The 111,997-nt window shown below is 39.8% G+C and overlaps 1 protein-coding gene across 1 annotated transcript; it reads left to right on the top strand.

Moving 5' to 3' along the window:
* Positions 1 to 15,648: 15,648 nt before the first annotated feature.
* EXPH5 (exophilin 5) lies at positions 15,649 to 107,551 on the top strand. The gene is made up of 7 exons (XM_068989016.1): positions 15,649 to 15,767; positions 74,265 to 74,425; positions 77,845 to 78,007; positions 86,923 to 86,968; positions 98,528 to 98,663; positions 101,580 to 103,479; positions 103,546 to 107,551. Exons 1-7 carry the CDS (start codon positions 15,649 to 15,651, stop codon positions 106,907 to 106,909), a joined length of 5,889 nt encoding a protein of 1,962 aa, XP_068845117.1. The 3' UTR covers positions 106,910 to 107,551.
* The last annotated feature ends 4,446 nt before the right edge of the window (positions 107,552 to 111,997 follow it).

Here is a 111,997-nt window from a genome sequence, read left to right as displayed (position 1 = left end):
AGGTTCATCTACCTCATTAGAACTGACTCAAATGCATTCTTTTTTATGGCTGAGTGATAGTCCATTGTGTATACATACCACAACGTCTTTATCCACTCATCTGTTGATGGACATCTAGGTTGCTTCCATGTTCTAGCTATTGTAAATAGTGCTGCAGTGAACAATGGGATACATGTGTCTCTTTCAATTTTGGTTTCCTCAGGGTATATGCCTAAGAGTGGGGTTACTGGGTCATATGGTGGTTTTATTCCTAGTAAAACCTAGGATTTTTGAATCAAAAGAGAAAAAAAAAATCCAAATATGCTAATAAACTTTCTTTAAAATGTACAAAAGAAAACAACCTTCAGTTTAGTCTCAGCCACCATTTGATTTAAGAATGTATTAATTAACTATAATGGTTCGGTTAATTAGAGGTTGCAAGAGGCTGTCAGCTGATGGGGAAAGGAATATGTAGTTCTCAGTCTTGCTCATTTCACTCTGAGTGGACATTTCTTCCCAGCTTGGAAGGAACTGAACTCTGTCTTTTCTATATTAGAATTTTCCTTTATTCTTTCTGTTTCACTTTCCCACCTGTCCATGAAATCAAGCTGGGGTTAAATAGAAAAGCGTTCTGTTATCTTCTCACCTTCCTGTATGTTCCAAATTACCTAGTGAACAATCTCCTGAACTCAAAGAGCAATATAATTTTTGATGGATTAGCACCATGGAAGCCAACAAGTATAAGTCTTTGATTTTGAAGAAGTTTATTATTGAGAGCTTTTTAAAAAATCTGCTAAGAGTTGGGATAGCATTATTTCCCCCTGGATTGGCAGTGCTTACCAAAGTCTCCATCCCATGATCATTGTGGGTGCTCTCACTTACCCTGATTTATTTACGGATGAGAAGATGTTCTGAGAACAAACAAAAATGATTTATTTTTGAGTTGTTCCTTGATACATGCACAAGGATTGTTACAGAAAGGGCACTGTCTTTTAAAAAGAAAAGCAACCATAATGGAAGTAGGCAGAATCACTCTTCAGAAGAATTTCCAAAGAATGAATATTGAAAAGTGTCAAAACTGGTTACTGGTATAAGAAACATCAGTGGCCTTATTTTTATGAAACACTTTTAAAGTTCTGGAAGAACCTTCAAAATTGGTTCTTTGATTCCTCTAGATTGTGAAACCATCTTTCATAGAAATCTTTCAGTAACAATATTTAAAGATTTTATCCAAATATGCATATTGTGATTACCACTGAGTTGAGTGTGAATATATATGTACACACAGTTGTGATTATAACTATATCTAACTATATATATATGCATATGAGAAAGAACTTTAGAAAAATAATCAAATGTGGGAAAATAGTCTTTGAATTGTGATAATAAGATTGTAAGTCTTTCTTTCTTTTTACTACTTCAATGTCTTCTTGCTTTATTTTCAATTAGAAACAACTTTAATTCTTATATCATAAATATTTTGAGGTAAATTCTGCCCACAAGTAAGATTTCCTTCATCTTGTAGATAGGAAGAGATGGCATCTGAAAATCCTTTCTTATCCCAGACGCCAGCCAGGTGCAAAGAGAAATCAGAGTGGAATGCAACAGGCCACCTGTCTGAGGAGCATACTCAAACTCACATCCATTGAGTCAGTGATGCCATCCAACCATCTCATCCTCTGTTGTCCCCTTCTCTTCCTGCCTTCAATCTTTCCCAGCATCAGGATCTTTTCCAATGAGTCAGTTCTTCACATCAAGTGGCCAAAGTATTGGAGCTTTGGCTTCAGCATCAGTCTTCCCAATAACATACACTATTGTATGGTAACTTGAACATTCTTTGCATGGCCCTTCCTTGGGATTGGGATGAAAACTGACTTTTCCAGTCCTGTGGTCACTGATGGGTTTTCTAAATTTGCTGCTGTATTGAGTGCAACACTTTAACAGAATAATCTTTTAGGGTATGAAATAGCTCACTCGGAATTTCTTCACCTCCACTAGCTTTGTTCATAGAAATGCTCCCCAAGGCCCACTTGACTTCACACTCCAGAATGTCTGGCTCTAGGTGAATGACCACACCATCATGGTTATCTAGGTCATTAAGATCTTTTTCATACAGTTCTTCTGTGTATTCTCTTCTTAATCTCTTCTTCTTCTCTTAGGTCCTTGCTGTTCCTGTCCTTTATTGTACACATCTTTGCATGAAATATTTCTTTGGTATATCTAATTTTCTTGAAATGTCTAGTGTTTCCCATTCTACTGATTTCCTCTATTTATTTGCATTGGTCACCTTAAGTGACCAATGCTATTCTCTGGAACTCTGCATTCAGTGGAGTATCTCTTTCCTTTTCTCCTTTGCCTTTTGATTCTCTTCTTTTCTCAACTATTTGTAAGGCCTCCTCAGAAAACCATTTTGCCTTCTTGCATTTTTTTTCCTTGAAGATGGTTTTGGTCACCACCTCCTGTACAATGTTATAAACCTCTCTGCACAGTTCTTCAGGCACTCTGTCTTCCAGATCTAATCCGTTGAATCTATTTGTTATCTCTACTTTATAATCATAAGGGATGTGATTAAGATCATATCTGAATGGCCTAGTTGTTTTCCCTACTTTCTTCAATTTGAGCCTGAATTTTGCAATAGAAAGCTGATGATCTGAGCCACTGTCAACTCCAGGTCTTGTTCTTTGTTGATTGTATAGAGCTTCTCCATCTTTGGCTGCAAAGAATATAATCAATCTGATTTCAGTATTGAGTATCTGTATAGAGTCATATATAGAGTCATCTCTTGTGTTGTTGGAAAAAGGTGTTTGCTATGACCAATGCATTCTCTTGCAAAACTCTGTTAGCTTTTGCCCTGCTTCATTTTGTAGTCCAAGGTTAAAGTTGCCTGTTACTGGCGTGTACCTCTTGACTTTGATTATGCTCAAAATCCTTCAAGCTAGGGTTCTGCAGTATGTGAACCAAGAACTTTCAGATATACAAGCTGTGTTTAGAAAAGGCAGAGGAACCAGAGATCAAATTGCCAACATCCACTGGCTCATAGAAAAAGCAAGGGAATTCCCCAAAAAACATCTGCTTCTGCTTCATCAACTACACAAAAGCATTTGATTGTGTGGATCACAACAAACTATTGGAAAATTCTTCAAGAGATGGGAATACCAGACCACCTTACCTGTCCTCTGAGAAACTTGTATGCAAGACAAGAAGCAACAGTTTATACCAGACATGGAGCAATGGACTGGTTCAAAAGGCTGTACATTGTCACCATGCTTATTTAACTTATATGCAGAGTACCTCATGGGAAATGCTGAGCTGGATGACCCATGAGCTGGAATCAAAGTAGGAAAAATGCTGCTAAGTCGCTTCAGTCGTGTCCAACTCTGTGTGACCCCATCGACGGCAGCCCACCAGGCTCCCCCATCCCTGGGATTCTCTAGGCAAGAACACTGGAGTGGGTTGCCATTTCCTTCTCCAATGCATGAAAGTGAAAAGTGGAAGTGAAGTCGCTCAGTCGTGTCCAACTCCTAGCGACCCCATGGACTGCAGCCCACCAGGCTCTTCCATCCATGGGATTTTCCAGGCAAGAGTACTGGAGTGGGGTGCCATTGCCTTCTCCCAGGAAAAATATCAAGTAGGAAAAATATCAAAAAATATCAACAACCTCAGATATGCAGACGATACCACTCTAATGGCAGGAAGTGAAGAGGCACTAAAGAGCCTCTTAATGAAGGTGAAAGAGGAGAGTGAAAAAGCTGGCTTAAAACTCAACATTCAAAAAACTAAGATCATGGTATCTGGTCCCATCACTTTATGGTAAAGAGATGGGGGAAAAGTGGAAGCAGTGACAGATTTTAGTTTCTAGGGGTCCAAAAATCACTGCAGACAGTAACTTCAGCCATGAAATTCAAAGACACTTGCTTCTTGGAAGAAAAGCTATGAGAAACCTAGACAGCATATTAAAAAGTAGAGACATCGCTTTGCTGACAAAGGTCCGTATAGTCAAAGCTATAGTTTTTCCAATAGTTGTATATGGATGTGAGAGTTGTACCATAAAGAAGGCTGAGAGCCAAAGAATTGATGCTTTCAAGTTGTGGTGTTGGAGAAGACTCTTGACAATCCCTTGGACAACAAGGAGATTAAACCAGTCAGTCCTAGAGGAAATCAACCCTGAATACTCATTGGAAGGACTGACACTGAAACTGAAGCACCAATACTGTCACCACCTGAGGCGAAGGGCCAGCTCATTGGAAAAGACATTGCTGCTGGGAAAGATTGAGGGCAAGAGGAGAAGGTGGCAACAGAGGATGAGATGGCATCACTGACTTGGTGGACATGAGTTTGCGCAGGCTCGGGGAGGTGATGAGGGACAGGGAGGCCTGGCGTGCTGCAGTTCACAGGGTCGCAAAGAGTCAGACATGACTTGGCAACTGAACAACAACAAAAATCACACTCTAAATTTATGTTGATTTGTTTCTTATTTTTCCCCTCTGCTCATTAGAATGTAATGTTCTTGAAGGCAGGAACATCTTTATCTTAACAATGTACACGTAGTTTCCAGAACATTTCTTAGCACATACTAGACTTTCCATAAATGTTTGTTGAATGAATCAGTACACTGACATGTATTCTGATTTTAATTCTTAAAGTTTTTAAATGGATTTCCTGTGGATTCTTTCTAAATAGACAATCATCACTTATAGTCAGTTTTTGCTTCTGAACGTTTTACTTTTTCTTCCTTTATTGTATTTGGCTAGAACTACCAGAATAATGTTATCTGATATAGGTAATTGTAGATACCTTTGATTTGTTTTTGCTTTGGTTACTCACCACTGATTATGATACTGGTATTATTTGGGACAGACATTCCTTACCACAGAAAGGAAACAGGCTCCTAATCCTAAGAATTAGGATTTAAAATTTAGTTTAAATAATTAGTTCTAACAAAAAGCAGTCTTGAATTTTATCAGAGAACTTTTGATTAAATGTTATATTGATACTTACTTTGAACTCCTAATAAACTATGATAATATTAAATTATTCTTGCATCTGGAATCGGAAAAGGCAATGGCACCCCACTGCAGTACTCTAGCCTGGAAAATCCCATGGATGGAGGAGCCTGGTGGGCTGCCATCTATGGGGTCGCACAGAATCAGACACGACTGAAGCGACTTAGCAGCAGCAGCAGAAGCATCTGGAATAAATTCTACTTAATCTTTTAATATATTGCTATGTTTGATTTACTGGCATTTTTCTTTGAAATTTTTTCTACTTCTATAGTCACGAGGGAAATTGTCCAGTCTTGTTTTTCTGTTTGTTGACCTGGATGTCTCAGATATTACTATCAGGATCACAGTAGCTCTATATAATGTCCTGGTATGTGTTTTACCTCTTTTGAGTTTTGGGCAGAGTTGCAGCTGTTTGTACAAATCTCAGAGCCCATCGCTCCCCTCCATTGTCCTTCAGGTGGGATGGGAACAATGAAAGCCCCTTCCATAAAGATGTGGGATGAGGCAGAATGTTTAGGACTAGGATGAATAATAAGTGTGTGTGTTGCTCCATGTCTCAATTTGGCAAGTCTTTTGAGTTTTATCACCTAGAGTTTGAGATCTAGGTCTCACATATATTGAATTCTGACATGAAAGAACAGGAGGTTCTTGTCCCTTTGCCTTATATGATGCTTTGGAATCAAGACCATACTTCTGCTATCAGTCCCAGCAGGTCTCAGTGGCTTGTATAAATACTCCAGGAGTCTTTATAAATTTTGGATTGTGTTTCTGTTACCCCAACAACCATAATACCACAGTATCCTAGGTAGCTGTATGCAGCCATGTGACGGGACATTATAGAAGACTATTCAATACAGTGTCATACATTAGATATAAATGGAAAGGGGGAATATCAGTTATTTTCAGTTGCTCAGTCATGTCCAACTCTTTGCGATCCCATAGACTGCAGGCTTCCCTGTCCATCACCAACTATGTGAACATATAAATATATGAAGAGGGAATATATAAACATATAAATAAAAATATTAAATATATAGTTGTGACTGATTCACACTGATGTACAGCAGAGACCACTAAAACAGTGTGAAGCATTTATCCTCCAATAAAAATAAATAAATAATATTTTTAAAATAATAGTAGTTGGAGTATAGATAATTATACTCTTTTTTCACTTTCCCATACTCTTATATTCTTACACAATGAAGAATATTTGAGGGAACAGTCATTCCTTCTCTTTTCCATGAGGGAACTTCCATGACTGAAATAACTTCCCAGCCTCTCTACTTGATATTTGTTTACTCCTTCTTAGGGTAGATGGAGAAGAAAATCATCTGGTGAGAAGATGGTTGTTGTTACTGAGCTTCCCGGGTGGTCCAGGGGTTAAAAGAACTTGCCTGCAATGCAGAGGATGTGGGTTCCATCCCTGGAAAGGAAAAACCCCTGGAGGAGAGCATGGCAACCCACTCCAGTATTCTTGCCTGGAGAATCCCAAGGACAGAGCAGTCTGGCAGGCTACAGACCACAGGGTCACAGAGAGTTGGGCATGACTGAGCAACTGAGCATGCACAGACACTGTTGTTACCGTTCAGTCACTAAGTCACATCCCACAATTTGCCACCCCATGGACTGCAATGTGCCAGGCTTCCCTGTCCTTCACTGTCTCCTGGAGTTTGCTTAAATTCATGTTCATTCAGTCAGCTATGCTGTCTAACCTTCTCCTCCTGCCCTTAATCTTTCCCAGCATCAGGGTCTTTTCCAATAGGTCAGCTCTTCGCATCAGGTGGCCAAAGTGTTGGAGCTTCAGCTTCAGCATGAGTCTTTCCAATGAATATTCAGGGTTGATTTTCTTTAGGATTGACTGGTTTGATCTCCCTGAAGTCCAAGGGACTCTCAGAGTCTTCTCCAGCACCACAATTCAAAAGCATCAGCTCTTTGGCACTCAGCCTTCTTTGTGGTCCAACTCTCACATCCATAAATGACTACTGGTAGCTTTGACTAGATGGAACTTTGTTGGCAAAGAGATGTTTCTGCTTTTTAATATGCTGTCTAGGTTTGTCATAGCTTTTCTTCCAAGAAGCAAGTGTCTTTGAATTTCATGGCTACAGTCACTGTCTGTAGTGATTTTGGAGCACAAGAAAATAAAATCTGTCACTGCTTCCACTTTTTACCTATCTGTTTTCCATCAAGTGATGGGACCCAGTGCCATGACCTTTTTTTTTTAATGTTGAGTTTCAAACCAGCTTTTTCACTCTCCCTTTTCACCCTCATCAATAGGCCCTTTATTTTCTCTTCACTTTCTGCCATTAGAGTGGTTATCATGTACATATCTGAGGTGTTGGTATATCTCCCAGTAATCTTGATTCCAGCTTGTGATTCTTCCAGCCAGGCATTTCACATGATGTACTCTGCTATGACTAATCTAGACAGTGTTTTAAAAAGCAGAGACGTCACTTTGCCAAATAAGGTCCATATAGTCAAAGCTCCAGGTTTTCCCGTAGTCAGGTATGGATGTGAGAGTTGGACCATAAAGAAGACTGAGTACGATTGATCACAAGAGGAGAAGGGGACAGCAGAGGATGAGATGGTTGCATGGCATCACTGACTCGGTGGACATGGGTTTTGAACAAACTCAGGGAGAGAGTGAAGGACTGGAAAGCCTGGTGTGCTGCAGTTCATGGGGTTGCAAAGAGTCAGATGTGACTTAGATACTGGACAACAACAACTCTGCATATAAGTTAAACAAGTGACAATATGCAGCCTTTACATACTTCTTTCCCACTTTTGAACCAGTTATTTTGCTCCATGTCCTGTTCTAACTTCTTTTTGACCTGCATACAAGTTTCTCAAAGGACAGTTCATCAATGATGAACTATCAACAGTTAAGAATTTTCAACAGTTATTGTGATCCACACAGTCAGGGGTTTACCATAGTCAATGAAGCAGAAGTAGTTTTTCTGGAATTCGCTTATTTTCCCTGTGATCCAACAAATGTTGGCAATTTGATTTCTCCTCTGCCTAGTCTTCCCTGGCTTCCTGTGGCTCAGATGGTAAAGAATCACCTGCAATACAGGAGACCTGAGTTTGATCCCTGGGTTGGGAAGATTCTCTGGAGGAGGGCATGGCAACCCACTCCAGTATTCTTGCTTGGAGAATCTCCATGGACAAAGGGGCCTGGCAGGCTGCAGTTCACAGGGTTGCAAAGAGTCTGACATGACTGAAGAACTAACTAAGCACACGATTGCCTGTTCTAAACCCATTTTGTACATCTGGAAGTTCTTGGTTCATATACTGTTGAAACCTAGCTTGAAGGATTTTGAGCATTACCTCACTAGCATGTGAGGGCTTCCCTTGTGGCTCAGACGGTAAAGCGTCTGCCTACACTGCAGGAGACCCGGGTTCGAGCCCTTGGCCAGGAAGATCCTCTGGAGAAGGAAATGGCACCCCACTCCAGTACTCTTGCCTGGAAAATCCCAGGGACGGAGGAGCCTGGTAGGCTACAGTCCATGGGGTCGCAAAGAGTCGGACATGACTGAGCGACTTCATTTCACTTCACTTCACTTCACTAGCATGTGAAATGAGTGCAATTGTGTGGTAGTTTGAACATTCTTTGGCATTGCCTTTCTTTGGGATTGGATTGAAAACTGACATTTTCCAGTCCTGTGACCACTGCTGAGTTTTCCAAATTTGTTGGCATAATGAGTGCAGCACTTTAACAGCCTCAACTTTTAGGATTTGCAATAACTCAGCTGGAATTCCATCACCTCCACTAGCTTTGTTTGTAGCAATGCTTCCTAAGGGCCACTTGACTTCACACTCCAGAATGTCTAGCTCTAAATCAATGATCACACCATCATGGTTATCCAGGTCATTAAGACCTTTTTGGTGTAGTTCTGTGTATTCTTGCCACCTCTCCTTAATCTCTTTTGCTTTTCTTTGGCCCTTACTGTTTCTGTCCTTATTAGGCACATCTTTGCAGAACAAGTTCCCTAGATATTTCCAGTTTTCTTCACGAGATCTCTAGTCTTGTCCATTCTATTGCTTTCCTCTATTTCTTTGCATTGTTCATTTAAGAAAGCCTTCTTATCTCTCCTTGCTCTTTTCTAGAACTCTGCATTCAGTTTGGTATATCTTTCCCTTTCCCCCCTGCCTTTCACCTTTCTTCTTTTTTACAGCTATTTGTAAAGCCTCCTCAGATAACTACTTTGCCTTCTTGCATTTCTTTTTTGTGGGGATGGTTTTGGTCACTGACTCTTATACATTGTTAGGAACCTCTGTCCATAGTTCTTCGGGCACTCTGTCTATCAGATCTAATCCTTGAATCTATTCGTCACCTGCAGTGTATAATTATAAAGGATTTGATTTATTTTTATCTGAATGGCCTAGTGGTTTTCCCTACTTTCTTCAATTAAAGCCTGAATTTCACAATAAGGAGCTGATGATCCAAACCACAGTCAGCTTCAGGTCTTGTTTCTGCTGACTGTATAGAGCTTCTCCATCTTCAGCTGCAAAGAATATAATCAATTCGATTTTGGTATTGACCATTTGGTGATATCCATGTGTAGAGTCATCTCTTGTGTTGTTGGGGTGTTTGCTATGACCAGTGTTCCTCTAGCAAAACTCTGCTCGCTTTTGCCCTGCTTCACTTTGTACTCCAAGACTGAACTTGCCTGTTATTCTGGGTATCTCTTGATTTCCTACTTTTGCATTCCAATCCATGATGATGAAAAGGACATCTTGTTGACTGTTAGTTCTAGAAAGCCTTGCAGGTCTTCAGAGAACCGTTCAACTTCAGGATCAGTGGCTGAGGCATAGACTTGGACTGCTGTGATTTTGAATGGTTTGCCTGAGAAACAAACTGCTATCATTCTGTCATTTTTGAGGTTGCACCCAAGTACTGCATTTTGTACTCTGCTGTCCACTATGAGGACTATTCCGTTTCTTCTAAGGGATTCTTGTCCACAGTAGTATATATAATGGTCATCTGTATTAAATTTGCCCATTCCCGTCTGTTTTAGTTTACTGATTCCTAAGATGCTGATACTCACTCTTGTCATCTCCTGCTTGACCATGTCCAATTTACCTTGATTTACCTACCTAACATTCCAGGTTCCTATGCAATATTGTTCTTTACAGGATTGGACTTTACTTTTACCATGGACACATTCATAGCTGACTGTCATTCCTGCTTTGACCTAGTCACTTCAGTCTTTCTGGAGTTACTAGTACTTGCCTTCTGCTCTTCCCCAGTAGCATATTGAACATCTTCCAACCTGGATGGCATATCTTCAGTGTCCTATCTCTTATCTTCAGTGTCCTATCTTTTTGCCTTTTCATACTGTTCATGGGCTTCTCATGGCAAGAATACTTGAATGGTTTGTCATTCACTCCTCCCCAGTGGACCACATTTTGTCAGAACTCTTCACTATAACCCATCTGTCTTGGTGGCCCTGCAAGGCATGGCTCATAGCTATATTAACTTATGCAAGCCCCTTTGCCTTGACAAGGCTGTGATCCATGAAGGTATGGTAATGTCTAGAATTCCTTGATCCATGCTTTTTGACTCAATGAAACTATTTCATTAGAAACCCTTAAGCATTTGGTGGGCATTCTCCCTACAACCTTTCTAGCACCAATTATATATTTTCCCCAGCTCCAAATCTCCTTCTGTCACTCTGCCTTAAGGACGAGACTTGGAAATATTGGTACTATTGAGCCCATGTGGCTGCAGAACTAAGCGGCATTCTTCCATCAACTTAGCAGGAAAAAAGCTCAAATTTTGTTGCATTCTTATTTTTATTTTTCAGTTTTCCCCAAACGCCAATAAATAGATAGTACTTTTGTTGTCAGAGAAAATGTTACTTTTAAAGTTGTAGGCAGCTCTGTGCATGAACATTGTTAACAGATACCATTTATTGAGCATCAACCTTGTTACCTGCTTTATGTGTATTTTCGCAGCAATTTTTTAGATAATCATATAAGGCTGGATCTATTACTATCCTTGTTTTTATAAAAACAACAACAACAACAAAAACTAGCATTCAGAGAATTTAAGCGACTGTCCTAATTTATATTCTGTAATTGTGTATTCAGGGTGAACCAAAAGGGAATTTCCTACCTAGATTTGCAACACTATTCACTGGACAATTAGTATAGTGAAAACTGAAATGAACAATTGTGTGAGCTTCTGGTAACTCCCTTCTCAGAGTTTTCCATCTCTTGTTTACTAATAAAGGCCTGTCTGTTGAAAGAGAAGATACCTCTGAGAAAAACCTATCTAAAATCTACAGAGATGATTTTAAATGGCTTACTGCAGGCATAAGTGATTTTAGGTATCAAAAATTCAGAAATTCAAGCAAATAGGTGATCAGTACTTCTCTTGGCTGGATGAAGTAAGTGTCAGTGAAGAGAAAAAAACAAAACCAAGCCTTCTGCTGGAGATTTGGCCAAGAGATTGGAGAAAACAGGAGACAATGAGAGATTTCAAGATCATGGCTATCTATCTAGCTGCTACTATTAAAAAACCAAACTGATCGGCCTCTCTAGCTGAGAGGCTGGGCAGGAGATTGTCAAGTTTACCAGATACTAAGGATGAAAACAGCTGTTTGGAGCTGGCTGAGCCCATAAAACAACCCGCTGAGAATTACTTTTGCTTTACTATACAATATTTACTAAGCGCTAAATTTATAGTTCCACAGAAACTGCCTGTATGGTTTCCAAGGCAACATCAATGCCTTATAAATTTTTCAGTATAAAACCTCAATATAAAAATTTCTCCATCATATGCCTCCTTATGCCATAACACAGGGCTGAAACATGCCTGGGTGTTGATGTCCACAATGGCCATTCGAGGTTCTGAACACAACTCCTACTCTCTGTTTATGCTTTGCTCTGGCTATCTTATCTAGTCTCAGGATTTTGGCAATCATCTTTAGGCAGCTGACTGCCAAATCTACTTCTCCACCCCTGTGTCAAGAATTTCCAGTCCCACATTTTTCACTTTTGCTCAGTATCTCCACATGGATAAATTGCAAGTAGCTCAAACTCTATGTCTAAAACTGAACTCCTGATCTTTTTTAAAAGCCTTATGATTCCCCTATAATCAAAAGGACTACTCTCCTTTAAGATACTTCTCGTGACACCTTGCATCATCTTTAGCCTCTTTCTTTCTTAACTCCAATATCTGATGAGTTACCAAGTCCAACCATTATCTTTGGATCCCATCCTTCTTCCTATCCCCACTTCCACCGCTTAGTTCTGATCCTCCTTCCCCTTTCGTCTACATCCGCGTTCGGATCCAACAGGACCTCTTGCCACCACCCTCCCTCTAGTTTTTCTTACCAACTGCTGCCAGAATCATCATCCCAAGGTTCACTTTCAACTTTACCATTGTCATTCTTAAAACCTGCATTGTCTACTCATTGCTTGCACAGTAGAGTCCAGATTTTTCAGCATGGCAGTCATCATCAGGGTTCAGCCTTGTTTACTCTATGTCCCATGTCCTACCTCAGGGGTTTTTCAACCTTTTCAATTATTGTCCCCCAAGGGGTCTTTTAAAGTTTTTTTTTTCCTTAATCTTCCCTCTCATGACATTTTAATGCTATAGCTGTACTGTCTGTTTATGAACTGGGTGTGTCTCTGTACTTTACATTTTAAAAGTAAGATGTTTCTGCCCTCTAAGAACCAATTATTGCTCCACTAGAGAAGGAAATGGCAACCCACTCCAGTGTTCTTGCCTGGAGAATCCCAGGGACTGGGGAGCCGGGTGGGCTGCCGTCTATGTGGTCGCACAGAGTTGGACATGACTGAAGCGACTTAGCAGCAGCAGCAGCAGGGACAATATTGTTCCTATTTAGAATGCATACTCTAACCAAAATACATCATTTACCAATCTCTGGATATGCCCCTATTTTCTCTAGCTTCCAAATTTTTACTCACTTTAGCCGTTAGCCAAAGGAGTTGAGGGACTATGAGCAGATTCCTAGAATCTACTTCTGGTGTTCAGTGCCCTGCTCCCCTAGCCTGGAATAGAGTCACACATCTCCCCTGCTACCCTCCATTTCTTCTTACTGAAATATGACCCTTCATGTTGTAACTCAAATACCATTTCCTCCCCCTGAAGCACTCAGTTGGAACTAACTTCTTCCTTCTGTGCTGTAATAGGACTTACTTTATACATCTATTATGTTCTTCTTTGTTATGGAGTCATTTTTCCATTTGTGTTATTGCCTTCACTGTATTATAAACTTCCTAAAGACAAGGATTATCTTCTTCACAGTGTATGTTGTTGTTCAATCGCTCAGTCATGTACAACTCATTGCAACCGCATGGACTGCAGCAGCACGCCAGGCTTCCCTACCCTTCACTATCTCCCAGAGTCTTCTCAAACTCATATCCATTGTTGACAATGCCATCCAACCATCTCATCCTCTGTAGCCTCCTTCTTCTCCTGCCCAGCTGGAACTCTATCACCTTCACTAGCTTTGTTCATTAGTAATGCTTCCTAAGGCTCACTTGACTTCATACTCCAGGATGTCTGGCTCTAGGTCAGTGACGACACCATCATTGTTGTCCAAGTCATTAAGACCTTTTTTGTATAGCTATTCTGTATATTCTTGCCACCTCTTCTTAATTTCTTCTGCTTCTGTTAAGTCCTTGCCTTTTCTGTTTTTTATTCTGCCCATCTTTGCATGAAATGATCCCTTGGTATCTCTAATTTTCTTGAAGAGATCGCTATTTTTCCCATTCTATTGTTTTCTTCCATTTCATTCCTCTTAAATATTGTTTACCTAAGAAGGCCTTTTTCTCTCATCTTGCTATTCTTTGGAACTCTACATTCAGATGGGTATATCTTTCCTTTTCTCCTTTGCCTTTTGCTTCTCTTCTCAGCTATTTGTAAGGCCTCCAAAGACAAACATTTTGCCTTGTTGCATTTTTTTTTTCCCTTGGGGATGGTTTTGATCACAGCCTCTGTCCATAGTTCTTCAAGCGCTCTATCAGATCTAATCCCTTGAATCTATTTGTCAATTCCACTGTATAATCATAAGGGATTTAAGTCATATGTGAATGATAGTTTTCCCTACTTTCAATTTAGTAAAAATGAAATTCAAATTGACTGCAAATTCAAAATAAGGATCTCCTTATTGCAAAATTCAAAGTGTATGGTGCTTCCTTATAGTAGGTGGAAATCAATTAATTGCTATACTCGGAAAAAAGAGCCTGTGTCCACATTTTAAAAGTTCCATAATTATGCTGAATAAATGAAGACACTAAAGAGGAAAAAATATAGACATCATGAAGGAGACACATTCCTAAACCATCATTAACGCAGAGATTATTTATAAAGGAGTTCTGTGAGTTGTACAACATTAGTGAACTGAATTAGTTCCTGCTTCACAGAAGTAACAAATAGACACCCACGGAAATTTATTTAAATGGTTACTTGCCTAGACATATCTTAAATAAGGTGAATAGAGGATCTTGAGGCCAAAACATAAATAACCATTTTTGACATGTTTTTGTTACAGATACAAAATCTTTATTATGGTTTTTGCTGTGAAAAGGGATGATGTACATGGAAGCAAATTTTAAATGTTAGTAACCATCACCACTACATAAGAAGTGACCAAATTAAGGCTTTGGGGCAATAAAGTTGATCTGATGAAGTTATTGTGTGCAAAATGAAGCCAAAGAAACAAAATGTTTTCTGAAACAGACTTGATACTTTTAAAAATGTATATTTTTGAATATATTTAGAAATTTCCATCAGATCTTGGAATAATGCTTTCTAGGGAAAGCTATTTCTGTGGTTTCATAGGATTACATTTTACTTTAGTCAGAGGATTAAGATGTTTTAAAGTGGCAGTTTGATTACTTCCCTGAAACTGTTTATTAAGATTATCAAATCTTACAGAAAACTACAAACAGGTGCTTTTTAACCATCCTTTGGGTATGTCCTCTCCTGAAATACCATAAACGGTTTTGATTTTTCTAAAGTCTGAGAATGACTTTGTGAAACAATGAGCTGCAGGTATCCGAGAGGTGGGAGACTCGGCAAAGAATTAATTTCCAAGGATAAACTAAATTCAGCCTTGCGGCTGTATAAGTTCAATTCTTCTGGGTCTTTCTAAAAGGAATAACCCTCCTGCCAGTTCTAAAGCTCCTAAGCGCAATTCTATTTCCTATGGGCTCTTTATTAGAAACGAGAATTTGTTGTGAAACTCTCTTTTTCACGCCTACTAGTCAAGTTCAAGTTTTGTGGGCAAACAACAGCCAAAATAAATACGCTGGAGCCAACACTCAAGCCTCCGCCCCACTTCGGGGCTAAATTATGTGTAGGCTTGTTAGTTAAACAAGTTTGATACCGGGTGGAGGAGGGACAGGCAGGAGCGCGGAACGGCCCGCCCCTTCGGGATGGGATTGGTTCCCTCTCTCCCTCAGCGGTTCATTTTGCATCTCGGTTGGATACGCTGAGAGAAATATGTCATTAAGGTGTCATCAAAATTAGTCCTGTAGGTGTGGGCTGCTCCCTAGGTTTTAGATTTTCAAAGGGACGGGCTTCATTGGCTCTGAAATCAAGTACCTGAAACTGGTCTTCTGTAGCTTGAGAAATGTCACTGTAACAGGAGGCGCCAAGGAGCTTAAGGGTAATGCACACACAGTAGAGAAAATGACGAAAGTTCCTCAGGGGTTTGATTGCAGTTTCCTAAACGATGAAGAAGCCAGGAAGATCCTTCAGGTGCTGGAAAGAAATGAAGAGCTCCAGAGAGCAGAGAAGGAGAGGATCAGGTACCGAGCTAACTCTTTGTTCCCCCGGGTCTGGTGCACAGTTGAGGGGGGCGCCCGCGGCGTCCACCGAGCCCGGCGCGCGCGGAGCTGTCGCCGGGCACCTGTCTGAGGCTCGGGGACGTGCAGCCTCCGCCCGCGGCGCGCGGCGCGGCAGGGGGAAATCTGAAGAACCTGGGAGGCCTGGCGGGTGCTCTTTCCAGACACCGCCTCCCAGGCAGGCTGGTCGGCGAGCTCCGCTCCCGCCGCGCGGGGCGCGCCCTTGCCCTCGGGTGCGGGCGGGCGGCTCGGCGCGTTTCTCTCCGCGTGGGTCCCGCGCGGCTGCCCCGCCCCTCGGCCGCGACGCTTGGGCGGCCGTCGCTGCTTGCGGTCCGTCCGAGCCGGGTGGCAGGTCGCTCAGGTGTCCTCCGAGCCGCCGCGTGGCGTGGGCCGGGCGGACCCGTGAGACGGGGCGGGGAGCGCGGTCTTGGCCGGCGCGGACCCACGTGTTTGCAGAGTCCTCCGGGTCGTCCACTCTCGCCGCACACACTCTTGGAGAAACCTCCCCCTCTCCACCCACGGGGCCAGTCAGCAAGGCCCAGGAGAGCTGGCACCTCAATGAAGGTCAAGTGTTTCCCGCCTCAAGAGCTGGAGTTCGAGGAACTAGCCAAACGGTGTGGAGTGAATTTAGCTGAAACTGGAGACCCTTGGGGTCGCTGCAATGGTTTGATCCCCTCGTGTATGGTGCTTGGGGAAGATGAGTTGCTGCAGACCTTCACCCTTGACCTTATTGTGCGGTGTTACAGATGAGGGATTAAGTTACCAGGGAATGAAATCCGGAGATAATTGCCTGAGAGGTAAACCATTTTTTTCTGCTGGGGAAGTGTGGGATAAATCCTGGAATGAATTAAAGACTTTCTTATCTGTCCTGGATTAAACCCACCCAAGACCTTCTCCTTTCTTTCTTGTGGAAAAAAATTCAAAGTATCAGTCTCGGACCAGAAAGTGTGGCATTGATTGGAATTTAGAAAGCCGTTTTGTTTGTGAACAACTTGTTGGTGATCTAAGTTCTGTGTTGTGACTTTCTTCCAGGCATCACACTTACCCACCTGGCAATACCCCAACCAAAAAACCTCCAAAGATACTCTTCACATAGGGAAACCCTTGCTGGTTTTTTAGAAGCAATTAGAATACACTGGGCCCAAAGCCCTGTCTTCACCAGATATGGCTAAGCCCACGCCCAGCCCCCAGAAATGACTCCTGTGGGCAGAAATGAATATTTGAAGTTTGAGGATGTGTATTTCATACCATCATAATCTGCCATTAGAAAAACAGGCTCTATCATTTCCTCAAACTGCAGAAGTGTGCCCTACTGAGCCCAGTATATCCATACACACACACACACGCTTGTACCCACATGTGGGCACATGCAATGTACACAGGCACACCCAGCCTTGGAAAGGAGAGCTTTGCAGTTTGTTTTCAACACATACTCCAAAAGGACTAAGAAACTGGTTGCTCTCAGTGTGTGTTCTTGGAAGTGTTTGTTGTTTCTGGAGAGGATTGGACTTCTTAAGTGAACCCAGTATATTTGGGGGGAAAGTGAGGGTAGAATTAGGAAATAATGTGGAGGGTAGCTTCCACTGAAGATGTTATCAACATCCTGCTAACTGTTCATGAAGTATAGTTTTTAGAAATACTAATGTCATTTATTTTAAAATTCAAGGAAATTTTGACTTTTTGTATTTGACTTGATGCTTGCCTTGTTGTATTTTCTATATTGCAGCCTATGGTGCCCATGGCAGCTGACCTTAGAGGGAAGTGGAATTACACTTGGGTGGCAAAGACCCTTAGGCTAGGCTTTAGAAGGAAGCTTAAAACACACTCATATCCTAACTGGAGCATCAGCAGAAAAAGCCATAATGCAAAGACAAAATCAATACTGTTAACTACTAAACAAACTTTGAAAAATAATAATAATAAATAATTAAATGACACCATTAAAACAGAAAACTAATGTAAGGAAAGCAGACACTTGAGCCCGATGCTCGAGGCAATTATTTCTACTATTTTATTTTCCCCTGGTTGATTCCTGAGTCCCATTGTCAAATACCTATCACTGGATAGCAGTCTCCATGGGATTGCTCTGCTAATGAGCTCACAGGCATCAGTTTTAGTAGCAGATACTGGCATGCAGAAAAGGCCTGTAATGACATATCAACTTGGTTCTTCTGCTCAATTTTTTATCATCATATTTTCCTAATCAAAAGTCAAGACACATGACATATAAATCAAGGGTATTATGTGGGAGAAAGTACAACAGTCCCAAGAGATGCTCAGAGGCCTTTTTAACTATACTGGGAAACAGTCTCCAGATCTCTTGACCAGGACAAAAAGAGAAGGGGTTAAATGTGGAAGCTTGGGATGTTTGCTGGTTGAGGCCTGTCTATGATAGCGTTGCACTGTCTACAAGACAACTAAGAAGTATCCTACTGTTAGAAATATAGGACTACAGTATCATGCAAGGCCAGAGGTATCCAGAGGTGGATCTTAATGGCATAGAACTAGCTGAGTTCACTGTACAGGAGATTGTAGCCCCACCTATAGAAGTGAGCTTCCCCTGATCTTCCTTCATTGGTACCAGAACTCTCTGACTCCACCTTACTGGGGAAGTATTTGCATTAAATATTATAATGTTTCAAATATATGAAGAGTTTATTCAAATTTTTAAGAAAACATGAAGATTCAGGTTGTTAAATAGGCAAAACATAGAAATAAATCATTTATACTACTGTTTGGAATATATCCAAACAGTAAATAAAACATATGGGAAAATGTTCACCTTAACAGTAATTTTAAAAAAAGAAAATTGAAGTAATCTCATGATACCATGTTACACCTTTAAAATAACAGAAAAGACTTCATGAAGTGAAATGGATGCATTCTGCATGTTGTTAGTGGCATTTTAAATTGAATACTATCTTTTTGGTGAACAATATGCCAATACCTATGAAGACATGACTTGCTGTTGACCTAGTCATCCAATTCTTGGATGTTTCTCATTAGTAGGAGATTGAGGTGGAGAAGATGACCACACGAACATTTATTAAGTGCTGCCTTTTAGATAATAATAGTTATTATTGTGATAATAATAATAATAGCTAACATTTATTGGTCTCTTACTATATACTAGGTACTGTATTAAACATGTTATATATATTTAATTAATCCTCTCAATAACCTCAGATACACACTTTAATTCCATTTCACAAAGCTGAAAACAACTTAGAAACAAAACATAGCATATGTTATGTTATGTTAGAGGAAAAACAAAACATATACTCTCAGATATTGCAGTTTTACCTGTAAGCAAAAGAGTGGGAATTTTCAAATCTAAGTAAGAGTGCAGTCATTACAAAGGACAGTTATGAAGATATCATTATGTTCCATCCAGTGTGATATTTTAGTTCCATATATCTGACTACCTTGGTTGTTTTGTACGCACCTCAAGCTTTTCATGGATGGAGTGGTGGAAAAATATGTATGAGGCATTGTTCTGTGAAAAAGCAGGACACAAAATACTGCTTATGTTATTATTTCAGTTTCTTCTGGGCATCTGGGCACATGCTTAGCAACTAGAAGAAAATAAGAAAAAATTTGTTCATCTCCTTTCTGTGACTCTCTAGGGCCTGCCATAGCTCCTGGCCTATGGGGAACATTCAGTAAATGTTTTCTGAAAGGCATGGGCTTGCCCTGACAGCTGGGGGCTGGGCTCTGCTGCCCTCAAGCCCAACACTGCCAAGATGGGAAGGCAGACCTGGGGGTAAGGATGCAGGAATCCTGGGCACATGCCACCTGGCTCTGGGAAGGCAGATGAGGAGAAAGGTGTAGGATTTCATGGCTTAAAGGAGAGGGAGGCCCTAGTCACAAGGTTCCTGTCTGTATCGGTTCAGTTCAGTCGCTCAGTTGTGTCCGACTCTTTGCGACCCCATGAATCACAGCACACCAGGCCTCCCTGTCCATCACCATCTCCCGGAGTTCACTCAGAGTCACATCCATCGAGTCCGTGATTCCATCCAGCCATCTCATCCTCTGTTGTCCCCTTTTCCTCCTGCCCCCAGTCCCTCCCAACATCAAAGTCTTTTCCAAGGAGTCAACTCTTCACATGATGTGGCCAAAGTACTGGAGTTTCAGCTTTAGCATCATTCCTTCCAAAGAAATCCCAGGGCTGATCTCCTTCAGAATGGATTGTATAGCCCCTTGTAAATACTTGATGAAGGAATTAATGGTCTGCACTGGCTGGAGTCAGAGGTTTCTGCAGTCCCTTGCTTTTCTTCCCATTTCTCAGTCTCTGTTTCACCTTCTTTTCATTGCCCAGTACCCTCTGCAGGATGGGATTTCTCCCTCCTGAACCCTGTCATGGACTATAATCACCCTGTTACATGTGTCCTCTTCAATCCTGTGAGTTTGGGATCTAAGCTACAGAAATTCTCTGAGATCCCGTAACAGAAGTGAAAATTACAACTTAAATTCCAGTCCGTCAGTTATACTTCATTTTGGATTGTGGAAAGGTTTTTTTCCTGGAAGTGTTAACTTGGGTATGACTTTTGGGGCCTGGTACAGTCTGTGGTTCTAGCTGCAGTGAAGAGAAATGGCTGAGAGTTTAAATCATGATTGGCAAGTGAAAATTTTCCCCTTACTGCTCTCATACCTTGGAGAAAATATACATCTGTGTGTATACATATATACATATATATATATACATAAATATGATAAATATAATAAAATGTGAAAAGCATCTTCCATTTTACAACAGTCTTTGGAAAACCCAACTACCTATCACCCTCACCATGCCCATCTCATAAGTGTGACTGAAAGTACTAAGAGATTATATCAAGTAGTCAGCTCACTGAAGAGACAACAGTAAATCAAAATGTGTGTTTTTTTCTATTGCAGAAAACTTATAAAGTATAAGATGTTATAGCACCTGATGTAATTAAGTTAAAAAAATGGCATGTCTAGATTTAGACTATCTTTGCTCAGTGGCAAGATTGCAGCCCAGGATGGTTTTCCCATGCTTAGCTGTTTCAGTTGATTTACACTAGTGTAGCTGAGCTGTGGCTCAGTCTTGAGGAGGTCTGTATATATCAAAGTGGTGAAGTAATTGATAGCTGGTGGCAACTGCAGCATTCTGCAGAGATTAAAAGCCAGATACACAGGTGTCCTTTCTCTCTTAGGCTTTCTGCCTGCTTTCTCCTCTCCCAGCAGGTGAAATCTGCCTCTGGCAAGGACAGACTCAAGAAACATTGGATACCTATTTATGGGGCATCTGTAATGTGCCAGACACTGTGCTGACCTTGAGGACACAGCAAAGAAATTCTGCTGCAAATGGCTTCAATCTATGAAAGTTTTTGGTTGGTGGTAAACCCTGTAAGATGAAGAGTTCATATATATGTAGCTTGCTCTCATGGAGCCCTGCATGGCTGAGGAAGGGACTGTGAGAACTGCCTGGAGGTCATCGGGATGCCCTATAGGCTGGAGTGTTCTGATAATGTAACAAAGAATGGGGTCAACATCACGGATCTCTGAGGTGTCTGCACTTTTCAATAACATCCAGTTTAGTTAATTTCTTTAAATTGAGGGGAAAGCTTTCTCTCAGACAAATTCTCCTGTTTAATTGCTCCTTAGATTGGTCTCTGTGGGCAATACATGTCGAACTACTATACTATTAGAGTTCCACATCTAATCTGTAGAAATAATTAAAAGAGTTAAGGCTCAGAATAACCAAATAAGGTGAGTTTACAGCTTATTGTACAAGTGAGTTTGTTTTAGTGACCTTAGGAATTATTGACCTTTCATAATTTTTACTTTTTGAGTTTTTTTTTTAAATATAGGCAAACTGAAAATATATTAAGTAGATCAAAAGTTAGATGTGGGTCTTTTCAAGTGAGAGTGGAAAAAAAGTTGAGACACTTAAAAGAGATGAAAAAATATGCTTGGCTGCATTTTGTTCTTACAATGAAGAGGGCTGAAATGCAGCCATGTGGGAAGTCTGCTTGAGAGAGTGGTGTTGGCAGATAATGACAGGAGCCTGGTAAATACGGGCTTTCCTGGTGGCTCAGAAGTAAAGAATCTGCCTGCCAATGTAGGAGACATGGTTTCAATCCCTGGGTCAGGAAGATCCCCTAGAGAAGGAAATGGTAACCCACTCTAGTATTCTTGCCTGGAAAATCCCATGGGCAGAGGAGCCTGGTGGGCTACAGTCCATGGGGTCGCAAAAGAATCAGACATGGGGTCGCAAAAGAATCAGGCATGACTTCGCAAGTAAACAACAACAACAAATCCCAAGGTTGATGATTAATGCCCTAGTTAGGTTTTGTGACATTTTAACTCTTAAAGTTAGTTTTTATCCTCATCCTAATCTCATAAAGCAGGTGTGTTTTTTTTTCAAAAGCTAACAACAGCGGCAACAGTAATAATAGCTCTTATTTATTGATTACTTGCTCTTTGCTAAACTCTTCATATCCATTATCTCCTTTATTTTTACAACAATCTGATGAATTGAGGGATATTTTTAGTCTCCATTCAGAAGAAGTTTAGGGAGGATAAGTAACTTGATTGAGATAATATTGCTAAGAAGCACTGGATTTGTGGACTCCATCAGCACTTAAATCACTGTGCGGTACTGCTTTCTACAATGAAGTTGAAGTGATTATCCTCACTTTGTCATGTAGCTTGTAACAGAACCAGCACTGAGATCTTTGCACTTATAGATCTTGCTATTCACTGACCATAAAAATATTGAACATACAATTCTAGGTAATCATGTGTCCTTACTAAAAATTGGGAATATTATTACTAAGGAAAAGAACATAATGGATATTGGAGGGCCACTAATGGTATTTGCCATATATACAGGAAAATTGCCAGCAACTGTTGTCAAGGGAAATAATCAATAAACAATATAATAGGAATAGAAAGAAGTTTTACTTGAGCCAATAAGGACTTATAGCCCCCCAAACAGCCTCTCAGATAACTCTGAAGAACTTCTCTGGAGAAACATGGTTTTCAACACAGTTTTGTATATTTTCAGAGCAAAGAACATCAAACAAGTGAAGGATACATTCCTTCAAATTAAAAAAAAAAAAAACAGTTCAGCGTGTACATAGCAAGTCAGTACAGCCTTAGCACCTGGGAAAGGAGTCTTATCATTTAAATAGTACTAGTATTGGTATCCCAGGAAGGGAAGCATTTAATCTTTATTTTTAACATGCACATTCTTTACTTTTGCATATTCTGCCCTTTTCTTTAAGAATTAAAGCAGATATACAATGTCTGTACACACAGACTGTTTTAGTTAGCACAAAGTTCAGGTTTACTTGTGTATAAGCCAGAATGACTTCCTCGTACCTCAATATGTGAAATTTTCTCTTATCACTGTTTGTTTTCTAAAAAAGTATATATGCATTTTGTAAGGATATACTGTAAACTACTAAGATGGTTATCTCTTGGGTGTGATATTTATAGGAACTCTAACCATTTTATTATTATTTTATTCTTTAAAATTATTATAGATTTTTTAATTATTTCTTTTGATAATGAAGAAATGCAAGAGATATAACTATATTTTCCTTCATAAATATGACTTTAAATATCTGAATATTTTTCTGCCCTTTTCTTGATAATGTTTTATACATTTTGTAATGTTAATATATTCATGGGTAAGTTCATTTCTGTACATCAGTCTCGAGTTCCTGTGGTCAAGGATTGTCTCAGGGATGGAGAGCCTCATACACCTAGTAGGTACTCAATTCCTAATTAAGTGAACCTTAACTACTTCTGTGAGGGAACACAAGTAAGGGAAGGATAGATCTGGGGATATGACATAAAGGGCAAAGAAGGTCAAGTTAAGGTTAGTCAGAAAATATTTTTCTTCCTATTAACACGTTTGAGTTTTAAAACTGAGAACCAGTTGGCTAAGAGCCTTGCTGAAGCAACTCGGGTCTGTTTTTCTGCAGTTAGTTACTGCACAGGCCATAATATTGAGAACCTTAGGCTCACTTCACTCTCCTCAGGAATGTTTCCTTATTGGCATTGCCAATGGCCCTATCTAAAGGCTGTACTCAAAACACCAGCTTGGCATACCACAGGAGCCAGCTTCCTCATTCCTCTGTGTTAGACTTTCTAGTGATGAAAGAGGAAATTGGGGGCTACAGCGACACCGAACTCACCACTTTCCAAAGAAAGGTTGTGGTGTTTTATATTTATATCAAGTTTGCCTTGGTTTCGACTTTAAAACAACACATGTAATGGTAGTTAAGGAGGGAGCAGTCTGATCTGAGCTGGGAGAGGGTAACCTGGCAACCACTGGTCTGTTCTGCAGATCTGTGGTAAAGAGCTGGCCTCCAGGTGTCAGGACGGGCGCACCCTCTGAAGGCACTTGAGTAGACTCTGTTCCAGGGCTCTCCCAGGAACTCTGCTGGTTCCTGGGCTGGTGGCAGTGTAACTCCAGTCTTCACATGGCATTCTCCCTGTGTGTGTATCTGCCTCTGCCGTCTAAATTTTGCCCTCTCCATAAGGACATCAGTCATACTGATTTAGAGCCCACACTAAACACCTCACTTTAGCTTGATTACCTTTGTAAAGACCCTGTCTCCAAATGAGGTACTAAGGGTTAGGACTCCAACACATCTTTTTTGGAGGACACAATTTAATACATAACAGTAAGGCTCGTTCTCTATTTTAAAATAAATTACTGTAAACCACTATATCAACAATCTAAAAAAGAAATACATGTGATCATATCAATTGATGCAGAAAAGGCCTTGATAAAAACTCACGGCAAGGAAGAAATAGACCCTGATAAAAGGCATCTACAAAAATCTTTTAGCTAACATAATACCTAATGGTGTAAGACTGCTTTCCCCCTTAAGATTGAAAACAAGACAAGATCTACAATCAATCTTACCATTCCTATTTAACATCATACCTGAGGTCCTAGACATGCAGGGAAGTAAAAGATACACATATCAGAAAGGAAGAAATAAAACTATCCATATTTTCTAATGACATGATTGTTTACATAGAAAAAAATCTAGCAAAAGAAAAAAATCCTAGAACTAATAAGTGACTTTAACAAGGTGGTAGGATACAAGATTAATATATAAAAACCTATTGTATTACCATATACTAATAATGAACAATTAGAAATCTAATTTTTATAGAAGAACAAAGGAATTGAATAGACAAAGCAATTTTGAAAAAAAGAAAATTGAAAGAATCACACTAATTGATTTTAAGACTTACTATAAAGTCATAGTAATCAAGATATCATAGTATTTGTGAAGGGGAAAATTTATATGATTTAATGGAACAGAATATAGTCCAGAAACAGAGCCCCAAAATATAGCCAATTGATTTTTTCACAAAGGTATGAAAGCGATTCAATGAAGAATAGTCTTTTTCAACAAATGGTGTTGGAATACTTGGACACAAGGCCAAAAAAAATCTCATCACCTCAAAATTAAACTCATTAAATAGTTACTCTTTGAAAGGTAAATACCATATGCTATCATGTATATGTAGAATCTAAAATATGACACAAGTGAACTTATCTATGAAACAGACTCACAGACATAAAGAACAGACTTGTGATTGTGTTGCCATGGGGAAGAGGAAGGGGGAGGGATGGATTGGGAGTTTCAGATTAGCATATGCAAATTTTTATATATGGAATGGATAAACAGCAAGGTCCTACTGTATAGCACAGGCAACTGTATTCAATAAACTGTGATAAACCATAATGGAAAAGAATATGAAAAATAATGAATCACTTGGTATATTAACAGCAGAATTAACACAACATTGTAAATGAACTATATACTTCAGTGAAATTAATTTTTTTTAAAGTTATTCCTTATTCCTCCTCCCTCCAATTGCTGGCAGCCACCAATCAGCTTTCTGTCTATATGTATCTACCTCTATTGGACATTTCATATAATTGAACCTTCCATGTGATATGTAACCTTTTATACCCACTTTACTCAGCATGTTTTGATGTCTGTCTACCTTGTAGCATCTATCTGTACTTCATTCTTTTTAAAAAATTGTTCTGAATGATATTTCATTATATGTTTATACCACAATTTGTTTATTCATTCTTGATAAACATTTGGGTTGTTTCCACCTTTTGTCTATTGTGAACAGTGCTGCTATGAACATTTATCTACAAGGATTTTGAGTACCTGTTCTCCTTTCTTTTGGGTGTATACCCAGGAGTGGAATTACTGTGACATTTGCTAATTCTGGGTTTAACTTTTTAGGAACCATCAAAACTATTTTCATCCACAATCACTTTCATATAATTGTAATAGTATTATGTATATTTTTATGTGTAATATCTGACATAAAAATAACCCCTTCATATTAAAGACTTGTAGTCAACATTTTTTGTGGCTGTATACTATTCTTCTATGTGTATTTTATAATTTAATTAATCATTCCAATATTTTAGGTGCTTCAGTTTTCTCTTATTCTTTTTTGTTTCTCATTGCTATTGTTAACAAGTTCAAGCTCATACGGCATACTATACTACAGGCCTATAAACTGAGAGATGAGTTGTTGGGGCTACTTTACTTAGAAAGCCAGCAGATCAAGAAGCTGATGAACTAGTATGCCAAAGAATCATCTTACCTGAGTTAGAATTTGGGCTTCTTTTATACCTGGAGGGGAGGGGATGTGGCTAGTTGTTGCAAACTTATTGATGCCAGAATTCTTTGTTTTTGCATCTGTACATTTAGGTGTGGTCACAATGTTCTTACAAACCTCCAACAAGACAAATATTATTCTCTGTTCTGCAACTTTTTATCTCTATATGAGTAGGAAAAATTTTATGCCTTTAAAGATAAGAGCCTTGAGAATGGGCTATCCTGTGTATTTCAAGTTACAGGCAACATTATTTTACAAATGGTTTAGAACCAGCATGACTAAGCACAAGCAACAGAGCACAAAGATTAGAGATAAGAGAATAGATTCAATATGGAATCAGGTTTGTTATGCTGTGTTACACTATGTTAAATAATGTCATTACAAACTTTTGTGCTTACATCCTTAATTTAATTAAAAGTGTCTCTCAGATAAATTCTAGGCTTCCCTGGTAGCTCAGCTGGTGAAAAATCCGCCTGCAATACAGGAGACCATGGTTCAATTCCTGGGTTGGAAAGTTCCCCTGCAGAAGGGATAGGCTACCCACTCCAGTATTCTTGGGCTTCCCTGGTAGCTCAAATGGTAAAGAATCTGCCTGCAATGCGGGAGACCTGGGTCTTGTATTCTTACTTGGAGAATTGCCAGAGGAGACTGGCGGGCTACTGTCTGTGGGGTCACAAAGAGTCAGACACAACTGAGTGACTAAGCACAGCTAGGTAAATTCCACAGTGTAGAATCATTATTCTATAATATAAATATTTTCTAAATTCTTGTTTTATGTTGGGAAATGATTTCCAAAAAGTTCTACCAAGTTGTACTTTGACTTGCAGCAGAAACTGTCCTTCCCGGGACTGAATTGTACTATTATTTTTAATCTTTGCTAATTTTGTAGGCTAAAAATTCTTATACTAGATTTAATTTCTGAAACTGTGGTTATAATGAATTTGAACTTTTTTCATATGTTTACTATTAATTTACATTTCATAACTTATGAATTATCTATTTATACCTTTGCCTATTTGTATTTCAGAATTTATATTCAGAAAGCTTCTTGTCACAAATAACAAATCTAATCATGGCTTTAATCCATTGGGAATAAATTTTTTGGAAATAACAAGGTATCTGGAAATAGGTCTGCTAGCTGGTTTAATGGTTTAGGATGTCAGGTTGGTCCCTTTGCAATGAAAGATGGCTACAGCTGCTCCAAACACCACATCCATATTCAAGGCGGGAGAGAGGGGATAAGGGTGCAGCCAACTACATCTGTCCATTTGATTATGAAAGTGAAAGCTTTGCTGAATGCTATCCCAGCACACCTCCCCTTAACTCTCATTAACCAAATCCAGGTCATAAAGCCACCCGTTGCTGCAAGGGAATTGAAAATCAAGGAGTCGGATTTAAATGTTAGACAAATCATTTGTGATCCATCCTCTGGGACTGCATATTTTGATGCCCACAACAAAATCAAAAAGGGGGGAAACTAGGGGAATGGATTCTAGAAAGCAAACACCACTATGACACAGAGTCTTAACGGGGTTTTTTCTTACTGCTTTATATGTTTCTCTATACGTGAAGGAAATTGACTTTTGTCCTATTTATGACAAATATGGAGAAAGAAATGGCAACCCACTCCAGTTTTCTTGCCTGGAGAATCCCAGGGACAGAGGAGCCTGGTGGGCTGCCATCTATGGGGTCGCACAGAGTCGAACACGACTGAAGTGACTTAGCAGCAGCAGCAGCAGCATAACAAATATATTTCACAGATTTCATTGCACTTAATTTCTACTTATCTAAGAAAAGGATTTTTTAAATTGTTTATATAATAAAATGTAACCAGTCAGTCCTAGAGGAAATCAGCCTTGAATATTCATTTGAAGGACTGGTGCTGAAACTGAAGCTCCAATACTTTGGCCACCTGATGCGAAGAGCCAGCTCATTGGAAAAGAGCCTGATGCTGGGAAAGATTGAAGGCAGGAGAAGTGGGCAACAGAGGATGAAATGGCTGGATGGCATCATCGACTCAATGGACATGAGTTTGAGCAAACTTTGGCAGATAGTGAAAGACAGGGAAGCCTGGCATGCTGAAGTTCATGGGGTTGGACAGGACTGAGTGACTGAAGAACAATTAAGTTTAAATTTTTTTATTTTTGTTTTTTTAGAAGCAGGCAGGGTTAACCAAGCCCTACAGATTAGGATCCTTCAAGAGAAACTGGGACCTTGGCAGACCTGTCCGGGGATTTGGAAAACTGGGAGAGACAGTCGCTACCGGAAGTTCCTCATAAGGCAGAGGGAGGAAGAGAAATACCCTGACTTTTCTCTTCTAGACCTCCAGTTCCTGCCAGTGCCTGGCTGAAGCCAGCTGGAAGCCTCAAACTTCTAGTTGAGCCTGAGAAATGTACTTATAGGAGTCATCTTCCAACAGCGCAGAGAAGGGAAAGAAGTTTCTCATCCTCTTCTTCCCTCTTCCATCCCAGTTGCCCTCTTCTATCATCCTGTATATTCTGCTTTTTCTCACTTCCCAGCCTTATATTGCTAAGGCTCTGTTTCCCTGCCAGAAAATTCCCTTCAGTTTTCTTTCTGATTATCCTGCACTCACTGTTCATGCCCCGTCTGCCCTTTCACAGTTTCTGTCTCTTGCTTCAGCATCTTTTGAGAGTTGCCCTGTTCTTCTCTTGCTTCTCTGTCCTGCTGCTTCTCCCCATCCTTCTGGGTGCCATGGTCAGTCTCCAACACGCTCAGGTTAGTCAGGGTCTTTGGATGGAAAGGAGGAGTCAGTCAGGGCCCCTTAGATAGAGAGGGCTTTGCCCAAAGGTTACATGTGGGCTGAATTTGGAACTTGAAGGATTTGGGAAACCAAGGCAACTCTAGGGAGCAGCTACACTGCTTGCCTGTCAGAGCCTAGCCTGTCCTTCTTCTAGGATGTCTTTGATTCCCTCACTTCATGCTGTGCACTTTCAACTGGCTGACTGTACACATTCTCTGGTCCAGATTCTGATGTTCATGGCCATTATGGCAGGTCACCTGATGCACCTCTAGCCTGCCTGTGAATGGGCTGCCCTAGGATCAGAATCCAACCTGTGGCACCTCCTAGGAAAAACTTATTGCTGGATTTCCTAAGTGGGAGCTGTAGACCATTCCAGTTCAGCTCAAGGTGATAAAATGTTGACTTGGTAGGTACTAAGATTCACCTGTCTGGAGGGGGTTGCTCCTGGGTTCTCTGTACTCACTCTGTGTCTCCTCTCTGTGTGCCTACCTGGGCACTAAGATACATTTGATGTGTCTGCTTGGCTTCTGTGATGACAAGTCTTGAACTGCAGGCTCTGCCAAGGCAGAGTTTCTCAACCCTGGCTGAAATGACAGCCACCTGGGGAACTCTCAAAACGTCTGATGCCATGTCCCACCCTGACATTCCAGCCAAATTGCTCTGTGATGGGGGAAGCATAGATGTTTTTCAGAGCTTCCAAATGACTCTAATATGCATAAGAGATCCTATCTTTGTTGCCAGGACATTAGGTTGTGACTTCACCTACAGGCCACTCCTTTACATAAATTGAGGGACTGTTGATTTCTCAGAAAATCCTGCGGTTTGGGAAGGGAAAGCCTGGAGTCTTGGAGGGCTATGCCTGACACAAATGTAAAAAGCCTCATTTCTAGTATTTAAAAATTACTTGGCAGGATCAAAGGGACCTTCTGCCCCTGAAGCTGTTCAGTCTGACAGTTGGAAGAATTTCTTTTTCACTTTCTGCTGTTTTTGTTTTCTTTTACTGCCACTGTGTGGTTACACAAATACAAATGCTGTAATATTCAGGAGCTGATTAGCTCCTGGCTATGAACTCCCTTCCCTGAACCGAGCCCTGGTCATACTTCACATTGACTGTTGAGTGGTTATGTTCAATATGAGAAAATAGGACATAGTTAAAGAAGGACAACACGGAAGTCCAAAGAGTTTCTGCAAAGGTAAAGCATCCTGCTTTCGCTACAAGTTGGTCAAAAGAAAGAGGAAGGAATTAGATCTCTTTCTTTGCTGATTCTGTGATTATTCAGGAATATGTGATCAGTAATATTTTAAATGTATGCAGTACTTTAAAGCTTCCCATATTCACCAGATTCTCTCAAATATCCTTTAAAGTAAAAAAATGGAGAAGGAAATGGCATCCCACTCCAGTATGCTTGTCTGGAAAATCCCATGGACAGAGGAGCCTGGTGGGCTACAGTTCATGGGGTCACAAAGAGTTGGACACGACTGAGCGACTGAGCACAGAGTAGAAAGAGCAGATATTATTTCCTTATTTTCCCAGGTGAGATATTATTGTCCTTATTTTTCTCTTTTCTCAAAATATCTCAAGACCATAGTACCACCAGGGGTGGATGTGAGACTGGAACGCAAGACTCTGTGCCCCGTGGCAGCTGTGCATCATATCCTGAGGCTTTCCGGGTGAACTGACCCAGACACTGAACAGTGGAGATGTGTGGATTCAAAGGGAAGTTAATGCCTTAGCTTTGAGGGAGTTAAATAGCCATTGAAAGAATGTGTGGGTTGTGATCCTAGACTGTGATGATATGTGGGGGTCGTATGGGACCCCTGTGATCCCCCTCACCCCCACCTACAGCCACACCAAATAAACCCACAGTCTAGGTGAGACCCAAGTGCAGTCCACGTGACACAGCTTCTTGACAAGACCCCCCACCCCCTTTTCTGCTGCAGATGGCTTGCTGCTCTTCAGCCCCTCAGTGAGCTTCCCAGAGGTGGGGCTCTGAGACAGGCAGGAGTGACCATGGGGCCAAGGAGTACAGCAGTCAGAACCCCCAAAGGGTCTGGAGTGGCCTGAGGAACATCCGAGGGGTCCCCATTAAATCCTCTAAACAGCCAGCATTTTGATTTAAACAGTATCAGAGCCCAGATAGCAGCAAAGGTTTTTCTTTTCATTTGTCAGTTTTTAAATTGCAGAACTTTTTGCAGTCTGTTTTAAAATTTCTGTCATGTATTTTACATGTGGTCCTCTTCCTTTCTTCCTGGTGCCATAAGGTAGATTCTCATGACTTTTGGATCATCCACACTTGAGTAGCTGGATCGCCTCATTTGCAGTTGAGCCTACACTTTGCAGCCCCCTTCAGGATCACTGAAGGCCAGGTGAGAACTCTTGTCTGCTGAAAGTTGTCACCTCAGTAGCTGGTGTTGGGTCCTTCACTCCTCAGAGCAGAAGAATCGCTGGGGCTTGGCAAGGGGACTGCTGACAATGGCCTTCTCAGTGAGGGAGTAGGTCAGGAGGGTCTGGCCATCCCTGCACTGGGCCTGCTTGCTTGTGCTGTTAATGCAGGTTTGTATGCCCAATGCACAGTGAGGCCAAGCAGACTTTGGAGTTTGGAGCAGAGAAAGGTTTATTGCAAAACCAGGTAAGGAGATGGGTGGCTTATACCCTAAAAGCCCCGAACTCCATGAAGGGCTTAGGCAAAGCACTTTTAAAAGCCAGGTGAGGGAGCAGGGTCTGTGATCAGCTTATGCACAGTTCTCTGGCTGATGGACAGGTAGCAGGGTGGTGTCACAAAGGTTAACATTGTCAGTCCTTATGCTCCAGGAGACCTGGGGCTATGTGCTGATGGTTGTCAGGTAGTTAACATCTTCTGTTTGTTGGAGAGGGGGAAGGTTTTTTTTAATATATATCTGCAAAACAAATTAGGAAATGTGTGTCAAATACTATCTAGGTACTCGAGAGAGGAGCTAAAGAAGGCCCCCATGTCCTGGGAAGGCCCCATAGGGTCCTGCTTGGATACAGTGCCTCTTCTTCCTCAAGGACATCAGTTTCTCCCCTATTCTCAGCAACCCCCAACCTTGCACCCCACCAAACACTCTTAGTCTCAGGTTAGGCTATAGCACCGACTGCACCAAAGACAACAGGAAAGGCCAATAAATTAGGTCATGTCTGTCTGCCCACAGCTGTTTAATTGCTTTGCCGCTGCCATCCAGGCAAAACTCTTTAAAAGGTTTATGAGTAACACATTCCCTCCAGGGTAGCTGTCTCCACCTTCAAAGCCACACAGTCCCCACCCATACCTAGCTCTACTTTGCACTTTGTACAGCCAGTTCCCCTGAGCTCTGGCTCCAGCTGCTACCCCAGCTTTTTTCACTTCTTCTATCAACTTGTAACATCTTGTTCTGGGCCTCCCAGGTCCCTAACGAGAGTCAGGGGGAACAAAATGATACATTAATGTACATTTAAAAAAAATTATAAGCAATTTTAAGTTGTCTAAAAGCCAACAAAGTGTTGTATCACAATTTCCAAACAGTGATGCAAAACAATTACAGTTTTATCATCAAAGTGATTAAAGTGCTTTTCTCTCCTTACCTCATCCGAGCTTATCTCTGATATGCTATAGATGCTTACAGGTAGCAGTCCCTAAAGACAGAAGATTCTACACCTCCAGGAGCCTAAGTCTCTTGGGGAGGTAAGCCAGATCCTCGCTATTCATTTGGATCTGCCTTTCTTAGGAGATTGTTTGCCATCAGGGTTTTCTTTTTATTATTGTAGAGCAGTCAACTGTCAAAGTTAAGTGTTGAGGGTAGCATTGCAATTTCACCTCTTTCTCTTGGACCTGCCAGATATGACAAGCTTCTCTGTTTGCAACATTACGTCAACAGTCTTGGGAATATGTCGCTGCCTCAAGACTCTTCTCATAGCACCTCACAGCATCGGAACTCAGAGTCAGGTCCTCTGTGATCCTTTCAAGAGTGAAAGCCCCATAGAATAGAATTTTTTTCCCAGTGTGTTGACTCAACAACATGTCTGTTAGGTAGCACAGTCATTTATAGATTCAAGGGATTAGATCTGGTAGAAAGAGTGCCTGAAGAACTATGGATGGAGGTTTGTAACATTGTACAGTAGGCAGTGACCAAAACCATGCCAAAAAAAAGAAATGCAAGAAGGTAAAGTGGTTGTCTGAGGAGGCCTTACAAATACCTGAGAAAAGAAGAGAATCAGAAGGCAAAGAAGAAAGGGAAAGATATACCCAACTGAATGCAGAGCTCCGAAGAATAGCAAGGAGAAATAAGAAAGCCTTCTTAAGTGAACAATGCAGAGAAATAAAGGAAAGCAATAGAATGGGAAAGAATAGAGATCGCTGCAAGAAAATTAGAGATACCAAGGGAACATTTCATGCAAAAATGGGTGCAATAAAGGACAGAACAGCAAGGACTTAACAGAAGGAGGAAAAAATAAAAAGAGGTGGCAAGAATACACAAAAGGACTATACAAGAAAAGGCCTTAATGACCTGGATAACCACATGGTCACTAACCTAGGCTAGATATCCTGGAGTGTGAAGTCAAATGGGCCTTTAGGAAGCATTCATATGAACAAAGGCAATGGAGGTGATGGACTTCGAGCTGAGCTATTTCAAATCCTAAAAGAGGATGCTGCTGAAGTTCTGCACTCAATATACCAGTAGATTTGGAAAACTCATCAGTGGCCACCAGACTGGAAAAGGCATTTTTGTTCCAGTCCCAAAGAAAGGCAATGCCAAAGAATGTTCAAACTACCATACAAATATGCTCATTTCAAATGCTAGCAAGGTAACGCTCAAAATCCTTCAAGCTAGGCTTCAACAGTATGTGAACCGAGAACTTCTAGATGTACAAGTTAGATTAGAAAAGATAGAGAAACCAGAGATCAGATTGTCAACAGCCACTGGATCGTACAAAAAGCAAGAGAATTCCAGAAAAACATCTACTTCTGCCTCATTGACTACCCTAAAGCCTTTGACTGTGTGGATCACAACAAACTGTAGAAAATTCTTGAAGAGGTGGGAATACTGAACTACCTAACCTGCCTCCTGAGAAACCTGTATGCAGGTCAAGAAGCAACAGTTAGAACCAGACATGGAACAGACTCGTTCAAAATTGGAAAAGGAGTATGTCAAGGCTGTGTATTGTCACCCTGGTTATTTAAATCATATACAGAGTACCTCATGTGAAATGCCAGGCTGGATGAATCACAAGCTGGAATCAAGATGGCCAGGAAAAATATCAACAACCTCAGATATGCAGATGACACCACTGTAATGGCAGAAAGTGAAGAGGAACTAAAGCTCTTCTTGATGAGGGTGAAAGAGGTGAGTGAAAAAGCTGGCTTAAAACTCAACATTCAAAAAACTCAGATCATATCATCAGGTCCCAGCACTTCATGGCAAATAGCTGGGGAAACAGTGGAAACAGTGACAGACTTTATTTTCTTGGGCTCCAAAAGTCACTGCAGACAGTGACCTCCGTCATGAAATTAAAAGAAGCTCCTTGGAAGTAAAGCTGTGACAAACCACTGCATATTAAAAAGCAGAGACATCACTTTGCCAACAAAGATCCATATAGTCAAAGCTATGATTTTTCCAGTAGTCCTGAATGGATGTGAGAGTTGGACCATAAAGAAGGCTGAGCCCAAAAGAACTGATGCTTTTGAACTATGGTGCTGGAGAAGATTCTTGAGAGTCCCTTGGACTGCAAGGAGATCAAACCAGTCAATCGTAAAGGAAATCAACCCTGAATATTTACTGGAAGGACTTCTGCTGAAGCTGAAGCTCTAATACTTTGGCCACCTGATGTGAACAGCTGACTCCTTGGAAAAGATCCTGATGCTGGAAAAGATTGAGAGCAGGAGGAGAAGGGGACAACAGAAGATGAGATGATTAGATGGCATCACTGACATAATGGACATGAGTTTGAGCAAGTTTTAGGAGATAGTGAAGGACAGGGAAGCCTAGTGTCCTGCAGTCCACTGGGTTGCAAAGACTCAGACATGATTTAGTGATTGAATAACAGTACTTAAGATCCTACCATGGGGCTTAGTACCAAACGTACTAAAGTTCTCTCTACAGTCTCTTAATGTAGTGAAGGAGATGGATTTGAAAACAGTATATTCACTATAATGTGGTAAATAATAAGACACTTTCACACAGGGACAAAGAGGTCATTTAACCCTATGTGTGGTCTCAGGAAAGACTTATTTTTTAAACAGTTGGACATGGGTACCAAATCACTATGCTATTTAGATTCTTGTGGATTTTAAAAATTAATTTATCTTAATTGGAGGACAATTATTTTACAATATTGTGGTGGTTTTTGCCATATAATGACATGAATCAGCCACAGGTGCACATGTGTCTGCCTATCCTGAAGCCCGCTCCTACCTCCCTCCCCATTGCACCCTCTGGGTTGTCCCAGAGCACTGGCTTTGAGTGCCCTGCTTCATGCATAGAACTTGCACTGGTCCTCGATTTCACATATGGCAATATACATGTTTCAGTGCTATTCTCTCTTATCATCCCACCCTCGCCTTCTCCCACAGAGTCCAAAAGTCTGTTCTTTACATCTGTCTCTTTTGCTGTCTTGAATTTAGGATCTTCATTACCATCTTTCTAAATTCCATATATATGCATTAATATGCTGTATTGGTGTTTCTCTTTCTGACTTACTTCACTCTGTATAATAGGCTCCAGTTTCATCCACCTCATTAAAACTGACTGAAATGCATTCTTTTTTATAGCTGAGTAATATTCCGTGTGTATATCTACCACAACTCCCTTATCCATTCATCTGCTGATGGATCTAGGTTACTTCCATGTCCTAGCTATTGTAAACAGTGCTGCAGTGAACATTGGGATACGTGTGTCTCTTTCAGTTCTGGTTTCCTTGGTGTGTATGCCCAGACATGGGATTGCTGCATCATATGGCAGTATTAATTTCAGTTTTTAAATGAATCTCCACACTGTTCTCCATAGTGGCTTTCCTTCATTTCAGTTTGCATTCCCACCAACAGTGTAAGAGGCTTCCCTTTTCTCCACATTCTCTCCAGCATTTATTGTTTGTAGACATTTTGATGGCAGCCATTCTGACTGGCGTGAGATGGTACCTCATTGTGGTTTTGATTTGCATTTCTCTGATAATGAGTGATTTTGAGCATCTTTTCATGTGTTTATTATCTATCTGTATATCTTCTTTGGAGAAATGTCTGTTTAGTTCTTTGGCCCACCTTTTGATTGGGTTGTTTATTTTCCTGGTACTGAGTTACATGAGCTGCTCGTGTATTTTGGAGATTAATTCTTTGTCAGTTGCTTTGTTAGTGGGCTTCATTCCAGGGGTGCAAGGGTTCTTCAATATTCACAAATCAATGTGATACACCATATTAACAAATTGAAAAATAAAAACCATATGATTATCTCAATAGACGCAGAGAAAGTCTTTGACAAAGTTCAACACCCATTTATGATTTTTTTTAAAAATCTCCAGAAAATAGGCATAAAAGGAACATACCTCAACATAATAAAAGCCATCTATGACAAATCCACAGCAAGCATTATGCTCAATGGTGAAAAATTGAAAGCATTTCCTCTAAAATAAGGAACAAGACAAGGATGCCCACTCTCACCACTACTATTCAAAATAGTTTTGGAAGTCCTTGCCACAGCAGAGAAGAAAAAAATAAAAGGAATCCAGATTGAAAATGAAGAAGTAAAACTCTCACTGTTTGCAGATGACATGATCCTTTACATAGAAAAACCTAAAGACACCACCAGAAAACTACTAGAGCTAATCAGTGAGTATAGTAAAGTTGCAGGCTATAAAATTAATACACAGAAATCCCTTGCATTCCTATATACTAACAATGCCAAAACAGAAAGAGAAATTAAGGAAATTAAGAATGGTCCCATTCACCATTGCGTTGCAATGAAGAGAATAAAATACTTAGGAGTAAATTTACCTAAAGAAACAAAAGATACATTATCTCTCGATGAGTATTATCTCCTAACAGTTAAATTCATTTTGGGCCTGTGACCAGGATTGGGGATGAAAGGAGGAGTAAGCAGATTTCAAAACAGAATTCTATTTTGAACAAGGGAGATTGAAACTTATTCCCCTGCTCCAGATGGCCTGTATAGGAATCTGGGGAGAAGGAGAAAGCAGGAGAGGAGGGGACTGACTGGCCTACAGAAGCCACCCCATGGCCAAGCCAGGGTGAACAGCCTGCCCAACAGCAGGTGCTCAGCCAGCAGAGGAAGCTGCAAGGGGTTTCATTTCCTCCCCTTCAGCTCTGGACTTCTGTCAGGAGGTTTATTTCTCGCCAATTGCAAGTAAAAATAATTAAGACTGACTGATCATTAAAATACCTTCTCCTCCCCTTCCAAAAAGAAGCAAGACATTTTATTTCGAGTGTGTTTCCCTCTGAGAAGTTCAGCAGCACCATTCTCTTCATTCTGGACTCAGCAGAATTGTATTTCACCTTCAGCAAGTGGGAGATGATCCCCTGTCTTCCATGTGCCCTGCCCACCAGCCTCAGGCATTGGAAATCTTGTCCGGAAGCTGTGTAGAGTCACTGAAGAGAGAGGCAAAGCATCATTCTGCCTTGTGCTACTCAGCACCCATCAGGTAAGCTGCTGTACGCCAGGCTAAAGGCCCTGGCAGACCATTTGGTCCTGGGTCTTTCAGACTTTGCTTGAATATGTTGAACGCACACCTCTCGGTTCAAAGCAGCAAGACTGAGAATGGTGTCTTTAGCAGAAACGATGATAAAAAGTATACCCCTTTCCAAGTTTATCATAACAGTAGTTAATTTGAATAAATCTCAACATGTTTTAGGATCAAGATTAGTGATATTTTTATTAAAATAAGAAATCGTTGACAAATATTTTGAAGACCTACTATTTGTATGGGCTATGCAAACGTCTTTGGTAAATGCAAAGTGCAGAACCCGAGAAATTTATAACCTATCATTTGGGCAGACAAGTTGTGAAAATTTAAATAATATTATAAGGTTACACATGACTAAGTACCTGATGGGTGGTACAGACAGTAGGATTTTAGCATGAGAGAAAGATGGATAGTAGCTGAAGACTTAATAAAGAAACTGGCCTTGAAGGGTGGTTGGATGTGGATAAATGGAAGGTGTATAAAGGGAGAATAATTTTCAATTATGACTGTTAATGCTTCCATTGAATCAAATCTACATAACAAACTACTTGAACTTTAATTTCTAGCTGGAATATGTAAATCTTCAATTCAGGAAAGCTATTCATGTCAATATTAGAAACAAAAGTCCTAAGGAAAAAGGCTGATGTTTATGTATTGTGGGAAACCACTGGCTTGCTAGGGCATTCTGTCAATTGAATTCCTTTCCTCCTCCTCCCCAGAGATCTATTCATCATTGGTAACTTCTGCTGAATGTTTGCTAATTTTTAGCAATCTTTTGCATGGAAAATGAGATTTAGGTTAACTGTCTATATTTTTTCTGTGTATGATAAATACCAGAGCAGCACAAAATCACTTCTGATAAAACTTCTGTCTTATCAGAAGATATGGAGAAAGCATTACACTTTCTCCATATCTCAGGCTTTCAGCTGATTCTGCTTCATCAAGGAACAGTCACTAGCTGTGTAAGTGATAGGCTGGAGGCCACAAAAAGAAATCTTTAGCTTCTCCTCCAAGGTCTGTTCTTTACATGAGAGCATAGGAGTCTCCACAAGACTTGCATGATCTTAGTATTGACATTTATGTGTATATGTACAAAAGAATTGAGAGAATTTCAGGTAATTCTTCTTTATAATCCAATGACCAGGACAGTATTTAAAATATTAATAGATAATGGTTGATCTCCATGAGTAAATTTGGATAATCTTTCTTGACATAAGGCCAGCAAATGTAAACTCCCTATGACCATTTAAAATAAACAAACAAAAAAAAAAAACAAAGTTCTTTACTTTCCTACTTCGTGTCCTTTGCTCAGATTACTTTCTGCCAATGATGGTCTGCATGCATCCTCCTTCCTCGGCTCTACACACACACACACCCACACACACCCACACAGACGCACACACACATACCCTGTACCTCCTGTCCAAACCATTCCATCATTCACTGGGGAATGAGCTTCACTAGTAAGGAACAACCATGGATTCAGACTCTGCCCTAACAGGGCTTATTCTCCAATCTGTATTCTACCTGTCTTTTAAGACCCACTTTCAGGAATGTTTTTCCAGCCTGTAGTCAGAATTAATCTTATCTTTCTTTATGATCCCAAACCAAGAGTTTTGGTTTTCTACTATGTGATTTTGCTATAGTAAGAAATATATATGTATTTGGTCTTCATCCAAAGTTCCTGGCACTGAAAGTCTAAAACCCTTGACATTTCCTGGGTGGGAGGGGTAAGAGGAGTATTTCTTGTTATTCGTTATGAGCCCCTTTCAACCCCCTGAGTTTACACAGTGCGGTAACTCTTGGAGGATGGGAGTTAGTTGCGAGAGGCACCAATCATGTGATAACAGGGCTGGAAATTTTAGCCATCCCCCTAGTGGCCCCCCCCTTAATCACCATGACTGGTGATTTAATTAGTCATGCCAACATAATTAAGCCTCCATAAAAACAATAAACAGCAAAGTTCAGAGAGCCTCTGTGTTGGTGAACAAGAATGCCTTTGCATGCTAGGAGGGTGGCATATTCTAAACTCCATGGGGACAGAAGCTTCTGTGCTCAGGACCCTTCTGGATCTTGTCATATGTGTCTCTTCATCTGGCTATTTATTTGTATCCTTTAAAATATCCTTTGTAATAAATTAATGATAGTAAGTAAACTATTTACCTGGTTTCTGTAAGCTGTTCTAATAAATTGTCAACCTTTAAGAGGGGATTTGGGGAACCCCCAATTTACAGCCAATCAGTCAGAAGTACTGGAAGTCTGGACATGAGATTGGTGTCTGAAGTGGAGTTAGTTTTGTGGGACTGAGCCCTTGACTTGTGGGGTCTGCACTAACTCAAGGTGGTTATTATCAGAAGTACTGTGAATAGAGAATCTATTGGGTCTATATAACAGCTATTTTGTGTGTATCTTTTCCCACTGTTAGACCTTAAATTTCCTAGTGTCTTCACATCATTCTTACAAATTTAGATTCTCCTTATAGTTTAATTGAATTCTTTTTTTCTCCACTCAAAGAATATTTTTCAAACATTTAGCTAACAGCCAGCCCTGGTTCTTTCAAACATTTAGCTAAGAGCCAACCCAGTTTTTTGGTCATGCGACCAAAGAAAAAATGTATAAGCAAGGGCATTGCAAACAGAAGAGAAACTTGGAAAACGGCCCACAGAGCATGACAAAAAGTTTTGGATGGCTGGCACATAGGATTTAAATGAGAGTGTAATGAAAAACTAGTCCAGATAGGTAATCGTGCAATCTGATCATAAAGTTTTGCAGATGAGGAGAATGAGACACAGAGATGTTATTTGATCAGCTCCAGCAACAAAGGGATCAGAACCCATCATCTGATTGTCCCCACCATCCAAACCCAGCACTTTTATGGAAGCACAGACAGTGATGTTATGCAACCATGCCAGTCTGAGGCGAGTGACTGGGAAAAGATGAAGAGAGCACTGGAGAGTACCTATGGCAATAATGTCCGGGCATCGGGCCACATGATGCTTCTCTTTGTACTTCCACTGAAGCAAGACAACAATAGCAAGCAACAACCAAGAAAATTAGGTGCACTGAAGACAACAGCTTGCATTGCTCTGTGGCATATCACAGTAGCCAACTTGAGCTCCAGTTATGATACATAGACTGGTCTGTGAGCTACACTTTGAAGCAAACACCAAGAATTACCAGCTCTGCCATTATTTTGGTCTTTGCCTTGAGTTTAAAAGAACTAATATTTTCAATGACACCTATTAATTACAAATAATAAGCAAAGGTGTTAAGCAGGTAAGTCATTAAAAAATGACACAGAGCCTATAAACATATGAAGTTAAGTTCAACCCTCTCCAATAATCAAAGAAAAAATTTTGTGAAAAAATTATTTTCCCTTATTAGATATCAGATTATCAAGACTAATAACAATAATAACTACTCTTGGCAAGAACATGGGATAATTGATACAGATATAGAATCTGCTGATTGGAGAAAAAATTGGTATAAGCTTTCCACAGAACAATTTGTCAATATGTTTCATTAGTCATTAAAGGGTGTTTATCCTTTCTGGCAATTCTACTTCAAGGAAATTTATCCTAAGACAGTCATCAGAGAGGTGCACAATGCTAGGTTGGAATTCTGTTCACTCCAACATTATGGCTATGAAAACTTAGAAATAACTCACATGTACAATATTAGGGAAGCTGGTACATACCCTATGGCACAAAGTCACAATGGTAAAAGGATACTGACGTAGTGCAGCATTCTTAATATAATGCTAAGTGGGATGTGCTGGCTGCAAAAGAAAAGGTTTTTGTAGCTTAAAAACATTTTTAAAAAATACGTACATGTATAACAGGCATGTTGAGCAATCAAGACTCACAGAATATAATCAGAAAACACCTTTAGTTTTGCCTTGAAATGCCACTGAATAACAACTTGGGCTGTCCCATGACTTTTCTGCCCACTCTCAGCTGATAAGCATCCTTTGGTCACTTGAGGACACAAAACACAGCCTCAATTCAATACGATGGTTAGATTGTCCAGCCCCTGATGAATTCCAGTGTCATTCAGAGAGCAGCCATTTTCCCGGCACAGCCACAGCTTGCGGCAGTGACAGTGAGGGAGAGTTTGATCCTACCTCACCCTGTCAGCCTCTCCCCTCCATCCCCTCAGAGATGGCTCTTGACTATTCCAGAGCTGAAATGGAGGGTAGATGGGAGGAGAGGTACATGTTTGGGTGGGGACAGGGTGTATGTTAGAAAGCTCTTGCTTGCCTGGGATAGAGGTAGTGTGGTTGGCTTCACGCTCTCTGAAGCTGGGCCGATGTTTAAATTTGCTTCTTGTGGGCTCAGGTGGGGTTTTCATGCTCTATTCTGCAGCTCTCTTGATGCAGCCATGTGCCCTCCCCTGCTCTCTGTCAACTCCTCCATGTCCCTAGGAATCCTGTGACTCATTCACAGCCTTTCTACTAAGATTTCTTCACCTCCTGAGCCAACTCTCATGAACGTAAAGGAAGACAACCTCGTTCCCCGCCCCAGCCTCTCCTGTGGTCCAGGTGTTATCCGTGGGAAACGCAAAGAAGTGTTTGTGCATGAGAAACTCTGGAAGTAAGGACTGAGCAGTCTCTCTTTCGTCTCCCTTTACTTCCCTCATTCTGGGCTGGGTGGCCGGCCTGTTTCTCAAACTCCTGCTTCTCAGGCAGGAGTTGACACCAGTTGTCCTTTTCCCAAAATTCTAAGGAACATATATTAAGCTCTTTCAGTGGTACTGTTTTTTTTAAATATATATAAGCTTTATTTATTTACAAAGATTTTTAAAAATTAAACATATAATTTTATAAATTAGTATTTTTAAATTCTCATACATTTTATCAATTTTTAATAATACAACAAAAGATTTAATCTTATAAGAAGATTTTAAAAAGCAAACATCATGAAAATGCAGACAGTGGTACTGTTGAAGTCTAGCTTTAAAAAAAAGACTCCGTGTCTCTGCTCTTCTGAACCAGTGTGGGTGGGTAAAGGGACTTGTTATGCTACCATGAGATCCACTCTCTTTAACAGATTTTTCAGTACACATTACAGTATTGTTATCTACAGGCACAGTGTTATACAGTGGACCTCTAGAATTAATTAATTCATAAATAAATGAAGTTTTATACCTTTAATTAGCAACTCCTTATCTCCCCTTCCCCCAGGCCCTAGCAATTATTATTCTATTATTTGCTTTTATGAGTTCGACTATTTTAGAAACCTCATGTAAGTGGAATCATGCATTATCTATCTTTCTGTGACTGGTTTATTTCATTTATAATTGCATAATGTCCTCAAGGTTCATCCATGTTGCATATTACAGGATTTCCTTCTTTTTTATGGCTGAATAATATTCTATTATATGTATATACTGCATTTTCTTTTACCAATTCATTTATGATGAATTGGTAAATGATGGGCGTTTAGATTGTTTCTGCATTTTGGTCATTATGAATAATGCTGCAGTGAACATGGGAGTGCTAATATCTTTTTTTCTAGATTCTGATTTCGATTACTTTGGGTAAATACCCAGAAGTGGGATTGCTAGATCATATGATAATTCTGTTTTTTAAATTTTTTGGAGGAACCTCCATTGCTGTTTTCCATAGTAACTGCACCATTTTGGAGTCCCATCAATAGTGCACAAGGGTTGTAATTTCTCTACATCCTTGCCAACACTTGTCTATTGCTACTACTGCCACTATCTCTACTACTATTACCACCACCACCACCACTACTACTACAATGGCCATCCTAACAGGTGTGAGGCGATATCTCAATGTGGTTTCAATTTGCATTTGCCTAATGAGTCCCTTGGACTGCAAGGAGAGCCAACCAGTCCTTCCTAAAGGAGATCAGTCCTGGGTGTTCATTGGAAGGACTGATGTTGAAGCTGAAACTCCAATACTTTGGCCACCTGATGCGAAGAGTTGACTCATTGGAAAAGGCTGATGCTGGGAGGGATCGGGGGCAGGAGGAGAAGGGGACAACAGAGGATGAGATGGCTGGATGGCATCACCGACTTGTTGAACCTGAGTTTCAGTGAACTCCGGGAGTTGGTGATGGACAGGGAGGCCTGGCATGCTGTGATTCATGGGGTGGCAAAGAGTCAGACACGACTGAGCGACTGAACTGAACTGAATGATTGTTGACATTGAGATTCTTTTTATATACCTATAATTTACTTGTATGCCTTATTTGGAGAAATGTCTATTCAAGACATTAGCCCATCTAAGAATTAGATTATTAGGGGTTTTGCTATTGAGTTTTAGGAGTTCCTTATATATCTTTTCATTCTGTTCATGAGGTTCTCAAGGCAAGAATACTGAAGTAGTTTGCTATACCTTTTTCCAGTGGACCACGTTTTGTCAGGCCCTAACTACCAGGGACATGACCTTCAGCCAGCAACAATATATCTTAGGAATTTTATTCCTTTATCAGAAATATAATTTGAACATATTTTCTCCTATTCCATAGGTTACTTTATCAACCTACTGAGTGTTTTCTTTGCTGTGCAGAAGATTTTTATTTTGATAAAGTCTTTCTTGTCTACTTTTGCTTTTGTTGGCTATATTTATATTTTGTTGGCTTTTGGTGCCATATCCATGAAATCATATCACACATCCTGTTGTCAAATATATTACAAAGCTACAGTAATTAGAATAGTATGATACTGGTGTAAAGGTATACATATAGACCAATGGAACAGAACAAAGAGCCCAGAAATAAATCTATGCATATATGTCAACAAGGTGTCAAGAATACACAAGGTATAAAGCATAGATAGTCTGTTCAATAAATGATATTGGGAAAACTGGATATCCATATGCAAAAGAATGAAATTGAACCCTTGCCTTACTGCATACACAAAAATCAACTCAAATGGCTTACACATAAAACTGGAAACTATAAAAGTAGAAGAAAATATAAGATAAAGTCTTTGGCTTTTTTTTTTTTTTTTGCTTTGTTATTATAAATCCTACCAAGCAAATTCTCCTTACTAGTCTTCTCACAGTTCACTGGGGTATGTGGAATCTGTTGCTTTCATGGCTCAGCTAAAACTAAGACAGGCCAAGGCCCAGTGTAACATCCTATTACCCCTGCTTTACAATGCTCAATGGACGTATGAACACACAGCAGTATCTCTGGTCGTGGAAATTGAGTGACTTTTCCGCCCCCCCCCCCCCCCCAAGCTTTTCTGCAATTTTCAAGTCTTCTGAACTGAGTGTAATTTCACTTTAGTAATTAGAAAAAAACTGAACTTACAAATTATGTAATAGCAAATCAAAGTCAGTTTTGTTGACATTTGAAATTTCCTGCCCCCACCCTTGTAAACAGTTTCCTACATGTTGCTATGGCTGGCTGTTTTCACTATACTCTTTCAGATGACAAGGAGCTTGCTGTAATTTATCTTAAGTGATGAGTGACACTCTATTGTAAGTCTGCAGTGGGGAAGTATGGAAAAAACTGGCTCACCCTGTACAACCAGTCCTTGGGAATGGACACAGTGATTACAGCATAGCAACATTCTGGTGCCAATCCACCAAGCTGAAAAGCTACCAGACTTGTGGCTCAGCTCCTTTGCTCTGCTTTTCCCTGATCACATCCTTGGCCACAGCTGCTTTTCTTCTTGCCACTTTCCTTTCTGCTGCATGGCTTCTGCCTATTCCATATTCTGTTGCCTCATGTCTTCTACTCATGGTATTGCTTAACACCTTCTCACTGTGTATCTCAGTCTTTGTGTCACTTTAGTTTGTTTTACTTGTAATAATGATTTCAAGACATATCAAGAAGAAGGATGTGATTAATCACTTTCCAAAATAGAACACATCAGTTAGACAGCATTCTTGCTAATGTTTAGCTTTGGTGTTAAGCATAAATCCCTGGTTTAGTTGATTAGGGCCAGGAATGTGAAGAATTTTGAATTGCATGACCCAAAGCACAGCAACTACCCATGACTATTTTGCTATAAGTGAAACAGGCTCCCAACACATCATGGACTGCCTCTATGCTAGAAGAGCAGTCTATGTCTCTCAGACATATCTACCACCATGTTTAATTCATTGCCTCTATGGCTTGAGTCCTATTTTTGGATATCAGTAAAACATCCATTCCACAATTTACAAAGCAAAACAAGAGGGAGGAAACCAGATATCTAGATTTCTTTTTCTATGCTATACATTATTTCATCATATCCTACCTAAAAGAAAACAAGCATTTTTGCAAAGTCAAAGTGATTCAAAACCAAACAGAGAATAACTTTTAAAATCTAAGGTAATTGTTAATAAAGAATAGGCCATATCCATCTACAATACCAAGTAAAAGTTCTTTCATTTCTACTTGTCTTCTGCAAAATACATCTGGCATTACTGCTTCATTATGACTTAGATTTTTTTTCATTTTTGACCACTGATTGTTTATAGATTGAGAATAATTCTGTACCTCTTCTTGATACACTGGGACATATTCATGTAAAGTACATAATAGCTTCTGATGGCAGGTTTTCCTGGTGGCTCAGATGGTAAAGAATCCACCTGCAATGTGGGAGAACTGGGTTCGATCCCTGGGTTGGGAAGATCCACTGGAGAAGAGGATGGCTACCCAATCCAGTAGTCTGGCCTGGAGAATTCCATGGACGGAGGAGCCTGGCAGGCTACAGTTCACAGAGTCGCAAAGATTTGGACACAACTGAGCAACTTTCACTTCACTTCACTTCAGCCTCTGATGTACAATATCATTTTCATTGTGGAACAAAGCTTCATTTAGGCCTTTTCTCCAAAGACCATTAAGATTTTATGATAAATAATTTAATACATTATAAAGAATGATCACAATTTTTTTTGTTATGAGAAAGAAAAATTTTAGACATTAGAATCTGAGTTAAAATGATAGTAAATAATCCCTAATAACAGTATTGCCAATAAAATTCCTTTTACCTAAGTGTTAAGTTTCCATAAATAAGTTACATAATTTGGAGTAGAGACAAGTATTTGTACTGCTGGCATTGCTTCATTTCACCCCAGGTACTGATTTTATTATGGAATAATTCTGGGAGTGCTTCTCAGGAGTATGTTTGGGTAAATAAGTGAAACTAAATCTAAAGACAAAAATTAATAAGATCTTCTGAATAATACCATATGAAAGCAGACATAACTGATCATAATAATAATAATTATTATCATTAATAATATTCAGCACAATGATTCAAGGGGAAATGTTCAAAGAAAAGCCCTTTGGGATGTGATTCTGCAGTAATTTCTGATGAAATGGAATGTTGGTTAGTCAGGTGAGTAGATGGAGGAAAGCCCTTTAAACCCAAGCTGATCATTGTGAGGCAAGTTTGCTAGGGAGGACTTGGAAAGGCAGCAGCCCTTTGAATAAGGGTTACTTCAGACTGTATTACAAATTGTAATCCAAACCAATGAAGTTTAACTGATGTCTGTGTCAAACTTTCTTTGAATCCTTCAGTGGGTAATGGTTTGCAAGTCATGGACTTTCTGAACCTCCATTATACCTGGTGACAACCCAGGGGCCATTCATGGTGGTGGCATTTAGGATACCTCAAGCATTTTCTTTAGGTTCTGTATCCCAAAGCAAAAACTGAATAACCATTTGAGAACTATCTTTCTTTCCCCCTTCGCTTACTTATTTGGTCAGTATGTAGGAAGGGATCTAGGGGAGAGAGTCTCATATAGTAACATTAAGTTCCTTAAAGTTAAAGCTACTTCCAAAATACTGGATTTGAGTTGATTTTCTAACATCTTTAAGCTTTTATGATACAGAGAATGAATTAGTCAAGTATGATAATTGTGGGTATTAATTACAGTGAAGGCAATATAGTCTTGGGACCATTCTATCTGGACCCAGAATGAAACTATGAGGGCATCATTTTCTTTCATGGAAAGAAAGAACTGCCTAGACTCCTGCCTAGGCTCCTCTAAGACCTACCTAGGCTCCTCTGAGACTGTTTCTCTTTCTGTATTTTTTTCCTGTCAGGACACATTATAAGAATTGGCATTAAATTGTCTGAATATGAGAAAAAACATGCTCTGAGTTCTCACTCATGAAAATGGAGGAAGAATGCACCAGATTTGCATGAGTACAGTTGTCTTGCTACATAACTAGCAGTGTAGAGAGTGTGGTCAGAATTTAGGATTAGTTGTTTTAGGGAAGAAGCCATGAATAAGAAACAAATCTAGATGTTGAGATCATATACTTTATCTATTGATCAGAATTTATTGGCTCTAACCTGCCTTGCAGTTGTCCTAGTAACATAACAGCCTTACAAGAGGCATTCATATCTGATTCTGTGGCTCTGAGCAACTTTCCTATACTTGTAAAACCGTAACAGTCAACTTGAATTAATTAACAATTGCCTTACAAGTTCCAGTGGAAGATGTCTGAGCCTTTATGTAAAGAGAAAAGGGAGAAGCAAAGGCTATAAACTCTAGTTTTTTATTCTCTTGTGTTCCTTTGTTGGGTTATTCAACAACTTCATCATTGTTCGTTGTATGTTCAGAATATCTGGCACTGTGCTTAGGGAAATGGCAATTCAGTGAGAAGACACCCATTGTGGAAAAAAAGTTCAGAGACAAGTGAGCATTGATAAGTCAGACTCTGGAAAACAATCTGGAAATAACTGTATTCACTCAACACATGTATGCTAGGTAGTAGGATCTGAGCCTAGGTGGAAGCCTAGCTCTTTCACTTACCACTGTATAACCACAGGCAAGATTTTTCATGCAGCCTTAGCATGATAAAATACTAGAAAGCATCCTTGAGAACATCTAGTTCAAACCCCTAATATAACAGAAGAAGAAATTCTGGTCCATAGAGAAGAAACATTCATGTTTGTTTGTTCACCAAGGGCTTACTGAGCCCCTGCTCTATATAAGACATCATTCCAGAAGACAGGACAGGCAAGATCTTTCCTTTTATGGATTATATTCTCATCAATAAAAAAAATAAATAAATGAAGAAGATGATTTCATATGATGATAAATGAGATTAAGAAAGGTAAGCCAATTAACTTGATAGAAAATAATTATAGTTTTGGAGGGTCATGGAAGGCCTCTCTAAGGTTGTGACATTTTAGCTAAGGCCTAAATGACACAAAGGAACCACCAGGAGACAAGATAGGGAAGAGTCTACCATGTGGAGGAAATGGCAAGTGGCTTGCCGGAGGAACAGAAAGAAGGCCAAGTCCTGAGTGGTGAGGAGAGGAGTATGAGAAAACTGAAGAAAAGGCGAAGGGCCAGATACTGTACAGACTTGAAGACCATGGAGTTTGAAATTCTAAGTATGATTGAAAGGTCCTGGAGAGACTGAAGCAGGGAAGCGGAATGCATGATTTAACTAGCATTTTTAAAACGTCACTCTGGCTGCTGTGTGGAAGCTGGATGGAGGGTCAGAATGGAAGCACACAGAGAAATAGGGAGTTCCTATGTTTGTCCTGGTGAGCGATGGTGGTGGCTTGGGCCAAGGAGGTGGCCATGGAAATACTGCTAGAAAGACTACAAATTTCAGGAAGGCTTGGCGCTGTCTCTTTTGTGCACTTATGTATCCCAGGCTTCCTGAACAGTGCCTGGAGCATAATATGTGCTTTAAAAATATTAGTTGAATCATTGAATGAATAATCACTCTCTGAAGTTAGACTGGAATCAGGTTTAAGAGAACTAAAAATATAGGTTCTTCTCAGTTCATGTATGTTTGCCTTAATAGAGTTGAAAACAATAAATATTCTTTAGACCTTCTACTAAAATTGATGCAGCGTGCTTAGCAAATTGTGTGCCCAAATCCTAGCATCAGCCAGTGCATTCAGGGCAGTGTGAGGGCTAGTCCAGTGACATCAGTGAGTCTTACCCAGTGCCCCTCACACCCTATACCCCCACTGCTATCTTGAGCATGGTATTTAGGCTTTTTGTGAAATCTGCAATGCAAGGTTTGGTTTTCTTACAATCCTACTATAAATTTAAGTGCAACTTGGAGATTCAAGAGGGGTGGGTGGCCCACAATAAACTTGGTGCTTTTGAGTTTCTGTATAGGAAAAGGAAAAGCCTAAGGGAAATTCTCTTTACTGCCAGCCATCCACCTCTATTGAGGGAGGAGATAACCCAAGTTCCACTCCCCAGTCTCCATCCATCCACCCCTTCACTGCCTGTTTTGTCATTTTGCAGATCACCCTCACTCAGCATTTCATTTGTGCCAGAACAGGTATATGGGCCTTACATGCATTAAGTCTCTTAATCCTCAGGAAAACCCTATGAGGTATTGTTATTGCTTTTATCCTTTCTTTACAGATAGGAAAACAGAGGCAGAAAAAGGTTTAAATCACACATTAATAAAGATCAGGGACTGCATTCCAACCAGTCAGTCTGACTTTAATTTAGCCTCTTCGTATTTTAATTTCCTCATTTCCAGAATGAAATAAAAGTATCTTTCTCATAGAGTTCTTGTAAAGATTAAGTTAAGTAATCATGCCTGGCCTAGAATCATATAGTAATATATATTATATAGTATAAGTAATATAAGTTAATATAAGTAATCATGCCTAGCCTACAATCAGTATTGCACAAATCTTACCTGTGACTAAATTTCTAGTGTTATCCCTATGGAAAAATTACTTTTTGCTATATGACTTTTTGGTTTTTATGGGTTTTTTTTAATTTCTTTTTTTAACACCAAAAACATTTTGTATTTGGTATAGCTAATTAAGAATGTTCTGATAGTTTCAGGTGAACAGCAAAGGGTTCAGCCATATGTGTATCCATTCTCCCCCAAACCCTGCTTCCAAGCAGGCTATCTCATACCATTGAGCAGAGTCCCATGTGTGATACAATAGGTTCTCATTGGTTATTCGTTTTAAATATAGAAGTGTGTACATAACTTTCTGAAAGTCCCTAACTATCCTTCTCCCCCAGCAACCATAAGTTCATTTTCTAAGTCTGTGATTCTCTTTCCGTTTTATAAATAAGTTCATTTGTATCATTTCTGCTTAGATTCCACTTACAAGAAATATCATGATAATTTCTCCTTTTCTGTCTGACTTACTTCACTCAGTATGACACTGTCTAGGTCCATCCATGTTGCTGCACATGGCATTATTTCAATCTTTTTAATGGCTGAGTAATATTCCATTGTGTATATGTACCAAATCTTTATCCATTCCTCTGTTGATGGACATTTTGGCTGTTTCCATGTCTTGGCTATTGAAAACAGTGCTGCAAAGGACATTTGGGTGCATGTATCTTTTGCGGTCATGCTTTTCTCTGGATATATGCCCAGGAGTGTGATCGCAGGGTCATATGGTAGTTCTGTTTTTAGTTTTTTAAGGAATCTCCATACTATTCTCCATAGTGGTTGTACCAATTTACATTCTGACCAACAGTACAGGAGGGTTTCCTTCTCTCCACACCCTCTCCAGCATTTGTTGTTTGTGGATTTTTTTGTTATAGCCACTCTGACTGGTGTGAGGTGATATCTTGTTTTAGTTTTGATTTGCATTTCTCTGATAACTAGCGATGTTGAGCATCTTTTCATGTGCCTGTTGTCTATCTGTATGTCCTCTTTGGAGAAATGTCTATTCAGGTCTTCTACCCATTTTTTGAGTGTTTTTTTTAATGCTATTTAACATCATAAGCTATTTGTTAATTTTGGAGACTAATCCCTTATCAGTCACATTATTTGAAAATTTTTTCTACAAATCTGTGGGTTGTCTTTCCTTTTTGTTTATTGTTTCCTTTGCTGTGCAAAAGCTTTTGAGTTTAAGTAGGTTCCATTTGTTTATTTTTGCTTTTATTTCCATTATTCTGAGAGAGGATTGAAAAAGATGTTGCTGTGATTTATGTCAGAGAGTGTTCTCCCTATATTTTCCTCTAGGAGTTTTATAGTGTTTGGTCTCACATTTAGGTCTTTAATCCATTTTGAGATTATTTTTGTGTGTGGAGTAAGAAATGATCTAATTTCTTTTTTTTACACATGACTGTCCAGTTTTCCCAGCATTTCCCACCATTTCTTAAAGAGACTGTCTTTCCAGTATTGTGTAGTCTTGCCTCCTCTATCATAGATGAATTGATCATAAGTGCATAGGTTTATTTCTGGGTTCTCTATCCTGTTCTATTGATCTATATTTCTATTTTTGTGCCAGAAACATACTGATTTCATGACTGTAGCTTTGTAATATAGTGTGAAGTCAGGAAGCCTGATTGCTCCAGCTCTGTTTTTTCTTTGCTTTGGCTATTCAGGGTCTTTTGTGTTTCCATACAAATTTTGAGACTTTTTGTTCTATTTCTGTGAAAAATGCCACTGGTAATTTGATAGGGATTGCATTGAATCTGTAGATTGCCTAGTATAGTCATTTTGACAATATTGATTCTTCCAATCCACAAACATGGTATATCTTTCCATTTTTCTATGTCTTCTTTGATTTCTTTCATCAGCATCATATAGTTTTCAGAGTACAGGTATTTTGTCTCCTTACGGTAGGTTTATTCCAGGGTATTTTATTCTTTTTGAAGCAATGGTAAATGGAATTGCTTCTTGAATTTCTCTTCCTGATCTTTTGTTGTTAGTGTATAGAAATACAACAGATTTCTGTGTATTAAGTTTGTAACCTGCAGCTTTACCAAAGTCATTGATGAGTTCTAGTAGTTTCCTGGTAGTGTCTTTAGGATCTTCTATGTATAGTATCATGTTATCTGAAAACAGTGACAATTTAACTTCTTCTTTTTCAATTTGGATTACCTTTATTTCTTTTTCTCCTCTTATTACTGTAGCTAGGACTTCCAAAACTATGTTGAGTAAAAGTGGTGAGAGTGGACATCCTTGTCTTGTTCCAGATCTTAGAGGGAATGCTTCCAGCTTTTCACCATAGAGTATGATGCTAGATGTAGGTTTGTCATGTATGGTCTTTATTATGTTGAGGTATGTAGACTCTATGCTCACTTTCTGGAGAGTTTTTTTTTTATTATTATTATAAATGGGTGCTGGATTTTGTCAAAAGCTTTTTCTGCATCTATTGAGATGATCATATGGTTTTTATTCTTCAGTGTTTTGATGTCCTGTATCACATTGATTGATTTGCAGATGTTGAAAAATCCTTGCATCCCTGGGATGAATCCCACTTGATCATGGTATATGATCTTTTTAATGTATTGTTGGATATGGATTGCTAGTATTTTGTTGAGGATTTTTGCATCTATTCATCAGTGATATTGGCCTGTAATTTTCTTTTTTGTGGTATCTTTGGCTTTGATATCTGGTCGATGGTGGCCTCATAAAATGAACTGGGAAGTTTCTTCCCTCTGTGACTTTTTGGAAAAAGTTTCAGAAGTGGTGCACTTGAGAAGAATATGTAGTCTGCTGCTTTTGTATGGAAGTGAAGTGAAGTGAAAGTTACTCAGTTGTGTCCAACTCTTTGTAATCGCATAGACTATAGCCTGCCTGGCTCCTCTGTCAATGGGTGTTCTCCAGGCAAGGATGCTGGAGTGGGTTGCCATGACCTCCTCCAGGGAATCTTCCCAATCCAGGGATCAAACTCAGGTCTCCACATTTCAGGCAGATTCTTTGGCAACTGAGGGAAGACTAAGAATACTGGAGTGGGTAGACTGTCCTTTCTCCAGGGGATCTTCCTGACCCATGAATTGAACCAGGATCTTCTGCTTTGCTGCTGCTGCTAAGTCGCTTCAGTCATGTCCAACCCTGTGTGACCCCATAGATGGCAGCCCACCAGGCTCCCGTGTCCCTGGGTTTCTCAAGGCAAGAACACTGGAGTGGGTTGCCATTTCCTTCTCCAATGCATGAAAGTGAAAAGTGAAAGTGAAGTCACTCAATCGTGTCTGACTCTTAGTTACCCCATGGACTGCAGCTTACCAGGCTCCTCCATCCATGGGATTTTCCAGGCAGATGGATTCTTAACCAACTGAGCTTCTGGGGAAGCCCAACTTTTGCATGGAATGCTCTATAAATATCAGTTAAGTCCATCTCATCTGTCATTTAAAGTCTACATTTCCCTGTTGATTTTATGTATGGATGATCTGTTCATTGATGAAAGTGGGGTATCAAAGTACCCTACTATTATTGTGTTACTGTCAATTTCTACCTTTATGTATGTTAATATTTGCCTTACATATTGAGGTGCTCCTATGTTGGGTGCATATATATTTATAATTGTTATATCTTCTTGAATTGAACCCTTGATCATTATGTAGTGTCCTTCTGTCTCTTATAAAAGTATATGTTTTAAAGTCTTTTTTGTCTGATAGGAGTGTTGCTACTCCAGCTTTCTTATGATTTCCATTTGTATGAAATACCTTCTCCCATTCCCTTACTTTCAGTCTGAAAGTGTCCATAGGTCTGAAGTGGGTCTTTTGTAGACAACATATATATATAGGTCTTGTTTTTGTATCTACCTAGCCAGTCTATGTCTTTTGGTTGATGCATTTAATCCATTTACATTTAAGGTAATTATTGATGTGTATGATCCTCTTGTGCAGATCATAATGACTTATTATGACTGTGTGGATCATAATAAACTGTGGAAAGCTCTTAAAGAGATAGGAATAGCAGACGATTCTATCTGTCTCCTGAGAAACCTGTACGTGGGTCAAGAAGTAACAGTTAAAACCCTGTATGGAACAACTGATTGGTTCGAGATTGAGAAGGAGTATGACAGGGCTGTCTGCTGTCACCCTGTTTGTTCAAGCTGTACACTGAGCACATCATGAGAAATGCCAGGCTTGATGAGTTACAGGCTGGAATCAAGATAGGTGGGAGAAACACCAACAACCTCAGATATGCATATAATACCACTCTAATGGCAGGAAATGAAGAAGAACTGAAGACCCTCTTGATGAGGGTGAAGGAGGAAAGTGAAAGAGCTGGCTTAAAACTAAATATAAAAAAACTAAGATCATGGCATCTTGCCCCATTACTTCTTGTCAAATAGAGGGGTAAAAGGTAGAAGTAGTGACAGATTTCATTTTCTTGGGCTCTAAAATCACTGCAGATGGTGACTGCAGCCATGAAATCAGAAAATGCTTGCTTCTTGGCAGGAAAGCTATGACAAACCTAGACAGTGTGTTGAAAAGCAGAGACATTACTCTGCCAACAAAGGTCCATATAGTCAAGGCTATGGTCTTCTCAGTGGTCATGTATGGTTGTGAGAGCTGGACTGTAAAGAAGGCAGATCACTGAAGAATTCATGCCGTTGAATTACAGAGGTTCTGGAAAAGACTCCTGAGAGTCCCTTTGAACAGCAGAGAGATGAAAGCATTCAATCTTAAGGGAAATCAACCCTGAATACTCACTGAAAGAACTGATGCTGAAGCTGAAACTCCAGTATTTTGGTCATTTGATGTGAACAGCTGACTCATTGGAAAAGCCCCTGATGCTGGGAAAGATTGATGGCAGAAGAAGAGGGTGTCAGAGGATGAGATGGCCGGATGGTATCACCAATGCAATGGACATGAACTTAGGCAAATTTCGGGAGATGGTGAGGGCCAGAGAGTCAGAGCATGCTGCAGTCCATGGGGTCACAAAGAGATGAACATGACTGGGCGACTGAACTTCATGATCCTCTCACCATTTTGTTAATTGTTTTGGGTTTATTTTTGTAGATCTTTTCCTTCTCTTATGTTTCTTGCCCAGAAAAGTTCATTTAGCATATGTTGTAAGACTGGTTTAGTGGTGCTGAATTCTCTTAACTTTTGCTTATCTTGAAAGCTTTTGATTTCACCATCAAACCTGAAGGACAGTTGTTGGGTAGAGTATTCTTGGTTATAGGTTCTTCCTTTTCATCACTTAGAATATATTATGCCATTCCCTTCTGTCCTGTAGAGTTTCTGTTGAGAAATTGGCTAATAACCTTATGAGACTTTCCTTGTATGTTATTTGTCTTTTTTCCCTTGTTGCTTTTACTATTTTATCTCTGTGTTTAATTTTTGTCAGTTTGATTACTATTTGTCTCAGTGTTCCTCCTTGGGTTTATTCTGCCTGGGACTCTCTGTGCTTCCTGGACTTGGTTGACTATTTCCGTTCCCATGTTCAGGAAGTTTTCAGCTATTATCTCTTCAAATATTTTCTCATGTCCTTTCTCTTCTTCTTCTTCTTCTGGAATCCCCTGTAATGCAAATATTGGTGTCTTGAATGTTTCCCCAGAGGTCTCTTAGGCTGTCCTCATTTCTTTTCGTTCTTTTTTCTGTATTCTGTTTTGCAGCATTGATTTCCACCATTTTGTCTTCCAGGTCACTTATCCATTCTTCTGCCTCAGTTATTCTGCTATTGATTCCTTCTAATGTATCATTCATCTCTATTTGTTTGTTCTTTAGTTGTTCTAGGTCTTTGGAAAATATATTTTGCATCTTCTCCATTCGTTTTCTAAGATTCTGGATCATCTTCACTATGATTATTCTGAATTCTTTTTCTGGGAAATTGCCTATCTCCATTTCATTTAGTTGTTTTTCTGGGGATTTGTCTTGTTCCTTCATCTGGGACATACTCCTTTGTTTTCATCTTGGTTAGCTTTCTGTAAGTGTGGTATTAGTTCTAGAGGCTGCTGGAATTGTAGTTATTTCTTCTGTCTGCCCTTTGGTGGATGAGAATAAGAGGCTTGTGCAAGCTTCCTGCTGCAAGGGACTGGCTGTGCGGAAAACTGGGTCTTGCTCTGGTGGGCAGGGCCTTGCTCAGTAAACCTTTAACACAATTGTCAGCTGATGGGTGGGGCTGTCTCCCTCCCTGTTAGTTGTTTGGAGCCTACAGGCTCTATGGTAGGGCTATTGGTGACCTAAAAGAGGACTTATGCCAAGACACATCTCCCAGAACTGCTGTACCAGTACCCCTGTCCCTGTGTTGGGCCACTGTCAACCCATGCCTTTGTTGGAGACCCTCAGACACTCACAGGTAGGTCTGGCTCAGTCTCTTGTGGAGTCAGTATTCTTTTCTCCTGGATCCTAGTGCACACAATGTTTTATTTATGTTACGTTAAGAGTGGAGGCTTTGTTCTCCCCAGTCCTGTGGAGGTCCTGTAATCAAATCCTGCTAGTCTTCAAAGTCAGATTCCCTGGGGATTCCCAGGTCCTTGGACAGATCCCTAGGCTTGGGAGCCTGATGTGAGGCCTAGAACCTTCATAACCGTGCAAGAACTTCCTTGGTATTATTGTTCTCAAGTTTGTGGGTCACTCACTTGGTGGGTACAGGATTTGATTTTATGGTGACTGTTACCCCTCCTACCATTTTGTTGCAGCTTCTCCTTTGTCCTTGGATGTGGGGTAGCTTTTTTTGGTTGGTTCCAGTGGTTGATGAGAGCTTCCCTGGTGGCTCAAATGGTAAAGTGTCTTCCTACAATGTGGGAGACCCGGATTCAATCCCTGGGTCGGGAAGATTTCCTGGAGAAGGAAATGGCAACCCCCTCCAGAATTCTTGCCTGGAAAATCTCATGGATGGAGGAACCTGGTAGGTTACAGTCCATGGGGTCTCAAAGAGTCACACACGACTGAGCGACTTCACTTCTTCAGTGGTTGATGGTTGTTCAACAGTTAATTGTGATTTGGGGGCTCTGGTAGAAGATGAGCGCACATCCTTCTACTCTGCCTTCTTGAACCAGTCTCCTGCATACATGACGTTTTGTGTGTGCAGGATCACATCTCTCACTTATGTCAAATACTGACTGAGTTGCTTCACAATGATGAGTGTAGAACTCATTCCTTACTCCAAATGTTGAACAAATATGTATGGATTGATCCCAGCTAAGAGCCTGTTAATGGAAGCTTGTGTGTCCAATGCACTGTGAGGCCAAACAAGCTGAAATGTCAGAGTTTGGAGCAAGGCCAGGCAAGGAGACAGGTGGCTCATGCCCTAAAACTGCCAAAGTCCCCAAAGGGTTTCCACAACACAATTTAAAAAGCCAGGTGAGGAAAAAGATGTCTCAGGGTCTGTGATCAGCTTGTGCACAATTCTCTTGATTGGCTGATGGTGAGGTAGCAGGTTGGTGTCACAGGGGTTAACATGATCAGTTCTTAGGCTCCAGGAGGTCTGGGGCTATGTGCTGATGGTTTTCAAGTAGTAACATCTTCCATTTGTTAGAGTTGTTTTTGTTGTTCAGTCGCTAAATCATGTCCTACTTTAACTCAAGTCTCCTGGAGTTTGCTCAGATTTATGTTCATTGAGTCAGTGATGTTATCTAAGGATCTCATCCTCTGCCACTCCCTTTTCCTTTTGCTTCCAATCTTTCCCAGAAAGAGGGTCTTTTCCAATAAGTCAGCTCTTCCCATCAGGTAGCCAAAGTATTAGAACTTCAGCTTCAGCATCAATCCTTCCAATGAATATTCAGCATTGATTTCCTTTAGGATTGACTGGTTTATTGGAAAGGGGGAGTTTTTTTTTTTTTTTTTTAATATCTGCAAAACAGCTTAGGAACTGTGCATCAAATACTATTATCTAGGTACTTCAGAGAGGAGCTAAAGCAGAGGATATGAGAGAAGGCTTGTCCTTGGAATGTCCCATGGTGTCCTGCCTGGTTATAATTATCCTCTTTTTCTTTGCTACTCCTCAATCTTGAGGAGAACACGTGTTGAGTAAGAAAATGAATAAAGGTTCAGGTGAGAAGGTTAATCATTGACAGAGGTACCCACAGGGTCCTGCTTGGTTACAAGACCATGCTAGGCCCTGCATCCATTAAGAGAAATGAGACACAATACTTGTCCTCAAGGAGCTAATAGCTAGTGAAGCAAACATGAGCTTGACAAGCTATTCAATACGATTTGGCAATTATAGAGGTGACACTGGATGCTTTCCCAGGTGATTCAGGTAAAAGGTATAAATGGATTGTGTGTGTGTGCTCAGCCACTCAGTCGTGTCTGACTCTGTGTGACCCCCATGAGCTGTAACCCACCAGGGCTCTTCTGTCCATGAAATTTTTCAGGCAAGAATGCTGGAGTGGATTGCCATTTCCTACTCCATAAATAGGTTAAGAAAGAGATAAGACAAAACTAGAAAGACAGAAAGCCATGAGGCCAAATGAGGGGATGGCACTTAAACTCTTAGGCCTTGGTGTGGACAGCTGGTTTTTTCTAGGCACCTTCCTTAGGGTGACTAATCAATAAGAAATGACTTACTGTGATCTGAACCAGTCAAGGAATTACACATCCTTCGTATTACTTAGATCATTTTTATCTTTTGTTGTGACTTTGTATCACATGAGAATAAGCATTCAAGAAGATTTACACAGGCTAATTTTTAAAATATAGAGAAGGTTGTCTTATTCTAGGTTGGATCAATCACAGGCATTCAGGGATATTAAATGGGCTTTATTATCTAGCTTGGCTTGAATGCTGGTGCCATTATTTCCTACCACTCTTAGAGTTCTAAATGTTTATTGTTTTTGTCATCTCTTGCTTGCCTTTGTTTATCACTTTTCCTTATGTGAGCTTCCTTCCTCAGACTCCCTTCTATGGTTTAACTTTACTGTGATCAAAAGGACACATTTTTCCAATACACCTGCCCATTTTTACCTAATCCCTGTCCCTTTCTGAGTCTTGGCCTTGGGCTGAGCCAAAAAATAGACTCTGATATCAGGGGCAGTGGCTGTTAAAAAAAAAAGTCTTTTCAAAAGAGCAAACAAAGAGAAGAGTGGCCAGGCCCTGAAATGTAAAGCTGCAGTTATAGCCACTGAACAAGGGCTTTTGCATCCTTTATTCTGCCTCTTCTTGGCTGAGAACTCACAGTAGTTGTCCTAAAGCTTTCCCTAGAGCATAAGTGATGAGAAATCTAGACTTGGAAATATCAGCTTTGGCGCAGGAAAACAAAAGGCAACATTCTCCCCAAATCGTGAGTTTCCTTGGGGTTTCAGGGTTGGAAAAGCCCTTGCTTGGACAGACTGATCCTATGTCTGCTATTATACTAATTCAATGTTTAGGCTTTGACTTGGACACAGTTCCCACCCCCTGCACCCGTATGTTGTGGTTTTTCTTTTCTCTGTGTTGTGGTTGCTAGGCAATATAAAACAAAAATGTATTTGAATTCCTCTGTGAGAGGAAAACTTTAATGCTGCTTTGATCTCCTCTAATTCAAGTGACAAATACACTTTTACCGGATTCAGTGTAATTGAGCAATTTATTCTAGGGTTTACTGATAACTGAGCCAGTGGGACTATGATAAGGTGGGGGGTTTGGGGAGGATGTTGTAACAGGTCCCTGTGAATAAGTTGAGGCTTGATAGAGATCAGGATCCTTAGCTGCCCAGAAGGCAAAAAAGATGTAAGAAGATAGATAGGTCAGCTGTGAAAGGAAACCGATATAAACCAAGGAAATAAGACAAGTAGAGGTAAAAGATGTGTGCTGAGGAGATGAAAAGGGAGGTGAAAACAGCCAAAAGAGGAATTGATGCCCTTGGCAAGAGGTAATGATAAGGGAACTATTTTGAGAAATTGGAGATTTTTCTGACTAGGAAATGGCCGTTGTAATTCCTGTTTTCTGGCTTTGGGGACCTGTTTGCTTTCAACATTTATCTAACTGCTCTCTGCTCAATCACATTTGAATACACATTGTCACCTTTTTAATTGGCAAAAGACCCTTTGAGCTTGTATTGGTTGCCTCGTTCATTAATGGGGTTCATAGTACCCAGAGACAGAGAGCTAGGTCAGGCTGCCACCAGCTTTCCAGTGAGGCGTGAGCTCCCATCCCAGTTCTTCCGCCCCAGCCTGCTGGTCTCTGTAAATGAGGGCAGTGATACCTGTGCAGCTTTCTGAGGATGACTGCTGAATCCTGGGAAATGGTGGGCGTTCAGTACACAGCATCTTCCCTTATTGCTTCTTATTGCTGTTTCACCTAAAGACAGGGAGCTTGACCTGATTATGCTTTAAGCCCCTTTTCAGTTCTTATATGATTTCTCAATGATTTAATTAGATGTGAGAATGCTGAGTTGTTTGACTATACATTTCAGGCCAGAAGATATCTTCCAAATAATCTTATCTGTGTCCTTTAAAAAAAATATTGTGTACAAACTATCCCAAAGCTTAAAGACTTAAAATAACTTCTATTCATTTATTATTCTAAGGGACAGCCCTTTGTTCTGGGCTCAGCTAGGTGCTTCTCCTGGTCTGGCCTGGGATCACTCATTTGGCTCCATTCATCTGGCAGCTCGATGGTGTTGCCGACTAAAAAATTAGTCACAACCTGAAAGTAGAGAGTTATTTTATTTGGGGGGGAATGTTAAGGACTCTGAGCCCTGGAGGAAGCCTCTCAGTTATCTTGAGGATACTGTTCCTAGTAGTCAGGTGAGGGAGCAGGCTTAGTTTGTAACAAAGGAGGCAGGCAGTCTGAACATCAAAGACTATTGTTAAGTAAGGAAAACCAGGAATTTAGCATCCTATCTTCTTTGTATGAGAAGATGCAAGCCTCTGAGCTCACTGAATTCATTCCTTTTGTATGTACCTCAGCTATCTGGGGCCAAATCCTGTTTCTTGATTGTTTGCATCCTAATTCCTTGTTCACCACAAGGAGTGGCAAGTGTGGTGAAAGACTGCTCTGGCATTCCCCCAGTTCCTCAGCAATCACCATGGGGGGTGATGGCATCTGCTGGATCTCAGGCATTGTGTTCCCTTTTGGGAGCCCTCACTCACATTTGGAAGGCCAGAATTCATGATGGCTGTGACATTTCTCGCCCACCAATATAGCAGGAAATATTTCATTTCACAGTGTCCAGATGGTCTAAGGAAGTTTTGCTCACATCTCTGGCTGGGCCCTTCTCTACACATGAATGCATCCTCCAGGAGAGGTTAGCCTGGGCCTTCTTCAGACCAGAGAATCAAGATTCCTAGAGGGAGAAGGCAGAAGCTGTAAGGCTTCTTGAGGCCTAGACTCAAAAGTCTCAAATTTCGTTTTACTACATTCAGTTGGTCTAAGCAAGCATAAGGCCAGCCCAGATTCAAAAAGGCAGATGAGGGGCAAAATCACTCCACAAAGGAGTATGCCTTCAGCCATGTAAGGAACTGTGCAGGCCTGCTTTGTAAACAACCTACAGTGTCACTGAATCTTTCACAGGTGAGAAAAACAAAGCCAAGAAAGTTGAATATTTGGCCAAGATCACCCGTTAGACTAGAACCTAACCCTCATTCCATGCTCTTTTTACTATCTGAGGGCAGCTCAAGAACAGGCCAGGGTTTGGTTCTCAGAGAGCAGACAAGTGGGGCCAAAGACCGCAAGATGAAGAACATATTCTCGGTGGTTAGTACATAGTTAGTCATGAAAATAGAGATGAGGACAGATATCTGCTCAGAAAAACATGGGCAAAGAACAGTAAGTGGCGAATGTCAGCAGGGGCACAGTGGGGGAGTATAAGGAAGAGGACAGGGGAGATGGGTTTATTACTCAAAGATGAAAAAGGGAAAGAAATTTAACATAGAAGGAGGAACCTCGGAGGACAGACTCATTGCAGGCTCTAGAATGGAATTGAAGGCAGCACATGACAGACTGATTCCTATGAATGAAGGAAGAGCATTTGGACTTGGAACAGAAGGCTGGGACTGCAAGAAAAGACCTGATTTCCTTTAGTCAACTTAATCAGCCTGGGGGTAGATAAATTTCATGTGTAGACAGCAGTCCCTTGTAATATGCTGAGTCAAGCTGGGCTAATGAAGCAAAAAAGCTGTATACTGGTGATTTGTCTATATGCATGTCTTTTGTAACCTTGAGGTTATTTTCTTGGCCATAAGGTGGACTGTGTGCTTGAAATGACTGGCTGAATATATAACAAACCAAAATAGATGAGAAAGAGCCCTGTGCAGGCTGGCCATGAAATTGGTTGAATTCTACTTGCAAGCAAATATTATCTCTTAGACTGAGGCCAGAGAAAACTTAAAACAGTGTCTTTTGAAGTTTCACACATCAAGGTACCCCTGCTTCATGTTCAGATTTTTTTTTTTTTTTGCTAGTGTTGAGCTAATTTGATATTTTATTTTTTAAGTAAATAAATGGGTTTATAATTGGTGTGCTCTTTTTAATGTAAGAAGCTCAGTCAACCTCTATAAGTATACAGATTGTATTTATTTTATAGAGCATAGGGCTTGTGGGTATATAACATTAAGGAGTTAAATTACTGATACCTTGGAGAAGGAAATAGCAACCCATTCCAGTGTCCTTGCCTGGAGAAACCCAGGGATAGGGGAGCCTGGTGGGCTGCTGTCTGTGGGGTCGCACAGAGCTGGACATGACTGAAGCAACTTAGCAGCAGCAAAGTATTTAGACTTTTATGTCATTCATAGTTTCATTACTGGTTTATCTTTACTTCAAGGGCCAGAGCTATTTATGTTTACTTTTTTAGTAATATGTAAACAAAATGCCATTGTTGTTGTTCAATCGCCCAGTCATGTCCGACATTTTGCAACCCCATGGACTACAGCACACCAGGCCTACCTGTCCCTCATCATTTCCTGGAGTTTGCCCAAGTTCATGTCCATTACATCAGTGATGCCATCCAGCCATCTCATCTTCTGATGCCCTCTTCTGCTTTCAGTCTTTCCCAGCATCAGGGACTTTTCCAACGAGTCGGCTGTTCTCATCATCAGGTGACAAAATACTGGCACTTCATCTTGAGCATGAATTCTTCCAATGAGTGTTCAGGGTTGATTTCCTTTAGGATTGACTGGTTTGATCTCCTCAGTGTCCAAGGGACTCTGAGGAGTCTTCTCCAGCACCACAGTTCAAAGGCATCGATTCTTTGGCACTCTGCCTTCTTTATGGTCCAGATCTCACAACTGTATGTGACCAGTGGGAAGACCATAGCCTTGACTATATGGACCTTTGTCAGCAGAGTGCTTTTCAACAGACTGTCTAGGTCATAGCTTTGTCTTGTCATAACTTTCCTGCCAAGAAGCAGTCATCTTCTGATTTCATGGCTGTAGTCACCATCTGCAGTGATTTAAAGCCCAAGAAAATGAAATCTGTCACTGCTTCCACCTTTTGAAGTAATGGCCAGATGTCATGATCTTAGTTTTTTTAATATTTAGTTTAAGCTGGCTTTTTCACTCTCCTCCTTCACCCTCTTCAAGAGGTTCTTTAGTTCCTCTTCACTTTCTGTCATTAGAGTGGTATCATCTGCATGTCTGAGGTTGTTGATGTTTGTCCCAACTATCTTGATTCCAGCTTGTAACTCATCCAGTCCAGCATTTCTCATAATGTGCTCAGCATATAAGTTAAAGAAACAGGGTGACAACAGACAGCCCTGTCATACTCCTTTCTCAATCCTGACCCAATCAGTTGTTCCATACAGGGTTCTGTTACTTCTTGACTCCCATACAGGTTTCTTAGGAGACAGGTAAGATGATTTGGAAGTTCTTGATTCGAGTAATGCTGATGTCTAGCATGCAAGATTTTAAGCATGACCTTACTAGCATGGGAGATGAGTGCAATTGTTCAATATTTTGAATATTCTTTAATATTGCCCTTCTTGGGAACTGGAATAAGGATTGACCTGTGGCCAGTGCTGGGTCTTCCAGATTTGCTGACATATTGACTGCAACACTTTGATAGCATCATTTTTTAAGGTTTTGAATAGCTTTAATGAAATCCCATTATACCCACTAGCTTTATTGACAGCAGTGCTTCCTAAGGCCCACCTGAATTCATACTCCAGAATGTCTGGCTCTGGGCGATGACCACAGCATTGTGGTTATCCAGGTCATTAATATCATTTTTGTACAATTCTTCTGTGTATTCTTTCCATATCGTCTTGATTTTTTCTGCTTCTACTAAGTCTCCACCGTTTCTGTCCTTTTATTGTGCCCATTTTTGGGCAAAATGTTCCCTCAGTATTTCCAATTTTCCTGAATAGGTCCCTAGTCTTTCCCCTTCTGTTGTTTTCCTCTATTTTTAAGCATTGTTCAATGACGAAGGCCTTCTTATCTCTCTTCACTATTCTTTGGAACTCTGCATTTAGTTGGGTGTAATTGGTTTTAGGAAAGGCAGAGGAACAGGAGATCAAATTGCCAATACCCACTGGATCATTGAAAAAGCAAGAGAGTCCCAGACAAATATCTATTTCTGCTTTATTGACTATGCCAAAGCCTTTGACTGTGTGGATCACAATAAACTGTGGAAAATTCTGAAAGAGATGGCAATACCAGACCACCTGACCTGCCTCTTGAGAAACCTGTATACAGGTCAGGAAGCAACAGTTAGAACTGGACATGGAACAATAGACTGGTTCCAATTAGGAAAAGGAGTACATCAAGGCTGTATATTGTCACCCTGCTTATTTAACTTATATGCAGAGTACATCATGAGAAACACTGGGCTGGAAGAAGCACAGGCTGGAATCAAGATTGCCAGGAGAAATATCAATAACCTCAGATATGCAGATGACACCACCCTTATGGCAGAAAGTGAAGAGGAGCTAAAGGGCCTTTTGATGAAAGTGAAAGAGAAGAGTGAAAAAGTTGGCTTAAAACTCAACATTCAGAAAACAAAGATCATGGCATCTGGCCCCATCACTTCATAGGAAATAGATGTGGAAACAGTGGCTGATTTTATTTTCCTGGGCTCCAAAATCACTGCAGATGATGACTGCAGCCATGAAATTAAAAGACGCTTACTTCTTGGAAGGAAAGTTAGGACCAACCTAGATAGCATATTCAAAAGCAGAGGCATTACTTTGCCAACAAAGGTCCATCTAGTCAAGGCTATGGTCTTTCCAGTGGTCATGTATGGATGTGAGAGTCGGACTATAAAGAAAGCTGAGCACTGAAGAATTGATGCTTTTGAACTGTGGTGTTGGAGAAGACTCTTGAGAGTCCCTTGGACTGCAAGGAGATCCAACCAGTCCATCCTAAAGGAGATCAGTCCTGGGTGTTCATTGGAAGTGCTGATGTTGAAGCTGAAACTCCAATACTCCAATCCCCCTGATGCGAAGAGCTGACTCATTGGAAAAGATCCAGATGCTGGGAAAGATTTTGGGCAGGAAGAGAAGGGGACAACAGAGGATGAGATGGTTGGATGGCATCACCAACTCAACGGACATAGGTTTGCGTAGACTCCAGGAGTTGGTGATGGACAGGGTGGCCTGGCTTGCTGCAGTTCATGGGGTCGCAAAGAGTTGGACACTACTGAGCGACTGAACTGAACTGAACTAAACCTTTCCCCTTCTCCCTTGCTTTTCACTTCTCATCTTTCTTCAACTCTTTGTCAAGCCTCTTCAGATAACCACTTTGCCTTCTTGCTTTTCTTTTTCTTTGGCATGGTTTTGTTCACTGCCTCCTGTACAATATTACAACCTCTGTCCATAGTTCTTCAGGTACACTGTTTTCTAGATCTAATCCCTTGACTCTGTTCATCACCTCCACTGCATATTCATAAGGGATTTGATTTAAGTCATACCTGGCTGGTCTAGTGGTTTCCCCCGCTTTCTTTAGTTTAAGCCTGAATTTGGCCATGAGAAGATGATGATCTGAACCATAGTCAACTCCAGGTCTTGTTTTTGCTATCTAGATGCAGCTTCTCCAAGTACAAAGAATGCAATCATTTTGATTTTGGTATTGATCATTTGGTGATGTCCATGTGTAAAGTTGTCTCCTGTGTTGTTGAAAAAGGGTCTTTGTTATGACCAGTGCATTCTCTGGCAGAATTCAGTTAATTAAGAATTAATTAATTCAGAATAAAACTACTATCTTACCCTTGAATTTTCTCACTCTTGGTTGTACATGTTCACCCACTTTCCTGACAACGTAGGAATACTTCTGATTTAAAAGCCACTGGATTTCTTCAAAATCATGCCCTTTCTTTTATCTACATGTAACCACTATCCACATTTCATTTCTTATTTTTTAGAGACAAATATTAGCATAGACTTACAGATTAATTATGTTTTAACCTACTCTAAACCTTGAGAGAGAATGAGGTTTATATGGCTCAACATTCAAATTTTAATTAGAATTTTAAAAACCTAGGGGAAATAACTTTTCTCACATTACAGTGAAAAACTCTGAGACATTGATTTAGAAATTGATGAAATGTACAATTGCCAAAACACAAAATATAGTTAGTAAACAGACATATGGGAAAGTGTTCAAAATGTAGCTTTTTTTAAGATGAGAAAAAAATTCTTAAAAGAAAAAATAGCTGCCCACATTTTAAATTGAAAGTATGAAATTTAGGAAGTAAAAATAATCAAAATGGGAGATCAGCCCTGGGTGTTCTTTGGAAGGACTGACGCTAAAGCTGAAACTCCAGTACTTTGGCCAACTCGTGAAGAGTTGACTCATTGGAAAAGACTCTGATACTGGGAGGGATTGGAGGCAGGAGGAAAAGGGGACGACAGAGGATGAGATGGCTGGATGGCATCACCGACTCGATGGACATGAGTTTGAGTGAACTTCAGGAGATGGTGATGGACAGGGAGGCCTGGCGTGCTGCAGTTCATGGGGTCACAAAGAGTCGGACATGACTGAGCAACTGAACTGAACTGAACTGAGTCTTCCAAGGATGACCACTAGTAGTCTTACACGTTGCTGGCATGAGTAATATTGCTGCAGCCATTTTGAAAAAAATAAAAATAAAGAGTCATAAACACACTTTGACTTTTTGATCTGATAATTCTACTTCAGCACCTGTCAGGGCACTATGAAAATAGACAATGTGCAGTGATGTTCATTAAGCAGTATTTATAAGGAAAATAACAATGTTCTATACCAGAGGAATAGAAAATAAATGATAGAAATCATAGTAGTTTGAATATTATGCAAATATTTAATGGTTGCTCCAAAAATAAGTAATGTTGAAGGTGTTTTATATATAATTTTTGAAGATTATATATGTATTATCTGAAGAATGACTTCTTCTACGCACCTATGGAAATTAGAAATTGAGGAATCTTTCTTGATATGTCTGTGTCCATAACCTTCCAAGTTCACTTAATCATTTGGTTGACAGTTTCACCCACTTAGTAGCTCTGAGTACTTTCTACTTTTATTCTACTTCACCACCACTCTCCTTGTCCAAGTAAACAGGGTCTCTCTCTCCTCGCCCCTGTAAGTACCCTGACCACTCTCTCCTGTTCCCCACTGGAATCTTTTCTCCACCTGCTGCTAGAATGATATTTTTTTAAAAAAAATTTATTGAGGTGTAATTGACATTATTTATTAATGTAAAAAGCCTTTAAAATTATTTTACAGCATTACAGGTGTACAAAATAATGATTCAATATTTGTATAAATTGTGAAATGATCATCACAATAAATCTAGTTAACAACCATCACTACACATAGTTATAAGCTTTCTTTTCTTTTGATGAGGACTTTTAAGATCTCTACTCTTAGCAACTTCGAAATATTCAGTACAGTATTAATAACAATTGTCACCATACTGTACATTACATCCACATGACATAATTATTTTATAACTAGAATTTTGTAACTTTTGACCTCCTTCATCCATTTGTCCCACCCCGGCACCCTCCCCCCACCTCTGACAATCACCAATCTGTTCTCTGTATCTATCAACTTAGTTTTGTTGTTTAAATTTCACACACAAGTGAGGTCATATAGTATTAGTCTTTCTCTGACTTATTTCACTTAGCATAATGCCCTCAAGGTCCATCCATGTCATAGTAAATGGTGAGATTTTATCAAGATTTCATTCTTTTTATGGCTGTGTGTATGAAGTCACATCTTCTTTATCCATTCATTCATCGACGGACACTTAGGTTGTTCTCTATCTTAGTTATTGAAAATAATGCTGCAATGAATACAGGAATGCATATACCTTTTCAAATTAGTGTCCTTAGTTTCCCAGAAGTGGAATTGCTGGATCACATAGTAGTTCTATTTTTAATTTTTTGAGGAACTTCTACATTGTCTCCAGAGTGGCTGCACCAACTGTGTTCCCACACATAGTGCATTGAGGGTTCCCTTTTCTCCATATCTTTGCCAACATGTCATTTCTTATTTTGATAATAGCCATTCTGACAGGTAAGAAGTGGTTTTATTTGCATTTCCCTGATAATTTGTGGTATTGAGTATCTCTTCATGTGCCTGTTGGCCATCTGTATGTCTTTTTTGGAAAAATATCTGCTCAGATCCTCTGCCCAAATCATATACTTTGCTTTTTTTGCTGTTGGGTTTTATGCATGGTTTGTATATTTTGGTAATTAACCCCTATCAAATAATATGATTTGCAAATATCCCACCCCCACCCCCATCCAGTAGGTTGCCTCTTCATTTTGTTGGATTCCTTTTTAGTCTAGGATGATCTTTTTTTTTTTTTTTTTTTTGGCTGCACTGAGTTTTCACTGTGGTGTGTGTGTGGACTCCTCATTGTGCCATGTGAACTTTATCTAGTTGCAGTGCACAGACTTCTCTTGTTGCAGAGCACAGCCTAGAGCACACAGGCTCAGTAGTGGTGGCATGAGAGCCCTCTGGCTGCTGCTCACAGGCTTAGTTGCTCTGTGGCATGTGAGATCTTAGTCCCCCAGCCAGGATTGAACCTGTGGCCCCTGCACTGGAGGGCAGACTCCCAACCACCAGACCACCAGGTAAATCTTTTTAAAGTACAAATCTGGGGACTTCCCTAGTGGCTCAGTGGTAAAGAATCTGCCTGCCAATGCAGAAGACACAGGTTCAATCCCTGACCCAGGTAGATCCCATGTGCCACAGAGCAAGTAAGCCCATGCGCTGCAACTGCTGAGCCCGTGTGCTGCAACTAGAGAATAGCCCCACTCTCCACTAGTCGAGAAAAAAGCCTGTCCAGCAACAATGACCCAGCACAGCAAAAAGTCAATCAATCAATCAATCAATAAAATAAAACTAAAGTACAAATCTGATGTGTCATGCTCCTTCCCTGTCATTCATGCTTTATCACGGCTCCAGGACTAATGGTCAAACTGATTAACCCAACCCTCAAGTCTGCATGATCTAGCAGCTACCTCTCTGCTCTCCCCTTTCAGTTCAGTTCAGTTCAGTTCAGTCACTCAGTCGTGTCCAAATCTTTGCAACCTCATGAATTGCAGCACGCCAGGCCTCCCTGTCCATCATCAACTCCCAGAGTTCACCCAAACTCATGTCCATCAAGTCAGTGATGCCATCCAGCCATCTCATCCTCTGTCGTCCCCTTCTCTTCCTGCCCCCAATCCCTCCCAGCATCAGTCTTTTCCAATGAGTCAGCTGTTCGCATGAGGTGGCCAAAGTACTGGAGTTTCACCTTTAGCATCAGTCCTTCCAAAGAACACCCAGGACTGATCTCCTTTAGGATGGACTGGTTGGATCTCCTTGCAGTCCAAGGGACTCTCAAGAGTCTTCTCCAACACCACAGTTCAAAAGCATCAATTCTTCAGTGCTCACCTTTCTTCACAGTCCAACTTTCACATCCATACATGACCACTGGAAAAACCATAGCCTTGACTAGAGGGACCTTTGTTGGCAAAGTAACGTCTGCTTTTGAATATGCTATCTAGGTTGGTCCTAACTTTCCTTCCAAGAAGTAAGCGTCTTTTAATTTCATGGCTGCAGTCACCATCTGCACTGATTTTGGAGCCCAGAAAAATAAAGTCTGACATTGTTTCCACTGTTTCCAATTCTATTTCCTATGAAGTGATGGGACCAGATGCCATGATCTTAGTTTTCTGAATGTTGAGCTTTAAACCAACTTTTTCACTCTTCTCTTTCACTTTCATCAAAAGGCCCTTTAGCTCCTCTTCACTTTCTGCCATAAGGGTGGTGTCATCTGCATATCTGAGGTTATTGATATTTCTCCTGGCAATCTTGATTCCAGCCTGTGCTTCTTCCAGCCCAGCATTTCTCATGATGTACTTTGCATATAAGTTAACACGCACTGGTCATAGCTCTCCCCTTTAGTTAGTCTTATTTTCCACCTCCACATTCCAGCCAGGCCAGCCTTGTTTCAGTTCCTGTCTTCTTTCCTTGGGGGCATTTCCTCTACAGCTACTACTCTTTTGCCTGGAAAGCTCTCTCCCAGAACCGTCCACCCACTACCTTTTTGCTTCATCCTTCAGGCTATATGTCATCTTCTTAAGGAAATCTTTGCTTCCGCCTCGCAAAACCAGGTCCCCTTGTTATATGCTCTCATAACATCTGCTTAATTTTTTTATTGTTTGCCTCCACTCCTACCCCAGCAGACTGTAAATTCCATGAGGGCAAGGACTTGACTTATTCATTGATCTTTGCCCAGAGTTCAGACATGTGTTGAATGAAGAAATCATACCACTGTTTGTTATCTTATGTTTATATCATTATTGGACTCATATCTGTCTCTTCCATTAAACAATAAGCTCTCTAGGGTAGTAGCTATATCTGCTCTGCTCACCTTTGTATCTCTGTATCTTCTCTCTAGGAGGCTTTCCACAAGTGCATATTTAATACATTTTATTACAACCATATGAGAAATGCAGAGGAAAAAAATCACATCAAAAGGGCAATACTGATGGCATTAGGATTGTGAAAATATGATTGATTTTTCTCTATCTACAAGAAAAATTATAATGGAAAATGATCATATAAATTAAAATTCACAATGAAAGAAAAATGTATTTATTGAATAAACATAATTTTATAGAAGTTAAAAGTGGAATTGATACCTGTAATTATTCTATTCTAAGGAATCAGGTGTTTATTTTTCTTTCTCTAGTGTGTCCAAATAGGTGCATTATTTTTCACATAGCTATAAGTATAGATAAAATGTTGTACTTTGTTTTTTCTGCTTCATGGTATGTCACATGCATTTTTGCAGGACACTACATTGCCGGAGTAATTTTTAGCAACTTCATACTGTTGAGTTAAATTAATGTACTTTGGGGAAGGGCCATTTCTTTAAGATCTGTTTCCTGGAGTAAAACTCACACAGAGTATTCACATAGAAGTACAAATTTCTGACTTGCACTGGCCAGATGTTAAAAAGAAACATGCGGTGATGGATTTGAGTGCGAGTGTAGAATGAATGCTTGAGATGAAATTAAATGAAGTGTGACTAATTTTAAAAGACAGTCAGTGTTATATGGAGGCTTTAGAAAAAATAACAAAGTTATATTTATTGAGCTCAGTTCAGTTCAGTCACTAAGACATGTCCAATTCTTTGTGACCCCATGGACAGCAGCACGCCAGGCTTCCCTGTCCTCCACCATCTCCTGGAGTTTGCTCAGGTTCATGTCCATTGAGTTAGCAATGCAATCCAAAGTATTGGAGCTTTAGCTTCAGCATCAGTCATTCCAATGAATATTCAGGACTCATTTCCTTTAGGATTAACTGGTTTGATCTCTTTGCAATCCAGAGGACTCTCAAGAGTCTTCTCCAGCACCATATTTCAAAAGCATCAATTTTTCAGTGCTCAACATCCTTTATGGTCCAACTCTCACATCCATACATGACTATTGGGAAAAACTATAGTTTTGACTATACAGACCTTTGTTGGCAAAGTGATGTCTCTGCTTTTTAATATGGAGTCTAAGTTTGTCATAGCTTTCCTTTCAAGGAGCAAGCGTCTTTTAATTTCATGGCTGCAGTCACCATCTGCAGTGATTTTGAGGCCCAAGAAAATAAAGACTAGAAAGTTCCTAAGTTAGGTAGCTTAACTATCTTCTGAAATGAGAAGGATGTGTTGAGAAACGGGCAGGGGTGCTGCTCAATGTTGTGGTCTGATCACTTGGGAGGGCATTGAGACACTAAAAGTCAGGTATAAACATGGAATATTAGGGAATTCTCTGGGAGTCCAGTGGTTAGGGCTCAGCACTTTCACTTCCCTGGATCCAGGGTTCAGTCCCTGGTTGGGAAACTAAGATCCTGCAAGTGGTGTGGCATGGCCAAAAAAAAAAAAAACAGTGAGACAGTAATAAATAAGGTATTGATAAGTTGACAGCAGTCAGTACTGGTTAGAAGCAGGTACTTGTGGTCTCTTAGTCTGTAAGAGTGACAGGAGTGACTATGTGTCAGAGGGGTGGCAATGGTAAAATGGAAGGGACTAATGCAAATTATGTGGACTGGATGTGATGATTGCTGCTTAATGCTTTTCAAAATACAAGTCTGGGCAGGATGGCCTCTGACTTCCCTCTTGATTATTTTATAAGATGACAGTATCATAGCCCTAAGCAGGAACCTGACTTGCAACCATTACAGTTCACTGCCTTTAACCCCAAATTAGCCATTCTGCAGCTGTCTTGCACACTGCTTTCTTAGAGTACAGAGTCTCTAACATTTGTGCTTCACAAAGGACCCTGGATAAAGGGCAACTCTGGAGTCATAAGAAATTCTTTCCAAAGCAGCAGAATTTCCCAAGCTTGGAGCCCAACAAGAAGCGTGGCTTTTTCTTCAGAAGTTTGTCAACCTGACCCTTTGATGAAATTTATCATTAGGTTCTTCTGACTCCCCTTCCTGCTTTATTTACCTATGTACAGGACAGTCTCCCTCTGGATTAAACATCTCTCATTTCCAAACAGTTCTAGGGTCCTCCTCAAATGGAACAAATGATCTGCTTTTTTTTTTTTTTAAAGTCACAACTGATGATTTAACTAAGAACTTAGAGCAGCATTTTCATTTGAAAGAAGACTAAGTAGATAAGGACAGGAGAGAAGGAAAAAGAAATAATAGCAGAATTTCAGTTCTGACATTCTGGAAGTATGGGTCAGACACATTTGTGCTTTGGATGACTTTTCCTATTAAGCTCAAATCACACTTTCCCCTTACTACTGAGCATTAGCCATGCCCTCATCACAGGCTTTTGTGATTTTGTGTTTAAAGAATTCCATTATCTAAGACCATCACATTTAGCAATGTAAGCTTTTTTCTATGTAAGCTTGTCTTCTTGACCACTGGATGCGCAAATAAGGACCCAAATGGCAACCCACTCTAGTAATATTGCCTAGAAAATTCCAAGGATAGAGGAGCCTGGTGGGCTCTAGTCCATGGGACTGCAAAGAGTTGAACATGACTAAGCGACCAAGAACTGCTGCTTACATCTGTTATAGGACCTGTTGCGTAAACATTGCTCAATAAACATCTGATTGTTAACAAACAAATGAATGAGTAAACAGAACTAGAATATTCTAGTTTCTTCATGTCATTAAAATATCTATCAATCAGTTGCATTATTAGGTCAGGTTTGCACAATGCTCAACCCACAATGTCCTCAGCAACTTGATTATTTCAACTACTAGGAAAAACTTTTAGACTGTCATTGTGTTTAGATGATTACAGTCAAACTATATACATGGTAGGGTAGTGAAAAGGAAACTCCAGCTAGAGCCAATTTTCCACTGGACTTACAGGTTATGCAACTCCTCCACCAGGTAAAGTTTGACCCATCACATGAGTTTGCACTTCATGTGAAGAAATTTAAAGCGTGTGTATTTTTGTTTTATTTCAGCAAACTCCAGAAGACAAAGAGGGATATCAGATGGCTTCAAGGAGTGACTGGTGAATGGTTTGAAGAAATTCAAAGGAAAAAGTTTTGTAATGAAACAGATGTTAGCCAAATGTTAAAACAACCGCTTACACATAGGCTGAGAAAGGAGATGGCAGAAAATGGTGAGACCTTATGGCTCTTCGTTGTAGATAAGGGTTCAATGGGATCTCCAATTTAACCAATCTGTGTTTAGGACTATTTTAAAATTATAAGGGACAAAAAGTTCACAATAAAAAGAGTGAACTGAAAATGTACTGTGATGTCTTGGGTGGGGTGGGGGGGGGGGTGTTTTTATAGTCATGCAAGATAGCACAGTGGTTAAGAACACAGACATCAATATCAAAAAGGGCTAGATTCAAATATCCACTCTCTCTCTCTACTCTCTGTTCTATCAGAATTCATGTGACTCTCTTTAAGCCTCAATTTTCACATCTTTAAATGGGTATGATCATCATATGGTGGTTGTTGAGAATTAAATAAAATAACATGTATAAAGTACTGAGTCCTAACATGGTAAGCATTTAAATAAATGGAATGATGGTGCAGAAGGAGGGGGAGACAAAGGAGGGGAGGAAAAGGAGAACAGAGAATGAGGAGAACAGGTGGTAGAGATGCTTCCACACTTTTGGTACTTTGGTAACTTAAATGCCATAAATGAGTGCAAACAAATGTCTTCCATAGACATTCTAACTTTGTAACTACCAGCATGTCAGCATGTCTAAAGTATTACAGTATGATGGACTTGATATATGTAGCTCTGGAGAAAAGGAAAGATATGTCCATTTGAATGAGGAGTTCCAAAGAATAACAAGCAGAGATAAGAAAGCCTTCCTAAGTTATCATTGAAAAGAAATAGAGAAAAACAATAGAATGAGGAAGATTAGAGATCTCTTCAAAAAACTTAGAGATACCAAGGGAAGGTTTAATGCAAAGATGGGCACAAGAGGAGTTCCCTGGTGGTCCAGTGGTTAAAAATCTGCCTGTCAGTGCAGGGGACGCAGGTTTGATCCTTGGTCCAGGAAGACTCAGATGCAGCAGGGCATCTAAAGCCCATGCATCACAACTACTGAGCCCGTGTGTTGCAACTACTGAAGCCTTGATCACCCAAGAGCCCGTGCTCTGCAAGAAAAGCCACCGCAGTGAGAAACTTGTGCACCACCACAAGAGAGTAGCCCCTGCTCACCACAACTAGAGAACAGTCCATGCACCAACGAAGACCCAGCACAGCCAGAAATAAATAAACACTTTAAAAAAAAAAGATGGGCACAATAAAGGACAGAAACAGTATTGACCTAACAGAAGCAGAAGGTATTAAGAAGAGGTGGCAAGAATACACAGAAGAGCTATACAAAAAAAGATCTTCATGACCAAGATAACTACGCTCATGTGATCACTCACCTAGAGCCAGACATCCTGGAATGTGAAGTCAAGTGGGCCTTGGGAAGCATCACTATGAACAAAGCTACTGGAGGTGATGGAATTCCAGCTGAACTATTTCAAATCCTAAAAGATGATGCTATTAAAGTGCTGTACGCAATATGCCAGCAAATCTGGAAAACTCAGCAGTGGCCACAGGGCTGGAAAAGGTCAGTTTTTATTCCAATTCCAAAGAAAGGCAATGCCAACGAATGTTCAAACTACCACACAATTGCACTCATTTCACACACGAGCAAAGTAATGCTGAAAATTCTCCAAACTAGGCTTCAACAGTACGTGAACCGAGAACTTCCAGATGTTAAAGCTGGATTTAGAAAAGGTACAGTAACCAGAGATCAAATTGCCAACATCTGTTGGATCATAGAAAAAGCAAGAGAATTCCAGAAAAACATCTGCTTCATTGACTATGCTAAAGCCTTTGATTGTGTGGATCACAACCAATTGTGGAAAATTCTGAAACAGATGGGAATACCAGACTACCTTACCTGCCTCTTGAGAAATTTGTACACAAGACAAGAAGCAACAATTAGAACCAGACATGGAACAATGCACTGGTTCCAAATTGGGAAAGGAGTACGTCAGGGCTGTATATTGTCACCCTGCTTATTTCACTTATATGCAAAGTACATCATGTGAAATGCTGGGCTTGATGAATCACAAGCTAGAATCAAGATTTCTAGGAGAAATATCAATAATCTCAGCTATGCAGATGAAAGCAAAGAGCCTCTTGATGAAAGTGAAAGAGGAAAGTGAAAAACCTGGCTTAAAACTCAACATTCAAAAAACAAAGGTCATGGCTTGTGGTCTCATCACTTCATGGCAAATAGGTGGGGAAACAATGGAAAGAGTGACAGAATTTATTTTCTTGGGCTCCAAAATCACTGCAGATGGTGACTGCAGCCATGAAATTAAAAGACGCTTACTCCTTGCAAGAAAAGCTATGACCAACCTAGATAGCATATTAAAAAGCAAAGACATTACTTTGCTGACAAAGGTCTGTCTAGTCAAAGCTATGGTTTTTCCAGTAGTCATGTATGGATGTGAGAGTTGGACCATAAAGAAAGCTGAGCACTGAAGAATTGATGCTTTTGAACTGTGGTGTTAGAGGAGGCTCTTGAGAGTCCCTTGGACTGCAAGGAGATCAAACCAATCCATCCTAAAGGAAATCAGTCCTGAATATTCATGGGAAGGACTGATGCTGAAGCTGCAGGTCCAATAGTTTGGCCACCTGATGTGAAGAACTGACATGTTAGAAAATCCCCTGATGCTGGGAAAGGTTGAAGGCAGGAGGAGAAAGGGATGACGGAGGATGAGATGGTTGGATGGCATCACTGACTTGATGGATGTGAATCTGAGCAAGCTCCAGGAGTTGATGATGGACAGGGAAACCTGGCGTGCTGCGGTTCATGGGGTCGCAAAGAGTTGGACACAACTGAGCAGCTGAACTGACTGAACTGAGCTCTTGCCTTTGAATTTTTAATACTCATAAATAATACTATGTATTATCTGTACATATATTATACATATTTATGTTAATGTTTACCCACATATAAAGCATATATGTAGCAAATACATATACACAGAGATAGATTTTTGATGGGAATAAGAAATACTCTGAAGGGTTTAATATGCTTTTCCTTTACTTTCTTTGATATGAAAAGTTATGTAGTGTCTCACGACAGTTTTAAAGCACCAAAATAAAGATTTCTAAAGGACATGGTAGTTAAGAGTGGCATGAGAATTGAATGAGGTCCCTAACAAAGTTTTGGTTTTGGTTCACCAGGGGGAAGATACATTGAGAAAGCCTCGAAGCTGGAATAGGGGGAGGGACATTCTATAGAACTGCAGTCCACAATACATATTGAAAGACTCCCTGCTTTTTGCGAGGTTTTTTTCCCAATGAGCAGAACCGTTCATGGCACAGGAGTGCCTCTAGTTCCTGAGGTTCATTTGGGGATGAACCCCGCCCACCCCCCACCCCCGACCCAGTTCATATATGCCGGCATTTCTAGACTGCGTGGGGGGCGGTGAAGAGAGATTAGTTCTCCAGTATACTTACCTGGAAATATTTTAGTCATGCAAAATTTTTATAACTTTCATTTAGATCCTGTGGAATTACAAACATCAAGATCTAAAAATATACTCAATCAAAGAAACCCAAAATCCGTTCCTTCTCGGCTGAGCTTCAGATCATCATTTGCTTCCTTGTTCTCATTCAGAAAATCCAGAAAGGAGACTTCAAAGCTTCAGTCGCTGGGACAGACAGGGTGAGTAAACTCTGATCATGTGACAACTCATTAGTTACCAGATCCCAGAGGCCAGCAGCCTGTTTTGTGTTCAGAATGTTTAATGTTTGTTTTTAGCATTTAATTCCAGATAGTAACAAAGGAAACAGGGCTGAGCTCTGTAAGGGACAAAGTCCCTACGAAACTTTGAAACTGGGCTTATCTGAAATCCAACTTCTAACCAATGGCACAAGTCCCAGGAGGTGGACATGGTGAATAATGGGTTAAATGTTGAGAAATAATTATTGACAGTTTTTCCACTGCTCCAAGAGCCTGGTCTATCCCCTGGCCATGAAAATGCATTTAAATCAAAACTACTCCTTACTGGAGGAGTATGTGTGTCAGGAGAGTTGGGGCATAAAGAGTAAATGCACCTAAATCAGATGAACAAAGAGTAGAGAAAATCTGAAGTTTGAAGCAGAGAAAAATATATTACCATCATTAAAAATATTCAGAGCAGCCATTTTTCTGTAGTTGCCTGGAATTTAAATTTAAAGTGAAGAAAGGGAAGCTTTGAGAGCAATGGAGGTATTGTTCCAGTGGATTCCCAGTTGAAAACTGTGTAAATCAGTTCGTCTTGACTCACTATGCTGTTGGATTGTTTTGTGAAAAACAAGCAAGTCTTTGCTTACGTGCAATTGAGCTGACTGCTAAGTATTTTCAGCATGTCTTCCTGGTTGAAAAGCTTCCCACCCTCTTAAGGTGTTGGCTTGGCACGTGATATGTTCCTTGTGTGCCATTAAGTGTGCACTGCAGTGCTAAGTAAAAGGTGTTGGAGGTCACTCTTGCTGAAAAACAGTAGGCAGCAAGCAGCTGGCAAGGTATGTGATGAGTCTCTGAGACTCACTCAGCTCTGTCCTCCCCTCTTAGGGGAATGGAAGGTTTTTACTTCCAGCTTTCAGCTGAGGCTGTTTTTGTCCTTGACGAAATAATGAAGAGCTGAACAAAATGTAGATTTATGTGATTGTTTCTACGAGAGTTGCTTACAAGGAAATACTCTTCAAACCGGTGAGTTGCTTTTCTTTGTAAAAAATGTTTAAAACACTAGTAATTCTCTCATTTGACAATTTAAAATTGAGGAGTATTTCCTTTATAAGAAATATTTCTTTTAAAGAGGAAAGAAATATTTTTAATATGAGGGGTGGCTGGGGCTTATGATGTGATTTGTGTTTCAGGTAATTTTCTTTAAGGCAGAGTTTTATTGTAGCTGAACAATGTAACATTAGTAAACTAGGAAAAGCTGAGGTAACCAACAAGTTAATTTCAAGCTTATATTGTAAGTTGCTGCAAAAGTGGAACAAAGAAGGTAAAAAAACAATAGTCTTCATTCTGGGCATCATGGATTTTGGTTATAGACCAAATTTTTAAAAAATGAAACTCTTACAAAATTCTCTTTAGCAACTGTTCTTCTTAAATACCAAAATGACATGTAGCTCTCTTTTAACCAGACAAACACAATATATAAAAAGGAAACAAATTTTATCCTTTAAGCATATGTTTATGTTTCACAGTTTTCAGATTTCTCCTCTTTAAATACATTTTATTTTCAAACTGTAATTATGCTGGTTTAAAATGTAACAAATACACTGTTTTTTGCTCCTAGTAGGTTTCAGAAGATAAAGCATAAAAATATACCCTTTTTATTTTTAAATATGAGTGTGACCTAAAGATTTGGATCTAAATCCTGAATTTGAATGTGTGTATTGGGAAAGAGGTTGTTTTTAAGGGTGTGTGGCACTATGGTAGGACAATAAATGGTGTGTCATACATTCTGAGGGGCTCTTTATTATTTTCATTATCTTCATTATTTTTCATTCAGCAGCTCTGATCTTTTCCAAAATACAGAAGCAAGCTTCAGAATCAGACAGGAGCGGCTCCTTGCCTATAAGCACAGTGGGAGGAACTGACAAAGGCCCCGGGGGAAGCACAGTCATCCTGCGCTGGGAAGTAGTCAGGTTTCTACTTGCTGAAGCCATCAAAACTCGACATTGTCACATTCGGTCCTCTGGAGAACAAGTTAGCCAAGCAGTTTTAGAGGATCTTCTGCAAATCACAGAAAGAAGGCCAACCCCCAAAAAGCTGTAGGAACATAGTGACTTCATTAATTAACAAAAAGGCAAAAACTTTTGCCATTTCTGATTCAAATATGACTACTGAAGTTTCTCCTCCCAAATTTATGTACTTCCTAATTATCCCACTATCATTTTAATCCATTTGTAAATAATTGAACTGTACTCTCTGTGACTCTACCACAACCCCAGGAATAAAGAAATAATTTCCACTAGTGCTTTAATCATTTATTGCTAGCCAATAAATTCAAAAAAAGTATACATATACAATTGTAGCTTGGTATCTGCGGGGGATTGGTGCTGGGACCTCCTGCAGATACCAAACCCCACAGATGCTCGAGTATCTTATTAAAAATGTACAGATAGCACTCTCTAGCCACAGATTCAGCCAAAAGGCCCTCCATCCATGGCTAGTTGAGTCTGCAGAACCCACGGATACCGAGGGCTGACAGGATTGCATATCTTTCTCTTAACATTTCCCTGTAAGTTATGTTTTCTCGCATCTTGTTTGGAGGCATTTATTATCTGAGACATATGGTACTCAGCCCCCACCACAGAATTTCAGTAACTCCGTTGCCTCACAAATGCCTTCTACTTAGTTTAGCAAGTACCTAACAGTGTATGTAATGAACTTATAAATGCAGCTTCCCTGGCAGCCCAGAAGTATCTCCAGTTATTTTTTCTTGTTTCAGATCCCCCATTATCCCACTGATTACTCCCCTCCATGAACAGGTGGTGTGCCACCCTCTGTTCTAGGAGCCAACACACTCCACCATGAAGTCATGCTGCAAGGGGGCACCTTATCTTTGTGCCTATAAATTCTCGAAGCTGTGAAGCCACATGCCCCCAGTTCATTATGGTGATTTTAGGGCGGTGCATTATTTTCCCCTCTAGTCTTCCCTTTGTTGTAGTCCCAAGGACTAGAGCAAAGAGGAAGTACAAGAGAAATAGCTCATAAGGCTCATGAGTAACATGTGCAATCAAATTCAAGTTGAGCTCTTTCCTTTGAGGACCTTCACAGTGTGTAGCATACAGTAAGTACTCAGCACAATGCTGTGATTAGAGAGCGACAGCTGCTCTCCTGGAGTGAGGGTGTGCATGCTGACTACCCCGTCCCTTTAGGATGGTTGTTTTTACCTGAGGATGCAAAGTGTTTCGGTGGATCCATCCAGGCCCCCTAGCTGCTCTTCAGACATGCCCAAATTTGTCTGATCTATCAGAGGAGTCTAGCTGCAACCTCTGTTTACATAAGCAAAAAATTCAAATGCAATTTTGGAAAGTTTAAAGAGCAGGTAACTTTTTCTCCCTGAATTCTGTTTTCTGTGTCTCTTTCTCTTTTCCTCCTTCTCTCTTTCCAAGTGTCCTACTATACCATCTTCCTTCTTCCTGCCAAGTACCTAGGTTTGAGTTGGAGGACACAGGAATGTAAGACACCTAGATCAAAGGAGAAGTCAGAGTAAGCAAAATCCTTCTTTGGAAATGCTCCTTCAGTGATCCCAGGTGTGGCACCCATTGTGGTGACAGGAGGGAGAAGCAGGACAAAGGGAGTGGTTCCCAGTTGATCTGGTTGATCGTTATTAGAGTTTCATCAGCACTTAAAACTAATGACAGATTACCAGGCCCCAGCCTCATGATTCTGATTCAGGTCTGAAGTGGGGCCCTTGATTTTTATTTCTCTAGGATATTCGGATGTTTATCCAGGTTTGGAAGCAGCAGAGCTTTCTACCCCCCACTACGGTAAGGGCCGTCAGAATTCCTGGCATGTGATAGTTTCTCTTATTTATCAAAGTCCCACTCTGTTGATTAGATACTGCATTTAGTTCTGGAGATAAAACCCTGAAAACAAGACAAAGTCCTCAGCTTGAGGGCTTTAAAGTCTAGCAGGGAACACCAGATGACTGTATAGTTGGGCAGCACTCTAGGAAGTGACAATCACATCCCAATCATCATGGATTCATATATTCATTATGGTGATTTTTGGACAAATGACAGTAAGGATCTTGAGGAAGAGATGCCTTCTGGCTTAGCTGCAACCTGAGTGACATCAGTGAATACACTGATGATTATGGTGTGATATGGTGAGTGCTGTGGTGGGTGCATGGTATTCATGCCATGAGATTATAGGAGAAGCACTTAACTCAGACTGGAGAATCAGAAGCATTCCTGGGAAAAGAGAGCCAGTGTCTGAAGGGCATATAGGACTGAGCTAGGCAATTTAGAATCAGGAGGTTGTGCCAGGCAGAAAGAAATGACACAACAAAGATTCAGAAGCTAGAAAAAAGCAAGAATCCATCCAGGTCACTGAGGTTCAGTGACTCAGTATAAGGTGAGACTGAGAAGAGTTGGGGTGGGAGTATTTGGCAGAGGCCAGAACGTGGAAATCTTATACATGCTAAGGAGCTTGGTCTTGATCCTGTAGACAGCAGGGAGACATTCATCCCTTTCTAAGAATACCATTCTTTTCCTTATTGTATATACTGTATATGTATATATAGTTCCTTATTTTATATTTATAAAATATATATATTTTATACATGTAACAGATAAAATCACCCCTCTCACCAACTGACCTGAACAAGCACTAATATTTTGGTGTATTTCATGCATGTGTGCATGTGCATATTGTATTTATGTTTTTCATTAAACAGAAAAGTGACAATGAGATACTCACTTTAGCTCAGTGGTTTGCAGTCAGGGGCAGTTTTACACCCCAAAAGGCATTTGACAATGTCTGAAGACATTTCTGGTTTCCACAGCTGAAGGGTGGGTGCTGTTGGCATCTAGTGGGTAGGGGTCAGGGATGTTGCTAAACATCATATAATACATGTGATAAACCACCGCACTGAAGAAATGCCAGTAGTACCAAGGCTGAGAAACTGCTTTGTCTATAGCTGGCAGCGTGGGAATATACGTGAGAGATCTTTAAGGTATGGCCTAGTAGGACTTATGAGCAAATGCGTCTCAGATAGCTTTCTGTCTCTTGAAATCACCCAAATCCAAAGGACTCTAACCAGCATGGTTTTTGTGATGTCACTGTTGTTTTAGTCACTCTCCAAGTGGAAGCCCTTCACACCAGAAACGTACACTAATTGGAATATGTTACAGTGTTATAACATACATTTATGGCAGGGCTGGAAGTGACTGTGGAGACTCTGGGCCTCCAAGCCTCCTGAGTCTTACACCCTGCCCGCTACCTCGACCCACAGTGGCTCCCACGGTCTCGCACGCTGTTAGGGAGCGTGCATCCTTGCCCTCACAGCACACCCTCACTCTCAGTGACACTCTTTCCCAGTTGTGCCACCTGCCGTCCTTAGGAATTCCCCTTCACTCCAAGTCAGGCTAGGGCCCTGATCAGCTGATAGAGAATGTTGAGCTGCTCAGGGACACCAAGAGGCCCACCTCTCTGCAGGACTTTGGGAAGAATCTTCAGTCTGGCACATTCTCTTGGCTGCAGGCAAATGGAATTACTTGTCAATTCCCAGCTTCCTTGCTGTCTTACGTCTCCAGGCTTGTGCTCCTGGTGCTCTTTGGCTCTCATACCTGTTCAGCCAGCACCTTCTCTCCCTGTTGCTTTCCCGGTTCATCCCGACAAGTGCTCACCAGCCTCTCTGCATTTTCATTTTCCTTAAGCCTCTGTATTGCCCTTATAACACTGTGGCTTGCCTTTTGGCTCTTTACGAACCTAATCTTTCCTGTCATAAAGACTCTTAGAGAACAGTCTCTATCTCAGTGATATTTATTTCCTTCAAAGCACTCAAAATAGTATTTAGCATGTAGAAGGCATGCAGGCTCAATAAAGACGTATGAAAAGGAAGAATACAAATAAAAGCAATATTTTAACTTCTAAATATTATTAGTATAGAGCTGGTATTTCAGAATAATATGAAAAAAATCCATATTAATTTTAATTTCTGTTTAAATTTTGAGCTAAACTATAAAATATATGATGTTGTTTGTCCAACTCTTTGCGACCACATGAACTCCCCAAGAACACCAGGGCTCCCTGTCCTTCCCTATCTCCCTAAGTTTGCTCAAACTCATATCCATTGAGTCGGTGATGCCATCCAACCATCTCATCCTCTGCTGCCCCCTTCTACTGTTGCTTTCAATCTTTCCCAGCATCAGGGTCTTTCCCACTGTCAGCTCTTCACATCAGGTGGCCAAAGTATTGGAACTTCAGCTTCAGAATCAATACTTCCAATGAATACTCGGTTGATTTCCTTTAGGATCGACTGGTTGATCTCCTTGCTGTCCAAGGGACTCTCAAGAGTCTTCTCTAGCATAATTCAAAAGCATCAATTCTTCCCTGCTCAGCCCTCTTTATGGGCCAACTCTAACTTCCTTACATAACTACTGGAAAAACCATAGCGTTGACTATACGGACCTTTGTTGGCCAAGTGATATCTCTGCATTTTAATACATTGTCTCAGTTTGTCATAGCTTTTCTTCTGAGGAGCAAGCATCTTTAATTTCATGTTTAATACATGTTGTTATCTTTTAAATGTAAAATTATTTGGCCTCCTAGGTTTTATGCTCAGCTTTCAAGAACCATGAAGCAGGTAGGAGTTTGAATGAAGGAAAACTACATCTTGACAGTTTTAACTAATCTGACCTAGTCTGAGTTTATTTAATTCTTAATTCCCTCTTGCTGTGCTGTTAATGAAGGAGAGGACTTGACTTCATACAAGAGCTCTGAGTCATACAAGAGTTCAGCTCAGTTCAGTCGCTCAGTTGTGTCCAACTCTTTGCAACCCCATGAACCGCAGCATGCCAGGCCTCCCTGTCCATCACCAACTCCCACAGTCCACCCAAACCCATATCCACTGAGTTGGTGATGCCATCCAACCATCTCATCCTCTGTCGTCCCCTTCTCTTCCTGCCCTCAATCTTTCCCAGCATCAGGGTCTTTTCCAATGAGTCAGCTCTTCACATCAGGTGGCCAAAGTATTGGAATTTCAGCTTCAACATCAGCACTTCCAATGAACACCCAGGACTGATCTCCTTTAGGATGGACTGGTTGGATCTCCTTGCAGTCCGAGGGGACTCTCAAGAGTCTTCTCCAACACCACAGTTCAAATGCATCAGTTCTTTGACGCTCAGCTTTCTTTATAGTCCAACTCTCACATCACATCCATACATAACCACTGGAAAAACCATAGCCTTGACTAGACAGACCTTTGTGGACAAAGTAATGTCTCTGCTTGTTAATATGCTGTCTAGGTTGGTCATGACTTTCCTTACAAGAAGTAAGCATCTTTTAATTTCATGGCTGCAGTCACCATCTGCACTAATTTTGGAGCCCCCAAAAATAAAGTCTGACACTGTTTCCACTGTTTCCCCATCTATTTCCCATGAAGTGATGGGACTGGATGCCATGATCTTAGTTTTCTGAATGTCGAGCTTTAAGCCAACTTTTTCACTCTCCTCTTTCACTTTCATCAAGAGGCTTTTTAGCTCCTCTTCACTTTCTGCCATAAGAGTGGTATCATCTGCATATCTGAGGTTATTGATATTTCTTCTGGCAATCTTGAATCCTTTGTGCTTCTTCCAGCCCAGCATTTCTCATTATGTACTCTGCATATAAGTTAAATAAGCAGGGTGACAATATACAGCCTTGACATACTCCTTTACCTATTTGGAAACAGTCTATTGTTTCATGTCCAGTTCTAACTGTTGCTTCCTGACCTGTATACAGATTTCTCAAGAGGCAGGTCAGGTGGTCTGGTATTCCCATCTCTCAGAATTTTCCACAGTTGATTGTGATCCACACAGTCAAAGGCTTTGGCATAGTCAATAAAGCAGAAATAGATGTTTTTCTGAAACTGTCTTGCTTTTTCAATGATCCAGCGAATGTTGGCAATTTGATCTCTGGTTCCTCTGCCTTTTCTAAAACCAACTTGAACATGTGGACGTTCATCATTCACGTATTGCTGAAGCCTGGCTTGGAGAATTTTGAGCATTACTTTACTAGTTTCTATTAACTCTTACTCTGCAATTCAGGCCGCACACCCTTACTTAGGATTATAGATTTAAAAAATCAAAATTTATCTCAACTTTGGACCTAGGTCTTTAAAATTTTTCACCTTCTACTGAATTTTGGAGAAGCCATATAAATAGTAAAAGCATAATTGTTCTTCTCTAAGATGCTCTCATAATAAATAAGACTAACATAAAAATAAGCATCCTGAAGTCATCTTTATAAGGTTTGCCTTTTGAAAAAAATCCCCTTATTGTTGTCTGGTTCTGACTTAGTATCTCTTTAAAATAAAAATGTACAGAAACAGAAAATCTGTTTCCCATTTGCAAGAATAGTCTATGTGCCATACTGATCAAGGAGAGTTCTAGATTCAGTCAGCCTGTGGCCAGCTCTGAGTTCAGCCACTATGTACCTTGTACAGTGTCTTCTAATTTCTCTGCACCGCCACCATCTGATCTGTAAAATGAGAGCTGTCACAGTATCCACTTGACAAGAGTGATGTATTTAAATGAGGTAACTTGTCTATAGAGCATACAAATACTGCCTAGCACACAGTACTCAACAAATGTAACTATTTCTGTTGTTAAGTCTTCATGCTGTGTTCAAGTAAAAAGCCACTGTTATGTATTTTTTCTTGGCTACCTGAGTGACAAAGATGTAAAACACTGATCCTAAGCAAGCACAAGAAAATGTTTCTGAGAGATTTTTCAGCAGTGCACTGTGAAAGATCTCCCTACTAAGAATCAGAAACATATCTTCTCAAGATACAGAGATATAATAGAAAATGTGCTATTAATTTTCCAAAAGTTAGGCATTTCTTCAAAGATGTTATTTCAATTTTTTTTTCACAGATGTGATGGCCACACACCTTCTGTGTCTGTGAAGGGAACCACTTTGGTAAGTAACCAAAGAACTAAAGGTTATGCTGAATAATTCAGAATTAATGTAATTCCTGGTTGATTACATATTTAAATAGAATTCTCCTTGGTGCAGTCTTAAATTTACCTGAGAAGCTTAGATTTCTCTTGCAGAGCTCCAAGTTTCCCAATTGTGATTGTGGTACTGAAATGTTCAAACAGCAGCCTCTGCCTGAGACCTTGCCACTGTCTCTGCTATTTTACCACCTGTCAGTCCTATACAGCCCTAAAATGTTGAGCGGAGGAAGAGTTTATTTGAAAGTAGCAGAGGAATCGCAATTTGAGACATTCAGACTGTAGCAAGCTGTAGGCAAGTCTGCTGAAGGTCTATTGTTGTTTTTCAGTTTCTCAGTCATGTCTGACTGACTGCAGCCCCATGGCAGCACACCAGGCTCCCCAGTCCTTCACCATCTCCCAGAGTTTGCTCAAACTAAATGTCCATTGAGTCAGTGATATCATCCAACCACCTCATCTTCTGTTGTCCCCTTCTCCTCCAGGGGGCAGGCTGTATTTGGGCAGGGAATGTAAAAGGGGGAGAGTTCAGTTTGATTCTGTTAAAATCAAAAGCATATGGAGACCAGCTTTGAAAATTACCAAATAAAACTGCAAACCAAGGTGGGTCTGCATAAGACCTCTTCTGGGTAAGATCATCATTTGTAGTCAAAGAGGAAGCCACTGATAGGTGAAATGCATCTGGACAGAACAAGTTCTCATGAGGGGACTGACCAAACAGGACCTCCACAATTTCTCTGTGTTCACATGTCTTTAAGATTGAGAAGATTTGTTTTCTGTTTCTTACCTTTTTTGCCCTCTTACATTTTGATCTACACACACCGGTATCTGTGCAACTCATATATGGTTTGGAGATGAAAGAAAGAGTTTTGAAGGTACTTAAGAATGCAGGAGGAAGGTAGAGGCATTTTTCAATAGGTTTTGCCCTTAGTACTAACACTTAAACCTTCTCTGTCTTCTTTTTTCAAAAAGCATGGGATAGAATTCTGGTGAGGAGTGCATATATCTCACTTTTGTTTGTCAAGTAAAGAATCTCCTGCAGAGCTCCAAGTTTCCCAATTGTGACTGGTTTCACAAACAAAAGTGAGCCTCCTTTCTTCTTCAGAGTAATGCTACTTCTTTCTCAATAACACTGAACCCTATCTCTCTCTTTTATATGCTTGAGCCCCAGTCATGACACCAGGACCAACAGTTACACTCTCATGGAGAGCTTGTTATCATCCAGGCACTTGACACAGATCATTTCACTTAATACCCAGAGGCAATCTATGAAGTAGGTATTATTATTATGCCCACTTAAAGATTAAAAAAACTGAGGTTCAGAGAATTTAAAGATCATGCTCAAAGTCACACTGATACTTGGTAGAGTCAGGATTAGAAGACCCAGGTCTCTTTAACTCTATCACCAGAAGTCAAAAATGCCTACAGCTTCATCGGTCCCAAAGCCCTGTGTGCTTATGAGCCCCTGTTGCTCTCTACCTGCAGACTTGCCTGTAACTGAGAAGTGAGCTGAACTGGCAAGCATACAGCTTTGTTCTCTAAAAGAACAGAACCCTATGCCAGGATGTCTTCCCTGGTGGCTCAGATAGTAAAGAGCCTTTTTGCAATGCAAGAGACCCAGGTTCAATCCCTGGGTTGGGAAGAGCCCCTGGAGAAGGGAATGGTTACCCATGCTAGTACTCTTGCCTGGAGAATTCCATGAACAGAGGAGCCTGGTGGGCTACAGTCCACAGGGTCGCAAAGAGTCGGGCATGACTGAGCATCTAACACTATCCCAAGATGCTTCTGTACTCTTGGCTTTTCCTCAGAGAAGTGCTCAGACCTAACCATCCTTTCCCATTTAAGAGCGGTGGTGTCTGAAACAGGTGAGGGGCATAAAAAAGAATGTAAGCACCTAGAAGTTATAAAACAGGAGAGCTAATCTGGAGTTCTTGGGATTTCAAAGTCCAGTCTGAGGATTAGTAAGATACCCTCTTCTTTGACACTCATAATTGCTGTTTGCCTTTAACGATTTCACTCCTCAGAACACGTCAATCTAAAAAGATAAGAACTGGGAATATAAGTGAAACACAAGCCAATGATGTAGCTCCCAGTTAATAACTATTTTAAAAGTAAGCGAGAAAAAATAATGAAACTTGAAGACAAGTATAACATGTAGATCTCCATTATTTATCCATAAAAGTCCTATCCCCTTAAACAGAAAAGAGCTGGAAGTTGGCCAGTGATGCCACAGGGATTCTTGCCAAGACTTAAGATAATGAACTTCCTCTCATTTGGTTGGCAGCCTAGCAGGTATGGTACAAAGGGGATTCCAGTATTTTATAGAAGGCTGTTTTGGATGATCCTCTGTTCAAAGAGAAGGAAGCTGCTATTTAAACATTTACATCAGCTTAAAAGAAGCCAAGGGTTTCAGAAAAACAGAATTTTTAGTGCTAGAGTATGAAAGAATTTCAATCTAAAATGGAACCAGGAGATATAAAGTGGAAAATCTCATGCATGCCCCCATAAATGCTTGATACATGGAAAACTGATAATAATATTAGAATTTTCTTAAATGATAGACACTTAGTTAGGGATTGCCTCATATCAGCCATGGGAAGTTTTACTTGTGGTTTCCAGGGGCATAAACAAGAAATGACCTGGATCAGGTTGGCCTTACAAAATAAGCTGAATTGAGTTTTGTTTGTATGACTGGACTGGTTTTGTCTGCTTAGGAAATTTTTAAAGCTGGTCTTCATTTGTTTTTTGTTTAAATAGACTCTAACTGGACTCTCCCACATTCTAACTGAACTTATTCCCTGTTCAGATACAGCCTGCCCCAAATCCTCAGCACACTTGCTTGTTGCTTACTATGGTTTGCATGTCCTAAATTGCAGTTCTTCTGTTGCCAAATAAACTCATCTCTTAATCTTGCTTCAGCTTATGCCTTCATTTAGGATGACAAGAGAAACTTAGAAATCTATCTCAGAATTCTCTTCACCTCAGGACTACTGACATTTTGGGTTGAATAATTCTTTGTTGTGGGGACTCTTGTATGTATTATAGGATGTTTAGTGGCAATCCCTGCCCTCTACCTACTAGATGCCAGTAGTTCACCTCCACTCAACTGTGACAATAAAAAATATTTCCAGAATTTTCCAAATGTTCCTTGAGGAGCAAAATTGCCTCCAGTTGAGAACCATCTCCTTATAGGTGAGGAATCCAAAATCCAAGTAGTCACCATCTCTGAGCACAGACAAACCATATGGCTCTGGCCACTTACTCACTCCTCATTTCTGAACACATTCTGGTGGTGATATGCCTACTCTGTACCCCTGGAAACATACCTCCATTGTGGCGCTATCCACACTAGGCTGGTGTGAGCTCCCTGAGGCTGGGACTGTGCCTGCTTACCTGTGTCTCCCCACTTCCTGGCATAATGTGAGGACTCCAAAACTGAAAGAAGAAATGAATATGTGGTTTTTAAGCCACAAGGTGCAATGCTGGATTTGACCTTGCATGAAAGCAGATGCAGAGTAAATTCAAGAACACCTTGAAAAATTAATTTGTTGACTTTACCAAGGCATTTGGTAACATCCATGACCTTAAGCTTCAGTTTTGACAGCTGTTCTACAGGTTTGGCTGCCCTAAAAGTAGTCAGATAATCTGAGGTTACTCTGTGACAGAGATTTGTTTGTCTCATGTCAGCACTGCAAACGTTAGTAGAGTGAATTGAGGTTGGAAAAACAGCCTTATTTTGCTCAGCATGTTCTGTGTACCATGTTTAAGATTGTTAACAAACCCTAAAGCCAGAATATTGAGTCTAATCTTTTGGGATACTTCTCTAACTCATTAGGCTGAGAGCACTAGCCAAAGTCCACCAGAAAATCCTCTCTAACAACAGAAGACTAGTAATGTCTAATGATAAGGAATTATTAATATTAAGTGCTAAGTACCATTCTGGGCTTCCCTGGTGGCTCAGTTGTAAAAAATTTGCCTGCCAGTGCAGGAGCTAAGGGAGACACAGATTTGGTCCCTGGGTTGGGATGATCCCCTGGAAAAGGAAATGGTAACCCACTGCAGTATTCTTGCCTGGAAAATTGCATGGACAGAGGATCCTGGCAGGCTGCAGTCCATAGGGTGACAAGAGTCAGACACAACTGAATATGCACACATGCACCATTCTAAAGTGTTTTACAAGTATTAATTCATTTAATTCTCACAGAAACATTATTATATGAGGGGTATTATTGTTGCTGTATTCTCTTTTTTTCTCATTATTCCAAGAAAGAAAATAAGGCACAGGACAGAAAGGTTAAGCAACTTGCTCAAAGTTGTACAGTTTTTGAGGTTACTCTATGACAGAGATTTGTTTGTCTCATGTCAGGATTTGGACTTCTGTAAAATCCATATGTTTAACCATTATGCTTTCCTACCTCAGACATGCTGTACTGAGTCCTAATATTTTAAATACTCAGTGTCTCAATTTCTGTAATAATCTTCACTAAAAATCTTATATATATATATAATTTTCTACCTTGGTATAGAAAAAAAATCAATCCATAACTGCATAGACAGCATGGAATGTTTAATGCAAAGTTCCTGCTTCAGAGAGTTTACCACCTAACTGAAGACATCTACATTCATAAAGTAACAATACAAAGCAACGTAGTGGAGAAAATAGAATTAGAAATCAGACCATATGAGTGTCAATATTCAGCATCACCTTTTGTTATTCCTGTGGCTTGAGTAAGGTTCTTAACTGAGACTCAGTTTCTTCATCTGCAAAGAGGGAATGATAATCCCTATCTATAATCCCTATCTAAGTCTGTTCTAAAGATCAAACAAGAGAAAATATTTTTAAAATATATTGAAAACTGAAAAAATGAGTAGTTTTGTTCAGATAAAATATAATATAAAATGTATTGGAGGAATTCAAAAGTAGGAAATATTATTGTGGGAAGCATAGTCTTTGAATTCAGTTCACTAAATATGAATCAATCTCTTATATGCTGATGCTATGTTAAGTGCTCAGGATATAAAGGAGAATAGTATGCTTTCTTAGTTATTTTAGAAAGTGGACCACTTCCAGGGTCATTATTTATATGTCTGTGAATTCCTGGTTTCATAGAACAGGGTAGAAATTTAAAAGTGTGATTCAGGGAGGAAGGGTAGAAATCTAGTGATAAAGTAAAAGTAGAAAGAATGTAAACAACTTTGATATGAAATAATATGCATAATATCAGAGATACATTAAAAATACTATGGTAATTCATTCTTCCTGTGAGAACTGGAGAAGGACTCACAGAGAGGGTGATATAGGAACTAGACTGAAGGATATTTTCAGCAGAAGAGAAGAGAGAGCAAAGATCAGGAGCAGAGACACAGAGTCGTCAAAAGTGTACTTTTATTTTTTTTTTAAGAACAATAAAATCATGAGAAACTGAAAAGAAAAGTGTTTGACATTTTGTAGAACTGTGTGTAGAGAGTTTGGAACATGGGGGTTAAAGATAATTGGGGAGAAAAAGCTTAAATCAACATTTGGAAAAGGATTTTGACACTGTTTTGCTACTTGGAGGTGTTCTGCTACTCAGAGGCCTCATCCCCTAGGCCAGGTATGGGAAATAGGCTTCATCTTTTATGATAACTCTATGGCATGAAACACTCTTTGGAGGAAAATTTGGAGTCCAAGACATCCCTGACTGAAGACCAGTGTGTGCTGTGAGCCCCAGAGGATTTACCTTTCTTAGCCATATAATCGGAGAAGGCAATGGCACCCCACTTCAGTGCTCTTGCCTGGAAAATCCCATGGACGGAGGAGCCTGGAAGGCTGCAGTCCATGGGGTCGCTGAGGGTCGGACATGACTGAGCGATTCACTTTCACTTTTCACTTTCATACATTGGAGAAGGAAATGGCAACCCACTCCAGTGTTCTTGCCTGGAGAATCCCAGGGACGGCAGAGCCTGCTGAGCTGCCATCTATGGGGTCGCACAGAGTTGGACAGTACTAAAGTGACTTAGCAGCAGCAGCAGCAGCCATATACTAACCACAATGGTGTGATCACTCACCTAGAGCCAGATATCCTGGAATGTGAAGTCAAGTGGGCCTTAGGAAGCATCACTATGAATAAAGCTAGTGGTGGTGATGAATTCCAGCTGAACTATTTCAAATCCTAAAACATGATGCTATCAAAGTGCTGCACTCAATATGCCAGCAAATTTGGAAAACTCAACAGTTGCCACAGGGCTGGAAAAGGTCAGTTTACATTCCAATCCCAAAGAAAGGCAATGTTCAAACAGCACAATTACACTCATTTTATATGCTAGCAAAGTAATGTTGAAAATTCTCCAAGCTAGGCTTCAACTTCATGTTCAAGTACATGAACCAAGAACTTCCAGATGTTCAAGATGGATTTAGAAAAGGCAGAGGAATCAGAGATCAAATTTCCAACATCCGTTGGATCATAGAAAACATAAGAGAATTCCAGAAAAACATCTACTTCTGCTTCATTGAATACACTAAAACCTTTGACTGTCTGGATCACAACAAACTGTGGAAAATTCTGAAACAGATGGGAATACCAGACCACATTACCTGCCTCCTGAGAAATCTGTATGCAGGTCAAGAAGCAACAGTTAAAATCAGACATGGAATAACTCACTAGTTCCAAATTGGGAAAGCAGTACGTCAAGGCCGTGTATCTTCACCCTCCTTATTTAACTTATATGCAAAGTATATCATGCGAAATGCCGGGCTGGATGAATCACAAGCTGGATTCAAGATTGCCAGGAGAAATATCAATAACCTCAGATACACAGATGACACCATCCTTATGACAGAAAGCGAAGAGGAACTAAAGAGCCTCTTCATGAAAGTGAAAGATAAGAGTGAAAAAGCTGGCTTAAAACTCAGCATTCAAAAAATGAAGATCACGGCATCTGGTACCATCACTTCATGGCAAATAGATGTGGAAACAATGGAAGCAGTGACAGACTATTTTCTTGGGCCCCAGAATCACTGCAGATGGTGACTGCAGCCATGAAATTAAAAGATGCTTGCTCCTTGGAAGAAAAGCTATGACAGACCTAGATAACATATTAAAAGCAGAGACATTACTTTACCAATGAAGGTCCATCTAGTCAAAGCTATGGTTTTTCCAGTAGTCATGATGGATGTTAGAGTTGGACTATAAAGAAAGCTGAGCACTGAAGAATTGATGCTTTTGAACTGTGGTGCTGGAGAAGACTCTTGAGAGTCCCTTGGACTGCAAGGAGATCAAACCAGTCAATCGTAAAGGAAATCAATCCTGAATACTCATTGGAAGGACTGATGCTGAAGCTGAAATTCCAATACTTTGGCCACCTGATGTGAAGAACTGACTCATTGGCAAAGACCCTGATGCTGGGAAAGAGTGAAGGCAGAAGGAGAAAGGGACGACAGAGGATGAGATGGCTGGATGGCATCACCGACTTGATGGACATGAGTTTGAGCAAGCTCCAGGAGTTGGTGATGGACAGGAAAGCCTGGTGTGCTGCAGTCCATGGGATCACAAAGAGTCAAACACAACTGAGTGACTGAACTGAACTGTGTGGGAAACATCTTTAGTATCTTGGATGAATAGGGCTGACCTTGAAGTAGATCTGGGCAGAAATCTAACCAAAAGAGGTTATATTCATGGTCTTTAGGTGGTAGAAATACTTCCCACCTAAAGAAGTTTGTCTCTTCACCTGATTGTTCAGTTCATGTATTTTTTATTTCATTATAAATTCAGTATTAAAGAATGTTATCCAGGAGGCCAGAAGGAATGTACTCCAGTCCACTTAAAGGGAATCTGAAGTTCATTTGAATGTTAAAATGACTGGGAGACATGTTGCTTACTGTCTCTTAATCAAATATATCCACTCTGCAACAAGTACCAAAACTGCAGGTTTGGGAAGAATGGACTTATAAGTTCATGGCTTAATGTTATTAGCACAAATAACGATTGGGATGGCACTTCCCTGGTGGTCCAGTGGTTAAGAATCTGCCTTGCGATGCAGGGAACTCAGGTTCAATCCCTGGTTGCAGAACAAAATCCTGCATACTGGGATACAATCAAGCCCAGGCATTGCAACTATTGAATTTGAGAACTCTAGAGCCCATAAACCCAACTAGAGAGTCCATGCAGCTCAATGAAGGTTCCCATGTGATGCAATGAGGATACCATGTGCTGCAACTAAGATCCAAGACAGCCAAATAAATAAATCTTGACAAAAGACAGTAGGTAGGGCACAAGAGAGAACACCTTGATGCACTGTAGAGAGAAAAGTGTAACTGTAACTGATCTGATTTCTCAATTGATTAGTTTCTGGTTTTATTATCTCCAATTGGTATATCCATATAGTTATAATGTGGTTCTAATATTTGTTTACTTCTGAATTTAATATGTGTCTTAAATTATATCCAATAGCCAATAAAATATCATTGGATTATTTCTTTCTTATTAATAAATCTCCTTTGTATGTATTAAATTATGGCTTGCCCCTAATTTAATGGGCAGGTCAATGAAATTTAAGCAGGGCTTCTTCTATAAGGAGTAACTGACCTAGATTTTGAGAAAGAAAGCAGACAAGTATAAAAATATTATACTAGATTATGGGAAATGCAAGGATTAAGAGAACCTAGGCTTTAGATTTGGACAGACCTGTGATGGAGAAGTTAAAAAGCTGGTGCTTTGGAAAGATTAGAGATTTGGTCTTAAGCATTCAAGACAAGATGAAATGTGATAGTAAATATCAAATAAGATTCAAGAGGCAGGGACTGGGTAGAAAGTGAACTGAAATCAAAGATGACAAAAACAGATGGAGAGATAGTCCATTTTCCTGGCAGGAAGAATCAATACTGTGAAAATGACTATACTACCAAATGCAGTCTACAGATTCAATGCAATCCCTATCAAATTACCAATTACATTTTTCACAGAACTAGAACAAAAATTTCACATTTCATATGGAAACACAAAAGACTGCAAATAGCCAAAACAGTCTTGAGAAAGGAGAATGGAGCTGGAGGAATCAACCTTCCTGACTTCAGACTATATTACAAAGCTATAGTCAAGACAGTATGGTACTGGCACAAAAAGAGAAATATAGACCAATGGAACAAGATAGAGAGCCCAGAGATAAACCCACACACCTATGGGTACCTTATTTTTGACAAAGGAGGCAAGAATATACAATGGGAAAAGATAGCGTCTTCAATAAATGGTGCTGGGAAAAATAGCTACATGCAAAAGAATGAAATTAGAACACTTCTTAACACCACAAACAAATATAAACTCAAAATGGATTAAAGACCTAAATGTAAGACCAGAAACTATAAAAACTCTAGAGGAAAACATAGGCAGAACACTCAGTGACATAAATCAAAGCTAGATCTTCCATGACCCACCTCCTAGAGTTATGGAAATAAAAACAAAAATAAACAAGTGGGACCTAATTAAACTTAAAAGCTTTTGCACAGCAAAGGAAACTACAAACAAGGTACAAAGACAGCCCTCAGAACGGGAGAAAATAAAGCAAAGGAAACAACTGACAATTAATTTCCAAAATATATAAGCAGTTCATACAACTCAATACCAGGAAAATAAACAACCCAATCAAAAAGTGTGAAAAAGATCTAAACAGACATTTCTCCACAGAAGACATACAGATGGCTAACAAACACATGAAAAGATGCTCAACATCACTCATTATTAGAGAGATGCAAATCAAAACTGCAATGAGATATCACCTCACACTGGTCTGAATGGCCATCATCAAAAAGTCTACAAACAATAAATGCTGGAGAAGCTGTGGAGAAAAGGGAACCCTCTTGCATTGCTGGTAGGAATGTAAATTGATACAGCCACTATGGAAGACAGTATGGAGATTCCTTATGACCCAGCAATCCCACTACTAGGCATATACCCTGGGGAAACCAAAATTGAAAATGACATATGTACCCCAATGTTCACTGCAGTACTATTTACAATAGCTAAAACATGGAAGCAACCTAAATGTCCATCAACAGATGAATGGATAAAGAAGCTGTGGTTCATATCTACAATGGAATACTTTTCAGCCATAAAAAGGAACACATTTGAGTCGGTTCTAATGAGGTGAACGAATAGAGCCTATTATACAGAGTGAAGTAAGTCAGAAAGAGAAATATAAGTATTGTGTACTGATGCATATATATGGAATCTAGAAAGATGGTACTGATGAATGTATTTGCAGGGCAGCAATGGTGAAACAGACATAAAGAACAGACAGACCTGTGGACACGGGGATGGGAGGAGGGAGAGGGTGAGATGTATGGAGAAAATAACATGGAAACTTACAATACCATATGTAAAATAGATAGCCAATGGGAATTTGCTGTATGACTCAGGGAACTCAATCAGGGGCTATGTGACAATCTAGAAGGGTGGGAGGGAAGGGAGGTTCGGGAGGGAGAGGACATGGATGTACCAATGGCTGATTCTTATTGATATACGGCAGAACACCAAAAAATTCTGTAAAGCAATTATCCTTCAATTAAAAAAATAAAATGGCAAAAAAAAAAAAAAAGAAAGAAAAGAAAATGAACTAAAAATAAAGCAACTGGAATGGGAAATGGCCTTGTGGAGGATACCATGCAGAATGAGTTAAAGTGAAGTCAGGAGTGGCAGAGCCAGTGTGACAGAGGAAATGCAAATAGAATTTTGGCAAAAGGAAGTGAAGGGGTAGGAGTGGATAATTCCCCAAGGTTATAAAGACAAATTAAAACTTAAAAGAGTGATGATAGATTTAATGAAATCAAGATAAAATTTGCTAGTAAAGAAGGTAAACAGCTCTCCATCTCTACATCATTCTCCTAAGTCCTATAAAACCAGCAAAGATTTAAAATATATATACGAGGTCATGCTTTTCAGCACCTTTTTTTCAGAACTATTAATCAGTTCCTTATGTGTGTCTGGAAGGTTCTACCATTTTACATGATTTCTGTGGATGGAAAATTTTTTAAAATTTAGAATTAAAAAATTTTATTTTAATTTAAATAAATTTTAAAATTAAAAATTTTTTTTAATTTCTAAATCCATCAAGTTCACAAATCTTATGATCCACTACAAGTTTCAGCTAACTGCCTCTTGATAGAAAATAGGTACAATGTTAAGAAACCTAAAATTACAGCCACTGGGCCAGACAAACAACATTCCCCACTCAAGAGAAGTCGATTTCTTTCCATTTCCGAAGAAGCTCTGTAAGATTTCTGTAGTGCTGTGTAAATTTGTAGGCATGTTTTGCAGAGACAGCCTAGATACCTTGCCTGAAAACTTATACAAAATGGAATTAATGTAAGTATGGGGAAGTTTGTGATCACTTGCAAACTGCAAAAACAACAAAACATTACAACTAGATAAATAAATGGTAGGAAAATTGATTTGCTGTCCTTACATTAGGACTTTTAAGCTTGGGACGTTTTCGTGGGAACATGTTGGCTAAAGAAGGTCCAAAAATAATATTACATTTTCTATTTTAAAATTAGCAGGCAAAAATATACAGTCCACCTCTGGAAAGCCAACCCACTGACAGTGCAACTGTCCCCAGGCCAGCAAGCATGAGGGAGGGAAGTACTGTCTCTCCGTGGGATGGTTCACTGCTAGAGGATGAGTTCTTCCAAGGTAAGTCTCTGCACTGAATTTCCTTTGGAATTCCCAGTGCTAAAGGAAAGCAAATAATGATTACAGTTTATACTAAAATGCTCAAGCCCTTGTACTTTATTTTTGAAGTCCTCTTGTTATCCTCACCTGAAGAGGATGGGGTTACATTCTATTAACAGAAATATTTTTAAAATCTTATATTTAAATATAATGTAAGTAAATATTCTTGGATCAAGGCCTGATAAATCTATGGAATGGTAATAATGTTAATATATAAACTCAAGTAAAAAGATAAAAGAATATATCTTTAGACATATATTTATAAAGTTTACTATCCTTAATAGATTTTTATTGTTCCTGATTAGGGCCTAAATGCAGTGATGAAATCTAATTGTTGTTAAACTATTAACCTTGTACAATAGATAACAATAAAGACTAAAACAGATTCCAAAAGTACTATATACCCATGGATCTTATTATGTAAGCATCACTCACCTTGACATAGTTTATTTTGTATTAAAATGAACCTGGCCATATGAAACGTGAAATCTGAAATCATTCACCAGCTTCACCTTGAGGAACTAAATTCAGTTTGCACAGGCAATGACATCACCTCAGCCCTATAGTTAGGACAAGTGGTGTGGTCACTGAGAGACCTCCAGCTGGATGTTCAGTGTAGGCACTTCTTTCAGTAAAATGGTTCCTGGCAGAGAACTTGCTTCAGAGAAAAAAGACCCAGAGGAAAATTTCTGTTCCAAAACAAAGGTTTTGCCTAGTAGAGGAGAGCTATTTTTCATGAAGTGAAAAAAAAAACAAAAAACAAAAAATGACTGCTCTGAAAATAAAAAGGAGAAGAACAGCAGACTTTTTCACCTTCAGAGTTGTGAGTCAAATAGCAGTATTGGGATTCAAGTGTTAAGAGTGGTTATCTCTAGGAAGAAGGACTCTAGGTGATTTTATCTCTTTTGTTCTACTTTCCTGTATTTTCTATTATAACAACATATTTTTGTAGTCAGCAAAAGACTTTAATGAGGAAAAAATACTATGAACAAGCTGAAAGAGAAAACAGAAATCAAAGAGATTTCATTATAATTTTTTTAAAGACAGATTTATGAAGATTTTTTTTCTTTTGCCCTGCCTTATATTTTGGCATTGCTTATTTTATCTGTGGATATAGTAAGTTATTTAGGGACAGGGGAAAACTAATCTTTTTTCATTAAAGCATTAACAGGATGATTCCCTAAAGAACTCCTTAGTTACAGATATTAAATGCTTAGGATTAATTCTTTTGCTGGCTATGCAAACTTAATAGTACCAACTAACAAATAAAACAGGGTAGAGAAAATCTAGAGTGGATATCAAAAACTTCTCCAATACCTGTCCTAAAATAATTGGCATATTATAAGTACATCTCACTTACATTCACTCAGATACTGATACACCTAATTTTCTCTGTCATTGAAGAGTTAAAATTACAATTTTTAACGACAACAAAGAGTGAAACATTTTATGTAAATCAGAAGGAAAGATTCTGTAAATGAAAAACTTCTTCAACAATTTAAATAATTCCCATAGCTTACCTCTCATGTCAGATTTTGTTTTTTAACAAACATTTCTTCAAAATACACATCTACTCATTTGTTGTAACATGAATATGATGAAATATATATTATAAGATAGGTCTTATGGCATCTTAAAACTTTAAAAGATCTTGATTCTGTTTAAATTCTAACAGGTTTTTATTGAGGAAAAGATGTCAAATATGATTCAATAAACAATTCAAGGAAGAACCAACCAAGTGAAAATACCGTGATTTATCTGAGATCACAGAGACAGTGGTCCTAGTAAACATGAGCCCTGGGTCTTGGGTTGGCCTGCTAAGTCGCTTCAGTCGTGTCCGACTCTGTGTGACCCCATAGACGGCAGCCCAGCGGGCTCCCCTATCCCTGGGATTCTCTAGGCAAGAATACTGGAGTGGGTTGCCATTTCCTTCCCCTAGGTCCTCGGAATTATAGGGAGGTCATTGGGGCCTGACTTACATACCACTCTCTGACCTTGCTACTGAGAGAAAAGTAAACATTGTTTGACAACAGCAACATCCTTGTAACATAATGAGCTCATAGTGAAATCATCTTTAGTTCATTAAAAGAAATAATGAAAAGTGAACTTTTGTGGCACAATGATTACATGTATGGACTCAGGAAACAGGCTTCCTAGATCTACTTCCTGGCTGTATAAGCTGGGCAATTTACTTAATTTCTTCATTCCTCAGTTTCCTCACTTATAAAATGAGAATAGTAACTACTAAACTTACAAGATTATGTGAGGATTTAATGAGTTAATCTATTTAGTGCTTAGAACTGTACCTGATAGACACATATAAATGTCTATTGGGTCACATTTTTTTCAGGGGAAGCAAGCTACCATTAGTATATTATTTGATAGTATTTCATAGAACTTTTAAATTTTTACATATTGCTCAAATTCATCCAAATAAGTATGTTTATAAATTGGGTGCCAAATTTTTGGCAGTAATGTACAACTAAGTACAACTCACATATTATTTATAGACTTTCATTTCTTTTACAATCCCCTGATTTAAACACAGTTGGAAACCTTATAGCTACCTAGTGACACAAAAGATGCACTAAAAGAAATCATGATTACAGTCCTTATTAGGTGAAAAACAATGCAGCTTTATGTTTTGAAGGCATTATGGAAGGTTAAATTTGAAAAAGTATGAAAAAGAAACTTCCATTGCAGCCTTGTAAGAGTCAAACTATCTTAAAGACATAATCAGTTAATGTCATAATGTTTATGATGATATGATCTAAAAATTATGTGATTACGCTTCTTCAAGAAGGACTTTCAACAATTCAAAATATTATTAGACTGTAAAATCGTTTACAAAAAAAATGACATATATTCTCCTTTTAGTTTTAGATGATTTGGATAGCAAACTGGCTCAGGAACAATCTCCAAGCTCAGTGAATACCAGAACACCTCTCAACATTGGATCAAGAACACAGTTCAGTCGTTTTTACTCCAGTGGGAGCAAATACAATAATATCACAGGAAGGCACAAAAATTGCTATAATGAAACTTCTAATATGTCCATCTATGATGTCTTAAGACCAGGAACCCCTAGGGAAGGTTTTAAAACCTTTTCTCCTAGAACAAGGACAATCTACAATATGTATAGGACAAGGGAACCCAGAATCTTAAAAGAAGATTGTGTGCAAAACAATTCTTTTGGTAGTACTTCTCTGTGTTTTGATAGCAGGCAACGATCAGCTTCATCAGCTACAGGGTATTTCAAAGCAAGAAGCTTATATTTTCCAGCCGCAACTCAGAATAAGACTGGGTTTATATCACCAAGCCACCAACAGAGCCCAAAGAGAACTCCTTTATCATCTATCATATGGAATAGATCAGATTCTTCTAGAGATAGCCAGAACCAGGAAGAGTTCCTGGAGGCACCATCACCAATGGAAATTGACCCTGCTGACCAGTATATGTATCCCAGGTGTTTCCAGGCGAATAGCAGATATGAATTTTACCATTCACAGAGTGTTTACCAAAGTGTTGGTTTAAATGCCCCCATAGATAATGCAATGAGTCCTGATCCACTTGAGAACTCAGAAAATATGCCATTCTACCATGAAGATAACCCATTTACTAGGTCTTTCTTTAGCAATACCTTTGGACGGAGCAGGGGACAGAGATTTGAACAAAATCCTTTTTGGAGCCAACAGGAAGAACATTCTTCTGACTTTCATCAAAGCAGGAAACCATTTACTTCTTCTGACAGAGACTTTGAAATGATCTCCACTGAAGTAAACAGTGCACTAGCTGGTCATGGCCATAGTGTTCCTTCTCAACACTGGGGGTCATTTTCTTCTAGTTATAGAACAAATATTTCCAGAAACCAACAGATACCACATTCCTGGCAGTTTGATTCTCAGACATCCACACTGGAGAGCATGGAGGTGTCACAAGGTAATGGGAACCAGTCTACTCATTTCAGCCCAGCAAATGTTTGTTCCATAACTGGTGCAAGCTATCACATGAAATCTGGTGGGTTAGAATGTTCTCCTATGGAAATACATGTAAACAAAGAACCTTACTCATTTGGAATTGCTCAAACTCTAGCATCCCCATTCAAAAGTTCCTTCCCGCACATTCCTGATGACAGAGGGAATCCTCAGAGTCCTAACTTTCAGACTCCCACAGTCACTTTGCAGAAAATTAAGCCGGCCTCTCTTCCAAACAGAAACTATACAGAAGTCACTGTGACCAACAATGTTTCAGTTGATTCTCCACCTCTGACTGAAAGCCAAGCCAATATCTTGGTCACAGAAGTAAATAATGAGAAAGACTTGAAGGCATCTGTTTTGGAAGAAGACAAAAAAATAAACAAGATAGACCAGACAAACATGACAGGTGAAATACCCCAACTTATTTCACCGACAGTAATTTCCAACCCTTTACCTGATGTTCAAAATCCCCTTTCCCAGGACTCAGACAAGAGCAACAGGTTTGTTTTTAATGCATCTACCACAATAAGTTCAAAAAGGTTGCCTGGAATCATTTCCAGGAGAGATACCTCCAAAATTCATAAAGCCAATGAACTAAAAAAAGGTAAGGGTTATACTGGGAACAGAAAACTTGACTCAGCAACTTCCCTTCCTTTCATTCAGGAAAGCAGAACAACATCACTTTTTCTCAGCCCAAGTCAAATTTGTCACCAGAAATTAACAGTAAGTAATGAAGATATTTCAAGCATTATTAAGAAGAACCACGGGAATTCTGAACATACTGATAATCAATACTCACAGTCTCCAGAAAAGCCTGCTCGTTTCGATACCAAGGAAGAACAATGTATCATGACTTATTCTACCAGCTGTCGCAAGTCAGATGCTGATCACAACCTGCCTCATAATTCTTTAGATCTGTCTTCAGGGGCACTACCAGATTCCTCACCGTCAAATGATTCTTGCCTTGATGCTCCGGTAATTCCTTCTACCACGATGTTCTGGAAATGTCCTTCAAACAAAGACTCATCTCTGGGAGAAAGAGAAGACACTGATTACAAGAACCAAAATAGTCGATTTTCCCTAAGCCACTTAGAAAACCAAAAGAGTAATGATAGTCACACAGCTGTACATAATGAAGAGGTTAATGTTGTCAAATGTGAGTCACACCCTCTTTTCAGGGGTGGAAAGGGAAAAGGAAAAATAAGAGAACGCATATCCTACATCGAAAAATTAAGCAAAACAGAAAGTAGATCAGTGCCTACAAGTGACAACAGCAGTCTTACTGAGGGAACTCAAAGCAATTCCAAGTCTCCTGAGCTTGATACAATTTATTGTACTTTACCAAGAAAATTAGCCAAGGATAACAAGGAGCCTGAAAGTACAATAACGCCTTCTTTGTTCAGGAACGAGCCAGTTGCATTACAAATCAAAAATGATAGGGAAGATCCAGTAGGAAAGAACACATCAAAAAAATTCAGTCCCAGTTATTGTGAATCAGAGAGCGAATGTTCCAAAGTAGTTTCAGACTCAGTCTCAGTAGCACTTGAAGCCACAGAAGGGATGACAAATATGACAAACACTGGATCTACTTCTGTTAGAAAAGGGCCACTTCCAGTCCTCATCAAGAGGGCTGTGTCATGGCCTTCAGAAGTGCTTTATGCCTCAACTGGAAGAGATGAAAGAGAAAAATGCTTGGTTTCCAATACAGATGCTTCTCCTATGACACTGAGGCCTAGGGAGAGACTCATTAACCCTCTGGGAAGTGACTCATCTGTTTGTGAGTGTTCTTTAAGCAAGAAACACCACCAGGAGGAAGGCTTACAAGAATATACTGAAAAGAATGGTAAAATTTCTGCCTCCAAGACAGGCATATTTTCCCATCCAAATGAACACCCTTTACCTTTTTCTTCAGATATGTCAGGACAAGAAAGTGGGAAAACTTTACATAAATTTAAGACTACGAGTATGTTTTCTGTTTCTGGTGATGAAGATAATGTGAAATGTCTTGAGGTGGTTTCAATATATTATACTCTACCAAGGAAACACAGCAAAAAATTCTGTGACCTTCTTCAAAAGTATACACAAAACATCGATTCACTTACAGAAGCAACTAAAGTGGGGACTAAAACATCTCCCAGTGCTTTAGAAAAAGACCAACTGAATTGTTCTGTGCAAGACCAATCAGGAACACCTTTGTCTAAAGATACCTCTGCTCAGGAGACCAGTCATCTTTCTCATATCACTGAAAATATGACTGTTTTACAATTACCAAGTGTTGAGTCCTCAGAATCTACTTTACAGGAAATGGCTTCTATTGAAGCAGATGTTTCTCTTCATAAACAAGAACCTAAAACTGGAGAAATTTCCCCATACAACTTAGCTAAAACACCTCCATCTGATTCACAAAGCAGGAAAGAGAAAGAGAAAAAATTGCAAAGTGAAACTGTGTTTACTTCACCAATGCTTCAGGAAAAAAAATTTACAAGAGAGAAATCTGAAAACCGTCCACAATTCATTAAATCAGATGACAGTGGTTTTTCTAACCTCCCAGCCCATTCAGAAGAGAATATTGAAAACTCCCACATCATAAGAAGTTCTGGGGAGCGTACAGTTAGTAATACAGCCATTACAACTACTGGAAGTCTTCAAAAAGATATCACAGGCATAGTTACAGAGGAGAGCTCCAATGGATTGCAGCCTAGGGAAGTTAGAGGGGAAATTAGAACAGATTTCCCAAAAAACTCTGAGAAACCACTTTCTGACTCAGAAAGCCAAGTCTTTGCTCTTACTCCAGCCTTGAGTAAACTACAGCTTGATGAAGAGACTTTTTCAAGTGAACAAGATTTAGACAGTTCACAGTCTGAACCCAGAGAACTACCTGAAAGAAGACAGGAGGTAAATACGACAGAGAGCAAGGCTAAGGATGAAATGCAGAAGTTGGCATGGAATCAATGCTCACTTCCTGAAGGAAGTAATAAAAGTAAAAAAATCTTGGCTGACCTAGAAAAAGAGAAAAGTGGATCTTCAGTTAAACACAGATTGGTAGTTATGTCGAAACCCAGCAGAAAATTTCCAGCTAAAGATTTCTACCCTAGAAGACATGTAGCTACTATCTTTCCCCAAAGTGGGAACAGTTCTGGCTTTAGCAGTTTGTCCCTTGGCACACCAGAGTGCAACCCACTGTCCCTTGAGCCTACTTTAAAGTCCACAGAAACCACAGATGAAAGCAGGTTAATTAATGATGGAATAAATGTGGAGAAATCCGAGAACCCTCTCCAGCTTACTGCAATACCCAATAGAGAAGCTTCTACACACTTAAGTAATCAGAAGTCCAGCAACATTTCACAATTACATCAAAACGAGTTTGAAAATATCTCAGAATCACAACCAAAGTGTGAGAATTCTGAGGATGTAACAGTTGCTCAGATTTTGGAAAGAGATTCAGGAGCCCTGGCCCAACCCACATTGATCAGCCTCAGGGAAGCAGACTTCCCTGACCATCAGAGGAAGTCGAAACCCCCTTTTCAATTGGAGCCTGTAGAGAAATCTACGGTTTGCCTCCCACTGACCAGTTGTCAGCAAGGACAAAACAGTGCTTCATCTCTGGAGTGTGAACATCAGCTACACCCCTATCGTTCAGAGAGCTTAAAAAGCGCCTATGTACATGGTGATATACTACGAATAAGCCATCCTCCAAAAGTCAGAGAGCGCCATTTCTCTGAAAGCACTTCTATTGATGATGTCCTGAGTCGACTGACCCTTGGGAATGAATTCTCTAACAACAGTGGGTACAGTCGAAGATTTAAATCTTTTTCTGAACTTCCCTCCTGTGGTGAAAATGAAAGTTGGGCTTTGAACAACAGCAGGACAAAAATGGGTCCTAGGTCTGCAACAGCTATATCCAGGCCTATTGACTATGGGATTTTTGGGAAAGAACAACAGCTGGCTTTCTTGGAAAATGTAAAGAGGTCACTCACACAAGGGAGATTATGGAAACCAAGTTTTCTTAAGAACCCTGGCTTCCTGAAAGATGATGTAATTAACCCTGCTAACCTGGCAGAGTCATCGACTCCAAATTCTCCTAGTAACCAGAGGCCAGAGGATGGCTTATCTCTAAGTGCGCCACTTAATATCTATGAAGAGGACCCAGTAGACTCAGATTGTGCCACAGACACAACCACGGATGACGAATACTACTTGGATGAAAATGACAAAGAGTCAGAACTGTGAGCCTTTTTCAATGAAATGTATAGCCTTTTCACCAAAAGTTTATAATGTAAATAAAGTGTAAATATGTACGACTGTGGAAAGGACAGATACTAAAATAATCAAGTCTGGGCACTGCTACTGCTGCTGCCAAGTCGCTCAGTCGTGTCCGACTCTGTGCGACTCCATAGACAGCAGTCTACCAGGCTCCCCCGCCCCTGGGATTCTCCAGGCAAGAACGCTGGAGTGGGTTGCCATTTCCTTCCCCAATGGATGAAAGTGAAAAGTGAAAGTGAAGTCGCTCAGTCATGTCCGACTCTTCGAGACCCCATGGACTGCAGCCTACCAGGCTCCTCCATCCATGGGATTTTCCAGGCAAGAGTACTGGAGTGGGGTGCCATTGCCTTCTCCAGTCTGGGCACTAACTGCTGTGAAACAATCCCAATTCTCTCCCCTCCCCACCCCATTCCCCACTCTATGTATAGACTTCCTGAATCCTAGAGCAATGAATTCTTGTTTAGTGTTTTCTTCCTCTGTATATATGCTTGGTCTTCTGCCACTCAGCCCCAAATTAATCTCTTAATTCATGATCCAGTTTTGGTTGTCTGCTCTATATTCCCCCTAACTTTCTTTCACCTTTCCTATCCCAGCACAACAGCAAATCTCTGTATTGCATCTTCCAGTCCATACTCCATATTCATGATTGTTAAATAAAATGTAGGGTGATAACAATGGAGTAAGTATTATTATCCTGTTTGACTCATCAACATTTAGAAGGTTTAGAGTTTGGGTTTTTGTTTTTGTTTTTCTTTCCTTGAACAAAGATCAGGGGATTTCCATTAGGATATCTTTTTTTATCCATAGTGGAGAAAGGAGGCACATATTTGAAGTGCTTATTGTGAAGAGAAGAATCTCTTGTAAGCCAAAAAATATTGTTGTTGTTCAGTCATTTCCAACTCTTTGCAACCACATGGACTGCAGCACGCCAGATTTCCCTGTGCTTCACTATCTCCTGGAGTTTGCCCAAACTCATGTCCATTGAATCAGTGATTCTATCCAACCATCTCATCCTCTGTCACCCTCTTCTCCTCTTGCCCTCAGTCTTTCCTAGTGTCAGGATCTTTTCCAATGAGTCAGTTCTTCACATCAGGTGACCAAAGTGTTGGAGCTTCAGCTTCAGCATCAGTCCTTCCAATGAATATTCAGGGTTGATTTCCTTTAGGATTGACTGGTTTGATCTTCTTGCAGTCCAAGGAACTCTCAAGAGTCTTCTCCAGCACCACAATTTGAAAGCATCAGTTCTTTGGCACTCAGCCTTCTTTATGGTCCAACTCTCACATCCGTATATGACTACTGGAAAAACCATAGCTTTGATTATGCAGACCACTGGCAAAGGAATTCATTTGAAATAGTTTCTAGAATGGTACAGAGGGTGGCTTAGCCACAGAATTTCTGCTTAGGAAGGGAACACATCTGCGGGGTGGAGATAAGCAGACATCCCTTCATGAGATTGACATCCTTAATGCAGCTCTTGCAGCAACTGTTTTTTGTTTTTGTTTTTCTTAGTGTTGCTTTGTTTCTGTTCCCCATTTCTCCAGAACTATCCACGTAAAAATTTTCTTTATTTGCAGGATAGAACACTTTTTTCCATGTGAGACATTTTAGTCACAAGCGATAGCCGTGGTCAGGTCCCTAAAGTACTATCATGTTAGATCTGACACCTTGAGGTTCACAGCCTTCTTTGCCAGATTTACCAAACCCTTAAAAGTTAGAAGGCAGAACTTCTAAAGGCTTGTCACTATGATTCTTTCAATAATTTTATCAAGACTAAATAGCTTGTCATACCCACTGATAACTTGGCTTTCCTAATTCTTTAATTTGCTGTGCAGAACTTCTGGAGATTTCTCTTCTCCTAATCAGGAAAGACCAATAAACAGGCAGCAGCGAAGCTAACCTGATAGAACTACAGAAAACACACCATCCTAGTTCTTATATTGTGAGGGTCAACATGAATGGATTTTATCTTGTTTGGTCTATATTTACTTCCTGGCCTATTTTGTTTCCATTTTTCTCACCTAGTCTGTTTCATCCATTTAAGGATAATGATAGGAGCTGGGGAAATGTACAGAGATCTGGAACTGACAGAAATGCAAGAAAGGACCACATTGTTATTATCCTCTCAAATACTGCCTTGTCTAGAAGCTAAATGCCAGAGCTAGTTTATATTGTTCCCATGAAACTCAAAACTGATGAAAATGAAGTAACTACATGAAAGGTACTTCTTAAACCTATAAATTGTCTTAAACTTCAAGTTCTGACCAATTCTGACCAATTCTCAAAAAGACTGATAGTAGAATTTTAAATGAACTGTTCTAAATATTTCCATTTAAATTTGTATGGTAACACATAGGTAACATTTTATTCTTTGTTCATGTATGTTTGTAAATTCTATCTTCCTTTTTCTATTTATCTGATTATTTAATTAAAACTTCATAAACCATAACCTATGTTTTCTATTTAATTTTAAAATATTCAAAGTTAATATTTTAATATTAAGATTCTTGGTTTTTTAAATGATCAGCTTGCAAGTTCTATTTCGGTAAACAGTCTGAGCCTACATGTATGTTACAAAAGATGAAATGAAGTTAGCTTATTTTTCACTGAATTTAGCCTTTATCAGCAGTTAGGTAAGTTAAGATCAGGCTAAACAACTACTTTCAGGCCCTGATTCTCTGTACTAGAACCTACCGCCTGAATTTAAAGGTAATTGATAGCCAGTGCTCACTTGCACATTTGTAATGTTTGCTTGTTGGTGTGGCTCAAGAATCAAGAAAACAGAAAATTTATGAAAATAGCACCTTCTATAAAGTTTTATACCTTTATAAAACACTTCATTAAAGAAGTATAGCAAATACCTATGTATTTTAAGATACAAAGTGCTTCTTTTTAATATTCATTTTTGGTATAGCTATAGTAATTTATACTAGTCATTTTTTATACTCATAACTTGCTTTCTAATATATAATCATCATTAAAGTAAATATTCACATAAATGGAGTCACTAATGAGGGAATCAATACAAATAATTACCTGGTAAATTACTAGTTCATTTAAATAATAGACTTATACAACCATAAATTTTATGTGTGAACTCCATTTAAAATAAGCCTCAATGAGATTAATATTCAGAGACTTCCCTCTAAATAATTTATATCCTTACATTGTCAATACATTACTATGAATAAAACTCCAACAGCTACTAATAAGGTTTTCACTGATGATAAGCTAATAAAAACTAGGAAGTACATGGGTACCTGTGCCCGTCCTAGGGTTGGTGAAAGTCCATTGAAGTTTACGGTGAAGATAGGTATCAAATTGGAAAATCCACAACTATATAAAAGTTATAGAGTCCATTGAATGCCAGAAGGTTAAAGAGGCCTTATTGCTAAGAGTTTATTGTCAATAATAGTAATAATGCTTCAGAATATCCAATTTACATGTATAGTGTAAATATGTAAAAATTTTACTTTGAGGCTCTTTGTGACTGGCATTTGTGTTTCTGAAACATGTAATAAGCCTTAAACACTATTGTTTAAAATGTTGTCAAATAATCTTTTTATGTACTTGCTATCAAACTTCTTCTTCAGGTATGAAATATGTTACAAGACGAGGTGCAAATTTAAAAGAGTAGTGTTGAAATAAATGATTTAAATGGATACATTGTTTGACTTGACTTTTATTCCCATTCTCAAATGATTGTCTTTAAGTGTGAAAGTTTCCAGAAAAATACAAAAAGGGGAGTGGGATGGACAAAATTATTCAAACAAATTTTTCTGGTGGATATTGAATAAGATCACCCATTTGAGTGATTTTGGGAAATGACTCCTCTCTTCTCCTTCCATTTGTATCAAAAAGCAATCAACCAACAAACGGAGGTCAGTGTCCCTGGCTGCATAAGCTGCATAAGAGAGAAGGAATGAGGACGGTCTGGAACTTTTCTCTGAGAGTTGTCATATTTATAAAGGAAGAGGAAGCCCAGTGGCGTTGGGTAGTATCTGCTTCCCAGTAGTATAATAAGCAGATCTTTCCAGTTGAAATGTCAGACTTGCATTGATATGTTAATATTGAAATGTTAATTCCTGCTAAACAAATGAGTAGATTTGTACTAATCTTTACCTTTTCTAGAAAAGGAACCCAAAGCCATCTTTCTACCAAGGACAAGAGAGTGTTGTCAGCTTGAATATGAGCAGTATTTTATTCAAAATATTTTTACTGTCCTTTATTAAAATTTAAAATACATTAGATCAGCTAGGGTTTTTAGTTGTAGACAATATAATCCTTTTCCTACCTGGAATGGCCTTCTCCCCTTCTTCTTGCAGCAGATTCTTATCTGACCTTCATGATAAAAATAGATCAGCATAGATGACCATCTTCATGATCAGCACAGATGTCATCTCTTTCAGAAAGCATCTCTCAAGGTTGGGTTAACTGGACCTCATACAGTGTACTTATGTTGGTAGAGGCAATCTGCCAAGGGCCCTGGACATACCTGGACATTTGTTGCTGGGTATGCCAAGAATGTAAGTTCTCGATCATTATTTACTCATGCCATTTTTCAGGGTGTGTATGCAGCCATCAAACTCAAGAGGGATGAGATAACATCTCCCCACTGACAAAGGGCAGACTTAATTACCCCTACCCTAAAAATGGTAAGCCCTTAAACTTAGAGTGTACCTCTTGAAATGCAACTCACTTCAGGCATCTATGATAGGCATTTTGCATCGTCCCTACAGGACCTTTGTGGGTGGCTGGGGTCTGGGGTGGTGGGGGGCGGGGGGGGGCGGGTATGGGAAGATAGGGGGAGACGTATTTGTTTGCTAGGGCTGCTGCTGCTGCTAAGTCACTTCAGTCGTGTCCGACTCTGTGTGACCCCATAGACGGCAGCCCACCAGGCTCCCTTGTCCCTGGGATTCTCCAGGGAAGAACACTGGAGTGGGTTTCCATTTCCTTCTCCAGTGCACGAAAGTGAAAAGTGAAAGTGAAGTCGCTCAGTTATGTCTGACTCTTCGCGACCCCATGGACTGCAGCCCACCAGGCTCCTCCATCCATGGG

This window comes from Capricornis sumatraensis, chromosome 16 (genome assembly GCF_032405125.1).
Source record: "Capricornis sumatraensis isolate serow.1 chromosome 16, serow.2, whole genome shotgun sequence".
NCBI classification, from domain to species: Eukaryota; Metazoa; Chordata; class Mammalia; order Artiodactyla; family Bovidae; genus Capricornis; species Capricornis sumatraensis.
This window is presented reverse-complemented; position numbering and strand designations above follow the sequence as displayed.

What these genes read in the sequence shown, in the direction of transcription:
- EXPH5 (XM_068989016.1), top strand. Translation starts at nt 15,649, where the DNA reads ATGACGAAAGTTCCTCAGGGGTTTGATTGCAGTTTCCTAAACGATGAA. An exon ending in AGAGGATGAGTTCTTCCAAG is followed by an intron (nt 98,664 to 101,579) that starts GTAAGTCTCTGC and finishes TTCTCCTTTTAG; the next exon opens with TTTTAGATGATTTGGATAGC. An exon ending in ACTGATAATCAATACTCACA is followed by an intron (nt 103,480 to 103,545) that starts GTCTCCAGAAAA and finishes TTATTCTACCAG; the next exon opens with CTGTCGCAAGTCAGATGCTG.